Raw genomic sequence first — 144,179 nt, forward strand, 5'->3', positions numbered from 1 at the left:
ACGCCAAGAACGATGAAAACGAGTATACCAGCAAAAAAGATAAAGCTCCCGCTGTCCACCCTGTGGAATTCAGATAGGTCTTGACTGTGCTGATACGGATAAACCCACGAAACTGAATCTGCAAGCTGTAGTAAATTTCGCAACACACCAAGTCTACTTTGTCTATAACTAATGTTAACGGCAATATGTTCGAGTTAAGAGGCGAATCTGTGCTGATAAATAAATTAGTATTTATCCACTCCTGAACGCATAAGTGTTTCGGACTTGGAAAATGCGCTATTAAATTTCGAGCGGAGACGTGAAAAAAAAGCAGAGCTATGACCAAAAAATGGAAAAAGTAATTCTCGATGGAGAGATGACTTCAAAACAACAGGACATCCAGAAAAATACTAATAAACTAATATAAAATATAATAAAACTGTTACAAAATATCGTTAAATAACAAATTCTATCTAGCTAAAATCTTCTGGGACAACCGTTAAATTGATATTTTTTCCACTTCTATTCACAGATATATTCAGTTCCCTTGATTTACTTTCAGCTAAAATTCCATATACATCATTGGAGTGCTGTATTCTTTTGCCATCTATATGAGTTACAATATCTCCTGGTCGCAAACCTCCACTAAAAAAAAAAAAATAAATTAACTTTTAAAAAGAATTGCACTATAATTATAATCAAATATGCAATTTGATATCACTTAGGTCTTAAAAAGTTTATTTATTTATAAAGTTAATGTGAGGTAAGGAAGTAAGCGAAAAATGTAATACCACGTGCTTTTGCCATTTCACCGTATTTTTTTATAAAGGTTTTTATGCAAATTGCATAATATTAAGGGGGTATGTTCACGCCGCAGTTAAAATGAGTGGCATTCAAATAAACTAACGTTTAACAATTCTTTGAGTAGATGGCAGCACGTGCATCATATTCTAATATTTTGATTTTCCCGAAATTTAATTCTCTGAACAGCGACATTGTTGCCAACGAGGCCAAGTACTGGGACTTATAATATACGATCGGTAGAATCGGCACAGTTCGCTCTCAATCGACAGTCTTCTTGAATGTAAGTTGAAATTAGCTATTATTTGAAGTTTTACAAATTCTAATTTGTGGATTGGATCATTCGATAATTTTTAAATTTTTGTATCGTGTTGTATTGTTGTTCATTTACCTTTGAAGTTAAGTTTCTGTTTTGATTTTTAGTGTTATTTTGTTAGTTTTATAAACATTTTAAACAGTGCATATCAGTCTTGTTTCCTAATTAAATTAAAAAATTAAATTTCAAGTACAAAAAAAATACGTATAATAAAAATATACACCTGTACACCTCACAATTTATTAACCCAGCAGCGGACGCTAAGAACTGATCAGTTCTTTGTAATCTTACATTTTTATTGGCAACAAGGCTATTGAATTTATATTTATTTTCAGCCGGTAAACAAAAACATTCCGTTGCTAAATTAATTTTTTGTTCATTTCAACTTCACTCTGTAAGCTCATTAGCCCACTCAATATTGTTTCTAAAGTTGTAACTTCTGCAGTTTCTCCGATATTTTCCATGGACACGGAAACATAAGATGCCTTAGTCGAATCATATCTTCTGGCAAACATGACTCAATAAGAGGATACAATTGTTGCAGTTTCGCAACGATATATAAACATTTATAAAATATGAACAGACTTTGTGGTAGTTTTGATTCTCCCCGTATATCAAGATTCCATGTACAAGGGTGCATCTGTGTTAAAAACTACATATTACGAGACGGGCCATCTGCAAAATGACACACATTTGAGATAAGAATAGGAAGAGTCGAGTTTTATCTCTCAAACCACACACATGTGTATGGGCGTTTGGGTAAAATGTACCTACGACTTGGCATCGGTCCTTTGACCGAGGAAGTCGGTTTGATGCAGAAAAGTTACAATATGAAATTTGTGGTTTCTGGTGTACGTCGATGAAGACGTCGTTGGTAATAGCGGTTGGTGCTATGATTTATGGGGTAAGCTACAGTACATCATAATTTTGTTGCTGCATGGGCTAAGTACGTTTATTTGGTGCCCAATTATTACACATTGTGTCGCGATTTTGAACTTTTGAACTTTATTGAGAACATTAAACGTTATTACCTTTACAGAGATTTGTATATTTATTAGATTATAATAATTTCACGGAACTCATAGAAGCTACAAAAGCTCTGTATAAAGAAAATAAAGTGTCCATTAAAATGGGAACAAGAATCATAGGAGACTTCACCACAACAAAAGGGCTCCTGCAGGGTTGTTCCACATCTCCAACCCTATTCAAAATATACTTAGAGAAAGCCTTGACTACATGGAAAAGAAAATGCGAAGGCATGGGAGTACCGGTACGGAACGAATACCTATATACATTAAGTTTTGCAGACGATCAAGTAGTGATTGCACAAGACCAAGACGACCTCAGCTACATGATGAAAAAACTACAAGAAGAATATACCAAGGCTGGCCTAGATATTAACCTCCCGAAAACAGAGTACCTATCTACAAGTGAAGAAGACATAGAAGATCTACAGATTGATGACAACGTAACAATCAAAGGAAAGGATAAATTCAAATACCTGGGGTTTATAATCACGAAAAAGGCAACAACAGAGGAAGAAATTACACAAAGATTAGGACAAACAAGAACAGCAATCCGACAACTTAACTCAGTATGGTGGGATAGACACCTAAATATGAAGACAAAAACGCAGATTTATAAAACATTAGTGCGAAGTATTATGACATATGGGGCTGAAAATTGGATCATAAACAAGAAAGCCAGCAGTAAGATAGTAGCAACAGAGATGGAATGCCTGCGAAGATGCTGCAGAGTAACAAGAATGGATAGAAGTAATGACGAAATAAAGCAAAGAACATCAATAGAAACAGACATACCAACATATATAGAACAAAAAAGACTAAAGTGGTATGGACATGTAAGAAGAACTAGCGACAGCAGATGGATAAAGAAAATAACCGAATGGAGCCCCATAGGAAGGAGGAAAAGAGGACGACCCCGAAAATCCTGGAGGAACGAAGTAGACGACGCCATGAGTAAGAGAGGACTGCACGATGGAGAATGGAACAACAGAGAGAGATGGAAACGGTTGAGCGAGGGAAGGCAGTGAATACTGTAGAATCCCTAAATATATATATAATAATTTCACTATTATTTTTGTATGTATATTGTTACGATAAATATACTGGCCTAACTTTTATGACTAATTATTCTGTTTTATTGTAGAAATTTCGGTGGAAGTCTAGAACCAAAATTATGGTGAATGAGCCGGCTAAGCTTCTCGATCTTTCGATGCTGTTCTAGTATATCAGGATTTCGTATATAAATACAACATTTTTATATGGAGGGGGAGTTAATACTCAAGACCCGCGCTCGCGAATTTGTACGTACGGATATAATAAATTATTGTCAGATAAGTTAATATAAATAAAGAAATAAATTAAATCCGTAAGTGTTATAAATATTGAACCTTTTAATAAATTCACAACAAATGGTGTCAGAGTGGGATCGAACATAAATTAGACTTATAATAATAATACAAGTGAATACGTAAAATAAATTGTGAAAATGGCTACGATTTATGAGCTCACAGTGACGAATTTAAGAAGACATCTCGAAGACAGAGAATTAGCTTCTACCGGAAAAAAGGCTGAGTTAGTCCAACGACTAAAGAACGCTTTGCTAGAAGAAGGACTAGATCCAGAGACTTATATATTTGAAGATGCTGTTATCTCGTCGATTTCGAAATTAGAAAACAAAGTTTCTGACGATATTTCGAAAGTTTCTTCTGATGTAGCCAAAGTTTCTGGTGATGTAGCCAAAGTTTCTGGTGATGTAGCCAAAGTTTCTGGTGACATCGCATCATTAGAGAACAAAGTTTCTGGCGATATTTCAAAAGTTTCCGGCGACATCGCCTCATTAGAAAACAAAGTTTCTAACGAGATTTCTTCGCTGGAAAGCAAAGTCTCTGCTAACATCTCTTCGGAAATCTCTAAAGTCACTTCTGAGATGTCTGCCCTGGACGATAGAATATCTTCATTAAAAAACCAAGTTGCTGCCGATATGTTAGCCTTCGAAGAAAAGATATGGAAAGAGATGGAAAAGAAGATGGAGGAAACAGGGACAGCAGAGAGAGGTAACAATCCGATTACAGTGGAGATAAAAGAAGACGAGACGAAATTTAAGTTGGAGACACGGCCGAAATTTGAAGGAAGTGGAGGTTCTATTCATGTTAAAGTCCCAACTTTCGACGGAAAATCATCATGGAACAACTACATGAAACAGTTCGAATCAGCCGCAAGAGCAAATGGATGGTCTGAAAAAGAAAAGGCTGTAAACCTGACTATCGCCCTTCGAGGAGATGCCTTAGATGTGCTTCAGACCATAGCCGTAGAGGAGACCGACGATTTCGAACAACTGAAGAAGAGGTTAAATATGCGATATGGCCACGAACATTTGGAGCATGTATATCAGTCACAGCTTAAAAATCGTAGACAGAAGAAAGATGAGGCTCTTCAAGAATATGAGGTAGATATTGCCAGATTAGTACGATATGCTTATCCAACAGCTCCCGAAGACATGATGGAAAAATTGGCCGTTCAAACGTTTATTGATGGTCTTCGTGATCATGAAATGCAGAGAACACTACGATTAGCTCGTCACAAGACGCTGGTTGATGTCTTATCCGCCGCCCTCGAATACGAGTCAGCTACGCAGGCCTCTGGTGGGTACAGTAAAGTTAGGACTGTAGAAGAGGAAGGAGATGAAGATAAACTTGACCAGCTCGTTAACATGATGAAAAGCATGACATGCAAGAAAAAGAAGACCATAAAATCAAGAAACTCACCATCAGGAAAACCAGAACGAGTCAACCTTAGGGAGGCAGCTTCGACCCGGAACTCTTCCAAAGACCCTCTCATACTAATAGCTTCTTTGAAATGTCGTGAAGATAGTGTATATGTAGATGGAGACATAAATGGTAAAAAGCATACGTTGTTGGTGGATACCGGAGCGACCAGAACCATTATACGCCCGACAGTTATAAACAGCCGAAAGAAACTGTTACCAACGAGGTTGCGACTTCGGACCGCTACAGGTGAAAATGCCAACATTCATGGAGAAATCCAGGTACAATTGGGAATTGGAGCAGAAAAGTTCGTCCATACTGTTATAGTTGCTGACATCGAAGAGGATGTTATATTAGGAATGGACGTAATGAATATGCATGGATTCCAATTGGATTTTAAGAATAAGGTAATCAAAGTTGGCAACGAGGAGGTATTTCTCCATCCACATAATGATAACACTGTGCAAGCAGCCATTACAGAAGATACAGTCGTGCCTGCGAGAAGCGAAACGATCATAGTAGCGCGGCTACAGGGATTCGTGGACGAAGGGAGACCTGTTATGATGGAGCCTTGGAACCACGACGATGAGGTTGGCCGTGGAATCATAATTGGAAAGGAATTGGTGACTTCGGCTAAGGAAATTCCTGTGAGACTTATCAATGTCAACGACTACCCAGTGACCATAAAGAAAGAGACAAAAGTAGGAACTTGTGTACCTGTGACATCCATAATTCGTCAGGCGACAACATCTGATAATTCCAACGACAAATTCGACCAAATGGTTGCAGTTGCAGGACAGTCTCTAAATCAGATGGAGAAAAGGAAATTAAGGGAATTTCTTCGGCAGTATCGTGATATTTTCGTACCGAAAGGAGGAAAGACGGGAAGAACTACCGTTGTTAAGCATAAAATTGATACTGGTAATGCTAAGCCAATTCGTCAAACAGCTCGACGATTACCACAGGCGAAGAGAGAGGAAGCTGAAACGATTGTTCAGGAAATGAAGAAAGACGGGGTGATAGAACCTTCTACGAGTCCATGGGTCTCTCCGGTGGTCCTGGTTAAGAAGAAAGACGGAACGACGAGGTTCTGTGTGGATTACCGTTTGCTGAACAACGTTACCAAGAAAGATAGTTATCCTCTGCCTCGGATCGATGACACATTGGACACATTGGCTGGAAGTAAATTGTTTTCTACTTTAGATTTGAAGTCTGGATACTGGCAGGTAGAAATGGACCCAGTCGATAAAGAAAAGACAGCCTTCACCACAGGATCTGGATTGTGGCAATTCAACGTTATGCCATTTGGACTTTGTAATGCTCCTGCGACATTTGAGAGGCTTATGGAAAATGTGTTGAGAGGGTTATCTTGGAAAACATGCCTGGTTTATTTAGATGACATAATCGTCTTGGGGGAGACATTCGAAGATCATTTGAGGAATTTAGAAAACGTTTTTAATCGACTTAAAGCTGCCCAATTGATGCTAAACCCCAAGAAGTGCCAGCTATTTCAAGGTAAAGTCAATTATCTGGGTCATATAGTCAGTAAAGAAGGAGTGGCCGTGGATAAGGGAAAAATCGATTCCATTAAGGAATGGCCAAAACCAACTGACAAACATCAAGTGAGAAGTTTTCTTGGACTATGTACTTACTACCGGAGGTTTATTAAGAAGTTTGCAGATATCGCTAAGCCATTAACGCGACTTACAGAGGAAGCAAGAGAATACCGCTGGGATATAGACTGCCAAAATGCCTTTGAAACGTTGAAAAAGCATTTAATAACAGCACCAATTTTGGGGTATCCACTGCCAGAAGGAGAGTTCATCTTAGATACGGATGCAAGTAATGTGGGAATTGGAGGAGTGCTGTCTCAGATTCAAGGAGGACAGGAACGAGTCCTCGGATATTTTAGTAAAGTTCTTTCAAAACCTGAGCGGAATTATTGCGTCACGAGAAGAGAACTTCTAGCAGTAGTTAAATCAGTAGAGCACTTCTATCAATACCTCTATGGAAGGAAGTTTTTAATCCGAACCGACCATGCCGCCCTTAAGTGGTTGATGCAGTTTAAGAATCCAGAGGGTCAGATAGCCAGGTGGATCGAACGACTCCAAGAATACGATTTTAAGATTGAGCACCGAGCCGGAGTTAGCCACAGAAATGCTGATTCTCTTTCCAGAAGGCCATTCCCCGCAGAGTGTTCCCACTGCAACAAAACGGAATCCAAGGAAGCAGCAGTGCTAAGAACGACGATTGTCAACGACGACTGGACGCCTACTAAGATCAGGGAAGAACAAGAGAGAGATCCAGTTATACAGAAAATCCGAAAATGGAAAGAGGAAAACCGTCGACCACCTTGGCAGGAAATATCAAACCTATGCTCAGTAGTTAAGACGTATTGGGCCCAGTGGGACTCATTTATCATCGAAGATGGCTTGCTTAAACGAGTCCTGGAAAATGATGACGGTTCAGAGAAGAGAAGACAGTTGGTGATCCCAAAGAGCAGAATAGCCGAAGTACTTCGTCAGTTACACGACAGTCCATCGGGAGGGCATTTTGGTGTAAGGAAAACCCTTCAGCGAATTCGGGAACGGTTTTATTGGATGAACAGTTCCGACGATGTAAAAGACTGGTGTAAGAAATGTACTATTTGTGCCACGAGTAACGGGCCTTACCGAAAAAGGAGAGCTCCTATGAGACAATATAATGTTGGAAGCCCGTTTGAAAGAATAGCTTTGGACATCGCTGGGCCATTTCCAGAAAGTGAAAATGGAGGCAAGTACATGCTGGTAGTAATGGATTACTTCAGTAAGTGGGTCGAGATTTACGCACTTCCAGACCAGAAGGCCGCCACCGTTGCAGATAAGTTGATCCAAGAATATATCAGCCGATTTGGAGTGCCTTTGGAGATCCATAGTGACCAAGGCAGGAACTTCGAAAGCGATCTATTCCAAGGAATATGTGATAGACTAGGCATGAAGAAAACAAGAACTACAGCATATCATCCGCAATCTGATGGTATGGTAGAACGGATGAATAGGACAGTTGGCAAATATTTGACAAAGATGGTGTCCGATCATCAGCGAGACTGGGACCAATACCTTCCGTTCTTCACAATGGCCTACAGATCTGCTGTTAACGAATCAACAGGCCAGACACCAGCGAAAGTCCTATTCGGACGCGAAATGCGACTACCTTGTGATCTAGAGTTTGGGTGTCGACCTGGAGAAGATGTAGCAGGTGAAGATTATGTGATCGAATTACGAAGAAGAATGGACGATGTACATGAGTTGGTCCGTTCCCACCTTCAGATCGCTAGCGACCGAATGAAGAAACGGTACGATACACAAGCCGAAAAGGGTTGCTTTAAGAAGAACGACAAAGTATGGCTGTATAATCCCAAGAAGCGAAAAGGTTGTTCTCCCAAATTGCAGCAGTTTTGGGAAGGTCCATACCTCATCATGGAGAAGATCAACGATGTCATCTACCGAATAAGCAAGATTCCGAGGGGAAAGCCGATGATAGTACACCATAACCGGTTGGCATCTTTCGAAGGTGACCACGACGTAGATGAAGAAGTGGAAGTAAACCAAGTCCAAGATGTGTCTGACCTCACGTTTGAGGAATTCATGGGTGCCTATGGAGGTACCGGTAAAGCGAGACATGGTGTTACCACTGAAGAAAAGCAAGATCTACTCGGGCTCCCCGATGACTACTCGCTGGCCCTTACCATCCCGGCCAGTATCAAAGACGCACCAGGGTTGGCATCCGTCTTTCGAAGGAAGTTTGGTCGAGTTGCAGAGCTTCAATGCCAAGTGCCAGCGTCCGGTAAAACCTTGAAACTCCAAGATGCATCACGTTACCTTTTCTACCTGGTAACAAAAGACACTGCCCGTGACCAACCTACCTACCGAGATGTATGGGAAGCCTTACTTCAATTGAGAGGGCACGTACTAGAGTCCGACGTGCAAAAGTTAGCCATGCCAAAGTTGGAGTGCCGCCAATTAGATTGGAGGGTTATCCGAAATATGGTGGAGGAGATCTTTAAAGACACCGAAGTCCAGGTGTTAGTCTGTTGCAATCCGCATAGTTACTGGTGCGGAGAGAAAACCGTCCCTTGTCATTGTTATACAACTGGAAGTTGTAAAAGAGGGTCCAGTTGCCGATACCAGCATACAGTTCCGGTTCCAGTCCCGACAAGGTTCCAGGAGGAACCATCTTTTAAGAGGGGGGCAATGTTACGATAAATATACTGGCCTAACTTTTATGACTAATTATTCTGTTTTATTGTAGAAATTTCGGTGGAAGTCTAGAACCAAAATTATGGTGAATGAGCCGGCTAAGCTTCTCGATCTTTCGATGCTGTTCTAGTATATCAGGATTTCGTATATAAATACAACATTTTTATATGGAGGGGGAGTTAATACTCAAGACCCGCGCTCGCGAATTTGTACGTACGGATATAATAAATTATTGTCAGATAAGTTAATATAAATAAAGAAATAAATTAAATCCGTAAGTGTTATAAATATTGAACCTTTTAATAAATTCACAACAATATCACAGCGTTGTGTAGTTTATTACCTAATATTAACTCATAATGTGTATTATGAGTATACTTTTGCATTGAGTTTATTAATTTGTTTTTATATGACATATATATTCATATTTTTAATTTTTTTGTATAATATTATTTCTGTGTATAACGTGGTATATATACGGAATTATTTTACTGCTTTCGGTCAGTAATTTTTTTTAGAATCGACAGTTTTGTTTTGTTTATGGTTCTCTTTTTGTGTGTCGTTTCGTATTGACTAATATTTGTTTGTATATATTCTTCTTTAGTTATAATTGTATGTATTTATGTATATTTATGATTGGTTTTACTTCTTGTTAAAATAGAGTTTTATACAGTCCTAACTTTCATTTCTTTTATTTTAATATACATACCCAATCCGAAAGGGGGAAACCAGCGAGTTCTAGATTGAACAAAATATCTTCTCTCCCCCTTCAGGATGACCCCAATTGTTATATTGAGGTCATCGTATGTGCCGAACGCAACAACAATATCGTCGCAAACTTGTCAGCAGTTTTGTCTAAGATCTCAAGTGAACGAAGTTGACTTTCAATCATATCATACAGAGCAGAAATATTACAAGGACTACTACCGCTGCTATGAAAACTCAACATCACCCTGAAGTTATAATCCATTATACATTCAGCCACATTCCAACCAGTATCTTAAACCAACAACCTCACTAGCTGTCTTGAAGAGCGCATTAAAAAGAACAGTAAGGTTGTTTAAATGATATCATTTAAACAACTTTATTAGTTTGATAGGCAGTTCTTCCGGGCCAGATGCTATCCCATTTTACCTGTTATTGAGTGCTAACTCTACTTCTTCTTCTGTTATCTCTGTTCCATTATTTATTCTTTTTTCAGAGGGAAGTAGTCTTTTTCTATCATTTTTGAAAGTTTTAGACATATGTTTTTCATCTCTTAGGTTTTGCTGCTGTATCCATCATTATATCTCCATTTTCATGTGTTTCTTTTTATAATTTTCAGTAATTTCTTAATCTTTTTGTGTATATTAAAGGAGTTACTATTTAAATGGGTATAAGCCACAATTAAAGGTTCAAGTAAGTTTATTGACGTTTCAATTTCCACTTCGGAAATCGTTCTGGAAATTAAAAGTGGAAATTGAAACGTCAATAAACTTACTTTAACCTTTAATTGTGGCTTATTCCCATTTAAATAGTAATTACTTGCTAAAAGTGTACACTAAAGTGCCACAGGAAAATAGCTTCAGGACAATATATATATTAAAGGAATCATACACTTTTTGCAATTTTTGGATTTCTGCACATTTTTCATTCAACCAGTATTCTTTTGGTTTCCTTTGTATTTCTCGACGTAATTCTTTAAATACCTTGTCATTAATGGCTTTAGATTCTCTTCTTTTATTAAGTAATTAATTTGAGAACTTCACTGGTGCTCCAATCGTTTTTCTTCTTGTTATTTGTACTGTTTCGCCTACTAGAGAATCATTCACTAGTCAATAACACTTAAACAGACAGTACTGACACTTAGCTTAAGCGTAGACAATTAAAATTAAGTCACACTTTTATTGATATTATATACAGTACATATACTTTCCTCCGCTCTTTAACTATTTTTAGATATGTCTCTACCTATCGAGCCAGTTTGCAGAATATATCTTCAATATAACTTTTAATAACAGGGTTATCAAGCATAACAGCAATCCGTAGTATCTAAGAATACAAAATAACATAATCATAATAACTCAGTATAAATAGCGTCAGTGGTCCAATTGGACTCACGAATCAGAACGCATTTTCTTTTCAATTGTGACATCGCGTGTAAATTTAAAAAAGAATTAACATCAGTCATAATGTTCAATAAACCACTGTACCTGAACTTTTCTTTTGTACCTCTAGTTATGGAACAGAAGTCTCACTAATACAATGGATTCAGTCGATGCTAAAAACGAGAATCATCACTGCTGGTATTGGAGGAGAATCTGTGACTGCGACAGCGGTAAAGGGGTGCCCTCAAGGGGGAGTATTATCGCCTCTGCTGTGGTCTTTGGTTGTGGATGACCTTCTCACTAAGTTGCATGATTCTGGTTTTATAACCCAAGGTTACGCAGATGACCTAGTTGTTACAATTAGGGGGAAAGAATGACCAGACTATATCTAGTCTCATGCAAACTGCTCTTAACGAAATTAAAAGTTGGTGCTCGAAAGAGGGCTTAAGTGTCCACCCCAGTAAAACGACTTTGATACCTTTCACAAGGAGACGTAAATACAATTTACAGGCTCCAACTATGAATGGCATCACATTAGACTATTCCAAGGAAGTAAAATATCTAGGGGTAACCCTAGATCAAAAACTCACCTGGAATAGTCATATTGAAAAAATTTTATCCAGAGCTTTGGTGGTAAGTTGGACCTGCCGCAAGACGTTTGGAAAGACTTGGGGCCTACAACCGAAAATGATTCCCTGGTCATATAAAACAATAATTAGGCCCATGGTCACATACGCATCATTCGTATGGTGGCCAAAAATACAACAAACAACAGCTAACGCCAAGCTGCAAAAAGTGCAGCGGCTAGCTTGTCTGGGAATCACAGAGGCAATGTCAACATGTCCCACTGCAGCTCTAGAGGCGATGCTGAACCTTCCTCCCTTGCAGTTCTGCATAAGGAGAGAGGCAGTAACTACCGCCTTAAAACTGCGACAGACACAAATAATGAAACCTGGAGATCTAGTTGGCCACCTGAAAATCTTAGAAGAAATTCCATTGGATTCTAAGGACATGTCGACAGATGCTATGCCAGTCAAATTCGACTTTGAAACACCCTTTGAAGTTGTCATAAAAAACCACCAAATGGGTGAAGAAATTGAACCAAAAGTGGAAGAAGTTCACTCGTATGGTATACGGATGGATCTACGATAGATGAAAGGGCAGGAGTGGGAGTTACTGGGCCCAATTTCAATCTAAATCTCTTGGAAACGCCCCAACTATCTTCCAGGCAGAAATACATGCTATAGACATAAGTGCCCAAGAATGTCTCAACCGAGACACCCGTAGGGTAAAAGTCTTTATTTTATCAGACAGCCAAGCCGCCTTAAAGGCTCTAAAGTCATTTACATGTGAGTCAAAGTTGGTTTGGGACTGTAAACAATCTCTCAAGAAGCTGGCGGAACGCAACAATGTAACTGTGATGTGGGTGCCAGGTCACAAGGAAATTGCAAGAAATGAGGAAGCTGACAGCCTCGCAAAAGAAGGAGCTAATACCCATTCCAGGGTCCGGAACCCTTCTGTGGACTATCGAAAAGCCACATCAGAGAGTAACTCCGTACCTGGGAACTCAATCAACCAAGATCATATCGGTCTAACACACCAGGACAAAGGCAAGCAAAAAGACTCATAAAAGTGTCGCCTACTGCAACAAACCGCCTTCTCGAAATAAGTAAAAAAGATATCGAAATGGTCACTGGCCTTCTCACTGGTCACTGCCCTCTGAGATATCATCTCAAGAAGATGAGCAAATCAGATAGTGAGAACTGTCGTTTCTGTCACAATGAAAAAGAAACGGCAGAACATATACTATGCAACTGCGTAGCACTGTTCTGCAAACAACTAAAATTCCTAGGAGAGGTCAGTCAGTCTGGCGTCCTCTGACATAGGAAACAAGTCACCTAGGAAGCTAATCAACTTCATCAGAAGTATTGGTATTCTAGAGTTTAACTAAATTAAGGTATGCACAAAAGATCTCTATAGGTCGAAGTGCGGTGAGGCCGCATGGCCTCCAGAGAGCCTAGCGTTACATATATGTAACTCTACAATTCAAAGCTGTTTTTATCAAACATACACAAAGTATTTTATAAATTTTCAGACAACAACAAAAAAGCATTATTTAACAGTGTTTTTGAAAAAATATCATGCATTTTACTCTAAAAATAAGATTTTTGTAACACTTACTCGAAACGAATGTTATGCTCCATGATAGTTGCCAAATTATATCTGATTCAGACTGCAGTTACTCATTAACTAAAACAAATATCAGCGTGGCTTTGCACAGAATGCTTTTTATGTTTGTTTTGAATGCCTTACACCGCCATCTACGTGATTATAGCCAAACTGAAACTTCATGTACAGTTTTCTAAGTACCTCTGCAAGCGTTACACTAGGTCATAATGGGTTAAAAGAAAGAGATGCAGGGACTGCCTTGCGTCAGTTTTCTCTGTCGCACTGGGGGAACGCGAGTGTATTGTAGCACTCAGTCTATTTGTATTATGTGCATGGCCATGCCATCTGTAATAGCCTATTATAGGTTCATTTCGAACACAAACAACTATGCTTACTTTTTACCTGGCCATCCAGTAATTAACTGTTACCAATTCATTGTTTTGGTTGCATCACAGACGTGCCTATGACAGCCAGTAGTTTTGAAACTTTATCACTTGGTATACGTATATTAAATTAGGCAAATTATCGATTTTATAAGTAGGATTTTAGTCATTTTTCTTAGGTCAAAGAAACTATATCTGAGCCTAAAATAGGAGTAAGTAATTAAATTATTAATATTTGCACAGTTTTCTCTAAAATATGACTACACCTTTTCGACCACTCGCGACCTCTTCCGTTTCAAAAAACTACGCGACCGTTTGAAGATTTAAATAACAAAGTCTATGGTTGAGTTTACCGAAAGTACAAGCTGGTTATAGCTGCAAAAGTCAAACATGGAACAAAAAATTTCGGTTTAGCAGTGTTGGCATGTTTTTATATTGTATAAGCTGTATGCTTCAAATATAAAGAGACAAAGCTTTAGAAAAGTACATTTTAATTATATTATGTTATGAATTCTGCAATTTTTGATTTATATAAAACAAGAATGAGTAAATATTTGTTTCTTTGAAGATTAATTGCAGTTAATTATTGGAAATTTTTTTTTGCAATTGCCTTTGACAGATTAGGTGATAGATTCGGCAATCGTCAAATAAGCAGTTGCCAGATTGCAACAGATGTTAGCAATTAATCTCGAAAGGGACAAATATTTACTCGTTATTGTTTCATATAAATCATAAAATAGTATAATCAAAATGTACTTTTTAAAAGCTTTCTCTCTTTATATTTGAAGCATACAACATATCCATTATAAAAACACCCCATCACTGCCAAACCAAACTATTTTATTTCATGGTTGACATTTGCGGCTATATGCAGCTTGTACTTTCGGTAAATTCAACCAAGTCTATAAATGTATATCGAAAAACAACACAACGATCATATCACATAACAAACCTTATAGTTATATCACAACATCTCCTCAAGAATTTTTTGAACAATCATTGTGTGAAAAAGTATATTTCACACAAACACTTTCTTGGTCTAATTAATCCGATGTTATTCAAATATACTTAATATCGGCATAATTTTTGTGAGAACAACCATAGTATCTTTTTTTTAGTAGTTAAGTAACTTAACGGAACCTGACGATGAGCAGAAATTTGTGTTTATTTATATTAACCAATTTTAAATATTCCAAAATAAATATAAATGGAAAAACCTACTTGTGTGCTGGTGACCCATAAATAACTTTCCATATCAACACTCCTCTTTCAATATCTCTTGGAATTTGATGGTCTCTTTGTTGCAATTCGTGTATGATCTGAGGAGTTAGCGTTAACATTGTAATTCCCATGTATATCCTCTTGGGTTTATCAATTGACTTTCTAGGACCTTTTGTAGTTTTAAGAAATTCCTTAACATAATCTATAGGTATTGCAAAAGAAATACCTGCTGTTACTTTCATGCTGTTGACACCAATTGCTTCCCCATCTAAATTTACTAATGGGCCTCCTGAATTACCGAATGTAATTGCAGCATCTGTTTGGATGTAATGCATATCTCTCCCAACTAAACCTGTAAGAATTTCATTAGAAGTGAATTATTTATAATCCGTAGTGATATCTAAAGATATTTATATTTATCCCAAGATAAGGAAAAGTAGAGGACCCAATACTGAACCTTGTGGTACTCCACATACAAGGTTTTTGTGACTAGAGTCAGTACCATTTGCTCTAACTAGTGGAACCAATTCAAAGAAATACCTAAAATTCCGTAGAAATTTAGTTCGTTTATCAAAATGACATGATTTACACAATTAAAAGCTTTGGCATAGTCACAAAAAACAGTGGCAGTGTAAAGATTATTGTTTAGTGCTTGACAGACCTCATGTAGTACATAAAACATAGCATCACTGGTACATTTATTAGATAAAAAGCCGAACTGACTTTGTGATAAAATGTTGTTTTCAAAGAGAAAGGACGTAAGTCGGGCTTTTATAAGACCGGTAGTAAGGCAATAAGTCTATAGTTGCAGACATTCGATTTTTCACCACCCTTATGAAGAGGAATAATAATGGCTGTCTTTAGGCACTCTTGAAATATACCTTTTTCAAAGGAATCATTAATAATTATTGAGACCAGGACTTCCAACACATTTTTTGGAAATTTAAGAAAATTTTTATGGATAGTCCATCAATACTACAGGAAGATTTGCTTTTGATACTAATGATTGTTTGGACCAGTTCAGATTTATCAAATGGTCTTGTAAAGAATGAATTCGAGACCTTTTTTTAATTGGGGAGATAGGAAATAGGATTTTGTTGTGGCAAAATAGTTTGTTATATTTTTACTCACATTAACGAAGTATTCATTTAGATTTTTAGGGTTTGGAAGAGAAAATGTTTGAGCTGTGTTAGTTTTATTTCTAAAATCCTTTAATATGGACCAAGTTTCTCTGGCAACATTTTTAGAGCTTCCCAGACGATTTTCATAGTACATTTTTTAAGCTGTTTTGATAAGTTTTAGATAGGTTCCTCTATACTTGGAGATATATTCAGTGAAAAAGACGTTGATAGTAAATTTCTTGATGTACAGTAGTGAACACATATTCTTGGCTGATATGCGGATATCTTTAGTAGTCCACGGTTTGTGATGTTTTGACTTAATTGTAATTAAAGGAAATGTCTTATTAAAAATACAGACAAGCCTATCTAAACATAACTAATATAAATATAATTAGACAGGCCTACAAAATGAATTAAAATTTTTCTCTAAAACCAGTTAACATATATTTCTAATAATACAAAACTGTTAAATCACAGTTCAATTTAAATGAAAACAAGCATCCAAAATTTTACCAAAATATTATTATATACCACATACCACATATTATATACCACAATGATCTCAGTCAAAACGAAGTCGATAATATGGCATCGAACTGTTGTTTGACATCAGGAAAGATATTCTTGTTCACCATTCAGGATCAGGTTATACTAACCAAAAATGTATAAAAAAAAGACCCTCAGATCCAAAACGACAAATGCCAATGTGGATGTCAAGTCCAAAAAACTCTCCTTTGCATTTTCTGCAAAGTCAACGACGATTGAAAAACAAAATATATAGACAATAAGAACATGGTATTATCATTGGTATTAAAGCAAATACCTACTTTAGCAAAAAATATTCACTCAGACCCAGTCGATTTGTTTTTTAAGAGATTTTTCAGGATAACACCAGTAGAAGAGAGAATAATAGATAGTCTAGGTCTTTTCCAAAGACCATTGTCCTTTGTCTTACCCATTGTCTCCTTATTTGTATTTACAGATCTCTTGACTTGATGATTTTTGCGTTGTAATTAACACATAGATTATTGTTCTTAGGTGTCGTCAATGTATTATTATATATATAATATTATGTACCATCGGTTGACCTGTGAGCACAGTGCGGTCCCAGTATAGCTTGTAGTTGTCATTCTAGAGCATACTCACAGGACCGTATTGATTGGGGGATGGTTGGTTTGGAAAAGTCCCAGTTTGTTAGCTATCTCTTGATGAAGAAATTTTTCTACTGAGTCATTCCTTTCCTTATATTCAGTTGCAGAAAATGCAAAGGAGAGTTTTTTGGACTTGACATCCACATTGGCATTTGTCGTTTTGGATCTGAGGGTCTTTTTTTTGATACATTTTTGGTTAGTCTAACCTGATCCTGAATGGTGAACAAGAACATCTTTCCTGATGTCAAACAACAGTTCGACGCCATATTGTCGACTTCGTTTTGACTGACATCATTGTGATGTCACTTGTGCAGAGGTTTACTTATCCAGGTGCTCTTCTTTTTCGTTCTTAATAAGATGGTTAATGTGCATTTATGGTTCCCTCAATTTAGTACGTGTTGTCTCATCTACTGCATAAATCACGAGATGAAAAGTAGATGTCTCAGTCTGTATCCGAAACTATGTTCTCAAATTAACAATCTGTTTTTCTAATTGCTCATTTATATCCATAAGTCCTCTTCCTCCTAAATACCGCGGTAATGTCGTTCTTTCTATTGCACTTCGAGGCTGATGTTTTTGTTTTGATGGATATTATTTAGTTATTTTACACAGGGGCACTTAATACACTCAGGAATCTTTTCACTAAAGATTCACAAGAGAAACACAAAGGAATACTTAATTTATAAATTTTTGATTTGTTGCTGATGTGATAACATAAAATGAACAACATTGAAATGAAATTGGGCAGGACATATCGACAGGCTCGAGGATATTAGGTGGACACATAAGTGTTGGAATCAAAATCAAGAACTAATAAATGGATATGAAGGTGACCACTAACGCGCTGGATTGATGACAGCAAAATAACTGCTAATAACTGGTTAAGAGCAGTTTAGGGTTAAAATGGATGGAAAAGATTAGGGGAGGTCTCTGTCCAGCAGTGAAACAGTTCTATTAAAAAAATATTTTGTTTCCATAGAGATTACATGCGGGTAGCGGGTGGGTACTTTTCACGATCCCGGTGGAAACAGACCTACTTCAGGGATTAGCGACCCTGCCCACGCTAGCTCATGATATTCCACCATCCCACACCGTGGAATCTCATGTCCCATAACCTTTATCCTACACCCTCCATATGTATCCCTCCTAGTCCTCAACCCTGGTGAAGGGCAGCAGCGATCACCAGTACCAACACAAGGCGCAAAAGAAATTATCTTGGACCGGCTTGTTATTGGAATTCCACAGGCATGACTAGGACAGTTTGAATGGCTGTGGTACTGCGGTGTTGAAAGTAACGGGATACCACAACACTACCTTTTCCCCAGGATAACTCATCTCATTATGGCAGAACAAAACAAAACAATGGCCCTCAGTCCCGGGCAGGCCTTAGATGGTCAGAGGGTGCGAAGAATCTCCCGGTGCCAAATAGATGATATCCAACGAATTTCAACATGGAATGTTAATAGTCTTTACGAACCAGGAAAACTACACAACCTTATAAAGGAAATGAATCGGCTGAAAATAAATATAATGGGAGTCAGTGAAGTCCGATGGATTGGATCTGGCCAGTTTACGAAAGATAAAATTACTATGTATTACTCGTGTAGTGACCCAACAGATAGACATCACCGACATAGAGTGGCTATTGCTCTTGACAGGAAGACCAGTAAATCGGTGACAGATTTTGTTCCAATTTCCGAACGAGTCATGTTGATCAAAATGACAGGCAAACCAGTAAACATAAATGTGACACAAGCATATGCACCAACAGCAGATAAGTCAGAAGAAGAAATAACTAAGTTCTATAAAGATCTGGAAAAAGCAATAAGACTAACAAAGAAAGAGGACATAAACATAATAATGGGCGACTTTAACGCCAAGGTGGGTAAAGGAAGATATGAAGACATAATTGGAGAGTACGGCCTTGGAGTTAGAAATGAAAGAGGCGACCTGCTGTGTGAATTCTGCCAGGAGAACGGTTTTATCGTCATGAACACATGGTTTCAGCTCCCACCTCGTAAGTTATATACTTGGAAATCACCAGGAGACCGTCCAAATCGAATAATTAGAAACCAAATTGACTACGTTTTAATAAACAGAAGATTTCGTAACGCTATCAAAAGAATCGCAGCATATCCAGGTGCTGATATTGCATCCGATCATAATCCGCTAATAGCAGATGTGAGGTTAAAACTAGCAAAACATAAGAGAACAAATACAAACACCAGCACGCCTATAAATACAAGAGAACTGACGAGAGACGAAAATCTGAAGAAGAGTTATGCAAATCAAATTAATGAAAGAATGCGAATAATAGAACAAAATGATGATATCGAAGAGATGGTCAATGATATTAAAGGAACGATTCTGGCAGTAAACAGGGAAGTTAAAACACAGATCAGGAAGAGAAAGCATAACGAATGGATGACGGACGAAATTATGGATCTAATGGAAAAGCGAAGGCAACATAAACAACAACGTAATCAAGACAAATACAAACAGATACACAAAGAAATTCGCCAGAAAATTAAGAAAGCAAAAGAACGTTGGATGGTGGAAAGGTGCAACGAAATAGAACAATTGCAGGAAAAAGGAGATAGTTTTGGACTACATAAGAAGATCAAAGAAATATCGAATATACACAAAAGCCACCACAGAACAAGAATACGGAACGACAGAAACGAATACATAGAGTCAGAAGAGGAGATAGCAATGGCGTGGAAAGAATACGCAGAAAGACTTTTTAATGACGAAAGACCAACACAACCAACGCGCAAACTTCCTTCCGAAAACTTATCAGGGCCATCAATAATGCGAAGTGAAATAGAATATGCAGTTAGAACCACAAAGATGCATAAAGCAACAGGTCCAGATGAAATTAATATAGAAGCAATAAAACTACTAGACGAGGAGAATATCGAAATCTTGGTAAAGCTGTTCAATAGAATTTATGATACTGGTTACATTCCGCGAGAATGGCTGCAGTCATCCTTTGTGATGATCCCAAAAACAGCTAATGCCACAAAATGCAATGAACACCGCTTAATCAGTTTAATGAGTCACTTGCTGAAACTCTTTCTTAGGATATTACACTCAAGAATGTATAAGATACTAGAAGAACTTAGCGGGTCAACACAATTCGGTTTTAAGGGAGGACTAGGAACAAGAGAGGCAATTTTATGTTTGAACACTTTAATACAAAACTGTTTAGATCAACGAAAAGATGTCTACCTCACCTTCATCGACTACGAGAAGGCATTTGACAATGTTAAACATGATATCATGATGGAACTACTACATAGGGCCAACATTGACCAGAAGGAGATCAGAATTATTCAGAATCTATACTGGAACCAAATGGCAAAGGTGAGGATTGATCAAGACCAATATACGGATGAATTTGAAATCCGGAAAGGTGTCCGCCAAGGCTGCATACTCTCTCCGATGCTTTTTAATTTATATGTTGAAAATATATTTGCGGAAGCATTAGAAGACACGGAATTAGGCATTAAGGTGAACGGCATACCAATTAGCAACCTACGCTATGCGGACGACACAGTGATTATAACTGATAAATTGGAAGATCAGCAGTTATTACTAAATAGGGTGAATAGCATAGGTAAAAAATATGGCCTCAAAATCAACATTTTGAAAACGAAATATATGGTCATTAGCAGAAACCCTCCAGAAAACCCGATAATATGCATAGGTGACGATCGCATAAAACGCGTGAAAACTTTTAAATACCTTGGCACCACAATCAATGACCAATCGGATCCACAACAAGAGATAAAAACCCGAATACAAATGGCAAGACAAGCTTTTGTAATATTCAGACCGCTTCTATGTAATCAAAACCTACATTTCGAAATACGCTACAGAATGGTCAAGTGCTACATATGGTCCATCTTGCTTTATGGCATGGAAACGTGGACTTTGAAAAAAACATCTATCAACAAACTTGAAGCATTTGAAATGTGGTCATTAAGAAGAATGATGCGCATACCTTGGGTGGATAGAGTTCGAAACGATGACGTCCTTAAGAGAGCCGGCGTGGAAAGAGAACTCTTTAAATTAATTAAAAAACGCAAGATTGGTTACCTTGGGCACATATTGAGAGGAGCAAAATATGAAATACCTCAGTTAATCCTACAAGGGAAGATCGAAGGTAGGAGAGGAGCCGGCCGCAAACAATTATCCTGGTTAAGAAATATTAAAGAATGGACAGGAATACACAATACAGGCGAGCTGTGTCACGCCGCCAAGAACAGAATTCTAGTAATGAGATAGTCGCCTACGCACTTTGGTGTATGGCATGTGAAGAAGAAGAGAGATTACATAAATAAAAGCAGAAACAATGAGCCCATTCCCATTTCTCTGCTACATCAGCTTATAATACAATGAAGCATGCACCTACCATGGTTAATAACCTAGCTAAAACCTAAGAGAAAAATATGCCTTAGTATAAAAAGAGCAGATGTTAACAGTTAAATTTGGTTAAAAGTTACATATTAGTCCTTTGAACAGATTGTAAACATTAAACTGACCTAATTCAGCGGATCCCCTTTGAGTGGAACTGACTACACCACTAGTTACAGTATTGCTAAGAGCCAAAGGGCTACCAATAGCTACAACAAATTCTCCAGGTTTCAAATCTGCTGAGCTTCCTAGTTTCATGACAGGCAGTTTCTTTGCTGGAATCCTCACCGTTGCTAAATCACTTACCAGATCAATGTCTTCAACAACTCCATTGTAAATTGATCCATCTATGAGTTTTACCTCTACTTTAGCATTGGGTTTGTTTGTAACTACATGAGCATTTGTAAGGATTAGGCCGTTTTCCTCTATTATAAAACCTAAAAAGTTATAGATAAAACTAAATTCAAAATAGATTTTTGCAGGTTTTACCAAAAAAGATAGTAATTTTTGTGTACATTGTGGTGCGAAATGTATAGTTGTTGACAAAACACTGGTTTTCAGTTATACCCGTTTTTTAATCAATTTCAAGTGACTTATTATTACTCTAATTAAGTGCTTTAAGTTATTATTAGAGACTGGAATCTATGCAAATATGGACACGTTAATTATCGTCTTGTTCAGAAATTTTGCTTTAAACACCAATTCATATAATAATAATAATTTAAAATGCCTTTCCGCTAGTATTTAAAAAGTGGTGTTTTTTATAATTATAGATTAACACTGATTAAAATTTAAGGATAGGTATGCTAGATTCTGAGGTAAATTAGGTAATTAAATATTTACATTCCTCTAGATCTGAGAAAGTGGCATATGTTAGTTCTGTAATAAAACTTTTTACTCTTTGAAAATACTTCGCATACAAAAAATGCTGCTTGTAACCAAGTGATAACAAGTAAAAGCGGTAATACAATATTACCCAGACATTCTTTGTAAAATTGAACTAGTAATGACGATTTTATAAAAACTTTTTTGACATTATTTATCAAATCATTAACATTTTATTTTATTTATTAAATAGACAGGATCACCCCACTACAACATTATAATAACATTATATTTTTTAATCTAATTTATCTTATAACTACACTCTAAAATACATTACTTAGAAATAATTCTAGAGTTTACTATAAATCATGGTTTTAAATTGATTTAAACTTAAATTAAAAGGATCTACATCACAGTGACTATTTAAAAACCTTAAGGCCCTATCAAATGGATTATTGCAGGAATAAATGGAAGCATGAAAATTTATATGAAAAAGTTCAAAAGATCTTAGTCTATGTTGTGGAATATTGAAGCTTATTTTACTTAAAAGTTCCGGACATTGAATTAAGTTATTTAATAATTTATAAAAAAATACAGAATCAAATTGAATTCGTCTGTAATAAAGTGTTGTTAGATTTAATCTATCTAAAATTACTTTTTTGTCTATATTTGCAACTGGAATTCCCATTTTGTAACCGCAATACCTAAGAAACTTATTCAATGGAATTGATATACTGGCTATACATAGGAGACCAGATTAGCATGCCATATTCTACTTGAAAGCGTACAAGAGAACAATACACAACTTTCGTTACATCAATTGGGAACTCACTACAGTTTCTTAATGTAAATCCAAGAAGTTTAAGACCTTTCAATGTAATCTGTGAAATATGGTCATTGAAATTAATGCTTTCATTAAAAGTGATGCCCAGGTCTCTAACTTGATTTTTATATCTTAAATTAACATTATTCATAAGATAGTTTGAGTCTTATTGTTTATTCCCCCTAAAAAAACTGATATAAAAGCATTTATCGATATTTAATGTAAGATTATTCTGTATACTCCAGTCCCATAACCTGTCAATATCCTTTTGCAATATATGTCAGCTATAGATTTTATACATCTATATAACTTTAAGTCATCTGCAAGAAGTAAAACTAATGATTCTAGATTATCAGATATATCATTTATAAAAAGATTTAATTGTAATGGTGAACAGTGACCTCCTTGGGTGACACCTGATAAAACCTCAAATAATTCAGATAGGAAATTAAATAGTTTCACCCTTTGTTTTCGATCCTTTAAAAAACTTGATATCCATTCTACGGGTCCTTAGTAAATCCTAAATTGTGGAGTTTTGCAAGCAAAATGTTGAAATTGACTCTTATCGAAGGCCTTGGAGAAGTCAGTGTAGATTGAGTCTACTTGTTCCTTCCTCTCCAATGCCACCAACAGATCCATTTCATATACTGCCAAGTTAGTAATAGTGGATTTTCCAGCTGCAAACCCACGTTGAACTACAGATAATAATTCTTTACATTGCTAATATAGTTGATTGTATACTATTTTATCGAATAACTTTGGTATTGCTGATTGCTTAGAGATACTACAATAATTTTTTACATTATTTTTATCACCAGCTTTAAAAATAGGTAATACATAGCTTTCTTTCCATCTAGTCGGGAAGGAACATGTAAGCAAAGATTAATTAAACAGTAGGTATATTGGTTTGGAAATTTTAAAAAATAATTTGGAATATTATCTGGTCCCATTGAAAAAGAATTTCTCAGTTGACATATTATACCATCATAAATATCAGAGATTTTAATAGTATATAAAGAAATATTTGCTTTTAAACATGAGTCTTTTGGGCAATCTGTATGTGGATGAATCATATACACTAGCAAAATGTTCGGCAAACAAGTTAGCTGTTTTGGGCATTATCTGCCATTTTGTTATCAAGGTACATGTGATTTGGAACATTGTTTGATTTTTTTTATCATTAATGTATCTCCAGAAATGTGCTGGATTATCTTTCAGGTTGTTACCAACAGTTTTTGTATAATTAGAGTGACATTTTTGAGTTTCTACTTTACATTTAGATCTTAAGTTAGAAAATATCAAGTAATCTGCTTCAGACTTTGTAAATATTTTTTGTAACTAGTTTTCTTTGCAGTAATTAAATTTTTTAAATATGGAGAAAACCATTTTGGAAAGTTAGAGCTTTTAATGAGTTTTCTTGGAATAAGCTGATTAAAGACAGCATCTAGAGTTCCATAAAACTTTTGTACAGCAGACTCAATATCTAATTCATAAAATAAGTTGTCATAATTATTAATACCTGTAAAATAATCATTTATCGCTATATAATTACATGTGGAACATTTCGTCTTATTTCTTCTACAACAAACTTAGGTTAAATTTTGGTAAAAATTTAATAAGTACAATTAACTCATTACAAAGGCAGCTAGATGAGACAATATTTTGGGCCAATAAATGGAGATTAATAATAAATCTGTCTAAAACACAACTAATAATATTTAACTATAGAATCCAAGATCACTCTCCTACTATAAACATTTGTAACAATATTATTAAACCCTCCCAATATGTCAAGTATTTGGTAATTGAAATAGACATCAATTTAAAGTTCAACTACCACACCTCATGTATAAAAAGAAAAATTATAACTACACCTCATTCAAATTCGACGTGCAGTAAAAGTAAACAAAACCAGGCTATGCTACGTAAGACTCCATAGGCGTGCGGTTTTGCTTTCATATTTCCTATCAAATTAATAAAACAGTATGTAAAATTAAAGATTTGTTTACTATGAACAACGAAGATAAAATATACAATGTTAGTATTATTTTCAAGGAAATTCAAAATTAGCTTCACTACTGTAAAATAAAAAGAAACTTATGGTTTGACAAAAATAATAAAGCAGTAATTGCAACGTTGTTTTGACACTTAAACGATCGAAATCGAAACATCAAATACACTTATTTTTTAAAGTAAATTGTGTGTTAGTTCGCCTCAAAAGAAGTAACTTATTATTATGTTTTCAGTTTTTATTTGAAAAACAATAAAACTCACGTGATCCAGATTACAAATGTTACCAGAAATTGAAATCTCATTTTATATAAATTTCGTAAATTTGAATACAGATATACCTTAACTTAAAATGTTTTCATAAACGAAAATTTTGTATTAAAAAAAAATAAGGTGCACTTGGAGAAGTGCCGCCAGAAGTAAAAACTTCTTAAATTGCGTTGAAATTATGAGTATTAATATCTAAGAGCTTCCGGTTTAAACGGGGCTGCCAGTCATGAACTGAGCTCTTAATCGCACCCCATTCGTTTTTTAAGGAAAACGAAGTTTCAAACAAAAAAATATGCAAATGTCCGAGAAAATCATTCGTCAAAAATAAAAACATTCTACATATCTGACTAATAAATAAAACAAAAAACTCACAGTGTAAATTAATATTTTATTCATAATCAGAGTCTGACGTGCTGCTCTCATTAACTACGTTAATTATCAGTGGTTCAACTTCGAGTCTCAATGATATTGTCAAGATCCCACATCTTTTGTTCGACTTTCTGCTGAACATGCTGTATACATTTAATAATTTAATACGAAAGCAAAACCGTATGCCAAATTTTGATTTATTGACTAAGAAGGCTTCTGGCTGAGTACAAAATAAACAACTGATCAAATCCTATAACGCGATATAGAAAATGAAAGGGAAGGATATAACGAATATATTAAGATAGAAAATCAATTACATATCTTAATAGATTCGTTATATCGTCCCTTTTCATTTGCTATGTCGCAAGTTAGGTTTCGATCAGTTGTTTATTTTGAACTTAGCCAGAGGCCTTCCTTAAGTCAATAAATCAAAATTTGTCTATAGTAAATTTATTTTCATTCATAGTGCCTTATGATATCTCGTACATAACTATACGTTCTATATAGATCAAGATCCTGTGTAGTGCCATTTTGGTAGTCGCCATGTTTTTTTCTATCTTAATATATTCGTTATATACTCCCCGTTTAATAAATATCGACAACCGAGTTGAAGAAAGCGGATATTCAAAAGTGGCTGCGATCAAAAGTTTTGACAATTCAGTTCTAAAAGTCGAGCTTTTGACTATTGTGAATAAACATAAAAAAAATTCACTATTGTTAGCATATTGTAGATGAAATGGGTAAAGAAAAAAGAAGGTATTCACAGGCACTCGAGGTAGATTCTGAGTAAAATATTACCTAAGTTACACTTTGAGTTTTTTGTTTTATTTATTACTCAGATATGTTGAATGTTTTTATTTTTGACAAGATTTTTCTGACCTTTCCATAGGTTTTTGCTTTGAAATTTCGTTTTCCTTAAACCAAAGAATGGAGTGCCATTAAGAGCTCAGTTCAAGAGTGGCAACTCCGTTTCAACCTTAAATATTACGTTAAAAACACTTTTACACATTTAATGTAATTGTATTTTAATTCCGTGCATTACAATAACGGATTCACGTTATTATGTTGCTGGAAAACCTCATTCTAACATGTTTATTCAGTTATTTTCAGTTCTGTTATTCCTGTGAACGACTTATGCTACGATGTCTACTTCATATTTTCATATGTATTTCATAATACAGGAAAATATAGGTTTATACATCGTTAAAATCATGATGTGGGAGTGCCCCTCGTAACAATCATACTGTTGACGGTTTATTTATACTTACCGCAGCTCTATCTTGTATTTAGTGTAGAAATGTTTAGAAAGGTTTTCGAAGCCCCGCCCATTGTAACGTCAGAGGTGAGGTAGTCCATTAATAAACACAACTGACCGTTTCCACTAAACAGACTCGAGTTTCAAAAACTCGGGACTCGAAAAACAAAACGAACTGTTTCAAAACACGAAGTCTTTAGTAAAGTTTGTGAAAAGTTGCTATTTTGTTTTATTGGATACGAGTTTGTGTTTTGTTTTGTTTTTATTTTGTCCGTTTGGTGGGAAACCGCCATTAGATATTACATTTAATTTTAAAACAATTTGTACATATTTAATTTAATTTTATTAATTCAATGCATTACAATAACGAATTCGCATATTATGTTGTTGGAAAACATCATTCTAACATTTATTAATTTAATTTTATCTTTGTTATTCTTCTGATCATAAAATATAAATGATAACATTTATTATAAATATAAATTAATAAATTCAAGCACTGTAATTCCCTGACGCACGCCCTGGCTAAAATGTTATCACTAGAACAACAGTGGTCCAATTAAGTTATAGCAATTCTTCCGCGTACAAGGACTACTAAATGATATGGTATGCTGAGTTTCGTATACGATGTCTATTTATATAGTTTATGAGGTGGATATTATGTACGTTTATACATTGTAAATCGTGATTTGGGAGTGCTCCTCGTAATATTCATAATGTTAATAACGTGTGTTGGTTTGTTTACTGCTACTGCATCTTTAAGATAAATTTGGTGTAGAGCAAAACATTTAGAAGTGTAACATTCAAGAATGAGTGAATTGGGATTGACACTTCTGCCAATATTTAAAAAATGATTTACAGACCCATGGTTGAATATGGTTCAACAATTTTCTATAACTGTAAAGGTCCTGCTAGTAGGTGAAACAGTCAGCCTTCCACAAATTACTAGAATGTGTCATCCTGATAACCCACTTCATAATCCGTCAAATAGAACACTTTACAATACAACTGGAACATAAACTATACATGATATTCAATAAGTTGTTTAAATCTTTTTATATTAAAGAAAAAAACATGCAATTGATTGAGCCTCATGTTTTGAAGATACCTGAAAACACTCACCATAGATATCTAGAGACAACTTTATTTGAAGAAATCCTCTACATATTAAGGTAATAGGAGGTCCAGGGACAGATAGAAGGAGAATTCTCATGGAATTGGTCCACTTGGCCATACTACATGCAGCACCAGTATGGCAGCAGGTAATGCCTAAACAAAAATACAGAATTCTGGAGAAAGCTCAGAAGAAAGCTCTGCTGAGGGTTGTCTGCTCATATAAGATGACTTCAGTGCCTTACAAGTGATAGCAGAGGTGCCTCCAATTCACCTACTAGTGAAAGAAAGAGCAATCACATATGGCATGAGAGAAAACGACAAAGCAGACGAGAGAAGTGTGATGAAACAAACATAGGGCAGAATGGACAAGAACACTTATACTGGATGTGAGATAATGGGTAGGACACAGCCACAGGAAGACTAGCTACTTCTTCACACCGTTTCTTACAGGGCAAGGCTCTTTCAGAGCCTACCTGATAAAAATAGGAAAGCAAGAAGACATCAACTGTGTTGACTGTTGTGTTAACGCCACAGTGGAACACTTTTAATTACCACTATTTTTGTTAATTATTGTGTTATATTACATAATAATTATGTAAATTGGCTGAAATACTTCAGTAGACGGCCTTTTGGTACTTAGTATCAATAAAGTAATTAATAATTAATTATTTTAATTAATTAATAACTAATTAATTTGAGACAAACTGTTTGCAATTACATGGTAAACAAATTAGTTTTACCATGGATTTCAAAACCTGGACTGGAAGGAAAAATAATTGAAATGATTTTTCGGGAGACTGGCATACTGAAATCATACTGAACTGTAGATTGATAACAACTGATTGAACACCTTTCACTTTCACCACCAAGGGAAGATGTCAAGAATTTTTGATCAAGGCGATCAGTGATAAAAAGGGGACAGTGAAGTAAAGCATGCCTACTAGCAAAATTCCAGCCGAGAATTTCTGTTACAGTAATATAAAAAAAAATATCATAGAGTCAGTATTTCAGATTTAAGTAAGATTGCACAAATGAATAAAAGATGGAAATAAAAAGTGTATATAAAACGAACTTTAGTTTTAAATTAAACAAAGTTTAATCATTTAACATAACAATATATTTACAGTTTAGATCGGTATCTTACCTGATCCATTTGATATCGTTTTTGGCCTTCCAGTGAAAAAATCAACTCTTCTGGAATCTTTGATTTCTATGTAAACTACTGCTGGAGCTGAGGTTTCAACTACATCTGCAATAAAGTTGTATTGTTTTCGCCTACCAGCTAAGGGAGTAGTACCAAAGACAGTAGCTGCATTTACAACGGGAATACACGAGAATGTTTTACTTGCCTTATATGAGAGATAACCTGTAGTTAAGAATAGGAAAAGTTTAAAATGTGTTATGTTGCGACTTGCACCTTGCTGAAGTATATTCTTGACGACAACTTTGTTGATTTGCGTGTTTTGCGCATTTTTAAATTGATAAAAACTGTTAGCTGCAAATTTAAATCTTAATAGTTTCCTTAAATAGAACATTTAAAACTTTTTTATAACCTCTTTCATTGCAAATCAGGTGTCAAAATAACAGAACACAACAAGGACCACAAGACAACAAAAAAAATCAGAACAGTGACTTTTAAAGTTGTCACATATAGGAACGGAAAGAAATCTTGCACAGTTTATTTTATATTCTCTGAGGATTTATGGGGGAGGGTAGCGGTAGCGGATGGGATGGGAACCGTTGCGGACGAAGTCGCTAATTCTAAATTCTATTCTAAATCTGAGATGGATGAACTGCGGGTACCGGCGTTTTGATTACTTTCTGATGCAGATCCTAACCGGACATGGCTATTTTATGACATAACTTTACAGGTTCGGAAAGGCAGAAAATAATGAATGTTTGTACTACGAAATGTTGGACACTATCTTACCATAGTACATAAAAAGAAATAGTAGTGCAAGAGAGATAGGGCAGCGGGGAAGTTTGTTTGGACGATTCCAGTCGTACGTAATGGCGGCGGCGCTACAGTCACTCTAGGTGGGGGTATGAGACGCATGTGCCGTGGAAGAATTGAAGTTGAAGAATGAACAATGAAGGTTGGTGTTGTGTTGGTCTGTTGGTATTGTATTATTTGTATTGTACGCCATTGAAATATTGCAAGTTGAATTTTGTTTTGTTTTGTCTTTGTTGTAATCATCTTATTGATTGTTGATGATTGTTGATCGTTAAAATGGAACAAAATAAAAGAAAAGAAAAAGCCAACCATGTTGTGTTCCTGGTTGTAAGGACCACACAAGCAGTAGATTTCGTTTTCCAAATCCGAAAAATGAAATGGACACGTTGGAATGGTTGAAAGTAATTAAGAGAGGAGTATTAAACAATTATACACCTCTTACTGTTTACAATAAATTTCGTGTTTGCTCTAGACATTTTACAGACGAAGATAAAGTGGATTTTTACCAGCAATAGGTAAGCACTGTACCTCATAGCAAATGTTTGTTTAAATTAATGTTAATCCTATCATATGAATCTTACTTATATATTTTAAAATCATCAAAACTTGTACTAATTGTACTTAATTGTATTCCGCAAATATGACTTTGATTTTTAATATAAGTATTATGAATATTAATTGTAGTTAATTATTATAAATTTTGATGGGCCTTCTGGGCAACATATTATTTGGGTTCATTTCTGATGATGATAAAGATCAAGATATCTAGTACTTGTTTATTTATTAGTCCAACAGATTTATTTATTGGTTATGTTCTGTTAAAATATTGTATTTAAATTTCAGGCTCTCAGAATGCAGCAGATATTGAAGAAGAAGAAACTCAAACTATAAGGTTTATTGACGTACATGGTAATATCAAATATTCTATATTCTTTGGTAATATATTATAAAAATATGTCTTTACATTTTTCATTCAGTAAGTGTGCCAGGTGCTATAACCACTTTCAAAGCTTTGCTTATAAATAATTTTATATCTTTTCATTCACCTGAAAGCAATTGTGAAAATGATGTTAGTGAGGGAGCATTAGATGCATTAGGTTTTTTTTAACAGGTGAGGTATTACCAGGTTGTAAACCTTTGGCACCTGAAGTGAATGTTTCACTTCCTCTTTCAGTTTCAAATGTTATGAGAACTCAGGTGGGAAGGTGTACTGTAACCTATGTTGCAGGATATGTAGCAAAGAAAGTATTGAAGGTTTCCTGTGAGCAATGTAAATATAATATGTTATTTAGAGTAAAGAAAGAGGATACAGATTTCATTGAAATTGAATTGTTTAAATTTTTCACCATTCAACTGTAAAATCCATTCAAATACAGGTATAAATATATGTAAATTTATTGTTAGACTTTCTCTGTATATGTGGTGTAAAAGTGTAAATGCAATTGTAAATGGCAGAGACCAGAAGTTTATTAACTTACTTAAAAATAAACCAGACTACACTATGATAGATCCTATGAAATTAGTAGCTCACAGAAAATATGAAAGTAGGAGAAAACAATTTTGTAAGTACAGGTCATAAGTGTAATTAAATTATTTCCAGTATAAAACTGTACAATTTGTATGTTATTCATTCTTGTTTACAGTTTCATATTTCCATTTTGTTGTAAACAAATAAAATTGTGTTTTCTATTTACTGGACTCATATGGAATCTTTAAAATTCTTTTTATTGTTTTACATATATCTTCATCATCAAACATTTTCCATCTGCTCCTGAATCTAGGTCTTTCACAATTGCTTTCATCTGTATCTACCTTGTCTTATAGAACAAGGGTGAACAGTTTGGGAGAAATGCTATGTCCTTGTCTCGCTCCCCATTGTAGTACATAGTTACATATTTTACTTTAATTATACATAATCACATATTTTCCTTTTATTATACATAGTTACATATTTTACTTTAATTATACTTAGTTACAAATTCATGAAATTCAAAGAAATTGCATATAATTTGTGAACACTGTGTATTTAAAAATTCTCCTTTGATGTAAGTTCTGGAAAGAATGTTACTTACTCTTTGTTTACAAAGGTTTTCAAAACATTTTAATTGTAAATGAATGAGATATTTCACTCGCCATTGTAGTACATAGGTACATATTTTACTTTAATTATACATGGGCACATATTTTACTCATACATAGTTTATTTTTTATTTATATATGTTTGTGTGTAAAATACATTAGATACATAATAAATCTCTAACATATACACACACACACACACATATATATATATATATATATATACACAAACATACAAATAGCATAGCAAGACTAAAGAGCCTCATGCTGCTCTGCACTATTCAGTAAATATATAGATGAAACTAGCCTCCCATAGCACATCAGCGTGGTATGGGGGGGAGGGTGAGGAAAGCCTGGGGAGCATTGGGGCTCGAAGGAGTGGTCCCTAATTTACTAGGACCAATCTTTCTCACCTCAATGAATTGTATGCCTGAATGTCCATATGGGTATGCAAGTCTCCGCAGGTAGGGCTTACTTATTTCGGTTGCTGCTTGTGTGTAATTCCATATATCATTTTGCAGGTTGCAGTGAATAGATGGTTAAGTTCAGAATGGAGCCTAGTTTCTTGGATACAGGTGAAGACCACCACAATGGCAGTGATGACGATCTTTATAATTTATTATATCTCTGTGATTCCTCAAATTTTATAAATTACAGAAATAAATAAATTTTTAAGAATATCTGTTTTTTATGTTGATGTTTTAATGTAATGGAAAACAGATATAGTCACAAAATAATAAATAAAAACTTTTCCTGTGCCAAAACATATGTCTCTATCTGATATGTTATACATTTATGGTATACAAAATTGCGTAAGTGTATACTACATTTTTGGACAGAGAATATATTTTGGCATAGAATAAGTTTTTATTTATTATTTTATGACTATATTTGTTTTCTATATAATATTCGGAACATTTTGAATTTCCCGCCTAAAATTCAGAAATTTATTTTTTGAATTTCCCGCCTAAAATTCAGTATATCCTTTTTGAATTTCCCGCCTTAAATTCAGAACCTACATTTTGAATTTGCCGCTAAATTTTTAGTTCCCGATTCCGAACTTATTTGGCGCTAGAAACTCTCTCCCCACTTTTTCTCCGGCACTTACCTTACTAGGGGGGGTATATACTATGCTATCTTACATACTCTGCTGGCAAATAAATAGCCGAGAGGAGCCTGGTCCTGGTTGACAGAAAGCTAGGACGCAAGCTACAATCAATTACGGGACTGGTAAAGGAAATGCTAACGTCGCCCGGATTGGTGAACAGTTCGGAAAGAAATACATGAACATGAAGAGGAAGCTAGACAGAAAACTACAGGAAGAAAGTTGATCCAAAAGGAGACAGGGTGCCGGGTGCCCATTCACAATAAGGAAGATAAGAGAGACGTGAGAGATGGCGAAATTAAACATCAATCAATAGTGAATAAGAGAGGAAAATGATTAGCCGTCTCCAGCAAAAAAATGTGAAAATGTGAGAGAATCGTGTGTGAATGGGAAGTCCAGAGCTGTCCGCCGATAATTCATAGTTAAGGAGGTTGTTTTTAGTATGTTTTTAGCTGAAAGGCCCGATATATGTTTCAAACATTTTTGCACTCCACCCCCCTCATAAAGACGAAAAAAATTATCACTGTTCCGGACTACAGCTAAAGAAGGCCATGCACAAATGTATTTTGTATAAACATGTCAGATGTCAGTGGTTTGTTTTCAGATTCAGTCTCAGATGTTGGCTACCCTGCCTGGCTATTTTGATTTTGAATCTTTTTCTGTTATAGTTTTGACTTTTGACTTTTAACAACAAAAATCACTACTTAACAAGTCACTAAAGTGGAATTTAAAATGATTTGTGATTATATTTTGAAAGATCTTCCATCATATTTAAAAGATCTGCTTTCAGATACTGATTTAGATAAGATTCAGTTAGTTTGTAAAAGTAAATCATTGGATAATGAAAATGATTTTACACAATCAGTATCCATTTGCAAGGAAGAAATTGATAGTGAAAATAAATTAGATGTAACAGGAAGTCCTTTAAAAGTACCCTTATCGGGAAACGAGACACTTATCATCGAAGATGTCCGAATAGTTCAGACTTGGACAGAATCTGAGACAAAACAAATCCCTATGCCCATACAGGAAGCAAGAAATTATTTAAACAGTAGAACAAGGAATAGAGCAAACCACCCGGTTTTTGTAATATGCGATGGTTGTAACCCTTTAAGTACTGTTATCTTGGGCATCTGGGAACACAGGAATAAAATATTCACTTGCACTGTAAGCATACTTGGATGTTTCTCTAAATCAGATGAAAAAGTGGCTCTCAGTACAATGGAAAAAAGTCATCTATTGTTAACCAGAAGCCTAAAGTGTAAAATAGATTATATAATTACATTTAAATATTTTATTTTTGGATCATTTTTACAAAATGTTAAGGATATTTATAGTTGTGAAGATTCTGGTAGTGTATGTATAGAGACAAGTTTTAATAAAAAATGTGGTTTTCATAATCCTTCCACTTTAGCCGATGGAATGAAAATAAATGTACAAGTTATCACTGGGCACAGAAACTCTTCATTATTTTTCCTGTGGGAAGATTTAATGTTATTAAATAATTATATTAAAGTTACAAGCTCTGTCAATAAAAAAATTCCAGAAACAGAAATATGTAATAATCCTTTATCAAGTGAAGATATTTATAATAACTTAAATGATATTGTGAATACAAGCCTAGTAAAAAGGGAGCTGAAGACTGAGTTTGGATTAAACAATATGAGATTACCCAATATTATAGATAAAATATGGAGCATTTTGAAGAATTGTCAAGACTTAAGAGTTCTCAGGGAGGCTTTTCACTTCTTTTTTGAGGAACTTGCTGAATCAACATCGAATATCAGGCTCTCACCAGGTATGATTAAAACTAAAGTATGTGGTTGATTAGTAAGGAGATGTTAAGAAAATTAGTATAGAAATAGTTGAATCGATAAAACAGCTAATCTTGAGCATGAGTTCATAAGTTAATTCATTATAATATTCATATAAAACTGTTAAAACCTTTATCTATTAGTTCTCATTAGTTCTAAGGTTTTCTTCTGTTTGAGTTAAAACTTAAAGCCATGTTTCTGTCTTTTGACAAATTTACATTATTAAAGTCCACACCATATTTAAGTAGTTGGAGTCCTTTAATTTAAGTCTTCTCTTTGTTTTTTGGTCTTTTCAAAATTACAAACAATACCTCGTAATGTTAATTAACTTCAATGCAAAACTTTGCATGTAGGTTAAAGGAGTCAAATGCAGATGCACAAAGAGTCAATCGTCACACCTTTTAGGCCTATTGGTTTATGATATCCTCTATGATTTTGTGATCAATTGTTTTGTTTTTTAGTGTTTTATTATTTTTTCTTTGGGAAAAATTTGTAATTTGAAGAAATGTATTTTTCTTTTTTCTTCTCTACATTAGTGTTAAGCACAAGACTTTTTTTGTTCATAGATAAGTTTGAAATAAAATCTAAATGAATTATAAAAATTTTCATTTTTAACATTACCAAAAGAACTTAGATACATATTTGTTATTTAGTATAACAAGAATTAAAATATTTTCTCAATGAGGAGACAAACAGACTGTTTTAGAAAATGTTCTTGGGTAATACGCTTGATAACTCTTTAACTACAGATTAGGGAAGGAATGGAATTTTCTTCATATTACTGTTACATTATATATTAGCCAAGAGTGCTGAAAACCTCATCCAACATAGAATTTGTTGCCAATAAAGTCATGCTTTTCAGATTCAAATAATGAATAAAAGGTTCCCATTTGATGATTTTAATCTTCTTTGTTCAATTTGCAAACTAAACAAGGATAATGGCTAATTGATGATTCTTTCTTATTCTTCAAATATAATATTTTATAATATATGATATTAACTTTATAATACAGTTTTTTTTTTGAATTCATTTTTTCAAAAATATCACATTATGTTTGGTTGTTTTAGATACTACATCGAACATGGCATTTATAATAAATGGTATTTTGGATGGAAAACTTGCAGTGCCAACAATTGATTGTGGACAGGCCTTGGAATTCTTAATCGAGATAGTAGCAGAGAAACTAAAAAATGATTATCAATCAATACTCAAAAATTTTTGTGTATCACTCTCCAAAATAATTTCTTCAAAATGGAAAGAACTAGATGACAAGCTATCTGTAGAAGAAACTCACAGAAAGACCAGAATAACACATGTTTTAAAAGAAGATAAAACAACCCTTAAAAATTCATTAGCAAAATTAGAATTTTTATCCCGGCTTCATGTTATTTCAGAATTTATTTATTTAGTAAAAGGTGGAGCATTTTTGCCGGAAAAAACATTTGGTTATTTCTGTGAAAAGGCCTGCAAAGCTTACTTAATTGAAAACGTTCCACTACCTGAATTTAAAAATTTATTAGAAAAACCCGTTTGTAATTTTAGTATGGAAATTAATAGCTCAGGTAATGATATTGTTGAAAAAAAGATACCTGATTTTTGTTCTGTTAAGATGACATCCATAAAAGATAACTCAGAGATTAAAACTATATATTTATTATCTAAAAATAAGATTTTTCCTCCTAATATATTTGATGATTATGAAATTGTTAAAAATGATGAAAGTATGCTTTACTATGTTTATAAAATGGAAAGCAAATGTGTCAAAATTTAATTGATTTTATTAAAAACTTAGTATTGTTTGGTTTTTTGCATAAGTTTTGTACCTTTTTCCTTATAACTAAAAACCCACACTCTTTACAATAAAAAATTCAAACCTCAAGCAATGTACTTATTGCTATAGGTTTTTTTGCAAGGAAAGTTCTCAGAAGAAGAATCTTCTGGCTTGCTAGATTGTAGATTTCAAAGAAGTTGTTTAGCCTCACTTATATACCTTTTCTCATTGCAACCTGAAAATATTTTGTATATATGAAGACTACAGGGAAAAAACCAGATATGTCAAAATTTCATAAAACCGAGAAAAACGCATATTTAACTTTAAAGACCATAATGTGTCTTACATTGAAACATATAATAAAACCCTGGAGTCAAAATTGATCCATAAAAACACATGAACGGCATTGCACTGTTTTTATTCAGAAAAATGTGTTACACTCTTTAAAAATCCAGGAAATTCTTGTCAACCGCAATTTGTCCATTGAAAGAACCAGCTTAGTCATCTGAAACAGAAAATTGTCAATGCTTTCAATAATGAAAATAGGTTTCATTTTGATTAGTATTTCTATTGTGAATGATAGATAATAATAAATACAGTAAAACCTGTCAATAACGGTCACTAAAAATGACAGAACTATTGGCCGATATAAAAAGGTGGCCGCTAATACCAGGTTTTGTAGTCCACAAATTTTGGTTTGGGGAACTTTGAAACTAGCCGGCTAGTACAAGTGGTCGGTTTTGACAGGTGGCCGTTAACACAGGTTTTACTGTAACATAGCTCGTTAAATATCCCTACCTCTGGTTGGAACACCAGGGCATTCGTCAAAATTTTCCCGTGGAAGCGTGCTCCGGGCGTCGGTGTTTAGTTTTAATCGCAGAAGTAGATCGACGCCGACGTTAAATAAAGAAATAAAAAAAGAGTAATTATAATAATAATAATTTACCTGTTACGACTAATTATAAGGTAAGACGGAGAAAAAGTCCACAGCTGCAGGACCACAGAATCTCATAAGGCTCATTAAATCGCTGTGCTTGGCTTTTGAAATTGCGAGGGGTCTTGAAACAACATACAGGGAATAATATTATAATTTTTTGTGATACCTTATACCTTACCTGAGTAGGCTGGTAATGGTAATTCAAATTCTCCATTCTTCAACTCCATAGTTGTTAAGGTCATTCGTTTCTTCAAGATGCTTGAAAAGAATGGCCCATTGTAAGAAGATCGATTATTTATAAGTCGACTGTGCTCTGATGTGGCAACAACTTCTTTCAAACCCTGAGTTTTGAAAGGGCATTTTGGAACATACTTTTTGTCCAAAAATGATTTCCAGTCCAAAACTATTTTTTGTGTTACTTTCACGACGATGAATGCAGACGGCTTTACGCGGACCCCTTGATCATGTCTCTAAACTCTTTTGGTACTTCAAAAGGCATTTTTAGATTCCACAGTCCAACATTCTTGTCACACTCTAAGTATGAATGTCCACGGATGGGATATGTAATTTTTATTTCACGAAGCCCATGGATTTTGTTGTTTACGATATAATGTATGAATCGGAATATTGTGAAATTAATGTGTGAATAATGCGAACTTTTTATACCTGCCTGTTTATATTTTTACAAGAAACAAAACGAGTTTTTCTATTACGTTATGTTATATCAATGCATCTATGAATCGGCTCGAAGCTTTCGAAATGTGGTGTTATAGGCGCATCTTACGTATATCCTGGGTTGACAGAGTTACTAATGTGGAGGTCCTGCGTAGAATGGGGAAAGAATGTGAAATTCTCATGACCGTCAAAACTAAAAAGTTGGAATATCTAGGACATGTAATGAGAAATCAAGAACGTTACGGCCTTCTCCAGCTGATTCTCCAAGGGAAAGTAAATGGTAAGAGAGGACCAGGAAGAAGACGCATTTCCTGGCTTCAAAATTTACGAAAGTGGTATAACACGACTACCACTGAACTGTTCCGCGCTGCAATAAATAAAGTAAAGATAGCCGTGATGATCGCCAACATCCGGAACGGATAGGCACTTTAAGAAGAATATCAATGCATAAATGTCTTGTTGAACATTTAATCATTCAGAAAAATAATTATATTCGATATTCACAAATGTTTGTTCTTACAAAAAAAACTTTCTATTATTGAAACACGCATTGTTTAATAATAATTTTTAAATCAATCCAACGCTATCTACCGTGAAACTTGTGACATATCTGGTTCTTTCACTGGACGCATGGACAAAGCTGGTTTTTTCCCAGTACCCCGAAACTTTGAAGTGTAATTACTCATGACAAGACTACTTTTTGCCCTGTACGATAGTTCTAAAATGTGCTTCACCGCGTGTTCTATACCATAGAATAGAAATCTGAAATTTGAAAAAAATTGACATGTCTGGTTTTTTCCCTGTAGTCTTCATATGTATAGTAGGCACATAATTTTGTTAGAAAATTTACGGGAGCAAGAGCGAGTAAGATACTAGCAAATTGGCAACAGTGTTAGAATGACCATTATGATATTCTACTGAACATTAACGTCGATATCTAATTTTAAATTAAATAAAAGTTATTATTTTGCAAACATTTGATTTTAAGTGTAAATGGAACAGTCGCATGTCTTCAAATTATGTGGGTATCAGTAAATATTTTATTTTACCAAAAAGTTTCATTTTCTATAAAGTTTAAATAAAAAATATGGGTGTTATCAACTTCTTATATACCTAGGTAGTAATAACACTAATCGATTCGACTGAACAAAACTTATTGTAAAATAATAATGCCTATATAAAAAAAATTGTTAATAACAGTACCTAATTATCCCATACAATTAAACAGTATGATCAAATATTTACGTTTTATGAACTCAAATGCTCATGATTTATCCCTGATAACTTTTATGTTATTGTAATCAGGAAAAAATAGAGAATTCATTCTTTAAATTAAATACAGGGTGTTCTATTAAAGAAGCACAACTTTGGTTTGACACCGTGTTAGAGAAGACTTAGTACCTCCATAATTTTAAAATGGGTAAGAGGTCTAAAACTTTTATTAACATTTTATGTAATCAGTGCTTTGATTATTTTGAATCAAATACTTTGTACCTTTTTGTTCTATCAAGAAGTGTGTTTTTTCTATTTTCAAAGATATATAAGCAAAACTAGAATATCTACAATTACAATAAAAATAAAGGTCTCAACTAACACCTAATTAGAATGAAGCACTTGCTACTCTACTCGGAGTCACTGTTATCACTAGTATCACTCGTATCTTCTAAATTTATAGTTAAACCCTATTCATTCTACAAATTCCCAGTCGTCAACAGAACCACGTGTAAGCCAAACAGGGTCGTACTGATGTACGACCTATGTATCATATGATTTTTAAAAATATTTACTTTTGAAACTGTTAGTGTAAGAATTTCTTGAAATTTAATCATTATATCACAATTAAACTAAACTCTAAAAAATAACACGACCAGTAAATAACTTAACAATAACTATAACATAAATATAACACAATATAATAACTTAAAAATCAACAGGATACAATTAGAATTTAAAATAATCACAAGTTGGGATCTGTAACATGAGAATCTGTCTCGCTTACGGTAATAAATTATATTTTATTGCCTCTTGACGAATGAGACGGCGAATATCAACACGTGCTCATGTTTACTGATGGGAATTTGGTAAACGAATATACTTTAGTTTGGTTAACTCTATTTGGGTTCAATGTACAATAATATGGAGGAAATCTAAGCATGTATGCCTATTACTGCGAATACAGTTATCAACAAAATATTCCTTCTGATACTGTCTATGAGCAACCTCCAACAATTGCTTTTTACTATATGATGCCTCAAAATACAAGTCTTCCTCAAATAAAAATTCCTGAATTTGTAATTTGTTCCAAGTTATATTTGGAATATTTCTCATTAATCTTGAATGGTATGGTGCGTTGTCCATGACACAAACACTATATTTAGGTTTTTAGTTAGTTAATTTCGGAAGAAGAGATTTTTCAAACCATGATTAAAAAATTGAACTTTCAATATACTCATAATCTAGAGACGCGTCTTTAATTTTGTTTGCAGATATTAATAATACATCGTCGATCCATCTACAGTCAAAATCGTTTACAACGACACCGGCTATAACGTACAATCGGATATAACAAACAAAATAGTAGGTCCCATAAAATAACATACAAAAAACGCATTTATATTGCTTATAATGAACAAATCGGTTAGAGCAAACGTATTTCTTGGAACACTAGCAGTTAAAATATTGGTTACAGCGTACAATTTCAAGTACATATCTGTACCTCAGATGATATACCATCCATTTTTTTTTCAATTATGACATTTTTACACACTATATAATAAATAAATAATAAATAGTTATAAACAACGCATGATGTAAATGACAGTAGATACAATGTTCAATATAATATTGTTTAAACATCTTAATAAATAAGTTTAAAAGTGCAATCCTGTAAAGTTATGAAAATGGACATTGTAGTGTTGTATTTCTCACAGGTATTACCGATATTTAGTACCACGAAATGACAAGTAAGGATTTATTAATTTATGGTTAAAGTACATCCGGGCAGGCATCTACACTTGATTACTTGTCCTTTAGACATTTAGACCTCCCAAGACGGGTCCATTGTATTACAAAATTTTGTTTATATACACCATTTGGCCCAAGCCAAGAGTTTCTGAATTTGAATTCAGTTGTGTCTAGCCTTCATAGAAAACATGTCACGGAAACAATTTACTATTGAGGAACAGTTTGGAATAATTTGCCGAGTCGATTCCGGTGATTCCGCGAGTTCGATTGCCCGGGAATTTAAAACGTCACGCTCAACAATTGCTGGAATGATGAAACGGCGAGAGAAAATTATTATGCAATTTAATAAGTGTGAAAAAGGAAAACGCGTTCGGTCATCAAATCACAGTGACATTGAAAGTGCTTTGCTTGATTGGAAGGACGACCAAGGAGTTATAAGAAGTCTTGAAGCATGCTTTCCGAAAGAATTGGTGTACAAAATCATCGAAAAAAGAGAGAATAACGACGATACGAAAGTCAGTATTTTTAACGCTATACTAATGATATCAAAGGCATGGGAATCTGTGCGGAAGGAAACGATCATTAACTGTTTTCGTTTTTCCGGCGTAACTAACGACTTACAACCATCAGGAATCGCATACAACGATATTGCACAAACGCATTTGCAGGATGCCGTTTCCCTTCTCAGTTCTGACTGCTCTGCAGATGACTATGTACGAGTGGATGACGAAATAAGTACGAGCGAAGAACTGTCAGATATTGACATCGTATTGAGTCACCAAACTAGTAACAAACAAAGTACTGATGAGGCTGATGAAGAATTGGAAGATTTCGGCAAACTCCCTACTGTTGCTGAAGCGTATGCTGCTTGTTACACCATAAGAGCATTTATTCAGACTGCTGAAACTTCCCAGAGTGTGAAAGAATCATTATCGATTGTTTTCACATCAATTGAAAAATTTTTTTTTTTCAGAAGTTCAAGGAAGGCGACTTTTTTCATTAAATATTCAGGTAAAATGTTGTATTTACATATTTTGTAATACATAAATGTATCTATTTTTCTTAGTCTTTTTAAAAATAAATAGTATATGTATGCCTACACTTTTATAATACAAAGATTTTGAGAAGCCGTTATTTTATGCGTATACTTTATTGACATACTTATTTCAATACATATTATACATATACGTAGGAACATATTTAGATTTACATAAGTACAATAAACACATATGTTAAATGTTATGTATAATATGTTATTATAACATATTATAAGTATAGATAAAGTAACACATTTTTGCGTCATAAACCTAGGTACAACGAACTAACTGTTCCTACCAGTGTAATATCGTTTATAGCAACCTGTTCATTATAACCGACAGAACCGCTTACAGAGAACACTGGCTACAACGTACAAAAACCACCAGTCCCCTGAAGTTCGTTATAAACGATTTTGACTGTATTTTCTCCACCGCAGTGTAAAATTATAATTCTTTGTCCTTTATTGGGCGGTACTGAATTAGAACAATTTTTGTTATTAATTGTCCAACTTTTTTTCACGGTGTCGTGTCATGAGTAACATACACATAATACAATATTTCGTTTCATTTTTCGATACTCAGTTATCTGCCTGATATCATTGTTTCTTAAAGAAATTATTCTAATACTTTCCATTAGAGCCTGGCGCTTGTCTATCGTTTTGTACTTCAAGTTATTGGCTTTAACAAATAATCTAAGTGTTGTTGCTACACATGAGAGAATGTCCTTTCGAATCAATTTAATTGAAAGCCTTCGATTTCAATAGTTGGAAAAATATTAGAGGAATACATTTTGTATCTTGTTCTGGTTATAGGTTCAATTAAGTGCGGTTCTATTTATCTGAATTTGCCACAATCCTTTCTCCTCTGTCTAGAAGATGTTCCTCCTATAATATTGTAGCAGGTTGCTTTGGACACTCTAGTTAAAAAACATGTTTCTGCAATTGCCTCTGATTTAGACAACTCAGAACACAGTCCTTATAAACATGTTTCAGTATACGTTTGGCATAATCAGAGAGGTATTGGACATGTCGCTTACGTTTACTACACAGCTTTGTAAATCTTCCAATTGATTAGAAGATTGCACTGGCTCTTCAGCTGCAGAATTATTATCACACTGCGGACGCCATCTTTTAAAAGTATCTTCGTAAAATAGTAAAAGAAGTTTAAAAAGAACACTGCTGAAGTCACAACCAAACTTACTTGCAGTTCTCTATTTCAATTTAACTGAACGCTGTTATGGTTATACTAAAAATATTCTAATTTCGCAAAATCTGATTTTACTGGTTTAAAAATAAAATATACCTACCTACCCAAGTGTAAACCACTAGGCGATTGAAACGTGATTTTTTCTGATAAACTACTTTATGGTTTCGGTCGCTCTGGCAAATATTGTTATATCTTATCCGAAGGATGCATAAGTCTGCCGATACATGCCGATGAAAACTTCAACTGGGTGAAATAAATATAGATAAAAAGGAGATAATATAAAAAAAGCTTTTTGAATTATATTATGTGTACCGTGAACACACTGATGATGTTGAAAATATGCTATATTTAACTTGTATCTTATTTTAATTTTAGTTCTTAAAGCATATTATTCAGCTCTTCGTTATTGATATTTTATGGATTTTACAGTCATAAAATTTTTATGTTTAAAGTATTAGTCATGTTGTAACTGGCTGATTGACACCTAGTCTATGCCAATAAAAAAAAAAATACTAGATACATCTGAATGTAAATATCGATAAGATATCTTTGATCCATCCTGTTGGAAATAAACCTCCTGAAAATTAACGGGAAGGCGTCGAACCACGTCGAACTGCCGGAATGATCTCGTTCTGTAAAAGTTGTAAATATTTGGGCCCGTTTAGGTTTCAACCATTCAAGTCAACCATTTTCTGCTAAACAAACTTTACCTATATAAACGATTTATTGTTACTGCAATGGCGTCTGAGTATTGTCAACGCATGTAGGTATAACATACGCACGCGCGGAATACCGACCGTGGCGCTGAAGTGAAAAATTTCAAGTATACTGTACTATACTAAAACAATTTTTAATTGAAGGTGATTACTAGGCAACATCGCACTTAACGATAACTTTTCAACGAAATCATATTCCACTTATCAATGTTGCAGAGGCGTACCAAAAAAAAAGTTTTAATTATTTATTTAAACACATAAGTAATTACGTAAAAATTAAATCTAAGACCGATATAATTATTAAATTATCATGTGTCTTTTGACAGGTATCTTATAGTTGTCTAACAAATTAAAGTAAACTTTTATTCTTATTAGAGAGTACCTAATATAGAACTTCAAAAAACAGAAAACTTTGGAAATTACTTATTTTTTCATTAGGCTAAACAATCTGAAATTCTAACATACGATCTCGTCATTACACATCATTTTCTATTTATAGAATTGCTGTGTGCTGTAAACGTTATATTTGTTTTTTTTTAATTTAATAGTTTCCTTGTGTTTATTTGTTTATACATATAAAAATATATTATGAAGTTCATATAAATTAAAATGAAGTAAGTGCCGCTGAGATTAGATTAGAAAGTTTCTGATGTAGAAGACATTGATGATAATATTATTTGTGAAGAATCAATAAAATCGGATATTGCAGGTACATATACTTCATCTAATTTACTTACCGTTGCACGTCATCTGCGTCTTCATAGCCCGTGAGGTCACATGATACCAACACGAAATATTTAGGCGGTAGGTGTGTTCTTTTTTAGAATCACTTTGCCGACTACACTGGCATTACAGTCACTAGACATATTTTATTTATACGCGTAGAAATAATATTTAAAGATTTCTATTAATGTTAACTTAAAGAAATACACAAAAATATGTTTCATTTAATTTGTATAAATGCATTATAAAGCGTTGTTATGAAGAACATTTGTTCGGAACACACTGTAACTGTAATCGAACGAAGGTGATATTTTGGCATAAATTGGTAACACTTATTTGACAGTTGCGGTGTTGACACTTTTTGTACTTTATTATTTTGAATTTTAAAGTGAATACTTGTTAAAGAAAGAGGAAGTCATGGCTGCGAAATATTCGAGACTGGACAAACATGACTGTAGACGAATTATTCCACGTTGCAAAAGACAGAGAAGCTTTTAAAAATGTGGTCGCCAACCTCCGTTAATGGGGACGGCATAGGAAGAAGAAGACCTCTTGTTTTATATTTTTACCTATTTAATAAAATCTGTTTTTTTTTAGAACAAAATTAGTGTGTTTTATTTCAAAAATGTAACGTAAGAATTTAAATAGTCGTTGTAGAGAGATGGTAGCAATAATTATCTTTTTTGCAATAATTATCTGACCTATTTGATTTAAAATGGATTCAGGATTTTTTTATACTTTGGCAACTATGTCAACTTCGATCTCTGTCAATGATAATGACGAAGTGCAACGGTAAGTAAATTAGATGGACTGTATGAAATACAAGTGATTGGGAATTCTGACTATGCTATTTCTCTGAACCACAGATAAAATGTCCAAAGAAAAAACCAGGCAATAATAGTAAATCTAAATTTGTCTCAAGTTGTAACAACAGATACTCCTTCGTGCTCAGTACTAATTCAACATCAGTCTGATTGATATTTAGATAATATAAAATCCAACCATGGAAGCAAGTCATATATTGAAGATTTTTCACTCTTTTTTGATAAAAAAGTAATTGAGAGCATTCTATATTTTACAAATATTTATGCATCTATGCATTATGCATAGATTTAAAAAAAAATATTAGCATATGTATATTATCTAGTTCACACTCTGCTTCCAGTTGATATGCATTGGTCAAAGGATGAGGATTAAGAAGTGCACATTATAAGAGAAAGCACGAGCCGACATAGATTTATAATTTATAATAGTGAAGAAACCGCTACATTAGTGTCAAACTTAGTATATCGACGTCAATCTAAATTTGCTTTATCAGATGAAACCAGATTCGACATTGGCCACATTACAAAAAGAGACGATAGTACAAGAATGTAGGATGTGCAAAAGTAATACTATTTATTTATGTAAAAGTTGTAGAATGCATCTACACCCCGAATGTTTCGAAAATTTTCACCTTAAAATTTAATTTACATTTAAGATACAATATGTTCCTTTATTAAAAATTGTACTGTTTTCCTTGAAAATGAGAAAAAAAATCTTTTTGGTTGTAAATTAGTCTTAATTTATGTGTTTTTAATCCAATCTAATAAATGAATTGTCAAATTTCTCTTTGTATATTGGGCGGCCGTTAATGGGTTAATACTACAGTAAAACCTCCGTTAACCAAAATAATTGGGGGGGAAGCCGTTTCGGATAACAAGAATTTCGGTTAAAAATAAAATTGTTTTTTATATTATTCTTGGTCAAAGTATAAATATTAAAAAATACTATGAGCTGATTTCGTAATGTTTTCTAATAAGTAAATACAGAATAAAGTAATAAAATTAAGGAAAATGAACAAGTTTAACATGCTTTTTCAAAGAAATCTTCTATTTTCTTTTGCGTTTTTGTTTGACAACGATGTTTTGCAGCTATATCTCTTCATCGTCCATTTGCAGAACGTCATGAGTTTGCTTCATTCGATTGTTCGACGAAACATAAAGCAATCTGAAAAGGACAAAACTTTATGCAAAGACAACAAAAATTAAGAACCTAATCGTGTCCCTAACTAATTAGGCCTACTGTATAAAGTTCTTACCTCTACGGCATTCAAAATCATTGAAGGCAGCGCGAGTCGGCGGTCTCGTGTTGCCTGTTGTCTGTTGGGTTGTCATCTTCGTCTTCTAATACGCTCAAGTTGTCTGAATGAAGAACCATATCAATGATGTCCTGGTCGATGAATTCACTTTCTGAGTCATCGGCTGCTAACCACTCACGTATCTCTTCTTGGTTAATTTCTTCACATCCCGGCAAAATTTTTTATTAAAGTTTTAATTTTTTCTGTCGTTTCTTTATCATTTTCTTCTTCAGGATCGTCAATCAAAATCCAATCAAAAAGGTTGTTCCAGCATTTGAAGATTTGATCTTGGCCCACGACTAAGCAGACCAATAAACAACATGTGTCATTGTTAAAGATTGAGAATCAACACTTTTGGATTCATTTGTCTTCTGTAATAACAGATGTCTTAAGGACGTTCCTCTATGATATCTGTTGAATGTCTCTATTACTCCCTGGTCTAACGACTGAATTAAGCTCGTGACATTCGGTGGCAAAAATCTGACCATTTTGTAGATTTTGAGGGTGAGTTTTGGCGCATTGTCAACAAGCAACAATGCTTTGATGGGAAGGTTTTTTGATTTTAAAAAAGGATTTTACACTTGGGACGAATTCATGTTGGAACCATTCTGAAAATAAAGTGGTCGACATCCATGATCTTTTTTGGCCTCTATAAAAAGCTGGAAGTGCTTTTTCGGAAATATCTTTTAGAGCTCTTGGTTTTTTTGATTTCCCAACACATAGGCATCAATCGGTGGGTGAAATTAATGGAACTGTTTACGTTTTGCGATAAAAATTTACTTTTTATTGACGAAATTATTGAAACTCAGCCGTTTCGGATAAACGAAGTTTCGGTTAAGGAAGGTTTTACTGTATATAAAGAATAAACTTGCCTCAAATTTACTTTACTTACCTCAAAACTATTTTAAAGTTAATAGTAAATTCTATTTAATAAATATATTTCCAAGAAATAGAACACACTACGCCCATGCACATATAAAATGTGGAATAATCTAATATATCATATTTCTCTCATTCCCATTCTTTCTAAGAACGTAAATATATATAGACCAGCAAAATATTGATAAATTTACCGATCTTTCAATGGTTGCCGGTACTGTTTACTTCAATTTGTAGATTAGTCACCTTTAATTGAAAATTGTCCGACTATACAAAACATTTGTCCCATAAGTTAAAAGATAATCCAAAGCCCATCATTCGATATTTCAGGTTACTTACTATGGGTTAAAATATTGACTCTGCAATGTATTAATAGCCAATTTTAGAAAATAATTTTATTTTAAAAAACAACAGTTAAAAATATACATTTAATATCACACCTTTGTTACACCCAGAAAAATAAATTATAGAATTAACACCTGTATAAAGATCACAAATAAAATCCATCTAAAACAGGTAACAAAACAATTTATATTGGCTTTTTATATGGTTAAGAAATTTACAACTTGTGCCTAAGTAATTTAAATTCTGCGGTTTCAGTACATCAGTTAGGTACGTATAAAATTAACTATATGAAAATTAAACCTGTTTTAAACCATTTTGGAATTGTTTTTTGACTTTTCAATACTGGGTGGAGGTGGAAAAACTGGATTGCAATCCATTTTTGCTTTTGGTGCGTCGGGAGGATCAGATTTCGGTGGATTTTCTTGGTCTTTTTTACACTTCGGGTCTTTGGACTTCGTTTCCTTATCTTTCTGTAATGCCTTTTCAATTTTATCTTCCACTTCGAGGATTTCCTCTTTGTCAATGAGATCTACCAACTCGTCTATTTGTTTGGGAGTGAGGTTGACATTTTCTTTTCCTATTATTTCAATTACCTAGGGAAAACAAATATATAAATAACAAAAAAAAACAATAAAATATTGGAAGTATCCTTTATAAAATAAAGAGTGGACATTTAAATACACGAGAAAGATTTTAGTTTGTGCATCTTTTTAACGTTATGTTCAGTGGCGCACCCAATGGGTTTTAGTTTAATTTAAAGTACTAAAGATAGCAGTGCCACAGATTCAGGTATCTATTGTCCTGCCTACCAACTAAAACCGCCCTCTCTTACTTGTGCGCAGTTGACTGTCGCACGTACCGTACTCCGAAAGTGAGGTGGCAGCTGTAAGGCTGGCGATATTTTTGGAACAGTACCTTCTCTTATCTAGATCTTATCTATTGTTCTGAAGCTATTTTCTTGTGGCATTTTAAAGTAATTACGATTTTAATGGGAATACGCCACAATTGAAAGTTAAAATAAGTTTATTGACGTTTGACATTAATGTTTGTAAGGTAAGTGAGCCAAATATTGCCACCTTACGGTTTGGTTCTAAATAAATCCTACACTTTTATTAATAAATGAAAACAAATTTGAGTAGTAGTAAAGAAACGTATTTTCTTTAACAATATATTATAATTATATCAAAAAACTAAATAAAGAATACTTTTTTTATTGACGTTGTGAATGGCAATATTAGGATTATTGTCACCCACGTCAATATTAGGCACTGCAGATCTACAGTTAACAGTAACACATTTTTTATAAAAAAATAAAGGCAATTAAATAATATAAACGTCACAAACAGTTCTGAAAAATATAACTTAATTATATAAGAACAGTGAGGGCAAGTAAACTTTTCTTTGTCATCTTTAGTCAGTCCTACACAAGCCTCGTGAATATAACGATAGCACACTATATACAAGCGCATATCTTCTTTACTGCAGATTTTACAAAGAAAACGATACCAAGATTTTTCATTAATTGATTTTTTTGGCGTACTGCTCGTTGCTTTTTTCACAACTTTGATTGGATTATTCAATTTTGGTATTGGTGCTAACAAATCATTGGTAACTTGATGGGCTTTACTGTTTAAAGCTGGCTTTCCCTTTACGGTGGATAATTTAATTTCCGGTGTAATCAGCAGTCCTGTATCTTTAAAAGAACTGTTTAAGCATTTGGAGTAAGTTTTTAAATGATTAGACCCCAGATTACATTTTGTTGTTTCTTTTGTAACCGTATTGCCTCTCTGTTGTGTAAAGACATCGTCAAGTGAGTCATTGTAAAGACTAAAATCTGATAATAATTCGCTACTTGAGACAGTAATTAAACACTTCTTTTTTTTTATTATAGGTTTTCTCTGACACTTCATATCCGCTTGTACTCGCCTCGTTTTTATATGCGGGTTCAACCGACTTGCTAGAACTTCTAACAACATCTGATAAATCTTGGAAGCTACTGTGATTTACTTCGTCTTCTTCTCTGTGAGTGATCAAACGTGGTGCAAAGGCAGCTTCAGGTATAGCGTCTGGTTTAAACGGATAAATGCGGGTAAATGCAAAACCGCAGATGTTTGATAGTGTCATTGCTTTTAGCTACCATAGAGTAAAAATTGGTAATCGCCTTACCAGGGATTGTTGTTAAAAACTGTAGAACTTCTTGGTCCCAAAATGTCTTAAAGCTTTTAAACACTGATTTCTCCATAGGTTGCAACTCATGTGACGTGTTGCTAGGAAGACAAAATAAAGTTATGTCCACGCGGTTATCTGCCTCAACTATGGAAATATCTAGGTGACTTTAAGCTTCATAAAATATTAGTAGGGTATGACCAGGGTATCTGAATGAAAAGAAATGGTCAAGCCACAAAACAAATGCTTCGCATGTCATACTATCTTTATTTGTGACAATAGCTTTTGAGCCAGGAAGCAAGTGATCAGACCATTTAGGTTTAAACCTTTGGCTTTTAAATAGCACAAAAGGCGGTACAGGTTGACCAAGCGCATTTCCGCAACCTACAAATGACATGTTTTCTCCGTGCTCGGGTGCGGTTAAATGTATCCGTTTTGCTACCCTTTTAACAAAAACAATTTGTTGCTTATGGATTGTCAATCTGCATGCATTCGTCCATAATATATATGCTACCAGGTGTGTCAAATAGGTTTAGTTTTTCTATGGTATCTCTCAGTTTATGAAAGAAGTCACCAACGAATATTATATTCATTTTTTGAGCTCGAGCTGTATTCAGTAGTTGAGCTTTTCGCCTAGCTATGTCTGGATGGCTGCCACGAGAATTACTTAAGCCATATTCTATTGACTGTTTAGAAAACGGATTTTTTATATGCTTTGTTGTAGCGTAAGAAAACATGCTTGCTTGTAATAGGCATACCTACTTCAACTAGTGTGTATATTCTTTCGACAAGATCATTTTCTTGTTCTGCAGACAACACCGGTGATCTTCCAAGCTTTCTTATGGGATTATGTGTTCTAAAATAAAGACCTAACGTTGCTCCTGATCCTGATCACTCAGCTCGTTTTCTTGGCATGCTACAAAAGAGCAGGTTTATTTAAAACGAGGACACGAAAAACAAATAGCGAGCTTCTACATCTGATGGATACCATAGACTAAAGTCGCAGAACAGAGAACAAGACAAAGATACTTGCCACTGTTGCCGCCTTAGTTGCAGAGTCGATACTATCTGTAATACGGGGGTGGCACTATTAAGAACAGTGGCAATATTTAGCGCTCCTACCTTACTTTGAGAATGAATTTCGAAGTAGAGATTCAAACGTCAATAAACTTATTTTTACCTTTAATTGTGGCATATTCACATTAAAATAGTAATTAGATTTTATCTCTGTCGTTGGTCCGGTTGGTGTTTCTCTTCTTCTTCTTTCTTTTTAATAACTGCTCGGATGTAATTGTGAACACTATTCCATCCCTCCGTACTTCTCGTCATCTTCACGATCATCTCTCTTACAGTCACAGGGTTCATACCTATTTCTTTATACATTCTGTTTCTCTCCTCTGTACATCTATTACACTCCAACATTGTGTGAGTAACAATGTCGGAATATTCGCAGTATAGGCATTTATCTGTATCTGTCTTTCTGAACCTATGAAAATACGCCCTAAAACAGACAATCTACCCAGTCCCTTAGTCTCGGGATCAGCATCTTGGTCCACTGGACATCTTCCTTGTTATTCCACTCTTCTTGCCATCTTTCAATTGTTCTTTCAGTTTCTTCTTTTTTTATAGCTGTTTTCAAATGCTCTCTTCTCTCATAGATATGTCTCTTTTCTACTATGTATGGAATACAACATTTTGCAAACATAAACTGCGGTTGGATAGTGTTTTTTAACTATTCACAGCAATAATTGATAAATAAGGGCGAAATAGTCTAATCGGGATCTGTATCACAGATACAGTACAGTTGGTTGTAGTGAGTTGGTCTTCGATTTTGTAGAAATGTCTCCGGAAGGTTGTTTATAACTAGAACGATAATATATTCTAGATGAAAAAATTGATTCAATGTTTAAAAACTTTTGGCAATTAAATTTCCTATCAGAAATGATGAAAAGGTCGCCAATGTGAGTCCATACTAGTAAGGGAGATGAGTCAATACTCACAATCTTAAGTAGTTTTTATTATATAATGATGGTAAATTTTGGGCTACCGGTTTCAAGGCTTACAACATTTGCCCAACATCAGGCCCCAGTACGTTAGTCTTATTTATATTAAAAACTACAAGATATCAGATAAAGGAAAGCTCTAGAAGCTAAAGTAATCCTGAAAAACACCTTCCTCCTCAAGGAATCCATTCACCCAGGAATGTATAAATTTTATATTTCATGTATATTATTATGTTAATATGTAGCCAGATGTGTTTTTTCAATATATTTATTAATTGTTATAGCTGTTTTGTCAAGATAATAAAATAAAATTAAAATTTATGGATGTGACATACATGAAAACACCTCCCTAAAACGACAGCATAACGTCTAGGGCAAAATGCTGTTTAAATTTTAATAAATTGTGTTTTTATGTATGTGACGTATATAAATGTTAATTTACAATCTTGACTAAACAGCTATTAATAAATATATTGAAGAAAAAAACATCTGGCTACATATTAACATAATAATATACATGACACCGCAACCATCAATTCGACTAATAGCAACACATATCGATAACCAAAGCCATCCTAAACTAATATTAATTTAATAAGATTGTACAAACGTCTACAGGGCATGTGAGCCAGACGAAGTGCTAATTTTTCGTGAGTTTTCAGTAATTCGGACAATTATTCATGTTGTGGATGAATATATCATCATGACATCTGCACTCCCGGCAGAGCGATTTTCACTCTATTTGGGCTCTTCTAATTCGTTTGTCGCTGAGAGTCAGCCCGCATTAACTTTTTGGTTTACTTGTATGTGTGATTTGGCGTCCTCTACAATTTTTCCCCCTTTTGCATATGGTTTTCCATTCTCTAACATCCATCTTCTTAAGGTCCTTAATTATCTCGTTCTTTCATATCGTTTTGGGTCTTCGTCGTCGTGTACCTGCATATTATCCGAATTGTTTTTCTCCCTAGGATCCTTAATAATTGTTCTTCATGTTTCTGTGTCAGGTACATTACTTCAGCACCATATGTGATTACTGGTTCTGGTCTAATTGCTGCTCTGTAAATTTTCAGTTTAATATTCTGAGTGAGCTTCTCATTTTTTAGAAAGTTGTCGTATTTCTAGTAAGTTCTGTTTCCTACTAGAATTCGTTCATTAATTATCATGCTTCTATCTTTAGTTCCATTAACTGAGATCCCTAGGTATTTAAAGTGTTCTATCTTTTCGAACTCATATTCTTCAATATTTATCCCTGTTGTATTAACTATATCTTTTCTGGAGCATATTAAGTACTATGTTATATTAGGAGGACATCGACAGAAGAAGATATTCGTACATTTTTACGAGACAAACGCGGAATGGAAGAGAAATCTATTATGGTTAAAGAGCTACCCAGCCAAGAAAACATGCTAAAGCGATTTGTGGTATCGGCTCCCCTCAACAAGAAGGATGATATGTATAAATCGGATTTCTGGCCCGTTGGAGTTGGTGTAAAAAGATTCCATATGAATCGATATCAAGAATATTTAGGCAATGGAGGTGGAAATTTTTGAAGAAAGATATAACAGATAGGTTAAAAGTTGCACATGTTAATATTCATTCTTTATTTCCTACAATAGTTGATTTAGCAATTATGTTATTGATAAACAATTTGATACGTTTTGTGTCTCTGAGACATGGCTCAAGCCAATAATACCAAATAACGCTGTACAAATTTATGGTTACAATTTAATTCGTCAGGACAGAACAGCAAACTGTCGAGGTGGAGGAGTTTGTATGTATATAAAAAATAATCAATTTTCTGAAGTTAGATTTGACAATCACATAGAACAAGTGTGGATCAAACTAAAAATTAATGACTTGTTGATAGGTATAGGTGTAGTCTATAAACCACCAGACTACATAATTAATTCTTTTATTGAATTTTTTGAAAAATCTCTTGCTGATATGGTTACAGATTCTGATGAAATTTTTTGTTTGGGTGATTTTAATGTTGACTTACTCAATCCACATCTGAATCCAGCTCATAAAATTAATGACTTACTTGATAGTTTTAATTTGGTACAGATTATTGATGAAACAACTCATATCACCCCTACATCACAGACTCTGATTGATTATATAATTGTCTCAAACGAAAATAGAATAAACTCCTTTGGTGTGTGTTCTCTTGACCACATAACAGACCATGAGCTTATTTATTGTGACGTCCATATCTTCCCAGAAAAACCAGCCCCAATTTTTAAGACTGTTAGAAATTTCAAACACTTTGATGCAAATCTTTTTTTACTTGATTTAAACTGTACCTTGTTTGCCAACATCTAGCTATCAACATATCTAATTCGCAGGTGAGACTATTAATAACAATCAGTCTGGAAGTTTTAGAAATTGTAAATCAGCAATGGACATTGGCGAACAGTAAGTATTATTTATATTTTGTGGATTCTTTTTTGTATAATACTTAAGACGATACATATATTTAAACTTTTTTAAAAATTAGAAATAAAAATGCTTAACCAAAATTTAGAAAATATTCAAATGTTTATGTTACCATATTGTACCGATGGGAATTGATCAGTATATGTATAATGTTACGTGTCTGAATAATATATTTATATTTAGTAGCAATACTTGCTTAAAGTAGCATTAGATAAAGTAAAGAAAGCATTAGATTTGGCAAAAGATGTTACTGATATTGATGATATTTTTTATCACTCTTCCTCAACTTGATGTTTTGACAGAATAGAATTCCGGGGACGAGGACTAAGGAGGAACTACAGATAATCTGAATCACAGACAACTTATAGCGGATGCTGAAGTGAGATTTATTATATCGAGAGATACATATTGAAAATTTTAAACAGGTTGGGAAGGCTTGTACATGGATAGAAGCAGATATCAGATTACTCTCACTTCAAAAATAAATCCCTTTATAGTTGTGTCAGGACAGGATGGATGAAAATATAGAGCAATATATGATAAAGGTCAGCAATAAAAAATGTACACAATGCATGGAAAATCTGGAAAAACCATTAGGTGCACAGACTTCTATCTGGAAGCTGTTAAAAACATATAACCTTCGATATAACAGAATTGACTATTTCATCGAGAAAATACCTAACGACGAAAGCTGTATGTTCAGATTTTTTCATTATGAATAGGGACCGTTAATTTTTTTTTTGTAAGTTTTTGTTTGAATATACTTGTTTCAGTTCTACTGCTGTATTACTTCCTTCTGAATCATATAGAAAATGCCCAGCGTTACATAATGCCAAAAAATAAGACATATGAAGGATAGAAACTCGTATTTTACTTTAATTCAACGCCATTTTAACATGTTTCTAAAATTGGATAAAAGACATCTAAAAAAGTCCTGGGCACTAATGAAGAAGAATTTATACCGTGAATAAATTACGTTTTACATACCTTCAAAACATCCTCGATTTTCAAAGATCCATCTTGATCGTCGTCCATTCGTTTTAGCACGTTTTTAATTTGTTCGATTTTACTCTGATCTGGTACATCCCTTATTTTATGAATAACAGCTATAATGTCATCGATCCTAAGTAGTTCTTCCTTCTTCTTGTCAGTCGCTTCCAGTTCTAGATCTTTCTTCAACTGTTTTTCCCGTTTTTCTAAACCATCGAGAACATTGTCCAATTTGTTAATCATTTTATTAACGCTCTTGAAAAGACGTTTGGCAGCTTTTGTTTCTTTAATCTCTGGTTTTGGTTGACTTGCTACAGCTTTAGCCAGGTCTTCAACATCTGAAATAACATGGTAAAAATTATAAATATTTTTTTTAACAAAGGAAACTTTTTTACACTAACATAGAAAATAAATTATTTTCTCCAGAATTTGCTAAGCAACCTTTATTGGGACCTTTATTGATCTAAAGGCAGCTTTTGATTCAATTGACAGAAAAAAATGTGGAAATGTCTGGAAAAACTAGAGCTACTTAAAACATTAATGAGCCATATAGAAAGTACAGGATAGAGGAAAAGTAAAGTGGAAGGCCAAAGATCCAATGAATTCAAAATAAGCAATGGAATAAAACAGGGAGGTAGTTTAAGCCCATGGTTGTTCGTCATATTAATGGACAGAATAATAAAGAATCTCAAAGCAAAAGAAGAAAAAATAAATACAATAATTGGACACAGGAACATGCATAAAATTACAGAGTTTACTCTAAACAAATGATATTGTATTGGTAACAAACAACAAAAATAAAATGTAAAGGCTGGTGAATTTGTAGATGAAAGAAATGGTAAAAAAGAAAATGAAGATGAATATAAATAAAACAAAAACGCGATAGTTAATAAAAAAAGACCAAAACAATAACTAAATTAAATGTAATGGAACACTATTAGAAACAACATACCAATATCTGTATCTAAATAACATATATTTAAAAATAAAAAAATACCTTGTTTGTAATCTTCCATCTCTGATTTAAGTTCTTGTATTTCCTCCTTTTCTACAATAAACTTCTTTTCCTTTGAAACAGTGTCAATGGCAGTTTCAATAATAGCAAAATCTTTGGACTGGAGACGTTGCTCCTTTTCATCTATTTTTTCGGGTTTCTTAGGAGGTATCCTCAAAGCTGTATCATCTAGAACAGGTGTTGCTTCAGTCGATATTACTGGTGCTTTATCCACAAGGAGTTCTTTGTCCTTCTCCAATTTCTGCTTTTTCTTTTCTTCTCTGACTTCTTCTCTTTCTTCTTTAATTTTCTTTTCTTCTTCCTTGATTATTTCTACCCTGACTCTATTATCAATTTTGCCTAAAAAATAAAAATATATCATAGGTACACAATCATACATTATTGGTTTCTATAGTTTAACCCATAATTAAAAAGCAGATAAAAGATGTGTGCAGATGATAAATATTTTTGACTGTATAAAGAAATTAATGTTCATAAACTCCACATTCCTGGCATCCCCATATATACCAACTCCTCCTCACAACCTTGGTTTACCTCTGTTTAGTTCTTTCAGGTTTCGCCAACAGAAAACATCATACAAAGTGCTCTGGGGTGCTCTGCGTACCGCAGCTAAGTTTTAATGCATTTGGAAAAACTGAAACTATCTAACTAACTAACTTCTTTTTATGTATGTTATCTTATTATGTATTAATGTTATACATTTATTAGTTTTGTGTATATTAGGGCTTTCCCTATTTTTGAATAAATAAACTTCTTCTTCTTCTTACCTTCTTTTTCTCCAATGGCAGCTTGAGTCTGTTTGACAATAGAGTCTGGTAATGCGGAGATAGTGGCTTTAAGTTTGTCACTTGTAGGTATGGTTTCTGGCAACATTAATGCTCTCGATAAGAGTAGAAGTGATGGAGGGACTTTCTTATCTAGACTTAAATCCAACCATTGTTCCAACTGTGCTCTTAACCTCTCTTCACTTAAACCATAGGCCCTCATGCCTCTTGCTCTATAATACAAAAGTTTATTAAAATCAATTTGACATTGCAAAATTAAAATGTGGAAGATTGGATGGTATACACAAATGATGGATTTTATAAATGACATATTTAGTATGAGAGAAAAACAAATATAATACATAATAGAAATGCATGGAGAAAATAGTGCTAGCAACAACAATTATTATAAAATTAGAACTGTGAAAAATTGTACGGGAATTATAAGTGATTAATATAAATGTTATGTCTGACTGTCTAATTTCAGTATGGTCTCTATGTATTAGAAGTCCCAGATATGTAAATTCTGAAATGCTTTGTATATTTTTTCCCTGTTAGGGTAATTTGGATGGCTCCTCGCCTAGCATCTATTGGCATATATTTGGTTATATCAAAATTCACTTCCAGTCCCATCTTTGTGGCGGATCTATCTATACAATAGAATAACTCCAGTGTTCACCAGTGGGGGACCAGTGCTCACCTATGGTTCAGAAAGCTGAGTAGTGACAAAATCAGATGAATCGTAACTGGCAATATTTGAAAAAGAAAGCAATATTTCGACATGTATATGGTGGTGTATGCAAAAATAGTATTTGGTAGAGGCGTTAATTTCAAATTATATCAAGTTTTAAGCCACATGGAACTTAACCTGGTAATGCTGGTTAAGATTGGAAGATTGAGCACATTTTTGGCAGCCAAAAATATGATAAATGGAGCAAGTACTGGAGGATCTAAGAAACTCAAAACTAGAAACTGGAGAATGTAAGCAAAAATAGGAATGAACAGAGAGGTTTAATCAGACAAATTAAGGCCCAACCTGGGCAGTGGGGTCAATGGTGATGATAATGAACATAAATATTATATATTTCAGTCTTAGTATCTTCTCTCCTCTGCTTCAGCAGTAATCTGATATATTGTTTATAAGTTTTAATCCTTGAAAAATATTGTATATATTTGATAAAGTTTACCTGCATGCTTGTTGTACTTCTGACAAAGTCAAGCTGTCAACACCTTCTTTCTGTATCATCTTATCATCAGCAGCCAATGACCTCAATTTCATCCTCAATTGAAAACGAAGGAAGTTATTGGTGCCTAAAGTTTGAACTTCCAATACTCTGCAGAGAGCAATAAGTTGACTTCTAGTTAATGAGTCTAGTGTTATTTCATCTTGAAACAGTTTTGAAAACTTCATTATATCTTCAGACTTTACATATTCACCTACAAGATATCATTATAATTAAATATAACATTCACAATCTTTAAACTATTAATGTAATAGTAATTCATAAGTGACTAAAACTTACTTGTGAAGTTGTTTATCATTTACTTCACTAGGGTAAAGTAATTGTAAAAAAGGCAAACTTCCTATAGTTTTAGTTTAATTTTATAATTCTGTGAAAAATTTGTTAAGCAAAGAAACAACTTATTTGTTGATCAATGATATCAATCATGTTTTTAGTAATCCCAAAACCAAAACAAAAGAGTGTACTATTTTAACAAATTAGAAGAGGCTGGAATCTACTTTGTGTTACTTTACATATACTTTACATTACACTATACTAGTGTAAGGTATAGCTGTGAATTAAGGAGTTTTTCTGTACTACATTTAGATATTTTGCAGTTAGTTCTAATATGCCAATTCTGTAATGGTCATTTGTTAAGTGTAATTGAAAGATTCTGCCAGGATTCATTTTTTGATAATACTATGTACTTGGATTTCTTTGCATTTAGTGTTAGCTTGCAACAGTTTAGTCAAATAGTGATTTTATCAAGTTCATCATCTATTAACATTTTAGACTGATTTTTATTCTTAAAAAAATTTATCAGGCATTCGTCATTGGCATATAATTTATTTACTACAGCCATATATTGAGTCTTGTTGAATGTCAGACATCAACAATAATAGAATGGTTTCCATATTTTTTCTTGTCATTTCCTGCATCTCTTTCACTATGATAATACTTTTTTTACATAATATTCAATTGCTTTTAGGTCCCGAATTAAAAGTATACCTACTATACTAATTTTTAAACTTTGCAAAATCTGTTTTACCGTTTCCACATTTAATAATGTAAAATACAGCAACATGCATTAATTGATTATAGCTGAATGGATCAAGCAATCCAAAACCATTAAAAAACTGCTTCTGTCAACTTTTTTGTAGGTCAGTATAATCCTTTGGAGTAATTAATTGTAAGAAAATTGCTTACTGTTTTGTAATCTTTAATTTATTCAGCTGACAGTTGAGCCTTGGAGGACTACATTCAAGTGTTTTCTGTTACAGACATTTTTCTTCAAGACGTTTTTGGTAAGTTCTTATAATCTTGTCATATAAGAGATTTATTTATTTATTTCAATGGTGAACCATTTACAATAAAATAGAACAAATAGTAAAAAGTAAAGATCATGTACAACATCATCATCATCACTGGCTCGACAACCCTTTTTGGGTATTGGCCTGTTCCATTCTGATCTGTTTCATGCTTTTTTCCTCCAGTTTTTTATTTTTAAGGTTGTTATATCATTTTCTATTTGTTCTAAGTATCTCATCTTTGGTCTTCCTCTTGTTCTTTTTCCTACTGGCATCTGTTTGAATATTTTGTTTGGTATTTCGCCTTCTTCCATTCTTTCTACATGTCCTATCCAATGCAGCCGACCTATTTTAATGAATCTTATAATATCTGGATCCTGGTATATTTTGTATAGTTCAGAGTTGTATCTTCTTCACCATATTCCGTTTTCTTATATATGTGTCGCAAGATTTTTCTTTTGAAGGTGGCTAACAATGTTTCCTCTCTTTTAGTGAATATCCAGGTTTCTGAGCCATATGTGAGTACTGGTCTTATTAGGGTTTTATATATTTGGCATTTTATTTTTCTTGCGACGTTATCTGATCCTAGTTGCCTAATTAAGCCATTCTAACATTTATTTGCAATAAATATTCTCCTCTTCACTTCCTCCGCAATGTTATTATCAGACGTGACTAGGGATCCCAAGTATATAAAGATTTTTACCCACTCAATGTTGTATTCTCCTATTGTTATATTTTGTGGCTGCTTTATTTCTGCGTTTTTTTTACCTGTATATATTTTGTTTTGGTTTGATTGATTTTAAGACCACTATTTTGTGCAGCTCGTTCTATTTGGTTGTATGCCTCTAAATTACTACTATATTGTAAAGATCATTTACAATAAACATAAAAACAATAACAAAGAAACAATTAAACAGTAAAAATTTGTACATTAAAACAGTATATCAAATCACAAAAGTTAAAAAACATCATATATTTAGATTAATAATTAGACTCTTAAGTTGCCTTTTGAAAACATTAATGTTTGGACAGAATGGACCCAATAGGAGGCCATTGCAAGAGATGAGCATGCTCGACGAGGGAAAATCACGAGCATAATCAGTGCTATGAAAAGGAATATAAGAGTGCAGTGTGTCAAGTTCTATGTATTGTGCATTAAGTACACATTGGCTAATAACGGGGGACAATAATTAACATTGTTTAGAATTTTAAACAAAAATAACATATCAGCTCTCAACCTGCTTTTATTCAGTGTAGCAATTTAAATTGAGACATTATTACAGAATAATCAATGAAATAATTTTCAGTATATATATATATATATATATATATATATATATATATATATATATATATATATATATATATATATATATATATATATATAATTTCTAATAACTTAGAAACTTCCACTGAACACTCTCTAATCCATCAATGTAGACTTGATGAAATGGGGACCAAACAACAGAGCAGTATTCAAGACCTCTGAGTACCAGAGGGCAATACAATAATTTGAATACAATAGGTGAGAGATCATGACTGTTATTATAAATAAACGCAAGATTACGAAATCCTGTTTCCTTAATTTTTAGAAAATGGCTTCTAAATATCAATGCACAATCCAATAATACACGAAAATCTCTAATCTCAGTAACTGAATCCAAGAGTACATCATTAAGAACATATCTATTAGCTATTAGGTTATTTATATGACAAAATGAAATACAAGAATATTTAGTTGGATTTAAGCTTAAACCATTTTGTTTTGACCATAAACATATATTATTGGGATCATACCAAATACAGTTTATATCTTGTGGTTCTGGTTTAAATTATTCTTTAGCTAAGTTGGTTAAAATTTAATTTTTTTCACATTATTTTTGTACACCTAGGTTTTGGAATCTAATGATATTTTTCACTTTTACATCATGTAACATATGTAAAACTTTGAGTTGTCTTTCTTAGAAAATTAACATTGAAATCTCCCATAAAACTGCTGTTCTATAATTTCCAGAAAAGTGTGCAGGTCAACATTAGGAGTTCTATATATACCACCAATTACTACTTTTAATTTTCTTTAGAAACAAAAAGCATTTCAGTTTCATTGATAAGCATTCTAAAACCACCATGCTGCTTATTTTTAGTGACATGTATTAATTGGCATCCTTTGCTACTCCTATTAATTTTATTACTACTATCAATCTATTCGTGTTCAGTCACTTTAGTTCAGAGTGTCTAGTGGCCTGTGGTTATTTAGTATGGTCCAAATCAATAAAAACTTTCAATTTGTTTAATATTGTGAAATATTTCAAAAAAAAATCTGTGTGTATCTACTAGGATTTTAATAAAATCTTACCTGAAGTTCTAACTTTATGAAACCAGTCAACAAATTGTTTAGCTTCAGTAGAGTACCTTTCCTTATGCTGTACAGCCATATTGTCTAGTGTCCCTTGTAAAAACTTCGCCATTTCTAATTGCACCTTTAACCTCTGTTTCGTTTTATCTTCTTTTTCTGTTGCTGTTTGGAATGTAGAGGGCAGCATTCCAGGGAAAAATTTTATAAAAAATGGTAAAAGGATTTCCATAAATGGTACTATAATGAAAACTGAAAATGGTACTAAGCGGAAAAGATCTCCTACTGTTCTTGTTAACAGCCTGTACTCTCTTCTTGAGAGGGATTTTCCATTTAGTACACGCCATACTAAACCAGAAGAAATTTTTACATCAATAAACAAAAGTCTAAAACCATGATAGTAATGAACTACTTCCTCCCAAATTCTTGTTGTCAATGGTTTTTTAACTGCAACTGGTGTAACTTCCTTAGTTTTCACTTTTTGCTCTTCTTCTTGTTTCTTTTTTAATTCTTGAACAGTTTCTTCCACCTTTGAGGAGGGTTTTAAAGGTTCCTTGTCAAATCTAGAACTGGATATTGAAAAGGGTCTATAAAAACTGGGATTCCATTTTGGATTATGACTGACTAATAAATTTTGGTTAAAATTACTAATAATCACATGGGAGCTTATAGAATATTGTCGTTTCCTTTCTACTATACTATTTGATGACAAAACATCCATGTAACAAATACAACGTGTTTGATACTGTTGTCTCCGACATCCTAAAATAAAAAAAATATATTTTTAGTATGATGACATCTCATTTAAATATTATAAAAATTATGTAAGTTGGACCAATCTAACCTAAAATTCAATAACTTACTTTCCGCAAACCTGGAACGGGCACTTTTAATATGAGGAGCTCTTAAAATTGCTAACATTGTTGGAGACTTTAATTTTTTACAACTTTTTTTACGTTATGTTACGTTTGAAAAATTTTCCATTAATGCTATTGATGTTTCTTTATGTATTTTACTAGCAGAAGTATATTTTTATTGGATTTTTGTGACATTAAAATTTTCCAACACAAATGAAAACGAAACTGACATTTGTGACAAATGGACACCAACATAATAGGCATAAAATCTCTAAATTGGATTCTTCTTATAGTGTAGAATTGGTTGCAGATGCCAAAGGTGTTTGGTTCTCAATTAATTTTGTGTTCTTTTTTCTAAATTAATTTTGTGATTTTCATTATATATCATTAGCTTAAAAATCAATATATTACATGTTCAAATATTTAGACTTTAAACATTAGTCGAAAGTTTGTCCTGTTGTAGAAGTTGTCTTTTTCTTGTTTGTGTTTATGTAACCATAGTGACGAATGTATTAAAAAATATGAGTGAAGTCCTTGCTAAATCAGGAATCTTTTTTGATGAAGTTGATAGAATTTGTATTTTAGAACCAGAAGTATCGAAATCAACGCACGATTTGAAAGATGAATGCCAAATTTATACAGAAAGTATGTACCTACTTAATTATTTTCATAATGTAAAAATTGTAAATCAATACTAATCTGTCACATTACCTAAAGTCAACTTAATAGAGTTTATTCTTCGTTTTTTTTGCACACATATGATATTTTTTAGAAACTATTTGTTATACCGTCTATTTAGTCATAAACTGCAGTTATGCAATTTTTGACATCTATGTGTGCCAACGTAGCTTTATGTGTGCCTATTAAATTTTTATGTATTTGATTATAATAAAATTTAAATCAAAATCAAACCATAAGATGTTACGTCTTTAGTGTCCTCCTCTATGGAGTAGAAAGCTGGAGCCTTACAGAAGATGCCATAAAACGATTGGAGGCATTTGAAATGTGGTGCTACCGACGTATGTTGAGGGTCTCATATATACACCACACAAGTAATATAACTATTCTCCAGAGGCTAAGAAAAGACAAAGAAATTATTAACACCATAAAAAACAGAAAATTGGTTTACTTCGGCCATATTATGCGTAATGATAAATACTGACTTCTACAGTTGATTCTACAGGGCAAGATTGAGGGTAAGAGAGGCCCTGGACGTAGACGTATATCCTGGCTGGCCAATGTTAGGAGACTGGTCTAATGTCAACTTATCTATTTCGAGCTGCTGTGAATAGAATAAGATGGGTCATTGTGGTCGAGAACATCTCTAGAAGATAGGCACATTTAGAAGAAGTATTTGATTTATAGTAAATTAATTCTGTTGTATTGTTACTACAATTAGATATTGCTTGTGGAGAAAAACTACGACATTAATTGTTAAGATAGCAAAAATATATATTTAATACAACCAGTGGCAGCATCAGTTCTGCAGTATTCCTTCTACTTGACTACGATGATGCCACAAGAGATGTTTCGCCACCATCGCCGCCAGTTCCGGAGATCTACCTGCTAAAAAAACACCCTTCTTAAGCATGACTTATTGACCGTCCTTTTTCGCTGAAGACTGCTTATCCCTTCTCTTACCATCTGTATCTTTTTCCCTATTTATGCTCAATTTTTGCCACTTCCCACTTCCTCTTACATCTCTATTGACGCCTTGGCATCCTGTCACCGGTCGGGTCGTCTTTCTTCCTGTTCTTTTCTGCCTAGCGTTCACTTCGTATGTCCCTAGACTTCTCTCCACCGATCCGACGGTGTTAGCATTTCCTACAGTTCCACACTTTATTGTAGCCTGCCTCCCACCTCTTAAAGCAGGCGCCTCTCGGCTACCCATCTATCAGATGCCATCAGAATCTGCAATGTGTCACATAGTGTCCGATATTTAGCAGTACATACAAGCATTTATTTTTGTCTACCTTTCCGAAACTATAAAGTTATGCCCTGAAACATCTATGTTCTCCGAGCATCTTTCTCAGGAAGTAATCTAAACATCGGTTCCGGCAGTATATCCCTATTCTCAGATTCGGAATAAGCGATTCGTCCATTGAACTACCCTCCTTATCTAGTCCAATTCCTCGTAACACACTATAAGAACGTGCATCGAAACACACCCGCTGATAACTGCCAGAGCCTCGGTAGTTACCTTTCTGAATGCACATGCCACCCTCAACAGACTCTTCCTATCTTACCGGGCGAGGTGCCTTTTGTATGAATTTTGTGTATAAGTGTTACTCTGGCATAAAAACTATACATGGAGCATACTGTGCTCAAGCACAAACTACACACAACTAGAAAAATATATCAGACAAAACAGCTAAGGGTACATAATGTGGAAGAATTCCAGATGAAACTGATAAACAAGGCCGTGTGCACATCGCAGAAAATCTAAAAGAACAAACATTGGATGACAGCAGAAACTTTAGAATTATTGAATAAAAGAAGAGTTATGCTAGAATATACCACAAAAACATGAAACAACAGTCAAGAAATAGCGAAGCTAAGCAGGAAAAATAAAATGTATGTGCACCAAAAATAAAAACAATCATTTAAATAATGTGTGTCGAGAACTGGAGCAACATTCAAAATGCCATGAAAGTCATGAACTATTTAAAAAAAGTTAAGTATTTGGCCCGAGAGTTCAAGCTACTACTTCAAGCCATTTAAGGCCATAATGATAAATTAAAAACAGACAAAAGCATTGCAGAAATATGGAAACATTATTACTTAGAATTATACAAAGACACTTTAACCAAATTGGCAGAACCAATCATTTTACGAGTGGAAACTGAAGGGAACGAAAAAACAGACCTACTTGCCAGGGGAGGGGCAAAGGAAACATTCATAGAGCCAGAACCTGTCGTTGGTATAGCAAGAAGCATAGCGAAAATAACAATATCAGATTTGGTGGAACGGATGAACAGCTAACAATATTTAGTCACCATACCCTGACAAGTGTTCAAGGTATGAGGAAGAGGATATAATAGGTACAATAAAAGTAAAAACATAAATCCTTGTAAATAAAATCGACGAGGCTGGAGTCCGATGTTAATACCGGTCAAAAATAAATATTAGCAAAACTCGGATGAGGCAAAGAACGATCTTTCGTCAATATCCAAAAACCGGGAACCCTTTAAATCGAAATATTTAAACCTAGCCGAGATATCGCGATTTAAACCTAAAATTTTATTAAAATTATAAAACCAAATTTTTTTCTTTTTTCTTATTTATTTATTTATTTATTTACATGTTCCTCCACTCCATTAAAAAAAATTTAATTAGAACAGTTATGCAGATTTTCATTAGACATTTGTACCAAATTTTCTCTGTAGCCATAGAGTTATGTGTTTATCAAAAACTTAAGCAGTTTTTGGACATTCGCCGTAAAAAATATGCGAATGTATTCATATACTTGATATATCTAAATTCTAACTTTATCTTGAATGATTTTTTGCACACCACCATGAACCACTACTCAGCGACGAATCCAGGTAAGGTCTACCCAAAAAAGCAATCACACAGCAAAACATTGATGCGGTTCGTCAGCTAATTAAGGATGACCACCGTGTCACATACCGGGAGATAGAGGCATCTTTGGGAATTTCAAAGACCTCGATCCAAAAGATCCTACATGAAGAACTTTGTGTTACTGAGTTAGTTTCCCGTTCGAGCAAAAAGCGGTTCGCGTCAATTGGTGTCGAGAAACATTGGAACAGTTCAATTCTTGCACATAAAAGATTAATAGAATTTTCATGTTTGTTTTAGAGATAGACGAGTTTCAAAGAATTTCTACAAAATACATTAATCTTGTTCAACAGTTGGGGGACACCATAGAAAAGGAAAAAATGAAAGCAATAGGAGCTAGAAACATTTTGCAAAGTATGGAAAAACAGAAGGAAAATAACCAGGAGCAATTACAGGTAATAAAATAATTTGAGAATTTGTGAGTATTTTCCTACTTTTATATCTTATTATCTTAGTAGAGGTTAATTGAGTATAAATTAAAAACAAACAAAAATAATATCCAAAACTGATAATGTACCAACATTTATACTAACTACTCAATCAATTTGTTATAAAAATAGATCATGACGATTATTGTTTTAGTTTTCTGATGCCTTGTCATAAGAATTTTAATACAATAAGGATTCGAATCATTGACTGACTAAGCCTATATCTCTATACGCGGTTCATTTTATTTTTTACAAAATAACAATTAATGACATGAAGTCTGATCAAGATTATGTATACAATATATCAACTAGATGTTTATGCTCTAAGATCGACACATTGACTGAGAATTATGTCATTCCAAACCAGGGGTTTTCTACGGTTGCATATATACTGGTTAAATAATTATGGATCCGATTTGGTATTCTCTTAGAAATCCATACAAACCAAGGGCGAGATTTCGTATAAGAGATTTCTCAAAACGTTCGCTGATTGATTGGTGTCAATAAAACCAGAATAACACCCTTGCATTCTTAGTCAGATGGAATAGTAAAGCGAATAAATCAAACAATTTGTAAAACCTTTCCAACGTTGTATCCAAATGTCCGAGAGATTGGAATTAGTACATTCATTTGTTTCCAGTAGCCCACTGAACGACTATACAATTAAACTACTATCCATGCTCCCGCTTGATCTTCAGTTCGGACAGAAATAATTTCCAAGATACCGATACAGGCGAGGAATAGATCGACTAAATGAAGTTCAGGATGAATAACACTCACGACTTTGCAAACAACATATCCAGATAGCCAGTAGTAAGATGAAACGTCAATATAATTCTCAATCCACGAATGTCTTCGATATAGATAATCTTGTAGGGAGATATAATCCACAACAATGTCTAGTCATTTGTTGTAAACGTTTTCCTTATTTGTTTCTTTATCTTACATGTATTTTATGAAAACTGTTATTTGTTTTCATAATATATATTTGTGTGAGTCGTTAAATCAAGATATCAACTTATCAACTGGTGACGTGATCTAATCTTCACATTACTGGTGTTGTGGGGTCCAGCGGGATAACTTTTAAAATCAAATAAAAATAGAACAGATTTTATCAGATATACATTTTACACTTTCGAAAATATTTTGAAATAATTTAAACTCTAAACCAAAATATGAAATTTTTACCTACAAGTAAAAAATTATGAATCAGTAAATGTTGCTGATTACTTAAGTTGTATATTTCCTGCAAAATGTTTTACCTGAGTTGTAAAATAATGTGCCTTTAAATATTCAGCAAAACTTATAGTTTTTACATGACGGCTGTCCGGACCACTTTAGTAGGAATGTACGAGACTTTTAATAACTACAAAAACCACTGGATTGGAAGAGGCGGTCCAGTTGCTTCTGCTTGGCCAGCAAGGTCGCCGATTTTAAATCCATGCGATTATTGTATTTGGGGATACATAAAAGCATTTTTTTATTCCGTTCCAATACAAAATCGTGCATAACTCTGGCTAAGGATACAAGATGCTTGCAACGAATTTACAAATAACTTTGGATTTTTTGCAAAAATTCGCCGTTCTCTAAGCAAAAGAGCAAATTTATGCATATAGCATAAACGATGCATCACATCGAGCATTTTCTATAACTATCTACCTTTGATATTTGTTCTTTTGTGTTAGTTTCGGTCCATCGTAATAAATACTTTGTTTTTAAAAACCTTTAAATTAACTTTTGTTTCAATTTGATTTTTTGCTTCTTTTCCCATTTTTTTACGAATTGTGTGAGGCATTTATTAAAACACAAGATAATTTATAAAATTAATTAAAGTACCCGTTAATGTAAGTTTCATGACGAAAAAACTGTACTAGAAATTAATAAGTGATTAAATCGATTCAACTCTGGAAAAGAAATAATCGTACCAATTTTCATTTTTCTAAATAGAAGCTTTCTGGAGGTATTTAAAAAAACTAGTTACTAAAGAGCTCTAAGTCCCTTAGGAAGCATTTTTGGACTAGGTGAATTGGGTTAAATTGCCTTGAAATTATCTAAGGAATCTCCGGTCTTCATTTGTCAGGAGAGTTTCTGGACACCACATGTGTCTCTTATTATTATTAGACCTGTGGTATTGGTACTAGGTATTATTAGACCTGTGCCTAGTTCTTCTATAAATTGAAAACGTGTACGTTTATTTTGATTTGGACAGGAGTATAAAGTGTATAAATTGACAAGAGATATATTTAGCAGCTGATATTTAGCAGCTTTATTTCGTTTCAGCACACATGATAAAACTGTCATTTCTTTTTTAAATCCATATATTGATGACTATTCTATGCGAGTTTTATTTGGCAAAAATTGCTCAGGAATTTCTGGTAACATAGGGTATGCCTCCTATATTACCAGAAAATATACGGACACTAGAAGTGCTTACATCGCATATTGCAATACTTTGTTATATTGGTGCGCGTAAATATATATATATATATATATATATATATATATATATATATATATATATATATATATATATATATATATATATATATAATGGTAATTTTTGTAAGTGTCTCGGACTTTGACATTAAGTATTAATTTGTTCCCAAATACAAGTCAATATCCCAAGAGCATCTTGACTTTCCGGATTTGGAAAACCCCAAAATCGCTCATGTATTTTCGCAATTATGCAGTACGTATCTACGAGTAATACTTACCAATCGAATGGTAAGTTTTATCTCGGGGCTGCTTTCTAAACATCCATATGATTGCCTTAAGGCCCCCATACACACTTCAACTTGTTGTCCAACCATGTCTCTCAATTTTGTTGATCAACTCGAAAGCTAGTTGCCCAACACAGTTGGACAACATCAGTAGAAGTGCTGGCATCAACAATGTCGGATGAAGAAGAAATTTTATTATGTACAATTATTATTGCTTCGTGCATAGAAAGTGAGAAGAAACGTAGGAAAAGCAAAATATGGGCAAAAGAGTGGCTGCAAAAACGTTCCAAATTTTCACATACAAATTTGTTAACATAATTGAAAGTTACAGCACCGAAAGATTACTTCAATTTCCTCAGAATGAATGATATCATTTATCAGGAATTGCTTGAAATGATAAAGCCTGCGATTATTAAACAAGATACCATAATGAGAGACGCAATCTCAGTAAATGAACGGCTCTCTACGACATTAAGGTTTCTAGCTACAGGTCAGTCGTTTGAGGACTTGAAGTTCCTGACGGCCATCGCACCTTAGGGAAAATAGTTATGGAAACCTGTGAAGTAATAATTTTTGCGCTTAAAAGAAAAGGCATTATTAAGGTAAGATATATTTATAGAATCACTTTTATAATAATAAATAATTAATATTTAGATACTTTTCACCCGAATGAATGTACCTTTACGCAAGTCACTTTCGACTGAAGATGACCGGGAGCGTTCGAAAGTGACTTCCGTAAAGGTAAATTCATTCGTGTGAAAAGTATCTAAGTATTAATTAATACAAAACGCGATTAAGGTGAAATGGAAAAAAACATAATAAATAAATAATAATAATAAAATTTTTTTGTTTTTCCAGTTGCCAGAAAGTCAAGAAGAATGGAAGAAGATTTCTGATGGTTTTGATCGTAAGTGGAACTTTCCACATTGCATAGGGGCTATAGACGGGAAACATGTTCATATTCGAAAACCAGCTGCCTCAGGTTCGCACTACTTCAACTACAAGAAAACGTACAGCGTCGTAATGCTCGCAATAGTAAATGCTAACTATGAATTTATAATTGTGGAGGTTGGAGCGAATGGACGAGTGTCATATGGTGGCGTTTTGTCAAATAGTGAATTTTATTCAAAATATGAAGAGGGCAGTATGTGTTTACCTGATCCACAACCTTTGCCTTTTGGGGGCAATGATGAAATGCCTTTTGTGTTCTTAGGTCATGATGCATTTGATCTTTCTGAAAATTTTATGAAGCCATTCACCGGCACAGTGAATAACCAGCAAGAAATTTTTAATTACCGGCTGTCGCGTGCGAGGCGCATTGTTGAAAATGGCTTTGGAATTTTAGCGAGCAGATTTCGTATCTTGCTGACGACGATAAATTTATCGCCAAAGAAAGTGAGCAAAGTCGTACTAACGTGTTGCTATTTGCATAACCTTCTTAATAAAAAGAACAGACCAACATATCTTTTTGGAAGTGCTGATATAGAAAACGTAAGGATGGGAGAAGTTCAATGTGGCTCATGGAGATCGGAAAGGGAACACTTATTACCCCTCGAGCCAACACGAAGTAGAAATCCGCAAAATAACGCTAAAACAATAAGGAAGAATTTTTGTACATACTTCAACACTACTGGAGCAGTTCCATGGCAATGGAAAATGGTAGGACAAGCTGTTCCACAAAGGAATAATGAAGAACAAGGCAATTTTTTTTAATGATAATAATTAACGCAATGCATATTTATTTTATATTAGTTTAGAATAAACATTTTAAGAATAACTGAGTTTAACTTATAAATGTTCATGCTTCAATTTAACAATATTATTGATATTGTGAGTCTTGCATTAATTGTGTAAAACTATAATACCAGCCACTTTACACATTCCTGGTGGCTTCTGAAGTAACAACATCCGCATTATTTGATGGTTGCCGTGGAGGAGAATATGAGCTCAGTGAAAGTGATGGCGTTGGGGTTGGTGTATAGTAATTTACCACATTTAGGCTCAGACGATTTAATTGACCTAACACCAAAATTTCATCTATCGCTTTTTTTGCGAAAAGTTTTTGTTCTTCAGTGAGCTTTCTATATGACACTGCCCAAGATTCTGCATATGTTGTAGCTTCGTCTTTTTCGTTCAACCTTTTTGTTTTCAACTCATCCAAATGGTCAACTGCTTTCTTCAAGAAGTCTTCCTTATCGTTTTTCCCAGTTCTCTTTCTATTCATGAGCTCTGTGTTTTCCTATAAAAGAATACCCCGTAATCAATTATATGAGAACGCAATATAATGATTTTTAAAATTTTGTATTTCATAAAATATTGTATTACAAATTGTAGTTATATTAATATTGTAAGTTATGCTTACCTCAGAGTCATCATTGCATTCATCATCATCGTTGGGAAAGGCCGATATTTCGGGTAATTGTAATTCTTGATCCCTCAAAAATTCCAAATTGTCAAAATACCACAAGGTAGGCTCGTACACATCTTCATCCCCTGCTCCAGATTTTTCACTTTTTTAATTTTTTCTTACGCTCCCGTCGGTAGCACGTTCGAATGTTAGTTAACCGTTTCTTCATTGAATCAAGTGTCGCATCGGGTTCAACTATTTTAAAATGAATTAGTAACTCGTCCCAGCCCTTGTTTCTCGCGCCTTTATTTTTGTATACATCTGATTTTATTTTCCACAGCTGCGGTAGACTGCGATATTTCTCAATCACATTTACCCATGCTTCATTGTTCGGTACGGTAACCATCGCAATAGTTTATCATAAACACTGGAAATAAACAGTACAAACTTAACAAAAATTACAACGACGAGTCTTGATCTACTGAGCAGGTGCACAACAACAAGACGAACCACAACCGAGTAAGTAAACTAGAGACGAACGAACTGATGTTGAAACCCAGGTTGACCAACATGCCCACACACACTTCAACTGTTTCGCCCAACATTAGGCTCCGCCCACTAAAATCAAAAACGGTTTGATTTCTTCAACTCGGTTGTTCAACTTCTTCTTGAGTCACTCAACCTGCCCACTCACAGTTCAATCTCACCATCAACACAACAAAGTTGGACAACAAGTTGAAGTGTGTACGGGGGCCTTTAGCCGTGCACGTAGAGCGGTGTGGTTCGAGACGGTTTAGGTTTGGTTTCGTTACAGCGTACCACCATTCGCTGATATGAATATTTCTGCCTTATGGCCTCTTAGCTTGCAATGAGTTCGCTATGATGAAGCCAAGAGGCAGAGATATACATATCAGTGAATGGTGGTACGCTGTAATGAAACCAAACCTAAATCGTATATTTTATATTAAAAAAAAATAACAATATTTATAATGTTTCTGCTTTCAACAGTCCTGTATAAAGTCCCTTGTAATCGTCTATCATAAAAATGTGCTATGTATCATGCATTTATAAATTAAGTATGACCATAGGTAACTTAGCGCTTTCTTCCTCTCTTGTGCATGGTGTTTATATTATCATCTAAAGAATGAAAAAAAACTCATGCACTTAGTACTGACAGGCTAACTAAATAATCTAAAAAATAATTGTAACCTTGTATACTTGGTAGGTACATAATTAGATATCTTTCTTTAATTTTCATCAATATATGTTTTAGGCTCTTATTTCTGAAAAAACCATGGAATTGGAACGTCTCAAGATCCAATTTAACTCCTTACAAAAAGCTGAAATGGAACAACACGAAATAATAAATCAATTAACACATTGTTGATTTCATAAATGACACATGTGATTATTTAAAAAAATTCGTTTGTAGAATATAATTATTGTACTAAATATACTGAATCGCAAAACTAAAGCAAGATTTTTCAATTCCAAAAATATCATATAGTAAAAAATGAGTGGCTCTTATATTTGGGAGCATTCTTTTAGCATTTTTAAATGAACTTTCCTTATACTGTTGTCATTAAAATTAGCATTATATTGAAAACGGAAATAATGAGCAAATACGAATATTAAAAAAAATGTAATTTACAAAAGAAAAACGAACAGTCGTTTTTAATTACGAGTTGTGCCATCCATAGCCTTAATAATATCTTGACATCTTGTTGTTATACTTAAAATTAATATTCCACTAAACTCATTTAAGTTTGCTGGTGTTGGTTGTAAAGCTCTTACATGCCTTCCCATTATATTTTATAAACGCTCGATGGGTCTGGACTGCTTGGTGACCAATTAATTTTTTTAATTTCTGTCTAGCGAAAATATTTCGCACTGCTCATCAGATGTGAGAACGAGCATTGTCATACATTAATTGAAAATTGTCCTTAACAAAAAGTACATACTTTTAAGTGGTTTAACGTAAAGTTCTAGGATATCGGTAATAATATTATACCGATGAGGTGTCGAAGCACGTTTTTGAATTACTAGCAACCACCACCAAAGCTTACCGTTCCAGCAATATTGCATTATATATAACGCTCATCACGATGACCGTACACCCTCATATAACGATCATCACTAAATACATAAAATCTGGATACATTAGTTAGAGATAGTGCAAGCACTCCTGACCACGGCGCAGTAGACGAAATTTGGTTTAGTCCCCACTTCCATGTAAAACGCATTGTACTATGCATTGAATATTTCCACTTACAATAGAACCTTTCTGCCTTTACGTGAATTTGACTCCGCCTTCGCGCAGCTCCATGGTCAGGAGTGTTTGAACTATCTCCTCATGGTTTCCCCCAATTTATATGTTCTCGTGTAAACTGAACCCTAGGAAGTAGTTGGCATGCGGAAGGAGAGGCAGTTGCAGATCTACGCCGGTTGACTGATCTCAGTCCGTACTGTCTAGTAAATTAAGTAATTATTTTTTTGCTACGTTGATCAAATTTTGACTTCGACTAGAAGAGGCTGGAAGTTCCTATACAACCAAGAATCCGTGCTCACAACCAATATTAATCATTGGTTTATAGTCGTTTATAGATTAGTGTTTACAAATGAACAGTTTATAATCTAGATTCATAATTATTGTTCTTTTTTTTTCAATAAAAGAAGTCAGCAAGAGTAAGTATACTTGGACTATTAAAAGCGAAAGGTAGGAATTTTGTGTATGTTTCCGACCATGAGGCTGTTAAAAAATGCCCAAGCTGAGTGCAAGGACTATAGGAGTTGTTTTCGATAATGACTCCCAAGCACAAAATGACAAAATTTTCCCAAGCTCTGTGAATCGACTACACATAATTACAGTAGTGTAGAAATCATTCACAGATCCTCGTGATCATATGCAATAATTTTTAGTATAAAATACATTTAGTATTTTTAACAAATAATTTTGGAGTTTCGAATTTTAGGATAAATTCAATTTCACAGAAATGACAGTTTAAATTTTGGTGAGAGCGTTTTGGCACTTTTGGCGAAAGCGCTAGTTTAATTTTTAAAAAGTTGTTCAACACTATCTAGATGTCGCCACCAACGTTAGTGTATTACCAATTACATAATTGCTAGGAACTAGTATGTATACTTATACAGTGTGTAAAAGCTAAATGGAATAAATTCATTATTTAGGTTACTGTACATATTTATAAAAAATCCCGAAACACGTCAAATTTAAATTATAACTTGACATTCTTTAACGTGAAAATGTAACCCCTACCTTCAACCCCCTTAGAATGACGGGTACAACCCCCAATTTTTAAAATATGAAGTATAGGCTTGTGATATATCGTTTGAAAGGTCTTTTCATTCTCCATTCAAAAATGTTGTGGCTTTCAAGTTTATTGAGATTAATTAAGATAAAATAAATTAAAATCATGTGGTTACCGAAATTCGCTAAAATATACTCAAAACTTATTTCCCGTTTAGGTCTTGATAATGAGAAAGTGAACAAAAACCATAGCAATGTGGTTTTTAGATGGTAACCATTAAAAAACTTTAAAGAATTTCCGTGGCAACGTTATTTTAACACGCATTAGTAAATTGTTTTACTTAAGTTGTCAGTATTTTAATTTAAGTAAAAAGTTCGTTCAATTCAATTCTGAAAAATGGTTAGATTAACGGAAATGCATAAAATAACAGTTTTACAAATGATTGGTTACGGAGATAACACCCGAATACAACAGGAAGTAACTCGCCTATTTCATGAGAAATTTCCTAATTTACCGCCTATATCCCAAGGAACAATAAGTAAAATAGAGAAGCAGTTTCGCGAGTTTGGTCATGTAAGGCAGATAAAAAAAGCAGCTGCCAATGCACTGAGTGATGAACTCAAATTAGATGTGTTGCTTGAGTTTCAGGAAAATCCACATACATCGAGTAGACAGGCATCCACTACATTCAATGCTAGCCATACATCGATAGTAAACATATTAATAGAAAATAAATTGCATCCCTATAAGATGATACCTACTAAGGAGCTCATGGAAGACGATTTTGATAGAACTTTTTTTTGTGAGCAAATGATGGACATGTTGGATAACAATATTATCCAATTAGAAGACGTTATGTTTTCTGATGAGTGTACTTTTTCACTTAACGGTCATGCTAATCGGCAAAATTGCCACTACTGGGCCACGGAAAATCCTCACTGGATGAGAGAAGAACACACTCAATACCCTCAAAAGGTTAATGTTTGGGCAGGGATTGTAGGAAACAATATCATTGGTCCCTTTTTCATTGAGGGCAACTTGAATGGCAACAATTATTTGGCACTACTTCAAAATGATGTCATTCCAACGTTGGCAAATTTATATCCTGATCCAGGAAACCCTCAAGTTCCAGCGAATACGATATGGTTTCAGCAGGATGGAGCACCACCACATTACCAACTTAATGTCCGGCAGTACCTCGATACAATATTTCCCAATCGGTGGATAGGGAGGCGAGGATCGATTGAATGGCCAGCGCGATCACCTGATCTTACATTATTAGATTTCTTTTTATGGGGATATGTGAAGAGCCATGTGTACAAAACTAAACCTTCTGATTTAAATGACTTAAAAGAACGAATAACGCTTGCGATTAGGTCGATCACGCCTGTTATGTTAAATAATGTTAGAAGACAGTTTTATTTGAGATTAGGATGTTGCCAAGACGTTCGCGGTGAACATTTTGAACATCTACTTCATTAACATTCATAGTTCTTTTTCGTGTTCTACATTTTATTACGTTTTGCATTACATTTTAGTTTTTGATTGTATTGTAGCGAATTTCGGTAACCACATGATTTTAATTTATTTTATCTTAATTAATCTTAATAAACTTAAAAGCGACAACATTTTTGAATGGAGAATGAAAAGACCTTTCAAACGATATATCACAAGCCCATACTTCCTATTTTAAAAATTGGGGGTTGTACCTGTCATTCTAAGGGGGTTGAAAGTAGGGGTTGCATTTTCACGTTAAAGAATGTCAAGTTATAATTTAAATTTGACGTGTTTCGGGATTTTTTATAAATATGTACAGTAACCTAAATAATGAATTTATTCCATTTGGCTTTTACACACTCTATATTGTTAGGACATTTTCTAAGTGTAAGAAGTTTTAACGAGAAATATTTATAAGCAAATACTATATTAGCACTGTATTTTAAATTATTTTTAATCTAGTTTTACTATAGAGAATACGTCATAAATTTAATAATTTACTGGTGACATCTTCACTTCTATGTTTAAACTAGTTCAGAATTAAATTAATTTCTGTATGGGAGGCTCTGAAACTACTGTCTTGTGGCATGTCTAATTTAAATATGTTTATACAGAATTAAGGCACAATTATTGTGGCTTAATCTATATTTAATATTTAATTTGTTTATATATTATCTTTCTTTTTACAAATTAATTTAACCCTTTCAGTCACACACCTAGAAAGAGGCATCCAACAACTATAAAATGTGATAGATATGCTTAGAAAAGGTAACTAAAACAATACGTAACAAAAAAAATACTGCCCCTCCATCTGTTTTTTTGTTACGACCTGTACCTTACAAGGTACATGTTGCATTTAAGGATGTTACAAAAAAAAACAAAATCAACTAATTCAGCTGCATGGAGCGAATAAGCTTTGATTGAATATCCCAATATATGGGATAATTAATAATATGGGGTTGATAACAACTTTGAGTGTAACTTCTGTATAACTCAAAGTTGTAGCGCCTACGCCACAAACCCTGTTCTTGGACTCTTCCATATATTTTCCTTAGAATTTTTCTCTCGAAACGTTTAAGCAATTCTTGGTCGTTCTGTGTAAGTGACCACGTTTCTGACCCATATGTTAACACTGGCCTAATTAGTGTTTTATATATGGTATCTCTAATTTTTCTCGGTAGTTTTGGGGAAATCTGTTTCCTGAAGCCATAATAACACTTATTGGCAAGCACTATTCTTCTTTTAATTTCTTCGCTGACATTGTTGTCCGCAGTCAGCAGCGAGCCCAGGTAAACGAAGGTGTCCACACCTTCCAGTTCCAGATCATCAATTAATAGTCTAGGTATCTGGTTGCCTGATCTAGTACAATACATATACTTGGATTTCTGTGCGTTTATTTTTAATCCCATTCTCAGTGCAGACGACCTTAGTGGTCGAAATGCTTCGATCAGAGATTCTGTGAACCTAGCAATAATATCTATATCATCTGTATATCCGACTACTTGTACAGATTTATTAAATATGGTGCCATTCGTATTAATATGGCACTCCCGAATTACTTGTTCTAGTGCAAGGTTAAATAAGAGACACGACAGTCCATCTCCCTGTCTCAGTCCATTTTTACAATGGAAGGGTCTTGAAAAGTCGTTTTGGATTCTGACTACACTCTCTACGCCTGGGAGTCTAAGTTCCGTTAGTTGAATGCCTAAGGAATGACAATTTAAAATAAGATACAAGATAAATATAGCTTCCCTTCAACATCATCAGTGTGTTCAAAAAACGGTACACATCTACTCTGCTATGGACTGTCCAGGTTGCTCCACAATTTTGCATATACGTATATTTTTTTGATAGTTGACAGTACAAGATTATTTTGGTACTTGACAGAAACTTTACTAATGTATTATAAATTCTCACATTTCCATTAGCTAAGTGACTAAGGATATTAAACGGGGCCTGTATATTAAGATGATGTAATTGTTGAATAAAGTGATCTGTTTCATCCTTATATTTTTGGCATTCGAAAAAAATCAGATCATTTTCGAGAACATGAATTTTATGTAGAAGTGTGGGATAACAGGCGTGGCCAAATCTAAGACGTGTTATAGTCGTGATATATTTTCTTGAATAATTATATGGCTGGAACCAAGTTCTATTCGGTATTTGATTTTGTATACTGCAGTATCTAGAAGGGTTAGTATAAGTATGTTGTTCCAAATATTCCAAACATTCGTTCCAAATATCGAGATATTTCATTTTAATATAAACGACTGCATCACAAAAACTTTAAAACTACAATTAAAAAAAAAAAAAAACAAACAACTTGCCGAATAAAATTAGTTTTAAATTACGCGGTATTGTCACAGAATAAATAACAATCAGAATGCCACTCTCAGATGCCGCCTTTGAAGTTTGTCAGTACGCGAACGCCATGTTTTAGACGGAAACATAGACTCGAATTGAGAAATTTGTGACAAGCTACGACATAACTATAATTTAAATTTTTAGAGATTAATAATTTAGTACATTTGAAATAATTTAATCTATTCTTCAACTAAAAGTACGAATAAAATAGTGCATATTATGTCTGTAGTTGCCGTAAATTAAACCGGGTTAATTTGTCTATGCACACCAGATAAAATGTCACTGAACAGCACTGGTTCCGACTAAAACATGGATGATTGCGTTTGCGCGAACGAGATGCGCGTATTTATTTTTTCAAGCAGAGTGGGCATTCTGATTGTTTATTATTCTGTGGTCTTGCTTTAAATCCAACGAAATAAACTTTAATGCGGAGTATTTTAAAATACGTATCCTCACTTTGACAGTTATTTGACAATTGTCAAATGACAACTTAATTTTGATTTATTACTCTTAGGGCCGGTTGTTCAAACGCTTATCAAAACTTGATTGCTATCAAATATTTAATTAAAATCAAATACGTCACATTTTTAGGTTATGTTGACTGATTTATTTTATTCGATTGTATTATTTTGCGTTTTAATTTAAAATAAACCATAATTAAACTTTTTTTGATGTTAATTTCATGTTTTTATTTACATTTACATCAATACATTACATTTACATCAATAATAATAATAAGCAATTTTTAATCATTTTGACAGCTGATGTAACGTAGTTGCTTGTAATTAAATATTTGATTACAATCAAGTTTTGATTAGCGTTCGAACAACCGGCCCTTAAAGTTAAGTTAATTTTTTATTTCGCTTATATTTATTTGTTGTATTCTTCTGGTTAGAGAAATAAAACTACAAATTCAGTGTACTTGCTTTATTTTTCCCATGTTTACTGATGAATATATTATAAATAAGAAGTTCACGCTACAAACATGTACTAATAACTAGATATGAATAAACTGTTACTTTAGTGTACACTTTATATAAACTTTTTTCATGTGAAGCAAGTACTCTAGCTGAAAACAAATAGATTTTTTTATGTTTTTTTATATATTATTCGTACATTTAGCCATATTCCAAAATAGAAACTCGATTTCTATGCTAGAAATAGAGAATCCCAATATATTTTCGACCGCAGAGGTAAATACATATAATTCTCATTAAGGCAAATGTAGAAATTATTCTATCGTAAAGAGGCACTAAAGTAAAGTTACTACTCTATGCTACACATATCGATTGGCACATATATTCTTCATATTTATTAAAAAAATTATAAAAACGTACACTCCAATCGGTATATGCTACTCAGTCCAAAAAGGAAAGACTGAATAATGCAAAATAATAATACTAAATTATACTTAAATTATTTAAATCGAAAACTACGTTCAATAAGAATTAACGTAATAAAATGATGTTCAACATATTATAACATGATATGATTAACATGAAATGAAGGATATTATAGTTTACAAAAAGTGATCTTATCCAGTCCATTTAACCTGCAAATCTGTACATTAAATCTCAACAAAATAAACCTTTTACAACAAGTGGTACTACGATTGAGGGTACATATAACGTGTTTTACTAATAATTACATATAAAAAGTAATCTTTCAAGAATTATACCTTGAGCTAAGACTAATTTTCGATTTATATCTTTTACAGCTATGCCATGTTTAGTATATTCAACAAACAAAATGTTGAAGTACAAACATTTAGTTAAGTATTATTCCTCTGAAGTGTAGTAGTGTATTTGTTGTTTAAGGTTCCACCGTTCACTTTCCCTTTAAAAATGTTTGATTGAGGGTTGAATTCTTTTTTTTTTAACACTATTTGTGTATTATGAAATTTTGCCAAATGGTGATCATTCATAACGAATAAATCTATATATTTTATTATGATTAAATCTACACATAGAATGAATGTTATTAACATGTCAAAAGTTAACAAAGAAAGTGCTGGATCATGAATAGTGGATATTAATATTTACTACTAGAATTATATTAAGATTTTGTACTATTTTAGCCGACCAAACCCATATAAATATGTGCAATATAATTAATATTAACCCATTTTATCTATATAAAGTTCAGCAATATATTTTTACTTTTAAAACTTCTCTCGGCAACCTTTAAATAAAACCAAGATAGTATATTTTAATGAAGAGGTAAACGTATTCTTTATTATGTAAGTATGCACTTAAAACAAATGAGACAACCTCGAGAAACATTTAACTTTCGTGTTAATTGATGCTATATTGATGACTCGACATCCGGATTATTTCCAATTACTACCTGTGATCCACTGAGGCTACTCTAAAACATTTTGCGGGTTTTCATGAATGGATGGGGTGCCATCAACGCTAATTAATCTTTAAGCCGCTACAAATTAAGCAACCTTATAAGCAACAGATGACATGAATGTGGATTACCATACGTGTTGAAGTACGGATTATAAGATTTGTTACATTGTTACATATGCTACTGATACTCGCTATATAGTCTCGATAATAGTCACTGCCTAGAACATACTGCACAGTTAATGTGGCCCCATTTATGTTCCAAGCTAAAGTGCGTACGCATATTCAAAGAAACGTTTCATATTATGTGGCTGAACCATATCTATATAAAAAAATTATTTTACGGAATACATGGATAAATCTGGATTATGATCACTTTTTGTTAAAATAAATAATTTTTTAAACATAAATGTTGCAAAAATAACAAATATAAAAACATTGTTATTTGAAACAACACCAACGATAAAAAATTGGCCAGAAAAATCATCTACATTGTTGGAAAAAATATACAGCACCTCGACAAATGCCAAGAACGGTACTACGTAATTGCCCGTCTTTTAATTGATTTTTTTGTGCTTTAAAAATTTGCAGACCATACTGTGCGAGTAAGTGAATTTCTTTAAAAAGAAATATGCAATCTTTACAAATACCATTCTAACCGTAACAATACTCACAGAAAATATTTGAAAAATATTCAGCACTCACCACACATTTTACAAGGTCTTAAATTTCTTGTTTACAAAAGCAAACATTATACTGATATACTTTTCCGATAAAAAATAGTTTTATACCTACGTATCGGTCCATGAGGACCTTGTTATTTAGAAACAATGCTAAAACTAAGATTTCTCTTTTGTTTTCATTTTTTTTTATTTAGATATACATATCGGATAAGAGAAAGGTCTTATATCTGTACAAACATCTAGTTTAGTGAAATTTCTTTTTAAAACTTTAAATTTCCACGTTATTGCGATTTGATAATTGCTTAAATAAATAGCCTTAAGATAATTTCGGGTTTGCATGACTACAAGAAAACAATCATTTCAAAAACAGACACCAAAATAATTCGCTAAATAAATATCGATTTCTAGTAGCAGGGTAAAATACCTACACCGATAAAATAGCCAGCTATTTTGGAATTTTTACAGTGATAATGTAGTTAAGGTCCACAAAAGTTTATAATGACAGTAGAATGTGTCTATTTTTCGACAAAGATTGTCGCTTATTATTGGAGATGGGAAAATTACGATTTTATTTTGTAGCAATACACTAATGTGTATGATTCGGCACTATTTAGTTTCCATTTCTTTCTAACCTCCATATAAACAGTACATATCTTAAATATTTCCGTCTTCTAAGGAATTTAGGCATCCTGTTTTGTCAATTGGTCCACGTAATGCGTAGCTTCTCATGAAGGTGTGTATATGCACCGGATAACGGTCTGGTGACCAATCTTCGACAGATACACCTTCGAATACCGATCCGTTGTAAAAGAGCGGTGAGCTTCGTATGTAAGACGAGTTTTTTCTACTCAAAAAGAAACTATACCAATGCTTTCGTCGTTGGTTTTTGCACCACTTGTGCAAACCAAATTTTCCCACATCTGCGAATTTTAGGTTACGTCACCAATGAGGCGTACACAACTGTTTTTGAACTACAATTACTATTGATTGGATAATTTTAACCAATCAAAATATTGCCGTTCGAATAGTACATCACATCGCCTTTCGAGTTGTCTTAAAGTTTTTAAAATTCCAGCAGTTTTCGTAGCAGGTGCAATCGTAAATCGCACCGCTAAGATGTTGTTTGCAAACTTTTGTCGATAGTTTCTTGTAGTGCCAAAAATACGTTTAATATTTTTACACTAAGAGGCCAATGAAATCAGATAATTCGGCAGCAATAAATGTACGCATATAGACGCAACAAGTCAGCGAATCCTACGTCGACACTTATTCTTAAGTATCGAGCTAGATGATAAAGAAGCTAAAATCAAACAGCAATTCGTTCTCTTTAATGCAGACTGAATATTATTGTATCAAATCAGAATTACATCAAACTCCTATTATGGAGAGGTCTCGTGAGGTGCACGAAATGATGCATTTTCGCGCCAAGTTGCCGATTACCGGTTACAGCGAACCGGTCGGAAGATAGGCATGCATTCAGTGGCGTATATGTGAAGTGTTACTTACGGCTAACTGTTAGTATTATTTGTTTATTACTATTTACTTAACGAACGTCGCTAAAAAGGGCGCTTCACAGAAAATAATCCACCACAGAAATTCTAGACGGCGTATGATTCACGGATATGGTGCATGTGTATACGCACAGAGTTCAATACTAAAAAAAGCTTAAAAAAGAAACCACTTTATGAAATAAGAACCTTTTCCAGCTAGTATAATATACATAAAAGTAAATTAAAACTGAACAGGAAAACAAATTGATATTGAGCATTGTGCTGTTTAAACTGTTAAACTATATACACTATTATATTCTTGATAAAATCTTCTGTTCAGTTTTTGATTAATAAACTGTCTTAAATTAAAGTCCAAGTACCTATTGGATAAATACCACTAAAAGGAGAGGTTATCAGCGAAAACATTTTTTTGGTTGTTTTTTTTTAACAAATTTTTTGATTAGACTTGAAACCACTCTATTATTTTTTGTCTGTTCGAACTAGTCGACAAGGTGTTTTGTATCTATTTGTTGAAATAAAAGATCTATGCTATAATGTAAAACACCTAAATACAAAAAAAAACTTTCCGTATAATAGCGAAAAAAACACGTCAACTGTAAAATACGTTAAGATGGTAGACCTGCCTCTAAAGAAGTCGTTTTAGTGCATTTACAGTGTGTTTTTTCTCATTAATAATTATTGGCAGATCTAAAAGTTACAAAGATGATTAAATAATCACCTCAAAAACAATCAATGTATCACACCGGGAAATCTGATTTCGCTAAAAATCTGAACAAAAATTTAACAATAAACTATATATACAACAGAAAAAGAAAACCAAAACAGTCGGTGTGATTTAAAAAAAAACTGAGAAAAATTTTGAAACAATTTTAACACCAAAAAATAATTTGAATGCCTAAATAAAATACCTATTTGATGTTTTGAGGTCGGTCTGGAAAAGAACACGTCCAGGAATCGTTCTGTAACATCACAGAAACATTATTGAGATATTTTTTCTACAACATTTCAATGCAATATTACATTTGTTACATTAGCAAGTTTGTTAAAATTGTTAAGGCTCGTTTAAACATTTTGTATGTTTAAAATCTAAAGTATCTGAAAAATATACATTTAGTTAAATCTGTAGGATTCAGCATAAATTTATAATGCTATGATAAGGTATAAGAACTGATTCGTTTTGATTATATAAAGAAACTACTTTTTACACTAAGTTTTTAAACGTGTATGTAGGAATTATACATAAAACTTTAGAATATAGGCACACTGTGGTATTGTATTTCGTGTTTCGTAACTTATATATACATAATATCTGCATTTAATTCATTGTTATTAAAAACTACTTTGAACTACCAGCATTGCTAAGTCCGATTCGTTGCATGTTCTTTTCCAGACCGACATCTTGCACTATCAAGGGACTGTAGGAATCGGGAATGGGATAAGGGAAAGGACAAATATACACTTAACAAATTAAAAGTATAGACCATACTTTTTAACAAAAAATCTTCGTTATCCACCTACATTTTAATCTGCAGTAGAAGGGAGGCGAACCATCAAAAATAACAAAAAACAAAAATAAATTGAAAACGGAACGGCCTCCCTGTACCTAAAGTATTCTCGCTTGAATCAGTTTTATCTATAAATATGCACAACATAACAAAGCCATAGGGCTTCCCTGTGGAGCCTTTTCACAACTTTTTCTATATAATAAATATGTATAAGCAAAGAGCATGCGGCATACCAGATCGTGTTGTACCGAGCATTCTTGTTCCCTAACAAGAGCTCCTACATTCTGCACTGAAACAAATTTGGCAGTTATCTTTTAGACGCCGTTTCGACGACGTACCACGATATCGGATGCCGCTTAAAATCCAAAGCCAAAATCTAACCTTAAGATCGGGGGACGTTATGAAAAATCCGGGAAAAGTTACTGGTGTATGTTACTTGGTGTGGCTACAACACTTCTCAAAACCATCACATTTATTTATATAATATAGTAAAACGCTTATAAACGTTTACTATAATAACTAAACTCATATACAGAACTAATAATTTGGAATTGTATATAAAATTGTATCCAAACAAAAATGGTACTTTAAAATTTATATTCTACTGAAATTTTCATGTTATATTTTGTATTATTATTAATTAAAGTTATTAATTAAATAATACATAACTTTGTACATGTAATTCTTTCATTGCTTTTCTGTAAACTTTAAATAATTATCGAACTATCGCTATTACAATAAATTCGACTAAGGTCATCTATTAGCAAATTGACATTTATTATGACTTGCCCTAATATTAAATTGTAATAAAAGTGTAAAAGTTGGGCTTCTTTTGCGCCGTATTATCCTGAAATTCTGTATTTCTAATTTAAAAAGTGTACCCAGTCTTTTACAAATATGGTACACTTTTATTTATAAAGTGAGTTTGTTGAAAATAATTATTAATTAAATATGTTTTCAATATTAAAGTACCTAAGTGATAGTATTAGCATTACACTTAAGTTAAGTATATTCGGTTCGCTTATTCCACTCCCAACTATCTAGTAAAGTTAATAATTATTTATTACAACATTGCAAAATTACTATACAACCAAGCACATGTGCTCTTAGCCAATTATTTAAACAAAAAAATATTCACATGCAGTTTATTAACAAAATAAAACTGCATCAATTAAAAAGTTTATTTTTGAAATTTTATAGTCGTTCAGAGATCAGTTTCTACAAATTAATGTGAGTATACACTCCCAATATTGATGTTATACTTCTTTTTTTCAATAAAAAGTCTGCAACAATGAATGGACTATATTCAATTTTTCCTTATTATTCATACATATTTTAGTATTTTTCTAATATCTCGTTATATGTTCCTTTTATTTGTAACAGTATATTAACATATTTTAGTAGACCTCCCTTTTTGAGATCTTTCTTGTCTTGTTTTTCTGTTGGAGCAGGCGTTGTAAAGATCCAGATAGGCAATATATATCGGTAACTATATATAAAGGCTAGCAATTTTATGTGAATTGACGGCCATCTATATATATATATATATATATATATATATATATATATATATATATATATATATATATATATATATACATACAATAAAACACTGAAAACTTTGTTTTCAACACTTCTACAAGATTTATTTTTAGTACGTGTTTACACTGTATAGCCTTTAACTGAATAGGTTGAGGAGGGAAGATCTGTTTGTCTTAAGTTGGTCATTCAGAATTATGTCTGCATTTTTTAATTTGTTAATTTCCATAGATTCCAAGATAGCTTAATGCCTTTATTTTTATGTGAAGAATTTGAAATTCGTCATTAAATAAATGATTATGATCTAGAAGGTGAAATGCGTATGTAGAATCTGTTTTTTTTATTATTGAAAGCCCTTTTATGTTCTGCTATACATTTGTTAAAAGTTCTACCAGTTTGACCGATGTTAAGTTTTTTGGGCAGTCGCCACATTTAAGTTTGTATACACGACCGTGTGAGTGCTTTTTATTTTGGCACTTTTGCCTAAGTTGTTGTTTGTTCTAAAAGCTGGTGTTATTCCTTTCTCTTTTATGCCTTTGGCTATTTTTTTGGATATTCAATTCTATGTCAAAGTTGTATTTTGGCATCGGAATTTCTATTAATCTATGTGACATGCTATTGGCGTTACATAACCATCATATGGAATGTAACGGACTATTTCATATATCACAATTACTGTCAACTTATGTCACAAGTCAAATATCACTTACTGATTCTTGAAAGTGAGAAATTTTGTCTATGGCTTTTAAAACTAACTGACTTTTTCTCTCGGCGTCGAGATTAGATTGAGCTGATGATGTGTAGGGATTTATATACGAAAAGTTTTCATTAAAAGATGAAGTAGCAAGATCCTTGCACTCTTCTCACCTTTAGTGACCGATAACCCTCCCACAAGGAACCTCGTGGACCAAGTATATATATATATATATATATATATATATATATATATATATATATATATATATATATTTGCGGGAAAGGTGACAAATATAGCAGTTGGAAAAAACTGTTTAAATTATTTTTGAGTGTCTTTTGTCTATTTAAAATACATTATTACCCCTCAGAAGCAGAATGTGTGCCAACACTGTTTTTTCGACGCAATGAAAACCCTGCAAATGCTCATCAAAATGGCGTCAATGATACTTCCGTTACTGCAACGATACAGCTGTTTGTTGTCATGAGATATCTACTACCGTTAGTCTATGCCCAGAAAATGATTTTGTAAGAAGTTGTTTTATACAACTTTCCTTGATATTATTTACACGTTAGCAGCAATGAAGAGTTAAATATATGCCTCAACATGTAAATGAAAATGATGTATCGTTTTTAAATAAATGTATTACACTTTTCATGGCAATAATTAAGATCTTAAGAACCAAAGTAAACAAATATTAATGAAAACGTTGGACCACCTACCAAGATTCTATCAAATTCCACCACATATCAATAATTTTATTTCTTTTCCCGATTTTATCATAAATCACCCAACCTACCGTATTTTTCTTACAGTGTTACGGCTCTCAGGGCTGGCAAAGTTGCCAATTGCATGAGACAATCTTCTTCGATACGCGAAGCAAAACTCCACGTGTCGGGATTGTGGTCAACGATGAGTGAGTGCCTTCTTTTGCGTTCTTTCGGAACGACGCCGGACGAGAGCAGTTCAGAGATATCCAAGGAGCGTTCAGCGACGACCGGAAGATCGTCCATGTAGCACTTCTGTATGCTACTTAGATCGGAGAGAAGCTGTTCGCCGTCTTGGCTGATGTCTTCGCGAAGCTGATGATTAGGGGCAGGCCGGGGTAGGTTAGAACCATTTAGGACCAAACAATTCTGACAAATCTATAAAGACACAATTTAACGTAAAACAAAAATAACTCTATAATGGATTTATAACTTTCTGTGTTTAAAAGCTTGTTTGTTATCCTATACATAAAAAATTAGCGACTTATATAGCAAATAATTTTCCACGCAGCAAGGTTTTCAAAATATTGAAATTTGAAAAAAAGGAAAAATCATCTCCTCTTTACTACTATAACTCAAATATTATTGAGTTGATTGGGCACAAATAAATGATTATGTAGCTAGACTAAAGGGAAAACGTAGATTGTGGATATGCTCTTAGAGGGGACTACAACTAACAATAATACTCTTATAAAAGTTTTTTGATAATTCAGGTCATTTCAGCAAAGAAGATACAGGCAGGAGTTACAGAGGGCCAAATACCAACAGTGACCATACACTAATAATAGCAAAACTAAAACAAGAACTACCAATAATACCAAAACCTGTTAAGAGATAGATTAAATTACCAATTAGAGCGCCTTCAAGAGAAGTAGGTTGTAAACAGACTATAGGAAGAAATAATAAAAAATTAGAGAATCCAGTCAAACAGGATATAGATGAAGAGTGACAGACCATACAGACAACCATGTCGGAAGCAGCGGAAAAGTGTATAGGAAGAGAGCATATAAAAAGAGTGCAAGACTGGTGTCGATCAATCGATGAAGAATGTAGGAATGTTTTGGCAAGAAGAAACGGCAAAACTACAAAGAGATAAAGAAAATACCCAAAATGCGATCGAAAACTATGTGGCAAGAAGAAGGGAAGTGAAAAGAATTTACAGAAAAAAGAAAAGAGAACAGCTAGAAAAGCAATTAAAAAACATAGAAGAAGCCTATATAAACAAAGAGGTAAAGAATTTCTACCAAGAAGTTAAGAAATCCAGAGAAATTACAAAGAATAATCCACAGTATTGCAGAAACAAAGAAGGCTTACTTCTAGGAAACAACAGAAAAATTAAACAGATGGGCGGAATACTTCGAAGATCTATTAAATACAGACAAACAAGAGGAACTTGAGGGAAATGAGAATTGGCAAGAAGATGAAAAAGATACGTGCGAGGAACCAATTTGATTGAAGTCAAAGAAATAATAAGAGACCTAAAAAATAACAAAAGTGAAGGAGAAAGTGGTATCCTAGCTGAGATTTTTAAGGAAGATGGAGAAAGATTGAAGGAAATGATATTTCACTTGACAATACTAATTTGGCAAAAGGAAGAAATGCCGAAACAATGGAATAGCGCTCTTATTTGCCCTATCTATAAAAAAGGAGACAAAACAGAGTGCGAAAACTGTAGAGGTATAGCACTATTAGAAGTAGTCTATAAAATACTTGCAAAAATTATTAAAAAAAGATTGATAAAATATGATAAAGTGATATTCTCACTGAAGAATACCCGGGAATATAAATATATATATATATATATATATATATATATATATATATATATATATATATATATATATTTTGAAAAGGGAAACAAATATAAATTCAACAAATATTAAGTACGTAACGATACTGAATAATAAGTTAAATGGTAAAATATTGCCTGCCTATTTAAAAAATCCATGAAATTTTAAGAATTTTGATAAATCAAAAATTTGAAACATCCAATAAATAATGTGTTCATTCGCAAAACAATATTTTATCAAAAATTAACCACTAGTATTTGGATTTCAGCAAAATTTATGTTTCATTAAACAAGCTTACTAAATTTTTCTCAAAATGCCTTATAATTTATAGTAAAAAATCAATATATTTACCTCTCCTCCACTCCAGATACTTCTCAATCCATTTTCATCCCAATCAGAATCGACCTGCCCCTTATTACTAGAAGACCAATCACTATTACTCCATGCCATATTATTACCATGACATTTTTCGCACGATTTTTCTTCATATTTCCATACAACTTCGCTGAGCATACTTTCAGGACGTTGAATGAGGTTTATAGGGCAAGCTGCAGAGTTATCCTTGTTCGAAGCGGTTGTTGTCGCATTGGCTGTGGTGATGTCAGGGCAGGCACAGTGGTGCTGAGGTTTTTCTAAATGATCATCGTTGTTTGTGGAAGACAGTGGCACTTCACTAACGCTCATTTTATTCTGAAAAATATGCATTTTGTCAAAATAGTGTTGTTGAAGAGTACATACTACTAAAAACATATGTGAAGTTCACTTACAACAAACTTTGCAAATTGTGAGTTTATGACTTTCAGTAATAAATCTGCATATGCATCCAATGATAATTATATTTTAAATTGATATAAATAAACAATTTAATCATTTTTTCTTTGACAACATAAATTATACTCTTTAATATGTCTTCTAACAAACAACTGTATTTATACTATTTTTTTATTTTGTATGTTATGATAATAATTGTGTTATCAGCTGTAGTAATTATGATATGAGATAAACGACACAAGTTTTAACAAGTAAGGATCCTTCAAATTTAGATAACGATGATATACATTTATTTCAAGGGAAACTAGAAAAATAAATGTTATTTCATTATCAAGACAAAGTACGACTAATGTTTTAAGCAATATCTTTTGTTTAAAAAGATGAGATTTATGTACTTATAGTATTAGAATTTTATCCGAATATATATATATATATATATATATATATATATATATATATATATATATATATATATATATATATGTAAAAGATAAAATCTTTTAGCGAAAGCCGCTATCGCTTTATTAAATATATGGCCTAGGAGGACAAATTCGTTAAACGTTCCATTCTCGAATCGGTATCAATAAAGTGTTATGCTGGCCTATCCCAGCCTCATCAGACACTTGGGCTGATACAAATTCAAACTCGGAAAGTCCAACGCATGTCTCCCAAAACTTCAGGATACAGCTTTTACAAAGTAGCCTTTGTAAGCTAACTACTGTTGTAGTGAAGATTTGGGAGACATTCGTTGGACTTTCCGAGTTTGAATTTGTATCAGCCCAAGTGTCTGATGAGGCTGGGATAGGCCGAAATGATCATAACACTTTATTGATACCGATTCGAGAATGGGAAGTTTAACGAATTTGTCCTCCTAGGCCATATATTTGGCCATTTAATTTAATAAAGCGATAGTGGCTTTCGCTAAAAGATTTTATCTTTTACACATTTCGCATAGCACAGAGGATACAGAAAACGATATTGTCATATCGTTTTCGTTCACGGCCGCCAAAGCAGGTAGCGCCTTTGTAAGCTAACTACAGTTGTAGTGAAGTTTTGGGAGACATGCGTTGGACTTTCCGGAGTTTAAATTTGTATCAGCCAAGTGTCTGATGAGGCTGGGATAGGCCGAAATGATCAACACTTTATTGATACCGATTCGAGAATGGGAAGTTTAACGAATTTGTCCTCCTAGGCCATATATTTGGCCATTTAATATATATATATATATATATATATATATATATATATATATATATATATATATATATATATATGATTTACAACTTTTATTACGAATTGGCCACAATTTTAATTTAAAATAAGTTTCCTTTGACGTTTCGATTTCCACTTCGGAAATCGTTTAACATACAAATTTTATTTTGAGAAAAATGTTTTATTTTACTTTTATGATTGTTAAAAAAATGTGCTTGGGGAGTGCCGCCAGAAGTAAAAGCTTCTTATAGCGTGTTATTATGCAGGTGAATGAAATTTTATGTCTGCTTATTACTGAATTAATATTTTTATAATAACACTACACATTTAAGTTCCTTAAAATTAAAAAAAAATTTTCTTTAAAAATTTTGTTTAATATAATTTTGTTAAATATAATCCACCATTTCTACTCATAACTATATAAAACAAAAAAGGAACCACCAGAAGAAATTAAAAACCAACTTAAGGCTAAGATAAAAAATGTCAACTCAGAGCTACAGCCAAAAATAAACAAATCAGAAATAAAGAAGACATTGAAAGAAATAAAAAACAACAAATTGCCTGGAAAAGATGGAATAAATGCAGAGATGCTGGAATATGGTGGAAAAGTGGTAATTAATACTCTACATTCCCTTTTTAACAAGATATTAAAAGAAAAAAGAATCCCAAACAACTGGAAGGAATCCGTAACCATTATCCTACACAAGAAAGGGGATAAAGCAGATATAAAAAACTACCGTCCCATAACACTCCTCAATGTAATTTATAAACTCCTAACAAAAATTTTAACCAATAGATTGACGACAAAATTCGACGGATACCAGTCAAAAGAACAAGCTGGTTTTAGAAAGGGATTCAGCACAAGTGACCATTTACTAAGTATGAAAATACTTATAGAACTAGCAAATGAATACCATATTCCTCTATATATAGCGTTCATAGATTTCGAAAAGGCTTTCGACAGTGTCGAACATTGGGCAGTGAAAAGTTCTTTGATTAACAGCAGAATTGACCACAGATATACGGAACTAATAGCCAATATTATATAAGGAAGCCAAAACAACAATTAAAGTATATGAAGGAACAAAATCAATACAAATAAATACAGGCGTGAGACAGGGTGACACAATATCACCGAAACTTTTCAATCAGGCTCTGGAAGATATTTTTAAAAGATTAGAATGGGAAGATAAAGGTATAAAAAATTGTGGACAACGCTTGAACCATCTAAGGTACGCTGATGACATCGCATTGATAACCAATAAAAAAGAAGAATTATTTGAAATGATGAAAGAACTGGACGTAGAAGCTGAAAAGATAGGCCTTAACATGAATTACAGCAAGTTCAGGATTATAATAATCTGGGTCAAACTATAAAACTTAACAAAGGAAACCAAACAGCAAAGATAAAAAGACTAGTTAGACTGGCATGGGCGGCATTTGGCAAACTAAGCTACATTCTTAAAAACAAAAGATATCCACAGCATCTTAAGACCAAAGTATACAATCAATGCGCACTCCCTGTTCTCACCTATGGTTCCCAAACGTGGACATTTACAAAAGCAAACATGGACAAAATCATAAAAACCCAAAGAGCAATGGAAAGACAAATGTTGCACATAAGACTAATAGATAAAAAGAGAAAAGAGTGGATAAGAGAGAAAACAAAAGTGAGGGATGTTAGACAAGAATTTGCAAAATTGAAATGGAGATTGTGACTGCACACAATATAAGACAAAAAGACCGATGGAACAAAATTCTTATAAGGTGAAGACCGTGGGAATATAAACAAAGCAGAAGAAGGCCCCAAATGAGATGGGCAGATGATATCAAGAAGCACATGGGCTCTAGGTGGATGACTGTAGCGACAGACAGAGAAGAATGGAAAAGGATTGGGGAGGCCTATGTCCTAAGATGGACCGAAGAAGGCTAATTAGATAGATAGGAAGATTTTAGTAATTTTCAAAATTTTTTCAAAAGTTTTGTTTATTTTAATTAATTTTAGTATATTTAATTTTTATAAAATTAATAATTTTATTTAATTATTTATAATTTTAATGTTTTTATTTAATTTTTCATAATTTTTATTATTTATATACAATTAATAGAAAAAAGTTCTACATTCCTAAGGTACCTCCGTTTTGCAAATAACATAAATATATCGACAAATAACGGTTTTTATACAACTAATTCATATTTTACTCTTGCTAATTTTCGATTTCCTTCATTTTATAAACATTTTTACACTTCCCGTAATAAAAGACACAGAAATTTTGCTTTTTTTTTCCATTTTTTAGGATGATAAACCTTTTTTAATAATGAACACTTTGAACTATCTATTCCCAAATTTTCATCCTTGATTTTTTTTGGGTTTTGCTAAAATTTTGTGTTCATTGACCGGGCTATATACTTTACACAAGGCGTTCAGTGTTAATTTAAAAAAAAATATATATTTATTTTTATTAATGTGCCAATAAGTTATCAAAAACTATTTAGTTGAGTACTAAACAATAAAACCACAATAATGGATTAGTATGAAATAAATAACATTACATATAATTTCTTACCAGGAAAAAAATTCAAATTATCACCTTACTGTATTACTTAAAAAACTAATTAAGAGTAATAAAATTCATAAAAACAAATTTATTTAAGTATTTAATTACCGAATATTTAATATAACAATACTAATACACATTATCGTAGACACGAACAGCAAAATATTTCGAATATATTTATGATTCACTGTTGCAAACTCGACAAAACAATTTAGTCTGGGTTGTTTGGTTGATATTGTAACACAGGTAGTACTCTCGCACTTCTCCGTAACTGGTACGCGGTTAAATTCCAAGAAGCACTTTATTTTTAGTTATTTATGGAAAATACTCTTTAGCAAATGGGAACATAAAGTTTATTTGGTATTAAGAGAGAGATGCAGAGAGAAATAAATCACCGTGAAGTGGTCATTCCTCACTAGTACCTGTTTATTAGATTAATTTTTTATTATTAGCATGCGAAATAATTACAGCAAAGAACTAAATAATAAACATATTATTTCAGGTATGAAATTTAAATTTTATTTGGTATGAAAATCCTAGAATTTGAAAATTAAAAGTATCGAATGGGAAACTATTATTCATGATTTGAAATTATCCTTAGAAAACAGGTATTTTTTCACAACAAATCTCCCGGCCGATGAGGATTTTGAGACAATTTGCTCTTCTGAATAAATTGAGCTTCTTGTTCGAACAAGGAAAGACACACAACACAATTCAGGAAATGAACAGACTGAACCTAGAAATATTAGGCATAAGCGAAATGCGCTGGCCTGGTTCCGGTAAAACATTGGTCATGGATAAAACGATATACTACTCCGGAAATGACACCCGAGATCATCTATATGGAGTTGGAATAGTTATCTCCAGGAGAATCCAAGCAGCAGTTGTAAATTTTGTTCCCTTTTCGGATAGAACGCTATTATTACAAATACAGGGTAAGCCAGTGAACATTAACGTAGTACAAGTGTATGCTCCAACTGCAGATAAATCAGAAGCTGAAATAGAACATTTTTATGAACAACTCAAACAACTTCTACAATTTACAAGAAAGGAAAAAATTACTATATTAATGGGTGATTTAAATGCAAATATAGGAAAAGGCTGAGTCGACAATATAATAGGTGATTATGGTTTAGGAATAAGGAATGCTAGAGGCGACAGATTGGCTCAATTTTGTCAAGAAGAAAACCTGGCGATTATGAACACATGGTTTCGATTACCACCCCCTAGACTGTATACCTGGAGGTCACCACAGGATAATGAACAAAATTGCATTAGAGATCAGATCAACTTTATTCTAACCAATCTAAGATTTAGAAATTCCATTGTAAGGGTTAAGACTTTTCCTGGAGTAGGATGTCTCCTCAGACCATAACCTCCTTGTGTCAAAAATGAAACTGAGGGTAAAAAAGATAATAAAATCCAAAAGTTCTAAGGTGAATACTCAGTTATTCAAGATAAATGAAATCTGTGCTGAGGCTTCAACTTGTATCAATCAAGAAATGAAGAAATTAACATCAGAAATGGAAAACACTGAGAATGTGTGGAGCAAAATCAAATATTCTGTTATAAAAACACAGAAAGAAACTCTACAAAAGAAAACAGAAAGCCGAAAACCTTGGATGACTCAAGAAATACTGGAAATCATTGAACAAAGAAGAAAATATAGAAACAAAAACCCAAATAAGTACAGATAAAAACATAAATTAATAAGGAACAAAATAAAAGAGGCTAAGGAAAGGTGGATGATGGAAACATGCATCGAAGTGGAAAAATGGCAGAAAAAGCATGATCATTATAATTTACATAAAAAAGTGAAAGAATTATCTGGAAAATCACGAACAAGTACATCTAACCGATTAATTGACAAAAACAATAAACCTATTAATAACCCAATTGAAATAAAACAAGTATGGACTAAATATATTAAAGATCTTTTCATGGACACAAGAACGGAACCAACACAAATTGATAACGAGGAAGCTCCACATATACAAATCTGGTAAGATGCCTACAGAATGGCTGCTATCGACCTTTGTTCCGCTTCCAAAAACCAAGAACCCCAAACACTGTAATGACTGTAGATTAATCAGCTTAATGTCACACTTATTAAAAACATTTTTAAAGATTATACATGAAAGAATATTCAGAAAGTGCGAAGCGGATATGAGTAATAGACAGTTTGGCTTTCGTAACGGCTTCGGAACAGTGGAAACTCTGTATAGTTTCACAACTCTTGCCCAAAAATAACGAGACCAACAAAAAGATCTTTTCTTTGTGTTTATAGACTATGAGAAAGCTTTCGACAAATATGATATTAACATAGTGAGAAATCTTTATTGGAACCAACAGGCTGTGGTAACATTAGATAGAAATAGCACGGATGTGCAACAGATAAGTAAAGAAGTGAGACGAGACTATGTACTTTCACCATTACTATTTAATATATATTCCGAAGAGTTATTTCCGCAAGCACTTGAAAACTGTACAGAAGGGATCAAGATAAATGGTGAAAATATAAATAACATCCGTTATGCTGACGATACAGTGATTATCGCTTAAACTGAGACAGACCTGCAGACGTTAGTAAACACAATTTGTGATATTGGGAAACAGTTTGGTTTAACAATAAACATAAAGAAAACAAAAACCATGGTTATCAGTAAGAGGGGCAAAGTGATCACAAGGATCCAGATAAAAAATGGAGATGTTAAGCAAGTGGACAGAATGAAATACTTCGGAGTCTGGATTACGGAAGATCTGAATCCGAAATCGGAAATTCGCTCAAGAATAGAGCAATCAAGAGCAGCCTTTTTGAAGATGAGGAAATTTCCGAGTAACCAAAGACTCAATCCGCAAATCCGATATCGGATGGTAAAATGTTATATCCACTCTATTCTTCTTTATGGTGTCGAAGCCTGGACTGTTAATGTTGACTTAATGAGAAAACTGGAAGCTTTTGAGATGTGGCTTTTTAGGAGAATTTTGAAGATACCATGGACCAATCATATTACGAACGAAATGGTGTGGCACAGAATGGGAAGGGACAGAGAACTTTTGACCACCATTAAAAGGCGAAAAACAGCATATTTGGGGCACATACTTAGAAATGATAAGTACGAGTTGTTGCAGCTGATTATGAAGGGTAAAATCGAGGGAAAAAGGGGTGCTGGTAGACGAAAAACATCCTGGCTGAAAAACATTTGCGACTAGACCAGGTTAAACACACAGACGCTCTTAAGAAAAGAAGAAGTTAGAGACGAATTTGCAATGGTCAGCCAACTTTCATTAGTGGAGACGGCACTAAAAGAATTTTGCAATATTTAATATAATAACTTTGTACATAACAGCTTTCTGGGATAAACAATTTTAATTTTGCAATAACTGTTAAGTGAAGGTTCTTGAAGAAATTTGTATAGCTGAAGATATGTGATATTGTCCCTATTATCACGCGAAATTAAAGTCTTTTGTGCATTTTTAGAAAAATTATTACGTTTCAAAAATTGACTTTTGAAGCTATTTTTGCAATAATTAATCAACAAATTAACAAAAATAACTTTACAAACCCTCATTTTAATGGATTTTCTATGCTTTTTCAGTAAAATTGTGTCACTTTTCCATAGTGACTGATATTGTTTATAGTTATAGTTTATGTTTGTGATATAGATCTTATATTGTTTATAAGTAAAAAATGACGTTTAATATTTTGTATATTTTATTTATTACATATTGTTATCACCAAATTTATCAAAAGCCGTTGCTAGACATCTGTATCAAAGAGTGTCATGAAAAAGCTATTTATTAGCTTTCTTTCTTTCTTTATTTTCATTTAATTTCTCTGGTCTAAAAGAATCATTTACAATAAGCGTTTACAATGTATGTCAATAAGAATAAAATATTTTTAAAATGTTAAATTAATTAAGATTTCTTAAAGATTTGCTATTTCATGCTTATAAATCTTATTTTGTACATATTTTTAAAATAAATGAACTACGAAATTAATTATTATTTTATTAAAACACCCTCAAAACACAATATGGTCAACAAGTAATGTCTTTCTAGCGTCAAAATGTCACTCACCTCAATTTTAGTATATCCTTCAACCTCATTATCCGATTCCCAATCATCCGTTTGGCAAGCCTTGTCGTTTTCGTTAATACTAAATTTAAGAATGAATTCCACTGGATCCGTAAGAATAGGCTTCCCAGGCATTTTATATTCATAATATTTTTTAGTTTGACCAAATTCCGTTTCAAGCCACATTGTACCACTTTCACTTCTTTTGTAATCAACCTACAAACATTTGGAAAATTTATTAAACAGTTTTGAATATTAGACTCATATAATACCTTATCAAGATTATTGGAAATTATGAATGTTGCACCATCGGCGTATTTCGATTGATGTCGAACCTCATCTTTTTCACAAATAGGCTTGAAATGGGAACGTTCTGATGTTAACAAATCCTCCTTATCTGAGTTCTCGATATAATCCTTGTCAGCCTTGAAGTTAAAGGTATTCACCGATTTTCCAAAAGGGTTAAAGGCTTTTGGCTAAAACAGATACATTATATTATTTATCATGCATTTACACATTTTCTATGCATGAAATGAGACATTTTAGTATTAAACATTTTAGTATGAAGTGAAGATTTATGAGCTTTTACAAAAGTTTATGGATGGAACAAACTAGTTTGCCCAAAGCTAAGCTCGATGAAGTAATTTCTAGTATATATTATTTATGTTTCTGGACCAGATTTTGCACAATTAATATATTAATGTACACTATAAATAATGTAATAATATTTCTAACAACATTTACTGTTCAACGCTACTCACAAATAAACACACTCGTAATACTGATAGGATCTATTTTAAAATAATATTCTCTAGAACTTTAATAAAACTGTAGAAAATTGTTTTTTCTACAATAGTTTGTTCATTAAATAAACAATAAGAATTATAATATTTTAATTTCCCATCTCACTAAGTCTCCTGTACCAGTCAGTTTTTTTTACATACGAACTATTCGAACCTAACCCCCCTAAAACAAATCATCGCAAGCTTCTTAACTAGAAGCAGAGGCAGTAACCCTTTCTCTTTCGTTTCTCTAGACGCAGATTTTAAGTTCCAATTGTATTTTGATTAAATATATAATGTAATAAATTCAGTGCTGGTGCACCAAATATGTAAGTACCTGAAATAATTGCTGAATACAGAAGAAATCAACAATTTTTTTGTGCTCATCAATCGTAATTGCCGGTTTTGATAAATTACATGACTACCGGTCATACAACTAAACTTTATTCATCATCATCATTAGGCTCTACCCACTCTATGTGAGTCTTGACCGCGTTTACTATTTCCCTCCATTGTTGTCGGTCCTGAGCAGCTATTTCCCATTTTGCGTAGATCACTGGCTACTGCGACCTTCCATCTCTTTCTTGGGCGACCAACTGACCTTCTGCCATCGGGCCTTTCTCAGAATGTGGCGTTCAGGAGTCTTTCGTCATTCGACCTTAGTACGTGGCCTGCCCATCTTATTCGGTTTGCTTTAATGCTGCGTACTATGTTTTCATCTCCATATACTGTCTGAAGTTCATCATTGTGTCTTCTTCTCCATTCTCCTGTTGTCTCTTCTCTGCAAGGCCCATAAATAGCCCGCAGTATCTTTCTTTCCAGTACCAGTAATTTTGTCGTTTCCCGCTGGTTCAGAGTCCATGTCACGCTTCCATACGTTATTGTGGGACGAATTATTGTCTTGTACACTCTTATTTTTGCTGGTATTGAGAGTATTTTTGATTTAAGTATGGTCATTAATGACTAATATGCCCTGTTTCCTGCAATGATCCTGGCTGCCACGTCCTTGTCATATTTATTTTCAGATGTTATGATCGCTCCCAGGTACTTCAATTCTTTGACGTCTTCAAAGTTGTATTCATTGATTGTTACGTTTTGTCCAACCCTTGGTCTTGGGTTCTTCGTAACCACCATGTACTTGGTCTTGTCCTCATTGACCTTCAGGCCAACTTCCTTGGCTGAGTTTTCGAATAGGGTGAAAACTTCTTTTGCATCTCTGGTGGATTGTGCAATTGTGTCCACGCCATTCGCAAACGCCAATAGTATTTTTGATCCTTGGGCGGCAAATCCGTTTGTCAGTTGTGGTTGAGCTTTCCTTACCGCATGTTCCAGTGCAAAATTAAATAGCAGGGGGGCGAGAGAATCTCCTTGTCTAAGCCCGGTGCCAATGCCAACTTTATTGGTCTACATATCTCATTTGTTTAGTTTTAAGGAAATTTAATATGAAGATTTGTGCATTTTATTAACATTTAAATGGGTGATTTTATGATTTTCATACTGCGTTCTAATTAAGTAAATCATAAAATAAATATATATCAACTGTAAGTCGTATCTTAATTATCCTATTAGCAATTCCGTACACCATTACTAATCTACAATTTTGCGATCAATTGGTCGCTGTTCCTTCGAGATTTATGATTTATTTTTTATCTACCAAATGTAGGACGGTGAGAACATAGTTTTGCAAATATATTTTTTAAAAGATTGAACCAGCTATCTCGCCCCTTCCCCTAAAAATACTAATGCGGATTTTTTTTTCATCCCATTTATTTACAAATTGTAATAATGATTACAATCGGTAAATTGTTTAATTAAATTACAGGAGACTTGCAAGAGTTTAGTGACAATAACCCATTACATCATATTTTTAGTAACACAATTATTTGTAACTCTCTAAATAAATGTGTATAATAAATTAAAAAGATTTTGAAAATTAAAAATTTTGTTGGTAGATCGCTTGGAGTGTGGTGCTTTAGTCTTCTGTTTGCCTGGGGCCTTATAAGGTTCTTCTCTAACCTGTTGGGGTGGTTTTGCAGTCGTCAGTCGTATTTTTGGGAGTACCTGGCAATTTCTTGTTTGAAAGTTCTCATTTGAAGATCACGATTAATGTATTCATTACAAATCATCTTAATGCCCCAACCAGGCAAGCCTGTAGAAGAAGTTAAGTCCTATAGACCCATCAGTCTACTTTCAGTGATTTCAAAGGTTTTTGAAAAACTACTAATAGACAGATTACAGCCCATCCTCGTGGAAAGCAGCTAATATCCAACCACCAGTTTGGTTTTAGACAACAACATGCTACTACCATGCAAAATCTGCAATTCCATAAATAAAGCCTTAGAAGAGAAAAAAAATACAGTTCTGCAGCATTTTTGGATGTCTCGTAGGCTTTTGATAAAGTCTGGCACACTAGTCTGCTATACAAAATAAGACAAGTCCTTCCTCTCAACTTCTTTCTAATCCTCAAGTTTTATCTTTCCGACTGCCATTTCCTTGTAAAAGTAAAGGATCAGTACACTAACTTACATCCAATTAACGCTGAAGTACCTCAGGGTAGTGTCCTTGGACCTGTTCTCTACTACTCTATACAGCAGATCGTCCTACAAGTCAAACCATCATCACAGCCATATATGCAGACGACACAGCAATCCTTGCGGCTCACTCAAACCAGTACATCGCCTCGCAACTGCGCCAGAGCAATCTCGATATAATAAAGACTTGATTACAAACATGGCGAATTAAAGTAAACGAAAGCATGTCAGTACATATAACGTTCACTAATGGAAAAGGTACATGTCCAAACGTCTTATTAAAAAAAATAGGAGGATTAAATCAGAAATAATTTCTATACGACCCGATCTATACAGCAAACAGATAGGTAAGGATATGAAATTTATTCGTTTAGAAACATTCCATCAAAGTTTACGTAATATGTGGTTTCTAATTTTCTCTGAGCAGAAAGCAAAAATTGTTGGTTTAAAAGTTCTCACATGCATAAATTACACTGAACTCGAATCATTCATTAGCTTATCTGTATATCATGCATTTTTGGATAGAGGAACTCTATCAAAAAATGCTGACTAGAGAACTGGGCAAATTTATTTTTATTTTGATTCACTCATCTCGGTGGCTCAGCAGAATGAGATACACTTTGCTATCAATAGTTAGTGGATTCATAGATCAAGTCAAGAGCTATCCAGAAAAATAAGAAATTTAAATGTATCAGACTTTGCATTGAAATTCGTGAGTGGATTGATTAAGGCAGCAATGATGAGTATGGTAAAGGTATACCATAGTATGGAAAACAATATAGACCCTATTTAAGTTCCCATTTACGTAAAAAACATTAATCACGGATTTTTGTTCTTCGATCCGATGTAAATTGTGCGAAATACTCAATCGTCCCGCTTCTTTTGTTCTATATACATTATACAGAATACATTAAAGACCAAATAATACTTATAATAATAATTATACACATATATTCACTCATTTACCTGGGATGCAGATCTTGGTGTTACTTCTCGAAAGCCACTTTTCTCCTTATTGTGATTTAACTTCATCAAACTGAAAGCCAACAATTTTTCCGTTTCGTATATTTCCTTTTCAGCGTCCACATTTCTTCCCTCTCCAACGCTCCAATTACCAGGAAGGCTATGGAAATCATTGGAGAAATATTTATGTCTAAATTCCTTGTTGGTTTCGAATAGAGCGTTGGTCTCGTTTTCAACCATAGAATTAGCTGGCGGCCAATCATCAAACGAGGAATTGACAGATGGATTGTCAATAGAGATTGCGCTGAATTTGAAGTCTAGAGTAAGTTCTGTATTATTGGCGACATTCTGTGAGGCATCGATGGTTGAGTTGAAATTATTGTCAAAAGTTACATCTTGATCAGTTGACCATATGGAGCTAAAATATTTATAAGATATCGTTAATATTTGCAATTAAAAAATGCGTATTTTATTTCTAGTAAACGTTTATTTACTATGATATGCATTAGCATGATTTCTCGATGAGGAAACAAACCAAACTGTTAGAGGAAATGTTCTCGGGTGGACTGCTAAGCAGATTGTTAATTTGATAATTTTAGAATAAAAAAAAAGAGATGGAAATTTTGAATTAAAAATTTATTTATATATTCATTATATCGAATATTAGCTTTAACTAGCAAGAATAGCTAATTGTTCTAAAAACTAATACACCTTGTGATTTGTTGTGAATAAAGAGGATGTTTTTCAGGCATAATTTTAAATAATGATAATAGAAAAATGAGGATTACAGTCAGTGAATTAGTCTTTCTTATTTTTCAAATATTTCTAAAGTATTTCTAGATCATCTTGTACAAATTCTGACTGGATATTTTTTAAAACAAATATTTTATTTCACTACTTGTTCGGTACATCGAACTGTACAACTCTTACGTTGTTCTAACTTATGATCAGATAGCAAATCAACTAACAATACCTTATGTGTGAAATGATATATTCATAAGAATTTAGTAAAGTAATAATATTAAGTAAGATTACCTCATAATGTTCGTCCCGTATGGGATAAATCTTCGCTTCCCAGTATCTCTCATGTTTGCGATATTCATCATCTCAACTGTGTCATCACTTGGCCTCGGAGAATCCAGCAAATCTATGATGTCAACAGGCAAATCCTCATACATATTAACTTCATCTTCATTGTCCCAAATGTTTCTGTTAATTTCTACACACTGATCGAAAGATTCCTCCATGTCGGACTGATCCTCTTTTCGTTTATTATTAGCGAACTTTTTATTGTTGGCGGGGAAGAAGCTCAGGTCCCAGCTATTGAAAGTGGCGTTGTTGCGCAAGTTGTTCTTATTGCGAGCTAAACAGTTGAGACGTTGTTTAGTTTGGTTGCGAGCTTTCATTGTATCGTGACTTTCCTGGAACAAAATTAAAATTCTTAAGCATTTATAATCTTTAATTTCTATAAGGTGTATTTTATGGATGTAATACGAAAATTTTCATATTTTGTTATTTAATTACTATGAAGTATCAACATTTTAATCTGTAAATTTACAGGATTAGTATGCCAAATAAAAAAATGCAGGAGAGAACAATTTAGGCCTATAATTACAGTTGCGTTGAATCATTTATAAAACAATGTTCACTACTATAAAAGTGAATTAACTCGAATAATTTTTAATATAATTCCATATAGAGCATTATTTGTGTACTCTAGGAACTGAAGCTATTAAATATTCCTTAGAGTGAGTCACACAGCACTTTCACAGCAAGATAAATCCCTGTTACTGATGCTCTTGTTAGAAAAGCATCAGCTACAGAATACTTCGGTCCAGAGCCTGCAGTGGGAGTGCCAACTGGGAAAATACACCCGGTCAAGCACATGGTAAAATGTTTATTGACACGCGTATGTCAAGGGACACCTGCACATAATGAGGTTGTTTCATGGAGACTTTAGCTGTAGACTCTGTAGCAGAGGACCTGAAACATTCAACCATATTTTGCATGATTGCAAGGTATTAAATCTGGCAAACACTTTTCGGCGACTATCGAGTGAGTCCAAAAACATATGGTACCTCTCCTCTAGACATATACAAGCTGGTACATAGTTCCATGTTCCAGTTCAGTCATTCATTTCACCCATTGGGTATCATGAATGACTGAAAGATCTGCTTAGGTTCTATCAGGAGATGGCATGCTGGACTTTTACCGGCTAAAAACCTTCGGGAGCCATTAATGTAGGGATGAAGTCACGATATATTCATACTATGCAAATTTGATGGTAAACTTCCCACTATCATTTCTTAAAGTGTCTTCTGCATCTTTTTTTTAGTTATCTTCGGTATGCACTGGTACCCTCGTTGCCAGTTTTGCATACTCTTTAGCATGTAATTTATCATCATCTAGATGGGAGCCTTCTGTTTCAATAATAAAATGCTTTCTGTCTTATCTGTCGCATTCAAAAATCGCGTGTCTTCTGACTATCTTCAGCGTCACAATAATGGCAGTTTGGACTTTAAGTTTGAATGGAAGATGTACAATATGCCAACTGGCTGAAGTACGACCGATTTTTACAACAAACGACGGTTTCCAAAAAAGGCAAATCCCTGTGCTTAATATGTACTATTTTATATAAAAAATGCAGCGAGAAATGACTGAAACTAAGAAATTAAAGTATCCAAAGGAGGTACATCTACGAAAAGCAAATTCAGCAAGAAAAATCTGCAGGCGAATTCTATAAATTGAGTATTTCAGTGGCATCATATAAAAGAAATTGTTATACAATCGAATACCTTGTTTTAATAATAATTCGGGGTATATCCGTCACTGGAATGATGGTGGAAGATGTTTTTAAGATAGTGCGGCAAGTGTTATCAAACATTTAAAAACTGTGCGCGGTATACACTGAAAATCGGTCAAAATGCATGTATGGAAGTCTAAGCAATATATATTTCCAGTTTTTCTAGCGTTGACACGCATTTCCGGTAAGAATTAATGGAATGAGTAACACCAAGGCGTAAGTCTTCCATCTCTTATCGTACTGCTCTTCCAAATGTCGATCCGATACACCGGTGTATTCCGATTTGGTAGTACTAGTGGAATTAACAAGCACTGAGGAGAATCAAGATGACCATTCTGATGAAAGCGAAAATGATAATAATATGAACTGAAATTGTTCTAATTTGAATTATAAAAATTTTCTCACGGGTCCATTGAATTTCGTTTTAATTTTTCGCTATTTTTTATAAACTTAATGAAATAATTGTAAAACATGAATAATCATTTAGTTCGTGTTTCTTACCGTCAAGTATAGACGACGAGCAGATAATTTTGTTCTATATCTTGTGCACAAAGTTCAAAGATAACAATTTCTCGAAACTATTCATGGGTGTCAAAGTACTACAAATAAGAGCGCTGCAGGCATTTGCTGCGACATTACATTTTTCTAAATATAGGATAATTTCTGTAACTATATACGTCCAGAATCGTTAATGCTGCCTTGCTGAGATTACAGTTGGCCCCAGAAGAAATTTATTCATATGTGAGGAATGCGAGTTTTCTTTTGGTTGCAATTTCTGACATGTTTCCCACTTCATTCTTTTTCATCTTACACTTTCTACCTCTGTTTCTTATTCCTATCTTCCTTATGTCTTATTCTATTCTATTGCATCTTAGGTTTATTGCTTATTAACTTTCTTTCTCGTTTTTTTTGTTGTTATACCAATTCGCCGCAGAAATGGTGGTTTTTGAAGCAAACGTTAAAATGTCTTATTGCCCTCATTTACATTTTTTTCTTTGTTTAGACTTATCTTTATCTCTTAATATATTTATACTCAATTGAAAAGCAGCATTGATGTGGATAGTACTCGGGTCTCGAAGTCTTCCATAAAGATATAGTGGGGAGCCGATTGGGGCACCATTTATTTGTCTGTAGAATTCATTTTGGAAGATGAAATAAGTGTTAGACATACAATGTTTAATGAGAGATAAGTGGTCTTGTTGGATACTGTATCTAGTTTTCGGAATGTTTAGAGTTTCGTCTCTAAATTATGACAATTCAATTCAAATATTGTCAAACATCTTACATCAATATGATCAAATGCAACACGACATACATATTCTTGCACTACGTGTGGCCTGCCTTTTAGGGGTGGTCCGAAAAATGTATATTTTTGCAAAATTTTAGAGTACGTTTAATTCGTAGAACAATTTTAACATTTGTTTTTAATACAGATTTCAGTCCCCTACAATTATCTCATGACTTGATATTAAAACTTAATAAAAAAAAATCGGTTGCCTGTAAAGTCGGTTTTACGGGCGAAGATTTTACGTGACAACGTCTTTTTCTCGGTAGAATATTTATTGATATGAATATTATTAAATTGCACAATAGGAACAAGGAATTGAATGAAAATAAGAATTGCACAAATTTTAACTATAGAAATATATTTTGTTTACTAAAACATTGTACATGTAAACTTAAACTTAACTAATTTCTATTTGAGTGATTTTGTTGAGGATAGGACGATGATAGGAGAAATATGAAATGAAAGGAAGTGTTTCTGCTGTAATGTGTCTTAAACGCCAAGAACGCTCGAGAAAGACAGAGACACAAGCACGGAAGCACGCACCGATTCAACGCGCCTAATTCTCTAGTGCTGCGCGCGCAGCGGACCGATCATGTTTGAGTGGGAGAGAGACGCAAGGCATTCGCCGGTCCGGCGGGCCTCTCTCTCGTTCGGTGACTCACTGTAACAGACGTGAGCGGGCGTTACACTTTTTCATGAATGACTCCGAGCCACAACCTAATTTAAGACGTTGTCACGTCAAAATGTTTCTAATGACTTCTACTGAATTAATTCTACTGACGGGACTGAATTTTAATCTGAATGTGAATGAAGCTTGACAAGATTTTTTGTCTCATTATATGTACAATTCAATATAAGTAAAATTTTAGTAAATATTTATTATATTATAAAAAGAATTAAGTATGTGTTTAAACCTAGGAGTATATTAAAATCAGTGAAAATGTGTAACTTACTTTGGCATGGGACCTGTTTCCGTTGCCGATTTTACAATTCTTCCTGGTCGATTTCTTCTTGATTGGAGAAGTAACCAACGGAGATGAGGAGGAGGTGACGTTTCTCCACTTGGGTATCAACGACAACAATTTAGATTCTTCGGAGGGTGATTGCGGACAAAGAGGGGGGAAAGCAGCGTAATACTTTTCGGCCAGTTCTTGAGGTGTGATCTTCTTAGATTCGTAGACAGTTTCTGCTATAACTTCTGACGAGTTAAAGTGGGGAAACGTGGTTTCGCTATTGACTTCCTTCAGTTTTTCACAAAGTTCGTCAACCAGAGACTCTATTTCGCAGTTCTGAGAAAAATCGACATAGTTAAAAATCCGCCAAAAATATTACTCGAGATTATTGTTAGTTAAAGTATGCAGTTAGTTATAATACCATAACACAATCATGTTCTATTTTTTATTTGGTATGTAAAAAGGCTTAAACGATGTATTAGAAACATTATTACATAGCTAAAAGTGATCATTTAATGAACTCAGTTGAGTTAACTAGCAGTTATGTTGGTATTAGTTATTAATTTATTATACAACGATGATGTTAGAAAGCGAGGAACTTACAATCAATACCAACTGAAAATTACCGTTAGAGAAACTCGTTGAGTCTTTCCCATTTCATGTCATCATGAACGAAATAACAAGAAAACTGTAAAATGAAAGGATATAAAACATGGAAAAACGAGATTAACATTTTATGTTGACTTTTACAACAATGTATCCTGTGAGAAACAAACTTACAGTAGATGGACTCATAATGATTAAGTAAGTAATGAAATTGAAATATTTAAGTATATAAATATCAGGTTTTGGTAATGTTACTCAAGTTACCTCAAGAATGGTTGCTGTCTACGTTTGTCACCATACCGAAGAAAACTAAGGCAATGCAATATTCAGATCATCGAACAATCTCCTTGATGAGTCATCTGCTTAAAATATTTCTTAGAGTCATCCACAACCGAATCTATCAAGTTAGATATCGATATTAACGATACACAGATGGGATTCAAAAAAGGATTAGATACAAGAGAAGCTCTCTTTGCCTTAAACGTCCTAACACAGAGATGTCTAGATGTTAACCAAGAGACGCCTGCTTTATAGACTTTGAAAAGGCCTTTGACAAAGTACGCCACAATAAACTCAAAGAAATCCTGGAGGGTAAAAACATCGACATCAGAGACATACAAATAATATTAAATCTGTAGTGGAATCAGCGAGCTAATATAAAAATAGAAGACCAAACATCGGACGGAATAGAAATACGTGGAGGAGTGCGACGGGGTTGTATATTGTCACCGCTCTTGTTTAATATCTACAGCGAACAAATATGCCAAGAAGCTCTCTCACATGCAAACGAAGGGATAATAGTCAATGGAGAAGTTACCAATAACATTCGATATGCTGACGATACTGTGATAACGGCAAGAACAGCGGAAGATCTACAACATCTAGTTGAAAGTATGAATGAGGTATGTAATAACTACGGCATAAAGGATGAATGTCAAAAAAACCAAATATATGACCTTCAGTAAGAATCCAATACATGACACTAGTATCGCAATAAACGGTACCCAACTCGAAAAAGTAAGCGAATACAAATACTTGGGAACCCTCATCAATGAAACAGGCGACCAAAATCACGAGATAAAAACATTAGTGTTATATTTATAATCTTCTTCTTCATGTGCCGAGCTCGATTATCGAAGGTTGGCTATCAAATTGGCTATAGTAATTTTGTTGACGGCAGCTCGGAAAAGAGATGCAGAGGATCTGTTAAACCAATCTCTCAGGTTTCTAAGCCATGACGTTCTTCTTCGACCTGGCCCTCTTCTTCCGTCTACCTTGCCTTGTATTATTAATAGAGTATATTATACCTCTCTGGGTAGCGCATAACATGTCCAAAATATTCATGTTTGCGATTTTTAACTGTTTTGACGACTTCCGTAACTTTATATTTATTTTTATATACTATATATATTTTAAAATCATTAAAACTCTTAATGCTTATCATTGCATTCCTAAAAGTTGCCTTATTTTATAAAAAAACGTCATACATTCTTAATTTTAATAATGCATATTTCATTATTTTAGATTTTCATGGATCTTCTACTTCTGAGAAATATTGCAGAAATGGTAGAGTTTACACTTTATTATTTACAGATGGTACTTTAAGGCAGAGTATTTTAGAAGGTATGGAACTTAAAACAAACCATTACTAATGAATATAGAGGTATACTTCATTCACAATTATAAGAACTGACTTATGCAGAATTTAAAAGTATCCCGCTGATAAAGTCGAAGCCATAAAGGGATTTGCCTCTTCAGATAAATAGTAAAAAGGGCCGGCTTAACGAATTTTATATTTTATTTGTCATTTACATTACATATTTAATTTAAATAAATATCTAGATAATTAAGGGAAAAAATACATAAACTGATGGAGTATTAGAATTAATTAATTATTATATTTCCTGTCTCGATTCTTTATTAAATATATCCAAATTTTGAAAGTCATAAACAATTTTTGTTTTGTTAAAAAAATTGCAAGTGAAATAATAAAATGGTGAAGTGAAAATTAAAATGAATTAATGTAGATATATACATATAGCTAAATATGATTATATTTTATACTTCATGTAAGGAAAGAAGTGTTTTAATTGTTAGTAAGGTATAAAGTATGTCTGAAAAAGTTGGCAACAAATGGGAAATTTCTTTATTATTAATTTCATGAAAAAAACTATTCTTCATAAACATTTCTGCATTTCATAGAAATCAATAATCAATAATCAAATTTATAAAAGTTTGAGTGGTATACACCGAAAATCAAAAATATTTATTTATGCTTAAAAGTGAAGTGCTTTTAAATTTAGGTGCAGCATAAAATGTTATTTTAATTTGGTTGTAGGATTTAAAAATTATTTTTAAATTTAGATTCATGGCCTTTTAATGATGTATCAGTAGGTGCATTAATTTTTAATTTTATTTCTAATTTACCTTATTCAATATACAAAATCAACAAATGCAAAAGTATTTTTTTATTTACTTTTTACTTTAAATGTATTATTTAATTATTAGAAGGCCATGAATCTAAACTTGGACATAATTTTTAATAGCTACAAACATTTTAAAATTACATTTTCTTGCATATCTAAATTTAAAATCACTTTCCTCTTCAGTATTAATTAATAATTTTGATTTTTCCTATCTACCACTTAATATTTTATAAAATTATCTGTTAATGATTTCTATGTGATGCATAACCTTTAATGAAGAATAATTTTTATTCGTAAAATTATTAATAAAGAATATTTCCCATTTTTTGCCAACTTTTTCAGACATGAAACGGAAAACTTAACTTAACGAGTAAATCGGTACTCACCGAAGGGACCTCAGACGTTAAGATACAATTAGCGTCTCTTTGTAAAGACAATGAAGTCGACTTTACTAAAGTTACAAGACATTTACTTAACACAGACACTACACAGTACTCCCCTGAGTTGGTAATAAGTTATAGTCTAAAAAAATCATTATGAAATTGACTGGCCAGTGTGAAAACTAGTGCCAATAAAACACGAAACACACACAAAACATTTTCTTCGTTGAGAATAATGATTAATAACAATAATTATGGGAAATTTGTATGTTTATAAAAAGAGTTTTTTGACATTATGTTTGAATGATAATATTTGATCTGATTATATATACCTATATACAATTGTGCTATGCTTGGCTATTATGCCGGTCCTGGCAGCTTTGGTAGCTGTGATAATTATACAACAATAGAGTATTTACAAGGGATTATTCAGTTTTACAGCTGTTATTAAAATAACTTTTATAATGAGACACTAAATTTCTGGATACAGTATATCTATATTTTTGTATATCAAAAGAAAGATCTCCAACACGATGGGAAGATTAAATGAAGATTGGTGGAAAAATCCCTTCATGAAGTTGTCCATCTGGTACAGAATTGCAGCCAATGGAGACAGCAAACTAACAATATTTAGAGTGTCTCCACCCACACCTTAACAAGGACTCAAGAAATGAGGAGGATTTGTTGTCAATACTTGACGAAAGAAGTCTGTGTTTTATTTTGTTGTTTTTGGGACTTTGGTTTGTTAATGTAATGGAAAACAGATATAATCATAAAATATTAAATAAAAACTGTCCTGTCATCATCATCATCATCATCTTTGGCTCGACAATCCTCTGTGGATCTTGGCCTGCTCTAAGATTCGTCGCCATTCTGTTCGGTTTCTGGCAACATGTTGCCATCTTCTGATTTTTAATATCCGTAAGTCGGTTTCAACTCCATCTAACCACCTAATTCGCGATCGGCCTTTGCTTCTTCTTCCTACAGGTGTTCCCTGTGGTTAGCTTTTTAGCAATCGTATTTTCTGGCATTCGTATTATGTGTCCAGCCCATCTAAGTCGCTGTGTTTTAATGAACGTTATGACATCTGGCTCATCAACGAGCTGATACAATTCAAAATTATATCTTCTGCGCCACTGCCCTTGGTCGTTTATAGCTCCAAATATTGTGCGGAGTATTTTACGCTCAAATATTCCCAAAAGTCTTTCATCTTTCTGCGTTAGAGTCCATGTTTCTGCTCCATATGTGAGGACCGGCCTCAGCAATGTTTTGTATATAATAATTTTAGTTCTTCTTAGAATGTTTCTTGAGTGGAAATGCTTTGGAGTGCATAGTATGCCCTATTTGTAAGATTTATTCGTCTTTTGATTTCTTCGCTTGTTTTATTGGTAGCAGTCAATAGCGACCCAAGGTATGTGAAGTTGTCAACACGTCCAAAGGTATGACTTCCAAAGACTGTTTCTCGTTCCTCATTTGCTATCGGATCCTTTGTAACCAACATGTACTTGGTTTTGTCTTCGTTGATGACTAGACCGACCTGTTTCGCCGCTGTTTCCAATTCTAGGAGATATTGCTCAACATCTCGCTTGCTACGCCCTATTATGTCAATGTCATCAGCATATGCTAAGACTTGTATCGATCTATTGTAAATAGTACCGTCATCCCTAATTCGTCCTGTACCATAATATATACTCTCTCTGTATCAGATATTATGTTATACATTTATATATTAAGTGTATACTATATTTTTGGACAGAGAGAATATATTTTTTGGCATAGAATAAGTTTTTATTTCTTATTTATGACTATATTTAGTTTGCATTAAAAGCATACTTTCTGAATTTTGGCGCCTAAAATTCAGAACATATTTTTTGAATTTGCCGCCTAAAATTCAGAACCTACGTTTTGAATTTGCCGCCAAATGAAATTAGTTTCGGGCCGTCCGTATTTGGCGCTAGAAACTCTCTCCCAAAACTTTCTATGGGAGTACCTTACTAGGGGGGGTATGGGGTATATACTCTGGTTCAAATAAATTTGCACAGATTGAACTGTTTTGTATTAATTCGTTTGACAGTTTCTTCTTGATACCTAATCAAAAACGGATATCAGGAAGGAAACTTTATAAATATTTTTAATTTATTGACTTTTGTAAAACTGGAGAAAAATGAATAAATAAGAACATATTCTTTTTGATAATTATCGATTATGTCTGTGGGTTGTCAGCACAATTATAAAAGAACAAAGAATAAAAATGTCGAGGATATTTTATAAAATTTATTTTTTCTTTTAGTTGTAAATTAAATAAATTGCAAATAAAATTGTATCTATATTAATATTGTATAGTCGGTTCGCTATTCCCAGTCCGAACTGTCTAGTGAATTTAGTAATTATTTTTTACAGCCAAGCACACGTACTCATAGCCAATATTAATGGTAAACAAACTAAATAGTAAATAAAATAGAATTACCGACAATCAATATTTATTTATCTGCACCATATACTAAATAGTTATGTTAAATTATAACTAAAATATATTTTTTAAATATATACTACCCAAAATTTTATGGGTTTAGTATACACTTCCATTATTTAGAATAATTCTTCTTTTTTTAATGAAAGAAGTCTGTAATAGAAGTTTATTTAAGCTGTTAATACTGTGAGCTATGAACTTTTGTGTTGTAGGTTTCCAGCTATGAATCTGTCAAAATATGCCCGAGTTGAGCAAATAGACCTTATTAAATTTCATCAATAAATGACTGATCGACACTACTTTTAGGCATTTATATTAGAATTTTCAAATATTATCCAATAGATCTGTAAAAATATCAAAGACTAAAAGTTCCTGATCAATAAATTAGAAATTGAACAATCTAAAATACAGCACTTATTTTAGCTACACCGAAACATCACTAAGAATCAAATGGTATTTTTTTTTTGAAAAATGGCGGTGTCAGTTAACTGAAAACAATAATTATAACTGATTACGTTTGCGCATGCACTGACTAACGCATCCAAATAATTACTTAATACATAATATTATATACAACTATTTACCGAAGAAAAAAGTTTCACGGCCAATTGTACTAATACAATATTTAAGAAATTTAATAAATCTAGAAAATGGCCAAATCTCTAACGTTTAATTAATTAATTAATACTTTGCTGATTTGCGCATGCTTCTTATGGAAGTGCAGTCAGTGTTGGCATATCTAGATATTTGTCAGTAGATGCTCTTACGTTAAAATCTCTATATTGACTTATTTTATTTAAAATTAAATGGGAAACCAATTGAGAAGAAGTTTATATTACATATTTAATCTCCAATTTGAAAACAAAATTATTCTAATACTATAATAAAATATTCCAACTGAAATGCATAATTTTGTAATGATTCTTTAGATAAATCTTACAAATTTAGTACTGGATAATTCAAGTACAACAAAATGTGGATAATTCTCTATTTATTGTATTCTGTATTTAATGTGTCATATAGAGTTTTAACTAATATTTCTCAAAGGTATTTTCAAATATAAAATTTACTACTTTTATTGGGAATATGCGACAATTTTCCTTTAAAATAACTTTATTTGACGTTTCGATTTCCAAAATTTTAAAATAAACTTATTTTAAAGTAAAACTGCGGTTTATTCCCAGTAAAAATGGTAAATTGTTCTAGATGTCACAGAAAAATAGCATCAGACCAATATTCGTATCTACTGATTTCTCACAACTATATTATAAGAACGATAACAAGAGATATGACAACACTGAGAGTAATGGCTTAACGGAATACAAAAAATATGGCTACCCTCTACTAAGTTTAGGAGAAATTACCATTTTAAAAACCCAGTGCCCCTACGGGGCACTCCCGAATAAGCCGCGAAGGCCTTATTCAGAAAGATGTCTTCTGAATCTGCACTTCGCGGTATTTAGTTTATATCTATACACTATTAAAGACAAAACGAATAAAACACAGTATCCACTAGTTACCTGGTAAAATACTGATAACAACTATCAGAAATTTGGAATATTCACAATTTAAGACAACTGAAGAAAAGAGGGGATAATAGATTGTTGTCTATAATTAGTTTTTATTGGCCGATGTTGATTGTGTATGGGTATCTAGCTTTCTAATCTTTTGTTTACTAATTCCAGGTAGAGTTTCCGGAATTGGTTGACACTTTTCAACAAGAAATATTAATTATTTTTGAAACTAACATAAAATAATTAAATTATCTAGTAATTGTTTACTAGATATAATAAAATTTAATGAAACAGTCCGATTTTTATTAAATTACATATGGACGTTAAACAAAAAGAATATGATATGCTGAAAATATGAGAATGGGAAATATTCAAGATATTTAGAGGTAAATAACACACTTTATGTGTGCTGTTATAAGTTATTGATACAATTCGTATCACTTCAAGGAAATTTATCCGTGTTCAGACATCTCAATAGACAGCCATTTGATGAGTTTTCCCGTTAATAATACCTATAAGTTTATTGCAGAAATTTCGGCAATGTTTTTTAATTAACAATTTAGTGAGATTTTGTTTTTCGAATTTTTACTTACCATTAAGAAGGTATCGATTTCTAAATAAATAAATTAAATATAAACATATACCCGTTACGGAATAGAAAAACTTTCAAAATGAAGTATTTTGTGAAAATTGTCAGCTTTTCAAATATGAAAAAATATTTCGTCTACGAGCAACAGTTTAAAAGTTATTCGAACTGATTATAGTTAAAAATAACAGCAATGTTGCAAAATAATTTTTGGTTTAATTTTTTTTTTTTAATTTTTTTGGCGCATATTAAAATTCTTTACTTCTCATACGGTAACCGTAGAATTACTGTACCTTTATTATCATTTATCCTTATTTTATGTAATATGTTATTACAAAAAAGATCTCTGGGGATAAACAACTTAAATAACTTTTGAACTAATTGATGGACGAGGCTGATATTTTGAGGGTTTGTTAAGCACTACAAGACCCCCCATGGAGAGCAATCACAGAAGTGAAGTTAATTTTTAAAAAAGTTCTAACCAATTAACAATTTTGACTTATTTTGCTGGTTTTGGAGCAATAAATTAATTAAAGAAAGGTAAAAGAAATAATAAATTAGACTTACTCACAATCAATTTAATTTAACTAATCAGACGACCGGTTTCGCTTTCTACAATATGCAAAGCATCTTCAGGTCACGATACAAAGTTAAATAAATGCTGAAAATAATAAACCCATATTAGGGTGTTGTCTAATAAAGATAAAACAAAGATAGGTGATATAAATTATATAAATTACAGTAATTATGCCAATATTACATGTCTGTGGTTTTTCAAAATGAATAAAATGTTTAAGCAGACAAGGTAAGACCCACAAATTGGTCAAATAGTCTATTAAACTGTAATGAATTAGTAACAAACAAATAAATAAAACATTACTTACATGCCGGTACTCTATTAATTGATGGTTGAAAGAACATGGTTCAAACTATCTTGTATTGTTGATTGGAGAACTCAAGTCAACTATTGTAATTGTTTAACAGTAAACGGGAAAGTTCTTGAGGAGACAGATTTTATCCAATGAAGTAGAGATAGGTAAATGTAATTGTTTGTTTGATGAAAGTAATGTTCTATACCATTAAGTTCTTTAAAGTTATTTATATCTTACTTTCATCAAACAAACAATTACATTTACCTATCTCTACTTCATTGGATAAAATCTGTCTCCTCAAGAACTTCCCCGTTTACTGTTAAACAATTACAATAGTTGACTTGAGTTCTCCAATCAACAATACAAGATAGTTTGAACCATGTTCTTTCAACCATCAATTAATAGAGTACCGGCATGTAAGTAATGTTTTATTTATTTGTTTGTTACTAATTCATTACAGTTTAATAGACTATTTGACCAATTTGTGGGTCTTACCTTGTCTGCTTAAACATTTTATTCATTTTGAAAAACCACAGACATGTAATATTGGCATAATTACTGTAATTTATATAATTTATATCACCTATCTTTGTTTTATCTTTATTAGACAACACCCTAATATGGGTTTATTATTTTCAGCATTTATTTAACTTTGTATCGTGACCTGAAGATGCTTTGCATATTGTAGAAAGCGAAACCGGTCGTCTGATTAGTTAAATTAAATTGATTGTGAGTAAGTCTAATTTATTATTTCTTTTACCTTTTGAAATGGACTCACACAAGCAACACATTCATGATTTTAATTAAAAAAACATTATAATACACCATTTTGAAGGTTTTTCTATCTCGTAACAGATGAAATGTTGATATTTAAGTAAAACTATGGCAAGCAAAAAAACTTTTTAATGGTAAGCAAAAATTCGAAAAATCCATTTTTCGCAGAAAATTCTTAATAATTAAAAAACAACGCCGAAATTTCATAAAATTGGTCAAATACATGGCTATTGCTAAGTCCCGAGAAATACGTATTTCCCTGGATTGTGATTTCCCTTGATTCCCTGGATTTCATCTGGTTGTGGCGTATAAAATTTCAAATTGAAGATTACCATCACGAAAATTTACCTATGCCAATAGCCCTGAGAGTCCAAGAAGAAGATATAAAAAACGCCGAAACTACCATACAAGCAGATCTAAACACTGTTAACAGATACTTTAAGAAATGGGGCTGACAACCAAATACATCGAAGACTGAAGTTGCTTTCCACAACCACAAGGCAAATTATATAGACTAAATATAGAATGCGAAGGAACTGTTCTAAAGCACAATCCAAATACAAAATACATTGGCCTAACACTAGATCATACCCTAACAGTCAAACAACATTTTAAAAACACTGCAGCTAAAATAAAAACCCCAAATAATATTATTCATAAGCTAGCAAATGATACATCAAGGGGGTCTAATGCACAGGTAATCAGAATGAGTGCGCTATCAGTATATTCTACTCCAGAAAATTGCGGCCCTGTCTTTCATTACACAAGTCATAGATGCCCAGTTAATTCATATCCGATGGCTTCCACTTCTCAGCAACATCGCTCCTCCTACAAAAAGACGACTATCCGCAATCAAAACTCTAGTTCAAAAATGCCAACAAAACCCAGCACTGTCGAAAAATACAGACGCCGCTGAACTAGACCAATGACAGTGAAGAATAAGATTCAGACATCTTCCTACTAGAACTGCTATAAATTTGGCTGATTGCACTACTGATAAGCATTGGCTCCGTTCGGCTCGCGGAGAAAAGAATACAACCAAGGCAATTTATCCTGTCGTAAGACGCGACTAATGGGAAGGAATGAGAGGTGGAGAGCCATAATTTGAGGTGTCGAGTTTGTAGAAACGCACGCGGGGCGCTTCGGCGTTACGGTCACCGATCTACACTCCTAGTATCCGAGATGAGACTCTCGTGGGACCACTCTACTCTCATTCCACAGATCCAGGTGAGGTTGAACGAGCTGCGTCCCTGACGCACTCCTTCCCCATTAGGGGTGCTGGGTCACGGCACGTACCCACCTTGGGAGATACAAAAGTGGGAGAGGAGAGATCCTCGGCGGCTACCTGTCTACGTGCGAGGTGGAATTCCTCTACCTGCGTTCACCTTTCCGCCCCGGGGAGGATAACGGACGGGTGTTCGTAACGCAACACAGGTACTACGGGGAGGGTGGAGCCCCGCGATGCTTCGTGCAACGCGCCACCCTCAAATGGTGTCGGACTCGTAGGGGTTAGTGGTTCCGGTTACGGTCGTATGCCGAAAGGCCAGGAAGACCAGGGTCCTACCAATGTTTTCATTGGAGGGAACACGAATTTATTCAATGATAAGCATTGGGAGGGCGAATCGAGTCCAAACATCAAAAATTCTAACCTGATACTATACCTGACCTATAATTAAACCAGACGGTTTTTCTCTCCCTCGTCGTGAATGGTGCAACCTAAGTAGAATATGAGTTCATCATGGAGTTTGTAACAAATCACTGAACCAATAGGGTGTTATTGCCAGTCCGGCAAGTAATAAATGCAGCGCTGCTGAACAAAAAATCAACCACATCGTCTTAGAATACCCAGCTATCAAATTTGCAGACAGTCTACAAGAAATCCACCAATTCATTCCCAAGACAACACATTGGCTTCGACTTATTTAGGATGAGATAATATACAGAGCATTATATTTAAAATAAGAAAGTTTTATAGTCAACTTCCGGTATAAACGGAAGTGGAAAGAGGCTATAAATATTTTAGGTTAATTGGGCATAATTAAAAACCACTCATTCTAAATTTTCGATATTAATTATGTCAACTTTCTCTAAAACGTCTAATTAAGACTTCAAAAGAATCAACCCTGTATAAACCAATCTGTAAGACTGTAAAAGTGCCTTTGGTATTATAATGAAATTAACAGTGAACTAAAATGCACAATAACTATTCTTAATATACAGAAATCTCAAATTACTGTTTTATTATATTATATTATAACTAAACTACGTAGTCAGTGATTAATGGGACAGAACACAAGGTGTAATAAGAAGGTAGATCATAACTAAAGCATAGACTCTGGAACCAATAATTTCTCGATAGAATCTAACAAATAGGCTCACAAAAATTACGCCCTTTGAAGTTACAACATGAAACACGATTTTTTCCAATATCTGGTAAAATGTTTGTGGCACATTTTGATGAAAACACGTGGATTTTATAATGTAAGATCCTTAAAAAAATCTGTGCGTCCCATACAATTTTTATAGGAGATGCGATCACTCATACCACCCCCCAAATTTTACAATTAAATTATTATTTGGCATCATTAGTTATATTACAATATTTTTGAAACTTCTTTGTCTCAGTATTATAATGTATATAGGAAGTATTTTTTCGAAAAACTTTTTATCGGGATACGGCCTCTTTTCCATTACGCTTCAATAATTCTGAGTAAAAAAAGTAAATCATAAACTCTAATCTTTGCTACAGCATCTCTCACCACATCTGAATAATATTCTTTCAACCACAACTCCAATATTTACTTCACCTAAACCTACCTGGAATAAATTAATCTTCCGTTAATTAAATGTGATGAGTATGAAATAAACTCCCAATTTCTAAGTTATTTAAAGATCTTTTAGATAAACCCTTCTAAACCTTTAAAGAACAAATTATTAACCACAGTTCTGACGTAATTGTCTACACAGATGCTCGTAACAGTCCTATAGATGATGGATGCACAGCACACAACTCTTCAGCTGCGTACACACTGCTGATTTGTACTCTGTTCTTCAAGCTGATAACTCATAATCGCCAGAAAATAAAAAAGTACCGAGTCTTTAGCGTCTATCCATTCTCTCAAAGTATGTATACTGCATATCTGTGGTTCAAGCTATCCAAAACTCCATTCCATAATTTAATTTTACATCTGGACATTGGCAAAGAACACGCCGATCTTTCTGCAAACAAGCCGCTTCTTCAAATATCAAGACTGAAAACGTACACTCTCCACACACATCTCCATTTGCTACAATTCCGTCTTCTATACTGTACAGCGCTTCTTTAAAAGTTTTTTGAGTGCACTTTTAATATGAGGGGCGATAATACACAATAGTACACAACCCTGACGTATTCCGCTCTTTATGTTAAATTCTTCTGTTTCATTCTCGGCCTCTACAATGGCCTTTTGTTGTAGATATATGTAACTTTGATATTATCTCTGCGTCTCTGTCGTCTATTCCCGACCCTTATAAGATTGAGAAGAGTTTGCTATGCATCATTCTATTGAAGGCTTTTTCAAAGTCGATGAAGCACGCGAAGACGTCTGTATTGACGTCCCACGCTCTATGAATAAGGACTTGTACGGATAATAGGGTCTCTCTAGTGCCAAGCCCTCTTCTAAAGCCAAATTATGTCGCTTATTTTTTCATCTAGTTTTTTGTATACTTTTGTTTGCATAATCCTAAGGAAAGTTTTCAAGGCGTGGCTCATCAGACTGATTATTTTTTGATCGTCACATTTATTTGCGATCGTCTTTTTGTGAATCGGAATGAATATTGACAGCAGCCAATCATTTGGTATTTGTCCGGGTAAGTAGATTTTATTGAAGACGGTGGTTAATAGTTTTATTTGATATGTGTCAAATAGCTTAAACACTTCTTTCTGTATCTGGTCGTGTCCGGCAGCTTTGCTGTTCTTTAGTGCTTCGGTAAGTGACTCCACTTCTGTCTGGGTGATGGTGGGTATTGATGTTTTCTTCTCCAAACAGTAGAACACGCTTCAATCAAAGAGGTTCTAAGAGGGATGAATAAGGAAATGGAAATTTTAAATACAATCAAAACAAGAAAATTGGAATACCTTGGATACTTTACACGTGGAGAGAGATACATGCTTTAACTGATTATGCAGGAAAATATCCAAGGAAAAATAAGCGCTTATAAAGACGTAGAATATTATGGCTGTGTAACCTGAGAAAGTAGTACGGATGTACATCAATTGAACTTTTCCATCTCTAAAATCCGAATAGCTATGATGATTGTCGACCTACCCCATTTTGGCATCAAAACTATCATAAATTATTTATGAAATGCACAGATTTCGTGAATACTACTTTTTAAGATGTTCATACCATAAGAAGGGAACTTGTAAATTTTCAAACAGTTTATGAGAGATTAAAAAAAAAACAATTTTTATTCTGTCTCTTCAAAGCACTGTGCAATTTTTCTGTTCATATTTTGTACTAAGGTGGTTTATGTTCAATCGATCTATTCTTGGCTCCAGAATGTGTGTTTTAATGTATAACTCATCTTTTTGTGATACCCTGTATATTAGTCAGCTTTTAACGCAACACAACTCAAGCAGCAGTTAATAAGTATATTAGTACTGACAACAGAAGAGTATAAACATTTATCTGGTAATTTTTGAAATTTAAAATGACCGTGATTGTCAAAACTATTTAAAGAGAAACATAATCTTTGGATATAAGATAATTTAATTTACTCCTGACAATACTGATCTCAAATAGTTACCAGATATAACAGATGCACACCAAATAACATAAAACATGCACTAGATATAATTCATAAGATTATAAAAGTTAGATAAAACTCATTGATTCCATAAAAGTGTAAAAATTTACTTATATTTCACTCAAATATCACCGGGACTAATATAGAAAGGATAAATTGGTTAGTTAGTCGTATTGTATAGTTATATTGTGGAATTACATATATAATGTATATGTAATTCCACAATATTATGTCTATATAGACTGTACATCTCTCTAATCGGCATTCAATTATTCTACCTACCATGTAATATATCCAATTGCAATTTCTCTCTTCAAAAAATATAAGTAAATAATCAGAATATTTAAATATGTTTCTCAAGGTTTTGAGTCAGTGTTTCAATTAATAATTTTCATAAAAATGTACGGTATATCTGGTAATAATGGAATTTCTATTACTTTGAATACAGAAAAAATCAAATTCAATTAAACAGAATCACTTTTTTGTAAATTACCCCCTAAAAATTTGAATAAAGACTGATTACTTCTGTTAAATATGCTAAATTGAAAATTTGGAACACGAGAAAAACAGGCAAGTAAAATGATGAGCCATAAATAGAACTTCTTGTGCATTTTAGCATATTTATATAAAACCTATTATGGAAAATGAAGACATATAGAAGAATAATAGATCAGTGTTTCAACAACGCTGGCCACCATTATATTTTCGGAATTATAATACAGTGGCGGGAAAAAACTGTAAATAACTTGATAAAAAAATAGTCAACACCCCCAAAGAAAGTTGTATACCTTGGCCACATTGTAAGAGGTCTTAGATATTCACCACCACAAACCAATGGAATGTAAAATAAAACAGAAAGAGTCAACGAAGAGGAACTAAAATATTTGGTTTGGGATTATATCAAACCAACTATTTAGAGCAGACTGAAAACAAAATCAAGATTGCCATTTTGACCTTCAAGGTCCGCCGAGAAGATAATAGACTATACTTATTTGTTTCAGCTGGTCTTACTTCAGAAAAAAATGCGGAAAACCAAATCTAGTTAAATGAACACGAGAAGAACATTTAAAAACCTACAGTGATTAGTAAATATATTCTACATGCTGTTTTATTTTTGCTTATATTGAATAAATGAATAATTTTTATCAATTATTATTTTTGAAAATGAAAAAATCTGAACATTTTCGAAACGTAATAAATATTAAATTTAAGATTATTTTAGAGATTAAATAAATACAAGAGGGATTAAGTTTGAAATGACTCACTGATGAAATATAACAAAGTTCTTATGAATTATTTGAATCATCTAAGAAGCTGCGCAACGTATCTGCTTTGAAAATACTAAACTAAATTATTATTTCTGTCGGTTTACGTGTTTAACATCGATAGTACTTAAAAAACAGATACGAGATTACATAAAGACACAAGAGACAAGTATATACCTGTTCAGAGGCAGACAAGAGACACTTAATGGCAGCTGAACGTTTGATTTGCTCAGCGTCAGCATGCACATGTCTCCACCAATCAGATGAGGACCTGTGCGATCCTAAATAGCCTCTGTTGTATCTTCTCACTTCCTAACAAGTAAAGTAAGAATGGTTGAAACGTTTATATCAGTGCAAGCCATAAAGTGCATACAGTAATATGATAAAAAATTCAAAAAAGTGTGTTATTTTCTACTCGTATTTACGTTGTTTTTTAATTTTATAAATATTCACATGGCTAAAAGGACTTGTTAAATATGGAAATTAATGCAAAACGGTGTGTGATATTTAACCAAATATACAATCATGTTGATAAAAAAGTACATTACAACTGACTTGAATTAGAATGACTTCTTACTCGATGTATTTTTTTGACTTTAATCAAATTAGCACAAACTCTCCCTGCTAAAGATGAATAAAGTGCAACCAGTTACAAGACTAGCTTAATTAATTAATTTTATTGTCTACAGACATAAGCCAAGTGGCGGCCATAGTTCAGTGGCTAGGTAGTGATTAATATATTTTCTTGGCAGATCTATACAGAGGCTGCTCATCTGTGTTGTGTATCATTAAGTGTATACGACTTGCACTACTGCAGTACTCTCAGTGATTCGCTTATTGTCTTTCGAGAGATGAGATTAACACTAGAAGCGCAGCCGTTCCAATTTTGACCCATTTCAAAATTCATCTCTTTGCAGTAAATATTCTATACTTGTTATAGCCTTAAAATTTTTTGACATTTTGTAAATTATCGGATACATTACATTCTCAAAACTATATGTCTATTGTGATAACTAATTTTTTGTTTTTTTTTTTACGAAAATACCTTAAAGCGCAGATGGGTCATCCTAGATTCACTATCTATATTAGTATAAATTATTTACAATTGATACATACTAATTTATATTGGAGTTTAGGGCACTACTACTTATAACTAATGGCAATAGAATGTCGAAATACATCGTCTGAATGGAGAGGATACCAAGGGGAGCAGATCGTCTATTGCGACCATCTCATCGTTCAGTCGAGTTTGAACTAGTGAAGTGCTAGTAAGGGTTTTTTTACTTTTATTGAGTACGTACAAAGTGTCGTGACTGTGAATAATTGGCCCTTGACTCATCAACATCTTGTTGATGCAATGAATGAAATTTTAGGATAATCTGAAGGCGAAGTATTATACTCTTCAACTGATGAAGAGTGGAAACAGCCAGTCGAATTTGATTCTAAGTCCGATGACGACACGGAACTGACAGTGCCTCAGTCTGAGAGTATCGCTGTTAAAGCTATGTTATTTGTTCTTATCTTATAAAATGATACTATTTCGTACTTTTATGTATTTTCTCGTTCTGATTTAGAATGTATTTTTTTCTTCAGTGATAATGACAGCCTATCCGCAGAAAGCAGAGGGCGCGGTCGACGAAGTAGAGGTGGAAGTAGACGTGGCCGTAGTCAATCACCGGTCAGAGCAGCAGGATGTAATTAATTCTTTCTCAAATTCCTGTTGGCTCAAAAATTATAGCTCCTGATGGTACACTTTGGAAGATCGAAGCATTGTGTAATGCATCTGCTGGTAGAAGAACACATCAAAACGTGTTCAAAGATACTTCCAGGCCTACACCATATGCCAAACGCCGTGTCGATGAAACATATAATAGTGCTTATCAACTTCTTATTGACGATAAAATTTTAAAATATATCACCGACTGTATTACTCGAGAAGCACGCCAAGTTCATTCAAACACTTGGTCTCTAACAACAGAAGAGTTAGAATCATTTATAGCCATAATATATGTACGAGGAGTCATGGGATTTCGAGAAATAATAAAATATTTAAGATTCGATGTCAGGTCTACACGATCGCAGATACTAAAAGACAAGTTTGCATTGGTGTCGGAAATTTGGTACAATTTCATTGCAAATTCATAGAGCAGCTGCATTCCAGGACCATATATCACTGTCGACGAGCAACTGTTTCTATCGAAATGTAGGTGTAGGTTTACTCAGTTTATTGCCTCAAAACCCGATAAATATGGTTAAAAACTCTGGATGTCCGACCAAGACACTACATTGTCAATGCTTTTCCGTATTTAGGGAAAGCGAGACCAAATAACGAGCGCCTCTGTGATTATGTGGTAAAAAGTTGATGCAACCATATTTTAAAAAAGGAAGAAATGGTACGTGTGACAATTTCTTCACATCACTCCACTAGCTGAATTTTTGAAAGCGAATAGTACTAGTCTCCTTGGTACTATGAATAAAGCTCGACGTGAAATCCCGGCTTGTGTGAAGTACGCGAAAGAAAATATGTACAGTACAATACTTCCAAAGACAGGTGATATCTCAGTTTATCAGTCCAGAAGCAATAAAAATGTGGTCATTCTTAGTACAATGCACTCGGATGTACAAATTGCATCAACTGAGAAAAAGAAAGCTGAAACTATTGAATTTTATAATGAGACAAAATATGGTGTTGATGTAGTGGAGGATGTATGACACAAATGACACGCAAGTATTCAGTGAAGGCATCGTCTAGGCATTGGCCACTTCACACGTTTTACAATTTACTGGACTTAAACTTTGCTGGAATAAATGCCTGGATCTTATATAAATCCTTAAACAAATCGCAAATAAGTCGCAGAAATTATATTCTGAAGCTAGGAGAACTCTCAGAAAAATACGCGGGGACTAGAGCTGCTGTGAAACGAGGTGCCATTCCAGATGAAATCGATGAACCTAAAAATAAGCGAACACATTGTGAAATCAAATCACAGTGTTCTGGAAACAAATCATCTGTAAAATGCCACGTGTGTAAAAAAACCGTCGGTAAAAAATGCACTTCCACGCAATATTTTGTATGTTCATTATGTAGATAAGAGTACTATCTAGTTATTATAAAATATTACATTAACAGTTACATAAATACATTATTTATTATAAAATCAATATATATTTTGTTAAAAGTTTCCTTTTACATTTTCGACATAGATCATAAGGGTCAAAAATGACTCGTCCGCAATATAGGACTGGCAGAAATGTTCTCGCTTCTAGTGTTAAATACTTTCTGGTTTTTTGTTTCTAGTGGGTATCTACATCATTCCATATCAAAGGCAAATAAATACCTCCATAATTTCTTTAATTGCATTTCTACAGATGTTTCTTTTTTGCTAACATCGCTCTTGCCTTTCCTTTGTGAATGAATGAATGAGAATGAATCGTAACTATCTGATATAGTTACGTTTTGACAAATTAACATTTTTATGAAGGACGATATCCTGTACAATATCTGAGAGGATCATTTTGATACCTAACCATTATCAGAAGACATTTTGCGCAAATACGTTAATAACAACTATCTAATAATTTTAACTTAATACAGCATTTTAATTAGTTAATTATTACCTATTATTACAACACACAGAAAATAACATAGGTTCAACACTGGACGTTCAGAAGATTAATCAAAATTAAAGACATCGATAAAAAGGAAAAGGACAAATATAAAATAGCAAAGATAGTTTAAGACTTATAAAAAACTTGTACAGCTCAGAAGCACTACTAAATATAAAGGGAAATAGAAAGAGCTTTAAAAGAACTAAAAAATAATAAAGCTTCCAGGACACGACGGTATAGTTGCCAAGTTTTTAAAAATAAGCAGGAATGAGAGTCAGTAATACTGCTACACAAAAAAGGGAAAAATGATAATCTTAAGAATTATAGACCTATATCGTTGCTGTCAAGTGTACTGATTGTTTATGAAAATTATTTACAAACAAAATGGAGAATTACATCAGACCATCTGCTGACAATGAGAACATTGATAGAGAAAGCAAATGAATACCAACTACCCGTATTTCTTGCCTTAGTAGACTATGAAAAAGCATTTGACAATATTAAGATGTAGGCCAAAGAACAAGCTATTAATAATAATTGAAGAATATATTCTAGACATAGGCAACATAGGCACTTGTCAACTCAGAAGTGATGCCCTAAATAAGCCACGAAGAAATAGAAAGGACAGTAAAAGAGATAAAAAGAAATAAAGCTCCTGGAAGCGATGGAATCCTAGCAGAAATGCTGAAGGAAGGCGGAGAAGAAGCCATCATATATCTAAAAATACTATTTAATAAATGTCTATTCCAAGGCAACACACCCGAAAAATGGAATGCTGCTAAAACAATACTAATAGTATATAAATATAAAATAATATAAATATATAATAAAGTCAATAGACTGGGAAAATAAAGGAATCCCTATTAACGGAAGATACTCGAACCATCTTAGATACGCAGATAATGTAGTACTAATAGCCGACACGTGGAATGCAATGAATAGGATGATTGAAGAGCTACACACAGAATCCCTAAAAAAAGGACTGAAAATGAATTTCAGCAAAACTAAACTAATGTCAAACAAAGATGACAAACCTATGATAAACATCCGAGGGACAGAGATAGAACACGTAGATGAATATACATATCTAGATCAAAATGTCAAGGTACCTGTACTTACATATTATGGAGCTCAAACCTGGTCATTCACTAAAATAAACATGGAGAAGATCAGAAAAACTCAGAGCTATGGAACGACAGATGCTGGGTATCTCAGTCAAAGACCATAAAACCAATGAAGACATTCGTAATAGAACAAAAGTAAAAGATGCTGTCGAACAGGCAGCTAAACTGAAACGGGCTGGACATAACGAACGTCTTAAGGATGGCCGATGGAATAAAGAAAACGGGAATTGGCGGCCATATAAAGCCAAAAGACCACGAGGAAGACCGCAAATACGCCGGAGCGACGATATTAAAAGAACTGCAGGACCAATGTGGAAACGTCTCACAAACAACAGAGATGAATGGCGAGAATTAGGAGAGGCCTATATTCGGCAAACCGAATAGAGAGAAGGGCTTAAAAATGGGCAACTAATATATTATATACAGGGTGTGGCGCGACCCCAATAATTTAATTAAAAGTATTGACAGATACAGTTATGTTAAAAATCTAAAATTATGAATTCCATAAAATGGTTGTATATATACCGGAGAACTTTGTATATATGTCTGGACAATTCACCAGGCCATGAAAAAATGTAGTTTTGTCCATGAAAGCAAATTTGTTATTATTTCTGATTCAATGAACGCATTATTTGGAATAAAACAGTTACATACAACTCAAGCTATACTTCTCAAGATCAAAGAAGAATTATCTCATCTACTCTTTGTCAGCCATTTTCCATCCACTCCTGGATGTAGGTCTCTCCCAATTGCTTCCATCTTTCTCTATCTTGGGCCAATCTAATCCACTGTTTGCCTGCCACTGTTCTTATGTCATCTACCCATCTTTTTTGAGGTCTTCCCATGCTTCTTGTTGTCGTCCTTGGTCTCCATTCTAGAATTCTCCGTGTCCACCTGTTGTCATTATATCGGGCTACGTGACCTGCCCAGCGCCATTTCATTTTTGCAATTTCTTCCACAATATCCCTAATCTTTGTTCTACGTCTTATCTCGGTGTTTCTAATCTTGTCTCTTAGTGATATTCCAAGCATGATTCTTTCCATTGCTCTTTGCGTTGTTTCTAATTTTTTAGCAGATTTTTTGGTAAGGGCTACTGTCTCCAAGCCGTAAGTACAAACTGGTAGTATGCATGTGTTATACACCTTTTTCTTTAAGTTTACAGGAATGTAGGTGTTTTTCAAGATATATGCTAATTTGCCGAAAGCGCCCCATGCCAGTTGTGTTCTTCTTTTAATTTCAGCATATTGATTTGGTTTTCCTAGTTTGATAATATGACCTAGATATACATAATGTTTAACATTTTCTATGGTATGATTTTGTATTGTTATATTTGTCTGGTCTCGGCTCAGTATTTTTGTTTTGCTGTAGTTCATTTTTAAGCCTACCGCTCCTCAAACTGCATTTAATTGTTGTAACATATCAATTAGTTCTTGGATATTATCGGCTATTAAAACTATATCATCTGCGAATCGCAAGTGGTTTAAGTATGATCCGTCGATGTTGATACCCTTATTGTTCCATTCTAGTTTCTTAAAAATGTCTTCTAGAACAAGGGTAAATAGTTTGGGAGAGATGGTGTCTCCTTGTCTTACTCCCCGTTGTAGTCTTATGGGATTAGTTTTTGTGCTTTCGTCCAGCTTTATCTGCATGGTGGCATTTTCATATATGTTTTTAATTATGTTAGTGTATTTTGAATCTATACGTGCATTTTCTAGAGATTCAAGCACTGCCCATAATTCGATGGAATCGAATGCTTTATGGAAATCGACGAACGCCATATGAATTGGAACATTATACTCGGTGCATTTTTCTATCAGTGTTCTTACGGTGTGCAAGTGGTCTATGGTACTAAAATGTTTTCTGAATCCAGCCTGCTCGATACGTTGATAGAAATCGAGCTTATGTGTTAGGCGGTTGGTTATGATTTTAGTTAGTAATTTATACAGATGTGAGAGCAAGGATATTGGTCGGTAATTCTCGATGTTTGCTTTGTCTCCTTTCTTGAATAGTAAAATGACTTCGGAGTTGTACCATTCTTGAGGAATCTTTCCTTCATCAATTACTTTATTAAATAAAATATTTAATACCTGTTCTATTTTTCTTCCACCGATTTTCAACATTTCGACTGTAATTTTATCCTCTCCCGGATATTTATTCGTTTTTAGTTGATTTAGGGCCATTCTTATTTCATAGTCGGTTATGTCCGGTATTTCTTCTGAGCCGGTGTTAATTATTGTTCGTTCAGTACGTCGTTGTTGTGGTTGTGTATTTGCCGAGTATAATTTAGTGTAGAATTTTTCAATGGCCTCGCTTATTTCCTTTCTGTCTCGGACGGTGACGTTTTTCTCATTTTTTATTTCTATGATTTTTCTTGTGCCGTTTGAGTTTTTTGCTTTTAGTACTTTCATATTGCAGTTATCTTGTATTATATTTTTTATTAGATTGTTAGTATAGTTTCTATGATCGTTCCTAATTTCTTTCTTCACGTTTTTGTTTAAACTTTTGAAGCTGTCCGAAGTTCGATCTGTTCTGTTTCGTCTTTCTTTTAGTAATTTAATTGTATTAGGTTGAAGTTTAGATGTTTTGGCTGTTTTCGTGTTTGAGCATATTTTCTTAACCGATGTTTTTACAGTTACTTTTATTTTATTGGCTAGTCCGTTTATATCCATTTGTCTCAGTGTCTCTACTGATTTTAGTCTTGTGCTTAGCTCTTTTTGGTATTCCGTTTGTTTTTGAAATAGGACATCGGTGGTTAGGTATCGTTCTCGTTTAATAAGTTTGTTTCGTTCTACTCTCGTCTGTATTTTAATATTCGCTCTAACCAATCTATGGTCACTTCCGGTATAGAATTTGTTTAGTACTCATCTACAGACTCAACAAAAAGACATTTACTTCATGTGGGCAACTTCTCATATGGGAATAAGTGGCAACGAGGAAGTGGACTCCCTGGCAAGCAATGCAATAACAGACCAAAAAATTGCTATCATAAATTAAATACCTTGGACTGATCATAAAGTAAAAATCAAAGACCACATCTACAGAGCATGGCAAACTACTTGGGATCACACTGCTATAAAATTCAAAGAATGCCTAGATCAAGTAGGCACCACACTCATCTTACCAAGTGATAGAAAAGACCAACTCATCAATAGACTTCGAACAGGACATACTCTACTTATGCACATATCATATCTTCAACAAAAAGCTGCTCCGATGTGTATTAAGTGCAACACACTCAATTATCAGTGAAATATACAGATATCGAGTGTCCAGTAGACAAGAACAAAAGGATCGCAAATGAATGACAATTTAAAAAATGTACTGACTTCAAATTTAACATATTTATTATATTATCACAAAATCACTAAACTATATACCAAATTGTAATAATCCTTAGTGGTTGATGCGGATATATTTGTGTAAATAAACAAAAATTTAAATAATAAAGGTCTTTCATTTCACCCTCTATTATTTGAAACGACATGGAGTAATGCCGGTAGCGATTAAGGCAAAAGTTTACTTTAAAAGAAAGTATTAAAGGTTCCATAGGTGTTTTCTAATTTAAACCCTGTATAAATATATACACAACTGATTGGTTTATAATGACAAATTGATTATTATTTAGATGTAATTGTAAAGTACTTTTATCAACAGCAATTATGAATTTTTGTATAATTTAAATACTATTTAGTATTTACCAATTATAATAATTATTCTTCAAATTTGTTTTGTAAAACATCTCAATTTTGTCAGAAGAGAAAGGGATTATCTACTTTTTCTAAGAACAATGGCAACTAAAGGTTTAACTAGATAATTAACTAAATTTCAATTAGAAAATAATAGATTGTAAATCATACAACAATAAATCTGACAGTGAAGATTTCAATGAGCCACTACTACTGTATTACATTGTTGTATTTTTATGTCGCATTTGTTAACTCTCTTGAATAAAAAGATGTTATGATGAATTTTATTTACAATCAGCTTTTAAAAATCCTATAAGCTAAATTAAGAGTGCATTTTAGAATAACTAGTGTAATTAATATACTTTCACAGGGCAACAAGCTGCGATAAGATATATAAACCGTTGTAAAGTTTCAAAATGTTTTTTGTAATTCTGATTTTAGGATAATTAAGAAAAGGAGACTCTATACATGGAAATCTCCAGCAGACAACCAACATAACGTCATCAGAAACCAAATTAACTACCTTCTCATCTGCAAACGATACTGAAATTCCATAAAATCAGTAAAATCATACCCCGAAGCTGATGTGAGATCAGATCACAACCCAGTTGTAGGAAGGTTTAGAATGAATCTAAAAAAGCTTGTGGCTAAAACTAAAGTAGAGAGGATACAAGTATCCCGTTTGAGGGACTAAAAATTAAAGAAGAGCTCACCAAAATAGAAATTATTCCTACTGAAGATTCGAACAGGAAATTCTTCTTGCAGTACAGTCTCCTATCGGAGGTTGGCTACCATCACAGCAATCTTTACTTTGTTGGCTGCAGCTCTGAACAACTGTATTGAACTGCACCCATACCACTCCCTTAAATTTCGCAACCAGGAAATCCTCCTACGTCCCACATTTCTCTTTCCCGAGATTTTTCCTTGGATTATGAGCCTAAGCAGAGAGTACTTTTCTCCTCTCATTATGTGGCCCATTATGTGGAACAGGAAATGGCATATGTTAAAAGATGCTCTTATACGCACATGTGAGACACTAACACTAACACCTAAGCTGATCAAGAACAAAAATGAATGGATGACCGATGAGATACTGGATCTCATGGAAGCAAGGAGATCTTATAAAACCAAAGACAAAAACATGTATAATATTATACACACAGAAATAAGGAAAAAGATAAGAGATGCAAAGGAAAGATGGTATAGTGACAGATGCGAAGAGATTGAACAGTTGGTAGAGAAACATGATAACTTAAACCTTCATAAAAAAATTAGGGAAATAACAGGCACTAATATTAACAAAAAATCAAACATACAGTACAGGAATCATTCCCACAGATTGGCTGATGTCAACATTCATAACATTACCAAAAAAACCAAATGCAAAAGAATGCCAAGACCACCGGATAATAAGTTCAATGAGTCATACGCTCAAAATATTTTTAAAAATTATACACCGGAGAATACACAACAAACTTGAGCATGACATAAGTGACACACAATTTGGATTTAGAAATGCACTGGAAACGCGGGAAGCCCTGTTAGCTGTGAATGTACTTGTGTAAAGGTGCATGGATGTTAATCAGCCAGTATATATGTGTTTCTTGGATTACAACAAAGCCTTCGATAAGGTCAGACATAACCGTCTTATCGAATTACTTGAAAAGAAAAACTTAGATATGAGAGACTAGAAGAACTAACTATGGGAATAAAAGTAAATGGCCGACCAATCAATAATATAAGGTTTGCCGACGACACTGTTTTATTAGCGGAATGTCTTGAGGATTTACAACAAATGGTTCACAAAGTGGTAGAAGTCAGTGAAGAAAACGGACTGTCCCTAAACACAAAAAAGACACAATTTATGGTAATTACAAAAGCCCAACAGCGCCAAGAAAACATAACAATACATGGAGAACAAATTAAAAAAGTTGAAAAATATAAATATCTGGGTACAATAATTAACGAAAATAATGAGTACACAGAAGAGATTAAGGCAAGAATAGGACAGGCAAAAAATTCTTTCAACAAACTGAAAAAAGTACTCTACAGCAGGGACATTTCAATTTCTTTAATGATAAGACTTCTGAGATGCTACGTGTTCTCCGTATTATTTTATGGGTTGGAGGCTTGGACATTAAAGAAAGATGTTTCGGACAGATTAGAAGCCTTCGAGTTATGGGCCTACAGAAGGATATTAAGAATAAGTTGGATGGGTAGAGTCACGAATGTCGATGTGTTGAGAAGAATGGGAAAAGATAAAGAGGTTTTAAATATAATTAAAGTCAGAAAACTGCAATATCTAGGACATGTCATGAGGGGCGAGCGTTATAACTTGCTGCAATTAATAATACAAGGAAGAATACAGGGTAGAAGGAGTCGCTGAAGAAGACGCATCTCCTGGTTAAACAATTCGAGAGCTTTGTTTAACTGGACTTCTGCTGGCCTCTTTAGAGCAACGGTATCGAAAGTGGGAATTGCCATGATGGTTGACAACCTTCTTAGAGGAGATGGCACATGAAGAAGAAGAAGAAGAAAAGGACAAATAAGATTGCTTGAAAAAAAGTTGTTTCCATTGAAAAAAAAAGGACCCTCAACCTAAATACCTTAAAATCATTATAAGCACAGTTTTTGTTTCTGTGGTTTTACCTGTCGATTGCAAATTATTGTTTGCGTATTGTTGTCCTTGTTTTTGTGTATTATAATTCTGCTGTTGGCGAGAAATATGGAGGCTTTAGAAGCTCGATCAGCGCGAAATGATGGTATACGTTTTTTGAGTGTGCAAACGAATCTAGCGGCGGTACGAAGAGACTAATCTGTTCATTCGAAAACCTGGTTATAGACGATGCAGCACTAAAACATCTAGAGATGACTGAATCTAAAGATGATGAACGGCCACAGTAAGTTCCCATTGAAATCATCGAGTATTAAAAAATGTATAAGTGAGTGGACAGGTAGGGGGCGACTTTATGCTGCTGAATTATCTTCTAGAACTAGAGCTTTTTCCTACTAGCAAACAACATATTAGAACGGCTCGAAAGTCATATGAATCAAAGAGAAGCAAGAAAGTTATATTACTAAATAAATATTATTAGAAAAGAATTCAAGTAGAGAATCCACCGCTGTAATGATAAGGATGGCAACTTGCTTACAACAAAGAGGATGTCCTGTTAAGATGGGTTTGACACTTTCGGGAGTTGTTGGCAGGGGACCCTACTAACAACATAGAACTGGAGTACCGAAATGAGGAATTTGTGGAACCCTCCTCGGTAAAAGAAGTGAAAATATTTACAAAAAAAACTAAAAAACCACGAATTCCTAGACACCGATAGTATTCCAACAGTTATTTAAACACCGAGGAGAGCATATCATTAAGGTGATGCAAAAATAGTGTGTAACATTTGGTTTGAGGAGCAAATGTCTGAGGAATGGAGCTTAGGCTTAATATTCCCATTACACAAAAAGGGAAAACAACTAGAATGCAATAATTACCGCGGAATAACTATCCTAGATACAGCATCCAATTGTCAAACGTATTGCATGAGAGATTGAAGCCTTATAACATAGGAAGGCGCTCTTTTGATGATCGCACAGAGTTAGTCTTTTCCGAAAATGGACCGTTGATTGCGCATAGGTATCTGATATAGATTCTAGAAGACTATGTTTTACAGTTCGTGGTTAACAAGGTTCAAATCACGCGATTTCTATAGCCTGTTCGTAGCCCAGACTTAAGTCTTATTGAACACATTTTGGATCAGGTGGTGAGATAATGAGCCATCTACTTAAAGTACTCCTATCACCCACTCACGCATATACACCACATTAACACCTAAGTGAAGATCAATTTGGATCAAGAGCAGGGTTCGGAACAAGGGAAGCACTTTTCAGTTTGTAAGTTGTAATACAGAGAGCCAGGGATGTCAACTGCAATGTGTTTGCATGTTTCATCGATATCGAGAAGGCATTTAACAATGTACTATATGGGAAACCAATCGATATCCGAAAAACATCAGGAATGGATGGTAAGGATATAAGACTAATCTGAAACTTATATCTCCAACAAAAAGCAACAATGCGATTCCAAAATGAACTGTCCGAGATCTTTACAGTTGGCTTCAACGAATCAAGGATGAAGCCTTGGACGAATTACAATGAGAATTACACTTTACATTTCTTTTGACGTTTCAATCTCCAATGTGGAAATCATTTTCAAAAATTGTAAAATAATTTTATGAATGGTCTTAACCTGTAAATGTTTACAATTTACTGAATTGTAAAAAGACTACCAACCTTTTACGTCACTGCTTTATCATAATATATTTAACGTGGGACGGCGAATTTTACGAGTAGCAGATGGAAGGACAATAGGAAGTCTCTTCAGACCGGTTACGGCAAAACTTTTTCATAAAAAATTCCAGCAACAGCAGATAAAAAGCCATTGTGTGAGTTCCGTTATGTGAATGACACTTTGTAATCTGGAGCAAACCACATTTCTTAAATTCCTTAAATCTTAAGATCCAGTCCACTATCATCAATGACATTACAACTCTTACTGATATTTGCTGCGTTTACTATGACACTACACTTCTAGTCTCTACTTCAAAAGAAATTACTTTCTTTCTCCTCTTTCTTTTATCCTATCAGGGTGTCGGATTTGGGCTAGCTAATTTAATTTCCATTCACCCATTTCTTTTATTCTTTTCTAACAAATTACTAAGTTATTAAAAAAACTCTAGGTATAAAGTGCTAAGTTTGGACTCAGGTTAACCACAACAAAACTAAAATCATGGTTATTGATCGCCAACAACACTTTCCTGAAACCCAAACTATTGCGGAGTGTGAGGTAGTCTCCTCTATGATATATCTTAGAGCTCTAGTTAACCACACAGGCAGTTGTGAACCCGAAATTCGAAGACTCATACAACTAGCAAGAGCAGCAATGACTGAACGAAACGGGGTATGGCGTGATCGTCACATTACTATGATAAATAAGAAGAGACTCGTTTTAACTCTGGTCTTTTTGGTCTGGAGACATGGAACCCATAGACGCTTTTGAAATGTGGACATGGAGAGGGCTGCCTCGAATTCCATGAACTGCTAGCCATATGAATGTTTCGGTTCTAGATGAAATTAAACCCAATCGGCGTCTCTCTAGTACTGTTTACTTTAGAATATGAAAGTTCTTTGGTCATATCCATTGAAACGATCACAATATGGAGCGGTTGGTGGACCAAGGAAAGCCTCACAGTCAACGCCAACGCGACAGATCTTCAGAGCGATGGGCGGACATTACGAAAAAGCTTCTCAAGAAACAGTACACTGATTCAGTACATGTAACAGATGACTGCGAGCAGTGGAGAAATATCATTAACCAAACTATCCTAGCTGCTGAACCACAACACATCTGCTAAGATGTGACTCTTGGAATTGAAAATAAATAAAAATAGCGATATTAGTTAATATTGCTAACACTAAAAGATATATTTTTAAATTGAAATCTATAAAAACATTACATTATCAGTATCTTGTAAATACATTGGTCACGAATATTATCACAGCCTGTTTCCGTTTTTTGAAACATTTATCTATTAACTATTCTCTACAAAAATTGTTAGTTGAATGCAACTCTAAGAAATAGTGTCAACCATATGTTTACTTACTTTTTTAGAGTGAGAATATGGAAACTGAAAATCGTCCTCTGGATACAAGACGTCAACTGTATGTGAATGTAGCAAACTGAGGATATAGCGAGTATAAACTACTGCATCGATACCACGTGCTTCCAACTGTTCATCTAGCCAATTAGAGACGGCCGAAGGCATTGACACCACTTGAGGGTACTTCATAATATGCTGTAAAATATAATACTCTCGGATTAATACTAGTGATTAGCGTTCTGCACCTTTATGATATCCATTATTTAACCCCATTACCTTCTTTTTAGTAATACCAGTCATCTTTTCTATCCTTACCCACCACTTATATTCCTCGTGATTCTTATCACACATCCCCTTGGGAATAAAACACAATTTGCAAAAACCCTTTTATCTGACATTAGAATTTATAAACATATCAATTTAGTTTAAGCTTACTTTCTACTAATCATTTTGACAGTTAGTCGTGATTTAAAAGTCACAATATTAATAACGTTTTTAGACCGTTTATATGAGTATCAGATGATAGAATTCAACCATTTAGGATGCTACTAGTAAAACTTGGGAAAAAGAGGATAGAAGACGAATTGATATGGCCAAAAACGCTTTGCTTAAAAAAGATATTAAAATATGTATCTATCTCTCAAGGAACCAAAATGCGACTAATAAAAAGAGCGTCAGAAGATAGATGTATTTGAGATAAGGTGATGGGAGAAAAATGCTCCAAGTACAATGAACTGCTCATCGCACCAAACAAATTAATTTTAAAACAAGACCCTACAACCTGTTTACAGCGAATTCTTCCGTTCAGAACAAAAATAATCTCTAAATACCCTGAAACGTTCTAAGAAGAAGATCGAGGTATTAGGGGAAATCACGTCCTCAGTAATGCGGTAATGAAACAGAGAGTTGCAACAGATATTCAGCTTCTAAGCAATCTTAATAATACGATAGACCGAAAGTAACAAGAAATAACAAGTACTGCAAGAGAAACAAATACATTTGAGCTCTACACGAAACTAAAAAAGAAAGGAAAAGGACAATCAAAATTAGGAAATGTGAAAATTATTGCGGAATACCTGTATTGTGAGCAGCTTATAAAATGTTTACATCTATCCTCAACAAGCGGCTTCAACTTTTCAGTGAATAGGGTAAACCAAACGGTGGATAAGTAAACCAAACGGGGAAAATCAAACCGGCTTTTGGTAACAATTGAGAATTTGTGATTATAAAACCTTAATTTGAGATATCATAATCACTCATCTATCTGTAGCATGTGATCGCAATAATAGGCGAGGGCGTAGAAATACATTTCTAGATTTCCAACGACCAAATATGCAAAAACTGCCATTAGATAGTTAAAAAGTGACCGCCTGGTGTGCATTTTCTAAGAGCGACATTATTGGACCTTAATTCAAAGACGAAAGCGAATTGGGCCTTGATTCAAACTTACCATTTTTACATTCACTCCGTTTCAGCACGAGGGCGACACAGCAGAGGATACAAAAGCAATGGAGTGAAACATTTGAGAAAAATGTGACTTCACCTTTTACAGATTTGTATTTTCCATCTCACTCCCCGGATTTGACATCGTTGGATTCTTTTGCTTGAGATGTGCTGAAACTATCCACGTTTTCCGAAATATCTCTTCGTTGACAACATAGCAGTTAAAAGAAGAACTTACATATGCTATTCAACGTATGCAACAGACTTTGCTTTCAAATATGGCCAAGAATATACGACAACAAGAACTGTTTACACAGTGTAATTGAGGTACGGATGTTATTTGTAAAGCTAAGACCAAACACTAAGTTTTTTCATTCATCCTGTCTCAGCGAGAGTGGGCGACACAGCAGAGGATATAAAAGCATTGGAGTGAAACATTTAAGAACAATGTGATTTCACCTTTCTCCGATTTTTATTTTCCATCTCAGCACCTGGATTTGACATCGTTGGATTCTCTTGTTTGATATCCGCGTTTTCCGAAATATCTCTTCGTCGACAATATAACAGTTAAAAGAGGAAATTACAGACACGATTCGACATATGCAACAGCCTCTGCTTTAAAATATGACCACGAATTATACAACAACGATACCAAATGTCTATCCAGCGTAATGAAAGGTACGAACATGTTATTTGTAAAGCTAAGACGGAAGTCTTAATTTCCTATTAATTTTGAATCGTTAGAACTCTTATTACAGAACCACTTCCCAGAATAAACCATTATTGATGAGCAGACTCAGGCTGGAAACCTAGAACGACTTAAACGTTCTAGAAAAGAAGACTGGGAATACTCTGTAAAAAATCAAACTGAAGAATGTAAAGTGGGCTATAAACCACTTTGCTCCATTTAAATCTCCAGGGAAGGATGTGATATTTCCTGCCCAACTACAAAAATGATTGGAGATTGTATTGGCCATCATACCGAAGATCTTTAGAACACTAGGTTATATACCAACGACTTAAAGGTGGTATACATAGACAAAATAGGACGACAATATAACGCCCTACCTAAATCCCACAGGCAGATCATTTCTGTTAGAGGCAATAGAAAAAATTCTTGATAGACCTCTTAAGGAAAGGCCATCATTCGCTTAATAGCAAGCAGCATGTCTATCAAGAAAGAAAATCAAATTGAAGTTGTTTCGACTTCTCCATACATTATCGTCATTAACCGCTCAGTAAATTGGCCTCAGTACTTTCATTTCAACACATCGTAACAGGTTTTCATTAGTCTAAGTATCTGAGCCGTAAAGTAAGACTGCGTCTTATTTTCAAATGCGAAACTATCTTGAGACAGCTACACTCATATATAATTTTGTTTTACATGAATTAGTAATCAATTACTACAGCAAATTTAAACGAAGTACAGTAAATAAGTAAATACTTAATTGAAAACTTAAAAACATACGAAAATATACTCACTTTTAAAAAATAAATGTCTGAGGTGCCGCGTTAGGATTTATAGAGACTTTTTCTCTAATGGGGGGCCAAACAATTGTTTGCAGGCTCTCCTCCTTTAGAAGAAACATGATTTAAAGCTGCTGTCCGGACATCTTGATAGGGAGAATATTGTATTAGTTTATTATGGAGTTTAGTGCGGAAATCGTCTTCTGTGTATCGCCATTTTAGCTATACCTGAAACAAATTATCGGAATTAAAAAATTTATAATATATTCAGATAGCACACAATAGGATAAAAATTTAGATATTCAATTCTTAGCAATACGTTGCAATGGTTCAGAACTTCCTCATACTACAACTTGACCGATTTCCAGTCAATGAAAACACACTTTTTTAACAGGACGGGGCAACAAGCCACATGCTTTGTTTCCAGGCTGTATTGCTTCTCGATACAGGAACATCAGTTGGCCCTCTCGGTCTACCGACCTGTCTGCGACTTTTTTGTGTGGTGATATGTAAAGTTAAAAGTTCTGGAAAGTGATCCACCCAGGTAAGTAATCCCAGCCCTTCAACAACGGATTCGTGACGACATTGCAGCGATACCAGTCGATATGCCGCAAAGAGTTATGTAAAATTTTCAGGCTCGACTTCAAAAATGCATAAATAAGAAAGTAAATCATTTGGCGGATTTGATGTTCAAAAAATATTTTTTTACATTAAAATTCAAATGGATATTCTGTTACTCCCTATTATTGATTAATAAATTATTTCTTTAACAATAAAATTATTTACTAAACGTTCCCGTTTCATGGTCCTACCTTTATAATTTAGTTTTTGGGGGGCAAGACTAACATTAATCTTTAGTAAATTGAAGTATTTCTACGCCAACTTTCTACAATAAAAAATGGATCAACTATGTGTGACAGAATGGTCCACATTTAATTTCTGTTGAAATTGTGTTCGTACAGGGATACTTAAATGTTTATTTTCCAAACAACAATAACCTGTTCGTTGCATTTTGCTTAGAGTAGAGTAGAGTAAATTTTTATTTGCATAAATTTTTAAACATAATTGAGCAAATAACGTCACATTATTCATTACAGATTAATATATATATATATATATATATTGACATCACACATTTAAAATATATTAACATTACAAATTAAATATTCTGATCAATGAGCGTCCCTTTAGCGTTGAGGAAGAAAGATTTTTCGATTATAAATAAAGTGTCGGAAGAAAAATTTTGTTGATAAATTTCCTCATCTTTTCACAAAACACAGAACGTCGTTCTTAGTCTATTGGTAGAATAATGCTGAGTTTGAATGTTGCGATAAGACCAATATCCATGATTTTTAACATGTTCCGAACCACCATTGAAGTAATGTTTGCGCCCCCCCCACTAGCTGACTACTGGAACAGTAGCACTTCTATTCCCTAAGCAACATTAGGCTAAGGATTAACAGCTGAATCTTTTGAATTGTTTTATTTGAACAATTTTGGTAGATGCGGAATGATACTGTTTTACTGCAACTCTGTATTTCAACCAGTTAACACCAGTTTTAAAGTTTTAATTATATATACATATATACATATATATATATATATATATATATATATATATATATATATATGTTCGGATAAATTTCCGCGGTCAGATGAATGAAAATTACTTAGTTCTCGGGAAGAACCCGTTTTGGAGTTCGGGGTCTTGAACACTCTCGAGTGACACTCGACACTGAGGAGTAGGCAGATTGAGACCTCAGTGCCGAGAGACAGTTCTTGTAATACAGAACACGATACTGGTACGTCTCGAGTGAGGGGAGTAGGCAGATTGAGACTCCGAACTCGAACCGAACCGTATCACTCTTGATAATGGCTCCAAAATGGGTGCCGAAATGTCGAGTAATAAATTCTCAACGGGTTCTTCCCGAGAACTAAGTAATTTTCATATATAGGTATATATATATATATATATATATATATATATATATATATATATATATATATATATATATATACTATAAAATATATTTCTAATAAATTGTTCGAAGAAATATATTTTATGTTAATAGCTAATATGTATAATTAGAACACAACAATCGGTATCATATCCAACGGGGGTAGGCGAACGAATTGCTTTCACTTCAATCTGTGAGATCTAATGGAGTGATCCAGTAGTTTAACACAGTAGTATAAAATCTAAATGGATCTGCTACTTTGACTAGAATACGTTAATGTATCGGGTCGACCTATGAATGAGTAGTACGGCAAGATGTGGCGGCTTGACACTCCATAGATCCCTACCAAAGAGAAACAATTACACCTAGAGGCAGAGGCATACGTCAGGAAGAAATACATTTAAAATTAGGAGAACACATTGATAATAGTTTGCCAGTTAAAAAGTGGCTGCAAATATATTTAATTCAGTGGGATCTTAGGCTATGAGGAATAGCTTGAATGAAGTTGAATTCTTAAAGATGCAAACTTGATGTAATTGCGATATCAGGAGGAGAATGTTTAGGTACATATATACCTCATTTGACATTAATCCTGAAGGGTCTTCAGGAGGAGAATGTTTAGGTACATATATACCTCATTCGACGTTAATCCTGAAGGGTCTTTTGTATATTGTTGGGTTGAATTTTCTAGGACACTTGATGGATATGTATCGCACCGTCCCAACTGCACTTCAAAGAAAATCTTGTTACTTTTATGTACTATTATAATCCTATCACACTCAGAGGATAGTTT

General features: G+C 33.5%; 5 protein-coding genes and 1 long non-coding RNA gene across 8 annotated transcripts in view; 3 read left to right on the top strand and 3 right to left on the bottom strand.

Annotated features, from left to right (window-relative positions):
- Window positions 1-395: 395 nt before the first annotated feature.
- Window positions 396-30,024, bottom strand: LOC140439986 (serine protease HTRA2, mitochondrial-like). The gene is made up of 4 exons (XM_072530208.1): window positions 29,488-30,024; window positions 21,804-22,112; window positions 14,985-15,336; window positions 396-624 (listed from the first exon to the last, which is right to left on the bottom strand). Exons 1-4 carry the CDS (start codon window positions 29,876-29,878, stop codon window positions 453-455), a joined length of 1,224 nt encoding a protein of 407 aa, XP_072386309.1. The 5' UTR covers window positions 29,879-30,024; the 3' UTR covers window positions 396-452.
- Window positions 30,025-30,322: 298 nt separating this feature from the next.
- On the top strand, window positions 30,323-33,056 carry LOC140439987 (uncharacterized). The gene is made up of 2 exons (XR_011950774.1): window positions 30,323-30,812; window positions 31,141-33,056. It is a non-coding gene; the product is annotated as an uncharacterized lncRNA (long non-coding RNA).
- Window positions 33,057-34,130: 1,074 nt separating this feature from the next.
- Zwilch (zwilch kinetochore protein) lies at window positions 34,131-37,097 on the top strand. The gene is made up of 2 exons (XM_072528076.1): window positions 34,131-35,279; window positions 36,364-37,097. The coding sequence occupies exons 1-2, from the start codon at window positions 34,214-34,216 to the stop codon at window positions 37,065-37,067; spliced, it is 1,770 nt and encodes a 589-aa protein (XP_072384177.1). The 5' UTR covers window positions 34,131-34,213; the 3' UTR covers window positions 37,068-37,097.
- An 11,606-nt stretch (window positions 37,098-48,703) lies between these two features.
- On the bottom strand, window positions 48,704-64,018 carry LOC140439988 (mitochondrial proton/calcium exchanger protein-like). The gene is made up of 7 exons (XM_072530209.1): window positions 63,789-64,018; window positions 62,929-63,687; window positions 59,230-59,479; window positions 58,046-58,275; window positions 57,261-57,617; window positions 56,261-56,601; window positions 48,704-49,261 (listed from the first exon to the last, which is right to left on the bottom strand). Exons 1-7 carry the CDS (start codon window positions 63,844-63,846, stop codon window positions 48,974-48,976), a joined length of 2,283 nt encoding a protein of 760 aa, XP_072386310.1. The 5' UTR covers window positions 63,847-64,018; the 3' UTR covers window positions 48,704-48,973.
- Window positions 64,019-64,263: 245 nt separating this feature from the next.
- IFT20 (intraflagellar transport 20) lies at window positions 64,264-74,330 on the top strand. The gene is made up of 3 exons (XM_072530210.1): window positions 64,264-64,427; window positions 67,602-67,756; window positions 74,130-74,330. Exons 1-3 carry the CDS (start codon window positions 64,304-64,306, stop codon window positions 74,241-74,243), a joined length of 393 nt encoding a protein of 130 aa, XP_072386311.1. The 5' UTR covers window positions 64,264-64,303; the 3' UTR covers window positions 74,244-74,330.
- Window positions 74,331-80,895: 6,565 nt separating this feature from the next.
- The window catches only part of LOC140439990 (uncharacterized), a 66,784-nt gene continuing 3,500 nt past the window's right edge, over window positions 80,896-144,179 (bottom strand). Inside the window, exons 2-11 of one of the 3 annotated variants that reach the window (XM_072530212.1) lie at window positions 141,444-141,656; window positions 138,522-138,713; window positions 124,620-124,754; window positions 108,762-109,097; window positions 104,753-105,138; window positions 103,721-104,135; window positions 99,714-99,917; window positions 99,445-99,657; window positions 91,175-91,513; window positions 80,896-89,411 (exon numbers count right to left, since the gene is read on the bottom strand). In XM_072530212.1, coding sequence (XP_072386313.1) covers window positions 89,076-89,411; window positions 91,175-91,513; window positions 99,445-99,657; window positions 99,714-99,917; window positions 103,721-104,135; window positions 104,753-105,138; window positions 108,762-109,097; window positions 124,620-124,754; window positions 138,522-138,707 — 2,550 coding nt within the window. In that variant the 5' untranslated portion in view covers window positions 138,708-138,713; window positions 141,444-141,656 and the 3' untranslated portion in view covers window positions 80,896-89,075. Of the gene's footprint in view, window positions 89,412-91,174; window positions 91,514-99,444; window positions 99,658-99,713; window positions 99,918-103,720; window positions 104,136-104,752; window positions 105,139-108,761; window positions 109,098-124,619; window positions 124,755-138,521; window positions 138,714-138,794; window positions 138,924-141,443; window positions 141,657-144,179 lie in introns of those variants that run through there. The other 2 variants (XM_072530211.1, XM_072530213.1) reach the window with 2 other exon arrangements.

Source organism: Diabrotica undecimpunctata, chromosome 4, assembly GCF_040954645.1.
Source record: "Diabrotica undecimpunctata isolate CICGRU chromosome 4, icDiaUnde3, whole genome shotgun sequence".
Classification (NCBI taxonomy): domain Eukaryota; kingdom Metazoa; phylum Arthropoda; class Insecta; order Coleoptera; family Chrysomelidae; genus Diabrotica; species Diabrotica undecimpunctata.

Coding starts and splice junctions, on each gene's coding strand:
- LOC140439986 (XM_072530208.1), bottom strand. CDS start 29,878: ATGTTCTATTTAAGGAAACTATTAAGATTTAAATTTGCAGCTAACAGT. Junction 15,337..21,803: donor AAGGGGATCCGCTGAATTAG/GTCAGTTTAATG, acceptor AAATTCTTACAG/GTTTAGTTGGGAGAGATATG. Junction 625..14,984: donor TATGGGTCACCAGCACACAA/GTAGGTTTTTCC, acceptor TTTTTTTTTTAG/TGGAGGTTTGCGACCAGGAG.
- IFT20 (XM_072530210.1), top strand. CDS start 64,304: ATGAGTGAAGTCCTTGCTAAATCAGGAATCTTTTTTGATGAAGTTGAT. Junction 64,428..67,601: donor ATGCCAAATTTATACAGAAA/GTATGTACCTAC, acceptor TGTTTGTTTTAG/AGATAGACGAGTTTCAAAGA. Junction 67,757..74,129: donor ATAACCAGGAGCAATTACAG/GTAATAAAATAA, acceptor TATATGTTTTAG/GCTCTTATTTCTGAAAAAAC.
- LOC140439988 (XM_072530209.1), bottom strand. CDS start 63,846: ATGTTAGCAATTTTAAGAGCTCCTCATATTAAAAGTGCCCGTTCCAGG. Junction 59,480..62,928: donor TCATAAAGTTAGAACTTCAG/GTAAGATTTTAT, acceptor GATATCTTGTAG/GTGAATATGTAAAGTCTGAA. Junction 56,602..57,260: donor GATGGAAGATTACAAACAAG/GTATTTTTTTAT, acceptor ATGTTATTTCAG/ATGTTGAAGACCTGGCTAAA.
- Zwilch (XM_072528076.1), top strand. CDS start 34,214: ATGATTTGTGATTATATTTTGAAAGATCTTCCATCATATTTAAAAGAT. Junction 35,280..36,363: donor GAATATCAGGCTCTCACCAG/GTATGATTAAAA, acceptor TGGTTGTTTTAG/ATACTACATCGAACATGGCA.